This window comes from Coloeus monedula (assembly GCF_965178545.1).
Source record: "Coloeus monedula genome assembly, chromosome: 7".
In the NCBI taxonomy this organism is placed as follows: Eukaryota; Metazoa; Chordata; class Aves; order Passeriformes; family Corvidae; genus Coloeus; species Coloeus monedula.
Genome location: NC_138787.1, coordinates 18,696,109 through 18,808,369, shown reverse-complemented (window position 1 = coordinate 18,808,369; position 112,261 = coordinate 18,696,109). Strand labels below are relative to the sequence as shown.

Sequence of the window (112,261 nt, the reverse complement as noted above, 5' to 3'; positions counted from 1 at the left end):
AACACCCCAGCAGCGCTACCTGGAAAAAACATCCCTTCTCCTGGCCACAGAGCCGGGGGAGCTTGAGTGCTGCCACGGCAAGGGGCTGAGAGCTGGGCGCAGCGACAGAACACTGCCGAGGGCCAGCCGCAGCAAGGGAGCCCGAAGGGAGGGCAGGAGTGATAGATGGCCCGAGGAGCCATCCTAAACACGGGGCCGAGCGAGGAAACGCAGCACAAAGTGTCAGGGCAGCGGCAGGAGATACAGCACGTTTAGGAGTCAGCTTGGAGCAAGGGAGTGGTGAACACGTGCGGCTGCTGGAGCGCACGGCAGATGTGACTGAGCAGCACATGGGCCACTCCTTTTGGGCTGGGGGGAGGCAAGGCTATGGTTGGAGACATGGAGCTCTCTATCTGTGGCAGTTCATTGCCATAAATAAAGTGACAATGTGCACTAATTAGTACAGGAGTTATAACAGCAAGCCACTTCTAGTACTACAGATGATTGAAAAAAACCTCAAACCAAATCATACTTCAGATTCTCTCAAAACTTCCCCCATTCTGCCCCCCCCAGCCCAGAGCACCACTCCCCACATGCTTACCAGTGTGCATCCCCAGCTTCACCCTTTCCTTCGTGGGATCCCTCAGTCCCCAGTTCAGGAGAGCTGCAGAAGAGCCACCTTCTCACCTCTCCTCTCCTAGCCAGACAGGCAAGGCAGGGTGGGATGCAGGGAGGCACCTTATTGCTGACAGGAGTGAGCACAGCTGGTTGTGATCACTAGGGGATTATTCCTCCTTGTTCTCCTCCTGCTCCAGGTGGTGTTTGCAGGGCAGACCAAAGTGCTTGCACCAGAGCTGCACGTTTGAAGTGCAAAGCAAATGTTCTGGGATGTGTCTGCATTTGAAAGTCGGTGGTGTATCCACCTACTCTGGGCAGCTACAGTTGTGTGACTGTCCACTGCCATTCCAGTTCACATACAGGCCACTGTAACAATAGATATATTTTATGAAGTAGTAGACGGCTTGACAACACTTTTCTTGGTTTATTTAAGAATTCTGAAGCCTTCTTGAAAGGCATCTTGGACAAGGAAGAAAGGAATTTTCAAAGTAGACAGAAATTTGGGGGAACCTTAGCAAAGTGTCAGGACCCAAAATATTTAGATCAGAATGGTCTTGTCAAAACTGGTAAAATGAACTCACTTCTTTAAGTCAGAGGTTGTTCAGCGTTAAAGTGCCAATGTAAGAAACAAAACAAACAGTATTTTTGAAATAAGTTCCATACGTAAAAATAAAGAGCTTAATGTTAGAGTTCTAAAAGCAAAATTTAATAAATTAATATATGCATGCCAGATAAAAATACAAAATTACAATTGAAATAGCAATAATAATAAAGGAACACTGTTCAGTATTGCAGATTTCACTGCAACCACCATAAACATCATGGAGAATTACTTAAAGTAACATTTAAAGTACAATTTTATTTCTGTTAAAAACAAATTACTATATGATGAAAAAATGGAAAGAAACCCAAGAAGAAATCAGCCCCAAAAGTGGAATAATATGAAATGTCAATAAATGGCCAGAGGCTCCATTTCACATAAGTCTGCCTTCTTTTTAGTATCAGAAACCAATTACATAGAACAAAAAAGCAAATTCACAACAAGTTTACACGGAGAAACATGCTGAATTACAATCACAAACTATCCAGAACAAAGATGCTGCACCAGTTCAGTTGTTTTCTTCATGGAATGAGTCTCACCAGAACAGGGAGAACAGGGAGCAAATCATGCAATAGCTTTAGGCTTTTTGTTTTTTATTTTAACATGATAAACACCCAGGATTACTAGTACTGGAAAGTATGTGTTAACCTTTTTCAACATCAGCTGAATGGCACTACAGAAACGACAAAGAGTTCCTTCATTTTTATCCTGAATACATCAAAAGCTCTAGCAAATATGGAATTCAGTGACAAGAGCCATTAAATTACTTTAAAATATTCCTTCATCCATAGAACACTGTTGCTTCCTTTTTTATTACAAAACCCCCAAAATATTCAAAATAAAATGTCTTCATTTTTTATAAGCATCTCCACCACAAGTCTCTGATAGCGGATGTCGTTCAGTGCAGCCATCGCGTCCAGCTCCGGCGCTCTCATAAGAGTTGGTCCAAAAACTATGCCCAGGTTCTCTGCACTCATCAGGTTTTCCTTTTCATGGAGTGTTACTCTGTAAAGAAACCCCAGTGATTCTCACATTTCTTCTGTGCCAAACCGTGCCCGTGTACGCTTGAAAATTAGGGAAAATGGACAGAAACGTGTTCCTTTCCCGAGGAGAGGCCACTGTTTCCAGCAGGTGACACATGGGAGTGTCAGGTGAAACACTTGGGAGCGAGTGAAAGCAAATGCTGTGTGGGTTTGTGGTGAGTCAGTGTCTCTGTCCTCCTCAGAGCACACAGACTGTGCTCGCTTGCACTGCATGAACAAGTCCTTTGATATACAAAAACTATAAACTCAAGATTTTTCTTCCACTTCTCCCTTTCTGCCTTAATTTTTATTTGAAAACAAGTCAGACTGATGTTACCAAGCTGCTGCGTCTCCAGTCTGTAAATATTCCAAATAAAGGAGCCGTGTCTGATTACCTGAATTCAGCAGTAAGACAACGGCCTGTTGAACAGCACAGCTCCTTCTAGTAAAAGTATTAAACAGAAGTTTAAAAATAGTGAATTTTGTCACCCTTCTACCTTATCATTCACCTATACCAGAAATACAATGTGCAAAAGCAACTTGCTAGGTAGAGCACCAACAGCTAATCTTGAACAGGGTGAGGGAAAATTCACTTCACACTTCACAAGCTGTAAGGTGGAATTTTTTTGTTCCAATGTCTCTCATCCCTTTGTCCATTTTAAAACACCCACTAGAAATGTCACTGAAATAAAGGGACAAATCAGGCAGAAACTGTAGCTGAACTCTGCCTGAGGCACTCAGCAGTCAATGCAGTCCTCCTTGTAGAAGAACTACAAAATGAAAAAAGGCAGAAGAGAGCTTAAAATAAAGTACTTTTTCTAAGGAAAGGGAATGATTCTTATATACTGACAGTAAACTTATGTTACTTGAGAAACTAAAATGGCCACCCTATCATGCCACCCTGGTTTTGCTTTGCAAGGAATAATCCAGTGTCTGAGTATTTGCTGTTGTGCACACTACCACTCCTGCCACAGTCCCTCTTGAGGTTTGGTGGGCCTTGACCAGACTTCTCTGGAGGTGCTAACATGGACTTTTGCTAAAAATGAGTGTGGCTGAGAGTTCTTTGCAGCTATTCCACCCACCTCTTCAGATGTGCCATGAGATACCGTAATGTTTCACAGTGTGCAGGTGGCAGCAGCTTCAGCGCCTCGTGGAGAATTTCCAGCTGTTCATCCGGATCCGTGGTTTCTGAAACACAGATGTTCAACTGTCACCACATGGACAGCCAGAACTCACACACAGAAAGGCAACAACTGGTGGCCTGCACAGGAGGTGGGGTCTCACAGCTCTGCTGGATTGCTCATGGAGGATCTGTCTGTCCAAAGAGCTGCTCAGAGCAGCATAAGGATGTGACTGGTTTTGGACGAAGAAGACTCCCCAAAGCAAACTGCACTCCACTGAAAGATTCCCTGCAGCCTACTGAAACAATTCCTCTGGCAATCCTTGCTGACTGGACTAGTTTTACAAAAATAACCTACAGGTGCAACTCTGGGAGAGCAGAAGGTACTGGGAACTTTGCCATCAGTGCCTTTGGCTGTCTCCATATGACTTGGAAAAAGCCTTCTCCAGAGGAGTTGAAAGGCCAGCATGCAGTCCTTGTTTTCTACCCACAGCTACCTCACACCTTTCCAGGTGTGGCTGGTGTGAACACATCACAGAGATGCTTCAGGCAGCCAGGATGTTTGGGAGAGATGTTCCAGCTGGCCTTACTGTCATGCTTGTAGACCCTCTTTATGCAAGGCCAGCCCCAAAGGTGGCCTTAGGATGATGAGTGGTTATCAGTTTATGAAAACACTCAAAATGGACAATTCCAGAAACAAACAACATCTTATTTCTAAACATTTCCATAAATCACCTTCTTTCTGGCAACATAAACCCAGCACACTTTAAATATCACTGTGAAGTACCCAGGACTCATGCAAGACACACAAGTGATGCAATCCATAATGTGAGATGAAAAGAAAACATTCCTGGTGACAAAGGCAAAGGAAAATGTGACCATGCTCATGTAGCATCACACGGTCAGGGCATAATGTGCACTGCATGTTTAGTCCTGAAATCCTTACTAAAATGGGCATGCAGGGTAAGAGCTGATGGGACAGCTGTAAAATGAATAGGACAGTCCTGCACAAAAAGAAGAAGAAAAGGCTAAGAATGCAAAGCAGATGAAAAATACGTTATACTTACTTGCAGACTCTATAAACTTTGGGTAGGCATCATACGTGATGAGTGGAATTGGCAAATCCCTGAAGTACAGTTTAAGTGCACCAGTGATAATATTGATATCTTCATACATATTCACAGAAATATCAGCTTTTTCCCCATCTGTGGAGAAGGCACTGACATTAAAGCCTTGGAAATGTAAACAGATGTAAAGCAGCATTCAAAAGAAAAATAATAACTTGCTTAAGCAAACATTATTGAAAAGGAAACAGCTACAGGTTTTGGCTTTTGTAAGTAAAACAGAGTTACTGGACTGTGACATTCAAGGTTTCAGCGTGAAAACCTCAAGCATTTTATACATATCCTTTCTTTCAAATAATTACTGAAAAACACAGTTTGGGGGTTTTTAAAAACCTGCCTGCCTGACCTAGCAGTATCTGTCTTGTATTAATGTGTGGACGTTCAGTTATTTCTGAACACACTGGATTGCAAAACAACACATTCATCAGCACTGAATGAGAAATCAGGGAGTCTGGGAAAAAAAGGAAAAGGCAGAAAAACCAGCTTTGTCCACAGCCCCTCTATTTTATAGGAAAAACATGTGTTCACCATTTAACTACAACAGAGTACCTACTCCGAACTGCAGTGGACACAGATCCAGAACTTGGCTTCTCCACACATCCCCACCCTGCTAACACTGCAGATGTTGTCTGAACAGGTCCAGTCCTCCGGACAAACAGGAAAGAGAGTTTCCAGCACAGATTCTGACCCTGATTTCTACTGGGATAGAGGGACTGCAGCTGGAAAGCCTTTAATTTTCCCACTGTCTTTTCTCAGAGAGAAGAGTTTGTTCTCAGTGACCTTCTTTTAGTCTGTAATAATTCAAACTTTGTTTGCACTATTGCATTCATCTTATTATTTTGGAGCTTTCATCCAGAAAGATGGATTTAAGTTGCACAGCCTTCTCAAGGCACTTCACCACTTACCCTCTCTCCCTCCCCCACCCCTCCGAGCGTAGTTTGACTTGCAAACTAGGGCAGTAGTTCAGAAAGCTTTGTCCTTTCCTACACACATGGTTACTGGAGCACAGATACTGATGGAAGGAGGAAAGTAGATTTTTGTAATAAAGGCCAAAGTGAAGCTGATATGCTTTTGTGATGGGGAGTCTCCCCTCCTGCCAGCACAGCCGTCGGACTCCTTCAGACCACTGGTGCAGTGGAGCATGAGACAGAAGCTCTGCAGAAAAACTGTGTATATTTAATACATCAGCACCAAGTTCCAGCATGCAGGAAAGACTGTACCTCTGTCAAATGCCATTTTGACATCTTCGATAAGATCGCTAAATCCTGAGACTCTGTACAGTCCCTCAGAATTAAGACCTGCAATGAACATTTTAACAAGATTAAAATTAGTCCTTATTTTTACAGTTGCCTTCCACCTGGTTCTTCTCTTGGCAAGTTTTTAATTTAAGGCAGAAAAAGCAGACATGCTTTAAAAGCCTTATCAGGTTTTTCTTCCAGAATGAAACCTTATCCTGGGTTTTTAACCCTGACCATTGCAGCAGATGCCTTGTACTATCAGCACTGAACTGTATTTATGCAATGAGCTGAAAAAACATATTAAACCAATTACAACTCATTTAAAAATAACTCAGATTAACATACTGGATGATCAGTCAGTATTTCAGAATGAAAACAAATACCCTAATTCTAGAAAAGGATACTCAGTGTGGGCTAGGGGAACTAGCAAAAGTGAACACATTAGTATTAACCCAATTTGTTTTGCCACATTCACTTAATTTTTAAAATAAATATATTATTGGAAAGATAGGCACTAATATGTAACTACAAACCAGTAACTGCCCATTAAGCAATTTCTAGCAGAATCTATAAAAATTATAAATGGCATGAACCATGAAATAATGCAAAGTATAATACTAGCTGTGCAGGGTAATTGGCAGTCATAAAATGTCTTGTGCAAATCTGTTCTGAGCAACCATACATTCAGCAGAAACACAGATGACCCAGATCAATCTAAATGGATTATCAGTAAAGCAACAAAAAGTCCATTAATGATGCCTTACCTCTAGATTCAATTTCCCTAATGCACATATCTACTACCATTGGTCTCTTGGTGAAGTGTGCTTTTACGAGCGTGGTAAGGTCACAGCTGTACACTTTTTTGACATGCTTCAGGTCTGGCTTGCAGTCATTTGGGACCATCTTGGAACATTGCTTGTGCACATTTAAACCACAATCTGAGGGAAAAAATGAAAACACAATTAGGCTGGTGTTTGCTGAAAATGTATCCTGAGGTCAGTGCTGTGGAGTACAAATGGCTCCAGCAGGATCTGACCTCAGCTCACAGCTGCTCCTTCTCTTGAGGGCCCTTAACCATCAAATACCTGAGGTAGGGACAGCCCTGAAGTCAGAAGGATTTCCTACCCAAGACATTTCTGCTGTTTCTAGAAGGTCTAACATGGAGTGACAAGCTTTCCATATGTTTTTTGAATCAGGAGCTAAGAGTCAATTATGTTCCCAGAGTTCCAATTATGTTCACACTACTAAATACACTGCTGTCACAATGTAGACTTTCCTCCCAAGTTACTGGGGATTTCCTAACACCACCATCTTCAGTGTAGTCCTGGATATGGCACTTTAGATATTTCCCTAGGGGAGATAAAGGTAGGGACTGGGTTACAAGCAGCCTACGAGCCCTCTGCAGTGAGCTGGCAAGGCAGTGCCAAACTGAGCCACCATGGGGACCTCTAAGCTCTGGGCAGGTGTGGCAGCCCTGCCCTGCCTGGAGGGGAGCTCAGAAACAGACATGGTCACCAAGCTGGCTGGTGATTTCTTGCTACCAAGCAGCTGGCAAAAGACTTTGCTAAGTCAAAGTGACAGGCATTTTGATGCTATTTCACAGAGTGTTTCTGTAATAGTGTTGTAGGGCATCAAAAGGATTCTTTTTACTCTAAAATTACTTAGGAAAAGATTATTTTTTTTTAAACAAAACCAAACAATTCCACAGCTTTATTGTAAAAACAGAGAACAAGATTTAGTTTAAGAGAAACTTAATTGAAATCAGTTCTGCCTTAAAACCACTAAGAACATAACATTCAGGGTTTGGGAAGGAAAAATCTGTGAAACCACCATTTATACAGAGATGGGAAGAGCAATACAGCACCCTTCAAGCTAAGCTGACACTGTGATCAGCACCATAAGGCAGGAGAGCTCTGGCACTGAGCCCATGACTCTGCTTTCGGTGCCACCTCTCCTGTTCTGCCATGCAGACTCCCAGGTGCTTGTCAGGAAACAGCTGGACCCAGCAAGGACAGCACCACATCACAGTGAGGGCAGCTGCCACACTCTGATGTGCACTTGGTACACCCAGGGACTCCTGTTCTGCAAGCATTTCTGCACCTTCCTGCACTGCCATCCAGAGTGCCCTAGACTGTCACAGGATTAAGGGATGTGGGAGCTTGAAAGATCAATGCCTTGATGAAAATCTGTACTTTCTTCTCTCACTGCAGGACTGGGAATCTATCTACTGAGAATCCCTTTGTATTTTGTTCCTGCTGATTTTGCCAATACTTGTACTTTCATTAAAGCTCCAAGTTATTTGACTTAGATCATTCCAAAAAAGTAAACACCAGAATTCACGGCTAAGTTTCATTTCCACTAAGTCAGCTGCAGCCTGCTGCTAAAAGCACTTTGTTTACTTAAAAGGGCTATAAAGCAACCAGAATTGTCACTTAGGATCCTCTGGTAGCAATTAAAGTTTGGCATGTCACCTTCAATCAATCAAAACTTGCACAGATCCTGATCCAGATGAAATGGCTGATTGGAATTCTCTAGAGGTATTTCTGTGCAGGAGTGACCTCCCTTCCTCACAAGAGGTGGGGAATGCACGGGCAGGGAGCTGCAGATGCTGAGTTTCCCTCCTGGATGTGATCCCACTGTGGGCAAAGCCACACAACCCAAAATGGTGCAAAGACACGCTGCCCCCGAGGGTCCTGGGGGCTGCTTTGCCCCCAGCCCTCCTGGGCTCTCCCCAGCAGCTGCCTGGTCACAGCTGGCTGTGCAGGACCCCGGGCAGGCACAGACCCCACTGCTGCCCCTCCCCTGTGGGGAAGTGGGGTTTGGTCACCCAGGTTCTTCAGTGTTTGCAAAGGCATCTTGTTCCTGACAGAGAGGGAGCAGTGACAGCCTTGCTTTCACCCGAGCACTTATTTCAATCCCACTTTTAGTCAAGCGCTCCAAGACCCCAAAGTGACCCCAAAGTGACCCCAAAGTGACCACATGCCCAGCATCTCCCTACTTGTAGTTTTTGGGCACAGAACAAAGAAACTCTGAGCTCGCCAGCCAGCACAGGCAAGGGGAGCTCCTCCTATGCTCTGAATATCTGTGTCCTGTGCCATACTTTGCCTGAACTTTGAAAAAGCAGGTCTCTCTGCTTTAAATAGGGAACCCACATTCACTGAAACATGTGACCTGAGCCCTTTAGAGAGTCACTGCTTCAGCTGTAACATGGCAGGGAGAAGCTGTTCTTGCCTCCTCCGGGCCTTGTAGAAACCAATCAATAAATGTTTGCGGAAATGCAGAGGTAAAATTACTCTTCTTTGGTGTAAGGTTTGAATAGTGTGTTGTTAGTAAGACCATCACTTTTAAAAACAAGAAGACAAAATGCTGAATGGGTGCTATTAAAGCAGACTGCTATCAAAATAAAGACAAAATTGTGGAGTAAAAATAATAGTCAAATAACTAGAGGCAACATCTTAACACACACACACAAGGGAAGCAAATTGAGACCACAGAGGAAATCTTAAGTCTTGACTTCCTTTATTTAGGAATAAACCTTAACATTGCAATAATAGCATTTACAAAAGCTAGTAAGATTATTGTACATACAATTCCTAAAACTGCCTCAAGAAGCACCTCTTCCAACAAGCAAGAAATATCTATCAAAAATGATGTCTACAAGACTGGAATGGCAGCACCTTACTCAGGAGAACTCATGAAGGATTCTGTGAGTGCAAATTAGCTGCTTCACACAGACAGCAACATAGCTCAGAGTTATGTTTCTGGAAACCCAAGGGTCATTAAGAATAAAATACACAAAAAATAGGAAAAAAACCCATACTCCCAAGTATCTTACACTTGACTTAAACCAATTATTGCCTTGACTGAGGTCATCTTAATTATATTTATACACAAAAAAGTTTCAATTCATTAAAATCTCAACTTACAGAGATGTTTTCATTGTGAAAACCTTGCTTCTGACAGTAATTGTGTTATTGCTAATCCCATAGAGTTGGATGGGCTTTGAATCTGACCTCATTAATCCCAGAATAATAATTACAAATGCAGAAGTCAAATTTTCTCCTCTCTCTTTTGTTCTTCCTTTGCATTTGATTAGATTTTACGTACCAACCCACTGCTTAAGGGCTTATCAACACTCCTGAGAAACACTTAAAACCTTGAAATACTTCAGGTATTTCATGTTTAGAAAATGTCTGAGCCTTACGTTCAGTACTACTGGGCTGTGTGGTGTCCTTCTAATAACTAAGGCTTCTTCCCTCTTGTGTAAGCACAGAAAATCACCTCACTTTAGCAATTTCATATCAGTAAGTATATCAAGGTGATTTCAGTGAATTTGCATCAGAAAATGGTACTTTTTTCCAATCAAGAATCTGAAACTCATCATTGCTGTGCTTCCTGAACCAAGCAGGCTTCTAAGCCCAGCTGACCCTCTAACCCTTCATAAAAGGCAGACCATCCATGTCTCAGTCACTCATCTCTGGTTCAGTTGGTAACGAAGGATGATGTCTCACTAACTCCAGCAAGGTAAGAAGCACCATGGCAGGAGGTCAGTCCTCCTCTCCACAGAGCACTGGGAATGTGCCGTTTTGTACTTAACTATACTCCACTTACCTGTTAGTACTAAAGGACAGGAATTATACTGCTAACTGAATACTATAAAATAAATTTTTAAAAAAGCCCTTTGTTCTCATTGCAGATGCTTTGAAAGCTTCAAAAGCCATTATTTTAGAATCAAGTAGGAAAGAAGAGGAAAGCCAAGTCCTGAATCTCTCTGCATGCTGCCGCAGGGTGAAGTCTCAAGACTGCTTGCCTTGTTTGCAAATGAGCTTCATAATTTGGCTGAATTCATTAAGACCAAGAGGTTTACTTTCATTTCAAACTGAGGGTCTATTTACTTTTCATTATGTCAAAATAAATCCAGAATAGCAGCTTTACTCTGGATCTAAAATAACCAGGAGCTTTATCTATTTCTTACAGAAATTCATCAGCACTTACCTGCTGGCTGGTGAGGAGCTTCAGAGAAATCCCCCTAAAGCTTTGTATCTGCTGAAAAATCCTATAATAATATAGGACAGATGTAAAAAATCCAGTCATGAGCTCTTGCAGGTCAATAGTAAAACTTCTGCTGACTGCAGTTAATCAGTTTCACCTTATAGAGATGATTTCTCTGAAGCAGAATTGTAAGTCACTCTTACTATTCCTTTTACAGTGCTATCAAACCGTGGCCACCTTTAAAATATACCACATGGACCAAAAACAATGCAGCCATAAATTCAAGAGTTTATAGGAAGTTTGGAAATTTAAGGAGGGTGGGCAGAAAGTAATTTTAGATGACAGGTTTGAAAGTCTGTGATAAGCTGCCCTGGCTTTAACAGCATATTGATCTAGGAGTTCAGATGGGCTGTGACATTACTTCTATGAGAAGTATTCAATTTAAAACCCGTCTGACAATAATTTCCTATGATGCCTAGAAGAAGGTTTGGCAATGTTATAGAAACAGCTAATACTGATGTTAGTCCACTGGGCTAAAAGAACAAATAACATGTTCATATTAAATGCATGAGCAGAGCCAAAAGATATATGTATGTTACTACTGCCCCATGAGCACACATAAATATTTGCAGAGACTAAAATATACTTAGCTGCCACTTTTTGTTATACTGTTGATTTGACTTCAGTCAGTTTTAGATTTCCTTTGGTTTATGATTTACTGGCTAACATGGCTGCTGATCATGCTCCATCGGAACGATACCATGCGCTACATACATCACTCTAATTATATGTCCAAATTACGCCCCCCAAAATTGATGCATTCTATCACTCTGAAGAGCAGCTTTAAGAGCTAAAGGGTACATTTACATTATCTGAAGTCTTGAAGGACTCTTGGGAGGTTTGTGGTAAGTGTAGGACGATGGGAAGCGTGGAGCTGGAGTGCTGGCACCGAGCGTTGCCTTGGGCTGGTCCATTGCAGCACCGGCCAGAAAGGGCAACACCCTCACACCTGAGCTGACACAGGAAGACAACGGCCTCTACACAAGCACCAAGTACTGGCATAGTTCCTTCTGCAAGGGTGAATAGATTAGAAAGGAATTTGCTCTCATACATCACTCATGAGCTCGTAGCTTTTCTTTAAAAATTTAAATGCTCTTTCTGTAGCAGAGGGAACAATGTTTTCTGTTTCGTGGGACGCAGCGTGTTCCAACAGGCAAGTGAAGGGAGCAGCCCCAGGGGCCCCACGTGCTGCACTCTGTGTTTCCGAGCTCAATCCAGCGGGGTGCTGTGAATGTCTGCCCTCTTCCTCCTCCTCAGCTTGCAACTTGGGTGGCTACACTGGAGCCACCAGAGCGTCTCAAATATGTGCTATGTGTTCATGTGCAATGCACATCTGGAAGCAACCTTGGTCCCACCAGAGTCTTAAGCCACTTCACTAAGCAGCCCCATGGCAAAAATTGCTTCCAAATATGTGACTACGCTCCCTGAAACCTGCTTTCATCTGCACCACTGTATCATGCACTACAGGATACATTATTTTAAGAAAGGAATTTCTAGAGGGTAGCTAGTTACTTGGCAACAAAATTACCTAATGCTACAGAAAAATTAGGGCTGATGAAAAAAACAGCCCATCAAACCAGCCAATATTCCCTCATCTCAAATCAAAAGAATACTTACGTTTGTGCCTCCAAAACGCTTAGTGAGAATGGTTCAATTTTATGGAAGTTTTGAAAGATTAGACCAAGTCTGTTCAAGAACTTCCCTGGCTTTCTGCCATGATACCTGCCTACCTCCTCCACAGCTCCCTGGCTGGGCCATTGGCTTGCTCAAGGCTTCCAGGTCTGTGTGGGCTTGGAGATAAAGCTGCTTTTAGGACTTAAGAGTTTCAAGAATATATAGCTCCAGAATAGCTTCCCCATGGGAACAGCTCTGAAGCAAGGCTCTGCTGACTGATTAGCATTTCAAAATTCTGGAGCTCATTCCTCACGGGAACACCACCAGATCCCGAGCTGGTGGAACAGCTTGTCAGGCAGCACACATCTCCAACAGCACAGCACCTGCTGCACTGGGCAGGGGCTGTTGTCCAGTCCCCTTCCCACAGCCCTGACCTCTGCAGCTTGGCTTTGCTCTTTGGATCTCTACCGGGCTGACCGTCTGTGCCCTACATTGCGCAACCACCAGAATCTGGGTGCTCATCTCAGAAGGAGCTTGGATGTGTTTTTAAGGCACAGGCGTGGGCAGAAGGGAAGCTTTCCATGACTGAGACATGCAAAATACCTTGAGAGTGGGCAATGTGATGAGAACACCTTGCCTTTCCCTTTGCTGACTTTAGTCACAAGAGCATCAGCTGTTTTTCCAGGCATGGAAAGCGTGAGCACTCTGCCTGCACAATTAATGCCTGAGGATGGACAGGCTCCTTTGTGCTTGCCTTCATCCTTACACACCATTGGAGCAACACAGGGCTGTCCAACACAAAGGATTTCATAGCAAGGCAAAACAAATAGCAAAGGAAATGGGGCAGCTGTACATCTTTCAATTGCTGGAGAAGGAAACAGATGACATGGGGAAATCAAATACTTAAGCAGCAATTCACAAAACAATCCTGCTTTGAGACTGTACTTCAGCTTTTTCGAAAATGAACTCCCAGGGCTTACTGTGGTCAGGGCTGGCAGCGATACTGCTTGGGCTCTGCCAGTGGCAGCTGGCTCTCTGCACACTGATAGTTCAACTGCAACTTAATTTCTATCAGTTCTTCAGAGAAGTTACCTGCTCCAAGGAATGCAGAAGATAGGAAGCACTACATGGGTAGCAGGCTGAGATAGTCTGGAGCAAAACTGTGACAGGAGCAGAAATGCTGCTTCACGTACAGCCTCAGAGGGTCATGCTGCCTGGTGTTCCTAGGAGCAGCCCAGAATACCATCAAAAGCATCCAGTGAAATAGATATATAAAAAATTATCTTCAAGATAAGCTAATTAATGCTTTGTAACCAGCCTGTTCCAAAAAAAATCTTCTGATTCAACTGCTTATTCATTAAGACACACAAGCAAAAGGGTACAGAGGAAGGACTTGGAGAGTTCCGATGGGCTGGATGCATGTGGCAGCTTGACAAGTCTACTAATCTGCCTGTCCACCAGTCCACTTGGACAGCACACAAACAGCATCATTAATGCTCTAGTCTCTGAAAACACACTATTCTCTTAATGCTACTGCTAGTTACGTGTTTGTATCATTCATAAAAAGAACTCCCTGGTGCATATCTGCAAATTTTCTTTTAATATTGTTACAGTTTCTCTTCTGAACACATTCTGGGCAGTGGGATGAGCCCTGTGAGCATGCGAGAGCTTTATATAGGAGGAATGTAACTAAGAATAAATTTTTCTAAGTTCATGCATTGAATTTTGATCTGGGTAAACTCTTACGTCTCCATTAACAACTTCTGAGCTTCAGTGTTTACACAAAGTGGTGGCATTATAATTTCAAATACTTCTTCAGTCATTTCTACTTATGGCAGAAGCCTGCAGGAAAGCATGCTAGAGATGGGGCATGCCATCAGAAAAGGCAGATTCCTTGCATACAGATGTGTCTTCATCTCAAAAAAAATTTTAAGGGCCTGTGGCTTGGATGCAAAAGTTGGAAGTATGACCCTCCGAGGCAGTAGGGCAGATATTAATTACAAGGATTCACTCTAAGGAAGCTAATCTGTCTTTAAAGAAGCTGATGAAATAATGATCAAATTTGAAGGAATGACATTTAAGGAAAAAGAAACTATTTTTGCTTTGCTAGATACCTTAAGCAGAAGTCAGGCTACACACTACGCCCACCAATTAATTTCCTACAGGATCCAAATCCCAGACACCACCCCAAGTTCTAATTTTGGAAAACAATGAAGTTCGTCTCATGTTTGGTCATTTGTAACAATCCCCAAACCTCTGCAGTCCAGCTAACACCCAACATCTCATTTCAACCAACAACCATCCATCAGGTGTCCAATGTGGTGCCTATGTTTACCTCTCATCTTTAAGGAAGGAAAAGACACGGTCCTCCTTGTCTACCATAAAACCCAAACAAGGGTAAGTTAGGGAGAATCCACCTTCCAGGGATTAATAATACAGGACTGCACCTGACAAGATCCTGAATACACTCAAGTCTGTCTTCTGGCAGAGAGGGACACATTCAGCCATGCTGGACTGAAACAAAGCACAAATCAAGTTGAAGTTGCTAAGGCATCCTTGCTGGTTGCTATGGCATGTGTACTGTTATGAATGTTTAGTTCTGGTTTATTACTTTTTAAAGGATTGGCTTAGTTTGTGTAACATAAACCATCAGCCATTAGAAATAAGCTGTTTTTTCTACTGGCTCTTCCTCCTTTCTGAAATGGGTGACATTTATCTTTGCTGTCTGGTCTTGGACTGTCGCCCTCTCCTCTTCTTGCATGTTTTTGTGCTTCTGCAGAGAATAAGATTTAAAATGGTCGAGAGTAGCCCATGCAGTAATCCATTTCTATTTGTTAAACTTATCACTTCTGTACAGCAAATAGAGTCCTCTTGAGATGTGTAACTGTCTGCTATAAAAAGCAAATGCTTTAAAAAGTGGAAAATGACGTATGATCCATGCAGTTTTGCTCATAGGTATTTTCAATAAAATAATTGTACAGACCACCAAACAGATTACCTGGATTTTCCTGGAGTGGCATTGAACCCCACTTGAATGCAAGTGGGCTGCATCCTGCTAAAAGCTGTAATTTTTTTTGAGTACAAACCCACTCTGAAAAGCACTGGCCTCATGTGGCTCCTGGTTTATTGTGCCTCATTGTCTCTATATTAAAATGACTCAGTTCAGAAGCAAAATTATTACCTTTTTTTTTTAAAAAAAAGCACTATAAGACCACATAAACTCAGCCAAACTTACAGCACTCAAGCCTGAGCTCCCCTACACTAGCACATTAACAGTGGCTATGCAGGCCCTGGTTCTGTGTCTGTGCACCTCCAATGCTTCTCTGAAATGCCCAGATCTGTGCAGCTTCTGGCTTTGCTGGCTTGCACAGCTGTGGGAACAGGCTGACACTGCTGCAGGTGAGGCACAGACAAGGCAGAGTGGGGAACTGCTGAACCTGTCCTGCCGTCTCCACCTCCGTGGGGCTCTGCCCAGGATCCTTCTCCTCTGCCCAGCTGCTGATCTCTATGAAAATTATGAGAATAAAACCCTCCAGGAAGCCCTGGGAAGCTATTGCTGAGGATGGCCAGTGGCTCAAAGCCAGCCCTGCAGTGAGGGGAGGACGAGCCAGGCGGGTGGGCTGCATCCCATGCCCCTGGGAAAGCCCGACCCTCCCGCTCCTCATCCGCAGGGGAGCCAGGCGGGACAGGGCACTCTGCAGCCACGCGAGCTGCCGGCCTGGGGAAGCACCCTGGGCAGCCCCGACCCCACACAGCTCCTCCTCACACCTCAGCTGATGGTGCTGCACATCAGCAGCTCAGCCAGCCTCACCCCAGCCCAAATCCTTGCCGACACTTCAGCAAGCACAGTCGTACAACATGGGATTTTAAAACACAAATAAGATCATAGAAATTACTGGAAGCTACCAACACTGACGTGAAACCTCACACAAGACAGAAAGTCCTAATTATAGTTCCTGAACCTATGAAGTCATCTAATACACATATGTTCCTTACACTGCAAGGAGGAGAAAGGATACATACAGTACTTACCACCATCCTCATAAGGAGGAAAGAAAACAGATTTTTGAAGCTTTTGGAAACCCACAATTTAGAAAAATCTGCATAAATCCATAAAATCAGCTCTACTTCAGTTAAAAAAAAAAAAAAGGCAGTACAAAACAATAAGCACTTTGGGTTTATTTGTAAAAACAATAATATTAATTCCACAGTGCCATGCAGCATTGCAAGCCTTCATACCATTTACTTTTATTGTTTTTCTGGATCAAAATTACCTAACATTGACCTGAAAAATACTTGATATCTCTCCTAAATGCCCAAACTGAGGAATCTAAAGAAAGGAATAAAGATGGCACACTTACTAATTCAAGTGTCATCAAAAACTTACTAATCAGAAAACAAAGATCAAGCTTTCTCTTCCTCTCCTAGCACTGTACACCCTGTGTAAAGTCAACAGCAGTAAAAAGTACTAACAATCTTAATTCATGAGTGGAGGACACGGCTGCAATCCTATATTCTTAGAAGAGGCAAAATACTGAGAAAGGAAATGCCACTTCTACACAATCATGTCTTAAAACAGAGCTGCACTCTCTAATGCATCCTGGACAGTGCAGACTCTAATGGTAACAACAAAATACTGCATATTCAAATAATTATGGGTGAAGAATTTAAAAAAATTTCAATCCTATGTGGCTAGAAATGACTTTACATTATTTTGCAGTTCTGTGATAAAAAGCCTTCTTATTGGCTTGAGACAAGACTTCAGAAAGCTTTAGACAGAGCAGATTTTCTTAAATTAGCTTGAAAATTCAGTTTCCAGGGCAACGTAAGCAGGTCTCCATACATCAACATCTCTTTGCACCATTTTTATAAATGCGGTTTGCTAGAATGTCATAAACCCCTTTTTAAATACAGCAAACTATTTTTGATCACTTTGATCCTTTTCTTTGCCTTTGAAAGAAGGCCGACTGTCCTTTCCTTTCAGAAGAACCTTATCAATAAAACTGTCAAACTGTTTTCCTTTGGAGAGGCTTTATCCCAGAAACGCCTGCAGTGACACCAACGTGTGTAATACATTTCTACCAGCACCTGAATGTTTATGTAACATTTCAGTAGGCACCCCTTATTCATCAGCCCTTTTCCTACTTTCCTTTCAGTTTGCAAGTATGAGACATGACTTAAGGTCTATGGCACTCTGAAGAGTCTGCTGGTTTATATATAAAATTAACCTGAATGTCTGTTTCACAGAAACAACACGAAATTTGGTGATGCCCACCTTGCACATCAAGATCCTCAATGACTTTCTCACACCTACCAATACATGGAATGGTATAAAAGAAATGAAACTAACTATGCATCTACTTTCTCCTCCCTTCCAAGAGGGTGGGAAAAAACAATCTCTTAATGATGATTATTGTCTCTTTGTGAGCACTCGAGGGGGGCTCTGCAGTTACTGTTTCAGTGAGTTACTGAAACAGGTACCTGAAACCATCAGCAGCAGAGTGGCTGTGCTTCCTCCTTCCACTGAACAAGGAGCAGACTGGCCCTGCGGCAGAGCAGGCTGCACATGAGTTACAACATGAGGACTGACTTAGGAAAAGAACACTGAATGACTGTTACCTGCACATTTTACTCCCTGAGCAATGAGGCCCCACATGAAGTTGGCACAGTATTCACACCAGTGAGGGCCCCTGAACGTGTGCACCTGGAAGACAGTAGCAGAAAGGAAAATTACAGAAAGTTACCCAACCATTTCACAGGCATCAGTATCACAGACATCAGTATCAATGCATTTAAACAGTGCAGAATTCCTCTTCTTTGAAGGTACCACGTGCAGTTTCTGGAAGCTTCCCTATACCATGGCAGGAAAGGAAGAAAGGAACTAAGTCAGATTTAATAACCAAGACTCTTGCAGACCTGTGGAAAACTGGAGTCCTCCATCCTGAGCCATCCAGAGCAGAAGAACTGGGTCTGTGGGGGTCTGCTCCAAGACCAGGTCAGGCAGAGAAGCAGGCACAGCCCTTCTCCCAATTCTTGGCATCCCTCTGTCTGGGCAGGATTCTGGCCACAAGGCAAGGCTTTTGCAGCAACTGTGCAAGAGTTGGCTTTTCAATTTCAAATGCCTTGTGCTATGGCCTCGCCTTCATAAGGCACTGTGTGAAATGGGTGGGGGACTGCAAGATTTCACCTCGCATGGAATGAGTCCTGCCAGGCAAAAATACTAGTGCCACACAGAAATACTGTAAATTTGCCTAGAGACTTTCCAGTTTAGAATAACTCCAAAAGGAAATTAATTTTCTTCAGACTAATGCTACATATTGAAAATCCAAAATCCAAAATAAAAAAAGAATCCACTGAACCAGGAAAAAATTCAAAGCTAAAGAAGAGAAAAACCCCAATGCCGCTTTCATTCCTGGCTCACATGCTTGTTACAAATCCTGCAGCCACCATTAACTGCTTCTGATTTTATTCTGATAAAGCTCCTGCTGTAGGAAACCACAGGATTCTTTACAGAAAAAATCACTACTTCCTTAGCCAGCGTAAAAGGCTTTGAGCTGCTATTTAGAATAGACAGGCTGAAAATAAAATCAGTAGCTGATGATCACAAAGAAATGAAATTTGCAGTGAAATATAGTAAAAATGCTTTAGGCTGAAGTCACTCTGTCCCTCAGAGGTGCTGAGCAGGTGTGGGAGCAGGCAGTAACCTCACGCGTGTGCATTGCCCGGTCAGGTCAGTGTTGAGCAGAAGAGAGGAGGAGCCGGTGGAAATGTGTGCTCCTGACACCTGCACAGAGCTCTGGCTATGAACACTGAAAGGCAAAGTGGCCTGACTGAGGTGGCAAGTGTCCCCCATGCCACTGATGTAAGAGGCAGCTGGATTCAGCTGACACTGACCCCCACAAGTGGCAACCCAGAGCAGCACCCTGAAATTCAGACCACAGTTGTTCTGGCTAAATGAAGGTCTGCAACCTCCTGGGCTTGTGGTACCATCAGAGCAGCAGTGAGATAGATTGCTGAGACACTGGAAAGTTACTCTTGAACTCACCAAGTAATTCACATGCACATCTATGCTAAGGGAGACCCCTGACTGCCTGTGAGCACAGGCTGCCTGCCCCAGCCCTGCCTGCCCCCAGCATCCCCACCCACCCCACACGCCTTTGGAAGGTGAGATGTGCTCCATGAGGCCTCTTCTCCCTGCAGCTCTGGCTGACTTCCACAAAGCAAACGATGACAAGGCTGTCAGCACCTGTACTCTCCATTTTCTTTTTTCCTCTCACCACAAAGAGATTTTTCACACCATTTGTTCCGTTACCCACCTGCACTACCCACATCCTTTTGGCTTTCTTCCTCAGCCTGGTGGTTTTTATCCAAGTTTTTGGCAGTGCTCCCTTCCCAGAATAAGAACATTCTAATATCCTCAAGCAAAGCACTATGCTTTAATGCCTGCAGGACTAAGAGAACTTCTTCAGGGAAAAAGGAAGGCATCATTTCAGTCATCTTTTTTTTTTGGGGGGGGGGGGGTCAAATTCCCCCCAAAACATACTTCTTTAAAATACTTCTCAAAAAATTCTCTTGAGGAAAATTGAGACAAAAAATGAGATTTCAAAAGTCTGGACAATAAAGAATTTCTTTTCAAAATACTTTTCAGTTTTGTAAGCTGTTTTGTTTTTAGTATCTCTGATTGAAAAGGAGGGGGAACTTTGTTTTGTTCCTTAAAATGCTGACACATTATTAGTTCTTTCTAAATAAAAAGAATTATACTATCCTACCTTGTGTCTCTGTAGATGTTGATTTCAATTCATCAAACATCAAATCACCAAATGTGGTATTTGCTGAAGCATTTCTAATGCTGTCCTTAGGTGCTGGAGACCCAACTTAGCTTCTCCAGAGCTGTCCCCAATGCTGATACACACTAAACCTCAGATGTCCAATCTCTAACTGGCTGCTTTAGCAGTGAACATCTTTCCTTCTTGGGATCTTGCTTCCCACCATGGTCTGAATATTTTCATCTCCTCCTGAGTTTCCCTAGAAACTGTTCTGCAGGGTCTATCACATCCCAAATCTGCCGCTCCAACCTTTTGCCTCCATTTTTAATATTATGAACTTTTTTTAGGAGCTCAGTTTCTCTTACGTGTGGTAACTATGATTAACCTGGATTCTATCACAGCCAGTTCCCCTGACATCACCCTGGCTCTCAGCTTGCCCCTCAGAATACATGACTCACCATCAACCTAAAAATGACAAGGACAACGTGGACTCTCTTCCTCCCTGCCAACACTGCATGTACTAGTCACCTTTCACAAGCCCAGGATTGAGTTTGTCCTTCAGAACCACTGTCTCAGCAGCACTGGCACTGTTGTCTCATCCCATGCAGCCAGGCTTCCTCCAAATACTGAAATGCCTTTCCATATCATCAGTTAGATTTACCCAGAGCCCGCTATGCTTTATGCTGCCTCATCCAAATTACTATTCCTTATCCATTATTCTGATTGCAAACTCAAAACAGATTAAAAGGTGAGCGTAGGTTTTTCTGTGTCCCATGATGCTCTGCCTTGCTTCATCCTTTAGATGAGATGCAACGGGGAGGGTCTCTGGCAGTATTAATCAGGAGACCCAAAGGTCATCATGTCCTTCCAGTCCTGCTGTATTTAACCCCACAAGATCAGCTCTGAAGCCTCTGTTTCTGAGGGGTTTCTGGGCAGTGCTGTCTTTTCCCAGAGCTCAGCACTGCCAGAGCATCAATCTTCCCGCTGCCGTGGAGTGGAACTGGACACCTAACCCTGCACTGGTCTGAGTACACACCCTCTCTGGGAATTAAATCAGACACAGTAAGAGATGCCAAAAAATACTGAAAAATTGGTCTTCTGAGGTAGGTCAGAACAGCCTCTAATCCTAGTTCATCCTGGAGGGTGGGGTCTGGCAGCTAAAAAGAAACACCTTAGCATCCCTTTGATACTTCAAGGGCCAACACCTGCAAACAATACTGCATTTATTACATGACACTGTTTAATACAGCATTCTGATTTTTATATTTAATTCCCCATTCTAAAAATCTGCCAAGCAACTTCTTGTTTTCAAAACTGAAAGATGCTTTCCAGAAAAATTTCTAAAAACACACCCAGCAGAGTCCCAGAGATCCGGACTTAAATTACAAGGGGTTTCTTTCCCCTTGTAAAAAGAGCATCTGCCATATGCAGATTTTACTGTTTTATAAAATGTGAGAGAGCAGGATTGCCAACTGTGGTTTTATATCTCCCAATCCTTCCATTCTCACTCCCACCCAAAAATCTTCTCTCTCTTTCCAAATGGGAGTAATTTTTAAAAATAATCTGGAAAATTAGTAAGTGGGAGAAGAAATTAAACTGGTTTTAATTGTAATTTGTAAAATTCCAGGAGAAAAAAGTAATTTTAAGAGAAAAGTCTAGGTAATTTTCAAGGACAATAGCTTCAGAAACTATATAAAATACTATTACTAAGCTGTCCTGTAAGTCTGAGGTAAGAGGAGAGCCTCATGTTAGGTTTACACCCTAGGCATTTCTATATTGAACTCTCCTGCACTATCAACAAGGTATAATAAACATTTAACTACTGTGATCTACGCAGGAGAACAGTTTTTTGCTCAGGCTTGAAAGGCATTTTCTTATACACAAGGAAGAAAAACTTAATTCTTGTGATTAACAACTCTGAGTGTTAGAAAATTTCACTTATTTTTGTTTTGCATTTAATTAAAATTTTTTTAGAAAAGACAAATTTTTTAGGAGAACCAAGTAAAAAATGACCCAGTGGCTCTGGCAGCCGATTATACCACACGCTGTGAACTCCTCAAGCAGATCTCTCCCCATTATTTCTCAGGCTCTATAAAGGTCACTGTTGAAGTTAGTTACCCGTGCATCTTGTAACTCCACTTATTTTTTATGCTTTTGGTTTTTCTGAGGCAGTTATTCAGCTACCCTTGATTGCTACCTGAAGACCAGGAATGAGCCAGCAGATAATTTGTATTCTTAACTGGGAGGCTTAGATTTTATCACTTGTCAAGGCAGGGAGGAAGAGAATGAGAAAATATCAATGAAGTGCTGTGCAAATATGATATGAGGGAAGATGGTGGATCAGCAGCGCTTTAGTGAAGCCACTGACAGGAAGAAGACAGGACTGGATTTGAAAAACTATAGTTATAGAAAACCAACACCAAGCACATAAAACAGAAGTGCTTTGGGACAGTATCCAAAAAAGGCTTCCTTTATTGAGAGGCTGCTTCAACAGTCTCAGTGAATGCTTGTTCCATCAGACCCCACTCCCTACAGAGCACCTCTTCCACAGCCCTCCACACCAAACTGCTGGTCAGAGTAATGGGGTTTGGAAAATCCAGGCATTACCATCTGTTGTGGGATGGGATACATGACCTTGAAAAAGGAAAAAAATACTGTTCATCTATACTCTTGGGCTACCAGAGCCCAACACTTCAGGCAGAAGTCTTGTTGGTACTCAGAGAGGAGACCAAGTCCGCCAGGGACTGAACACGTGGAACACCCCCAGCGTTGGCACCACATGGTGCTCCAAAGGTTCAGGTCTGCTGGCTATACTGTTCTTCAAACAAATTCCCAAGGATGATGAGACACTGCTGGATGGAGACTGTCAGCTCAGTGGTCCTAGCTGATTTGCAATTCCATCGGCGGAATTCTGCCTGTTGGGACTTTACCAAGCTTTTAATTGAATACGGGAGACACTGTAAATCTCAATCAAACGATGAACTCAGCCCGTATTATTAACATCTGTTTTCCCTGTCACAGTTGATTTTATCAGGCACTGAGCACACCCATGCTAGCATCCAATAGGCATGTCCTTTTCATCCACCCCTGGTCCAGACAGACTGCCTGGATGTGAAGAGTAGACAAGAGATACGAGTGAGAAACTCAACCATCAGTTTGGACAATGCTTCAATTTATCCCTGTATATATTATGATGATGATTAGATAATGCCTCTAAAACAAGGGTCTCAAAGCACTCTGAATATTCCAGCACACAATAATTCTCCTGTGAGGAAAATATTGCTGCTGACAAGTAATCTGAGAAGCAAAGAGACTGCCACGACAACCCACACGGCAGAGCAGTATCTGCAAGATAATTGCTTTCATGTGAAGGTGTAACAGAAATGAACATAACTGAGGCCAGTGGAACAGACCTTCTCCAGAAATAGAGCTGGCTCTGCCTAGCCCAGCTGGGGTGTTAACCATGGGGAGCCAGCCTGGGACCTCCCCAATGACTGTGCAGCAGCTCTGGAGAGGAGAGATGCTGTCAGAGCGCTGCCTCGCCCAGAGCATGGAGTATAAATAGCATCGCTATCGCCCGTGGGGGCACGGAGAATGTGGAGCAGGACAACCTCCCTCCATGTCCTCACCCACTTGGAGCCAGAAGCGCTGTCAGATCTTGTTTACTCTCTGGTTTGCACTGACTGTGTCACCAGAGATGGGAACAACTGGAAATTGAGGTTAGTCTGTGCTCTACAAGAGTCAAGGTGGAAAATGAAAATTGCAGGTTGTTGGCTTTTTTGCTTGTAAATTGAGTGAAAATGGCCACCTTTCTTTCAGGATGGAACAGCAGATTTTCTTTAAACTGACATCTGGAAACGGGAACATTTTGCATTTTATTCCAGGTCCAACTTACTTGATACATGGCTCCATACAAAAAATTCTGAAACTAGAGGTGAAAATTGAATAAAATCCATAGAAGTAAAATTGTATATACATACGTACTTTATGCGCTATATGTAATGATGTAAATAGAATACAAACCCCTGAGAGATTCCTAAATAAATGCTTTTGTCAAGATACTAAGGCTAATTTGGAGGAAAAGCTGTTGATGATGAATGAGAGAGCATAACATGCACTACAAATTTCTAGAGGCAAAGTCCCAGTCCTCCCCAGAAGAGCGCTTCCTAGCCTTATCACAGAAACGAGCTGGTCTGGCTTTGGGCTGTGCACAAGGCAAACTCACAGGATCCACACATGGGGACTAACAAAACTGTTGGTGTGGTGGGAAGAAATTACAGACTAAATAGACTAAGGATTTTGAAAAAAGGCTTTCTCTCTCTTTCTTATTTTTTTAACAGTGGCAAAGCCTGAATTCAGGGACTAGCACTAGGAAACCAGAAAGGTTTAAGTAATATTGTGCTATTTGCAATCCGCTTTGGAAAAGCCCTGGCTTTCCTCAAAAAAGTGAAAAAAAATGCAAGTAACATTAAATAAATACTTAGGAGACAAAAATCCATCAGTAGCTAAAAGCTTTTCTGGATTGAACTGTCTTACAATGTAAGTTTCAGAAGGAAGAACATAGAGCTGATGAAGTCTCCTCAGAAGTTTTGTGGAAGTTTTTTTCCAGGCATGCTCTCCAGGTATTTTCCCTGCCTTTCAACAAATTTTTTCCCCTCAAGTCCTAGGAGTCTAATAGAAACATCAAATTTCCTGAGGTTTTCTTATCTGTGGGAACACAAACTGACTCTCCCCAGGGACTATACTAGAGGCACCCAGCTCTCTCTCTGAATATTCGTATTACTGCAGTAGCTCAATTAAAGATATTTTGAAAATAAGTCCAGTGCCAGTTCTGCTCCCAATAAAAAATCCAGCATCCTCTTTTCAGTGGAACTAGATCAATTTACCCCAAATTGACATCTGCCCCAGTTTTTAGAACATCAGAAATAGAAATGAGTTCCTGTCAGAAGTCAGAAAAATGGCTCTGCTTAATATAGTAAGAGTTTGTTATAGTTTCTGGTCTTTTTGCAGCACTTCTGCATTTTCCATCTCCCAGTTTCCCAGTGTTTAGGCATGGCTCTACTGAGCAGTGCTTGTTAGAATAACATGTGGCATGGAAGTAATTTGCTATGATTTTTTACACTAGCAAAGCACCCATCACAGATGCAATTACTCCAGTAAAATTTGGGCCTGTGCCAGGGCCAGGTGGGTTTATTTGTGTCTAAGATGTGGTAAAAGTTTCACTGCCAGAGTAACTCTTGTTAAAATCAGCAGTGTCTCCATTAAGGTGATGCTAGAGTCTGTCTATACTAGCAAAGTCTTTCCAGCAGGGACTGGTCCTCACCTGAGCCTTCACTCCTTGTGCATATTTAAGGTTATGTTCTACCTCCAGTTACTTCTGGACAAAGCATGCTGTCTCCTCTGGAGCTCCCCATGTGACCTTTCAAGCGGGTCATCCTCAAAGAGAAAGCCAGGATACTGCTTCAGTCGAGGAGGGAGATGAGGAATCTCAACAAACAAGGCTCATCACCATCTTGGCTGACTTAGTTTAAGCAACTGCGGAAAAACATCTCTCTGGAAGAAGTGTTGGCTTGAAAGGGAATTATGCTGTGAATGTTGACTCATTTAGCAAGCTGCTATTTATTAAACTGTTATTTATTAAAATTAATTGACTGTGCCGGCAGCACTAGTAAGATAGTGACTAGGAAACAGCGTGACAGTACCATGCACTGCACAGAGAGAAAGCAAAAAAAAAGTCTTCTGGAGATAGATCTATTTTGTGAAGCTCAAGAGAGAAACAAGACAATATCCTAGGGAAAATAATGCCTGGAAGCACAGGTTTCAGTCCAGCCCAGACAGGCACGGACACCTTCTTGCTTCAGTGAAGCACCATGGCACTAATCTAGGCAGAAGAATGGGTTTGTGCCTTGGACTACTGGCAGTAAGAGAACACCTGCAGGGTGTTCTGTTGGCTCAGGTCATCAGGAGCCAGAGATGTCCGAAGGAATACCTGTAACCAACCAAGGGAGCTAAAACTGCCCCAGGGCCCATGAGTCAGAAAAGCTGGAGGGGAGTGAAGACCTTTAAGGTGTTTTGTCCAGGCTTATTTTAAATTTGTCAAGTGATGAGAAGGTGATTGCTCTGACTAACAAGTGTCACTACCCAGGAGATTTCTTGCTGTTAATCTCAGATTTTCACCATCCTCTTCCTTCTAAGATATCACCCCATAAATCCCAGCTCCTCTTCCAAAACTGCCCTCCTTACCATGAACATTTTTCAAGCATAGTTTTATCTCTTTCCCCAGCCCCATGCAAACAGCAGGCAAAGGAGTGAGGTCAGTGCCCAAGTCCAAAAGCACAGCACCAGGTGGTGAGGAGATGCAGAAGATATTCCATGTCAGATAGGGTGGACTCACGGCAGAAAGTACCTCATTAGATGTATCTTTTTATCAGCAAAAACTATGGGATGTAGACAGAAGTGGAGAGATGAGGAGATGAAGAATGGGAAAATGCAGAAGACCGAGCAAGGGGAATCCTATGTGTTCACCACCCCAATAAACTGCCTCACCAGAGAGGGAAGATGGAGAAAACCTTAAACCCAACTTGGATTACCCTGCTGTCTAAGTCTTTTGGCCTAGAGCCCACTACACCTCCTAACCCAGAGCTTCTCCTGGTCCTCCTCTCATTTTCAATCCACATGGCACCTTGCCACAGGCCCCTTTTCACCTCAGATTTGTGGTTCCTCTATTTCCTCAAACTCTTCCTTCATCTGCCTGCCCAGGAGGTGCCCAGCTGCTTCCTACCCTTAAACTTATTGAATAGATTAAATATCAGCTGGGTAAGAAATTTTATTTTAATTTAAAATTATCACAGTTAATTGCCTTTTGGGGACAATATAAACAACTATGAGAATTGTAAGGGACAGTAAAAAGCATTCTTATTAGTAGGGTCCAGGGATAGAATAAATTTATGGGAATGACTAGGTATGAACTTATTCTGTCCACTTCTATGAAGTTACTGAACTTTGTAGCTCTTCTGTTACAGAACTTTCCCCTATGATTAAGTTCTTTTCCTAAGAAAATAACACCACTGGCTTCAGCTATGCTCCTTGTCAGCAATTCAAAGAGCACAGGTCTCCCAGAGCTTCCAAATAGAAGATGCTCTTGCTCATCTACACTGAGTGGAAGAATGAGCTTGATATCCATCACACACACACACACACCCCTTCCACATAGATATGTTTGTGGGAGACTGTGGGATTTATTCCCCATAATGGGTAAGCGAACGGAAAGAAAAAAAGCCTTTCTGTGAGAAAAGGTGGGGCTGAAACTTTGAGGATGGTGAAGTGACTGTCCTGATTTGGTCTAATGATTCATTTTACAAGAGATCTCATTCAGTGTGCTGGATTTCAAAAAAAGCACAGTAAACAGAGGGAAAGCAAAAGTAATCCAAATATGCAAAAAGATAGACCCAATCAAGTCACACTCTCCTTCAAATTCCATTATTCAATTACAGCTAAATAAAATGCTGTATCAAACAGTGTAAGTCTCTTTTGTCTGATATATTTGAATTACTAGAAAATGGATCTTTTGTATTAGATTTATAGAGAAGAACACAGAAATATTTATTTTTTTTATAAATTAGAAAAGGCAAAAATATACTTAAAATACTTTTCATACCTAGCTTTCATCCTGAAGAACATGCATTTAAAACTCAGTCAGAACGAATATTTATAAATAATCACCCCTTTCTTTACTTATGGAGATTAATTTAAGAGAATTCAGGCACTCTGTATTTGCATTTGATATGTGCTCATGAGAGACCAGACTTCCCCAACCAGGAGAACATTACAGAGTTGGAGATCATTACCGACCAGCTCTGCTTGCAGAGCTCCCTGTCACCCTGGCTACACAGCCTGTTCCCTTCAGGCAGGAGACAACTCACATTCCAGGAGATTTAAGTAAGATTAAATCCCCTCAAAACCCCTGCCATGTCAGCACTCCTAGTAAAACTGTCTTTACATTCTTCTTTCAAACAACCCTTGGAGCAAAACATAGGTTAACGGATTTATTCAGGAGACCTCTTGATGATTTAAAAGCAGCTTTCATGTTCACTCGTCCCCATGGCACTGCACTCCTGTAATGACGATGCACTACGCTGCTCCTCTGCCACCGCATTCCTCTACCTGAGCTTTGCTGCAGGCAACAGTCTGAGGGTTCAAACGGCACCTGTGTCCCCACCTACCCATCCCACAGAGACAGGAGGTGCAGGGGGGAGGGAGAACTGAGGTCCCCTAGCCTGGAGTCAAGTCTCTGGGATGTTTGCTAACCCCAGCCTGCCTCTGGAGTGGCTGCTGCTGACATCTTCCCTTCTCCAAGAAAACATTGCTGCTTGTTGTGAATTTGCAATTCTCCATTTCTCCCCTCTCTGCTAGGATGCTGCAGCATTTCCAGTATAAAAGGATTTTTGAGACCCCTTCATTTCTGTGAGCAGTGATGTGACTGATCCAAGAAGCAGCTGGGAGAGGGTTAGGGGTCCCTATCTGGTGCCTTGTGCCTGCAGCACAAAAAGCAGATTAGCCACAGAGGTACAAAGCAGCGGACACCCTCCTGTTTGCTGTGGAGCCTCTGGGGACAGCAGTCACTGCTGATTAGCTGAACTGGATAAATTTATTTAATTTCTAAGTTGTTTTTTCTTGTTTTGTCTCAAAAGTCTAGGTTGAAGGCTCTGGACCTGACATTCCCTTCCTCTCCGCATGGGTGACAGATTTGCTACTTGGCAGGCAACCTAGGAGACTCGTGCAGACATTTTAAATTATGACATCTATACACGTGAGGAAAAAAATTTGCCAGATGCAAAGAAATTATAAAGGAGAGAAGCACATGAGCTAATGATGGCCACCATTTTAAAGCCATAACACAGAAATTACTAAGAGCTTATGTTTTTGCTTTTTATTGGTGGCCACATTTAGAGTTTATGAATGCCAGCAGCATTCCTTCAGTGGGAAGGTTGGTAGAAGCATGCCCTGTAAGGGGTTTGTCCCCTGCTAGTTTTTTATAGCAAAAATTATCTGGACCGGGGTCGCCTTTCACAGTGACTTGAGAATAGAGTTACTTCTCAAGGTATATTTTTCTGGCAACAGTATGTATAAAGGAACTACAGTACAACTATTATAAAGAAAACAATCCATGTGGAAAGTCTGGGCCATGGCTATGACCTTGGAGCAGACACACAGTCTGTTTTTGGAAAAGACTGGAAAATTCACAGCTCCTAAGCTTTCCATAAACAGTTTATGGAAGAAAAAGATATAAACAAACCCAAATGAATGAAAATCAGGTTATCGGATTATTTTCAAAACAGATGTGTTTCAGGCTGTTAAAGAAAAGCAACTAGGGAACACAGATGTGCAAAATTAAATACTTATTATCCTACATACACTGTAGTACATGGAAAATCATGATCTGCTGGCATCTGCAGGAATTATCTTCAAACTCTAAGGAACAAATGAAAATTGCAAGACGTTGCAGATATTTAGGACACCTCAGGAGCCTGTGAAAAAATGCTCTGCATTGAACTGACAACCAGCACAATTATGTTATGCCAAGCATTCATATGAAACACTTCTTACAAACCATTTTCTACATGGTTTTCAAATTCATGCTTTATGGAAGAACTCAGATGAAACAAAACATCCTGGTCACATAATGTTTCCGCTTTTGGTGATTATCTGCACTCAAAAGCCAGAAAGTGGTTTAAATAAAATCAGATGGAGGACAGGTAAATTAATGTATGGGCATGCATATGGACATTCCCACATTCCGACATGTGTGTGTGATAGAAATCAAACCTGAAAATAGGAGACATTTAGCAGATGTTTATATTATCAGATGCCCATATTATATTAACAATCTCCCCTTCTCTTAAAAGAAATAAAAATTCAGACTGCCTATCATCAAATGTTTTGACCGCCAAAAAGGTTACATGACTGAGTCCTTAGTGGACACTTACTACAAAACACGAATATGTTGTATTGACATGTATCTCTCTTACCAAAGAATACTGGTTATTTAAAGCAATTAATAATTAGAACCTACACAGAAGACACAGTAAATTTTATTAAAACACAAGGTAGCTGCCGATGCCAGCATGTCCAACAGCCCCATGGTATAAGCCATGCCGGTTTCAACACACTCAATTCATTGACACAGGAGAAAAGCCAGGAACTAAGGGAAATGCGGACCATCTGCTCAATCCAGATGCAGCAGAACACACTTCGTACCTCCAAAGCTATTTGCCAGCGACAAACTGAGATAAGATCAATTTAATATTCTAACTATAGATCTAAGACATTTTTTGGCATTAATAGTAAAACTGGACTACATTCATTTGAGTTGAAAGAAAACTTTACCTGTTTTTCTCACTTTTAGCATCTCAGTACAAACCGATTCTAAATAAGAGATAGCCTAGATATGGCAAATATTACCAAAACAAATGTGTGCACACAAGCAGCCAACAACAAAATCCCAGTTCTGCCGTATGTTCTAACGTGCCTAATTGATGCAACCGGCAATCAGGTTTCCTCGCAGCTTTTAAGTTCCTAGAAAGTCACAATCTGCATACATACCATTTCCTTGCAATACCTGACGCATTTCAAAACACGAGATAAAGTCCCTGCATCTAAAAAAGAAAACAGGTAGGAAAACGCCTTACCTTGAAATTATGAACCTTCTCGTATTTTGGAACATGTTCATTTTCCTTCAGAGTTGCTCTTCGGACGAGCGACGTCAACTGCGAATAAGCAAAGAGTTTAAGAGGTTGCCAGATTGTCACAGACGCCTTGCGAGCGCCCAGTTTCATGCCCAAGGCTGCGAGCAGCAGATCGCGCTGCCGGCCCTCGTGCCCGGCGCGGTGCCCCGCGTTGCCGCCGCCTCGGTGCGCTGCCCAGGGCTCCCTGGCCGGCATGCTGCCGTGGAGGCGGCGGCCCGCCCGCGCCCGGCTGTGTCACACTCAGGCTGGCGGGGCGGCGCGGACCATGCCGCAGCCTAGGCTGCTGGGGCGGGCGGCGCGGCCATGGAGGGCACGGGCTCGGCGGGGCGCGGGGCTCGGCGCTGCCGGCAGGCGGCCGGCGGGCCGGGGGCGGGCGGCAGCCAGCGGCGGGGACGCGCAGCCCGCGGCCGCTCCCTCCATCGGCGGCGGCCGGCTCGGGGGGCGCGGGGACGCGCACGCCTCGCACCCTGCTCCCGCCCGCTGCCCGGCGCGGGGGCGTCGCGGCCTCGCGCGGAGCGGAGCGGCCCCGCCCCGGGGCGGCCGCAGCCAATGGGGCCCCGGCGGGGCGGGCGGCGCGGCCCCTCCCGGCCCGGCCCCGCCCGGAGCGCCGCTCCCGGCGCCGCTCCCGGCACGGCACCCGCCGCACGAGCCACGCACCGCTAGAAAATGGCCCCGCTGCGCTCCTGGGGGTTGCCGCGGGAGGTAGGGCAGCGACCAGCAGCCCCAGGGCACACGGCGGGAAGCGGCTCACCCCGACCTCCCCGTCTGACATGGCCTGTCCACCAGGAGGTACGGCCAGGAGCGGGTGATGTGACCGCTGATAGGCACCACTCTTCCCTTAAAAGTACGGTTTTCAGTGCTTTTCGTGTGAAAACAAGCTCACCAGTCTCACATCTTGTACAGCTGTGAACACAAATGTCACCGCAAGTTCATTTCACCACTCCATCCAGCAAAGACCTGAACCCCGAACTGCTGGTGACGCCTCTCTTTAGGAATTTACAGATCCTAGCAGAAGGTGAATGACCACAGTCTCCCATTGAACCAAAACCTGCAGTTGGACGGATGCAATTGACGATGAAATGTGCACAGGGCAGTCGGGTCCTGGCCAGCCCTCACACAAACCAAAGGAAACTATTTCGCACAACCATAAAAGCCTTGAACTTACTGCCACAGGAGTCAAAATCAAGGGGCTCACAGAGGAGCAGGGCAGACTATGTCACATCCACCCGGAGCTGCCCACCAGGGCAGCCCAGCTCAGGCGGCTCCCTCAGCTGAGCACTGACAGCCGGGAGGATTCACCTCGGTGGCCACTCGACTCTGCCCCTTTCCTTCTGGTGCTCTCCAAGCATGTGTGAACAGTCTTTGTCAGAGACAGCAAAAACGGACCCTTGATCTGACTACAGCAAAGCTCTACACCGTGGGGCTGATCACCCTGCTGAGATGTAGGGTGCCAGAGGACCTTCCCTTGTGCACAGCCTGCCTGTGCAGACAGCCAGCGCGCAGCCCTCCCTCCCCCGGCACAGGCTGCCGCACTGCAACCGCTCTCCCTGCTGCAGCAGAGGTATTTTTATCTCTCCTGAGTCAGAAACCAAAGACAAGCACAGTTTGTCACAAGCTTCTGGATGGAATTGGTATGTGCTTTGCAGCTGGATCACAGTGTTCCAATTTAGCTCAGTCCTGCCAATACAGCTGAGAACAGTGCTCACTGAGAGCCCCTCTTCTGTTCTCCAGTGTGGCCACCCGTACCTTCTCAACAGGTTTTAAAAATTTGCTGGGTTTTAGCATAGGGTCATGGTGCAGAGATTAAGGGTCAAGGCTGGTGCTTCACCAAAAACTAATCTGCAATAAAACTAATAATTGAAACACTGGCTACAGATTACACAGAATGATGTTGTCAGGCATTATTGGCTCATACAGGGGTCTGACTCAGTTCCCAGTTTCAATGCAGGCAGGGGGGTGCTTGATCAAGAAATACTTTTCCAGTGACTACCTCAATCTGCCTATCTTGCTTTTAACCACTCCCTTCTGCTGCAGGTGAATGCTCCTTAAGCATTTTTCTGTCCATCCTCGCAAGTGTGTTAACACTCCATGGCAATAGGAGATCAAGAAAACTGGATGATGAGTAAGAGATGACAAAAACTGACTACTTCATCTACATGAAGTGTGAAAATAGTATGGACTTGGAAGGAAGAAGCAGGCAGGCTTGAGCTCATTCTTTCCTTCTAGCTAAAGTCACTTCACAATTTAATTCCCAAGAACTATATCACATGAAAGTCCTCATGGAACAAGGTGGACCTACACCTGCCCCAGAGGAGTCATCCTCTCCAAACAACTTTGAATGACAACAGGCTAGGAAGTAAGTAATGAATTCTAAAAAACATTTCATGACACTTTTCTCTGGAACTCAAAATCCCTCTTATTTTTTAAAGGAAAAAAATGCATCACCAAAACTTCATATTGGAAATAAAATCTTTGAAAATAGAATTTGTTGGAAATAAATAATGCAGTGATTTTCAACAATACGTTTACTATCAGAATCAACTCTTATTATTTTGTGTAATTCCACTTAAGAAGCAAGATAAAGCAGGCTGAATTTCCCTTTCAATTGCTAGTAGAGCACATATCTGGTTTTTGGCATACTTACTCCTTAATTGTCAGCTTCCTTTTTCCTAATTCTGAAGAACTGAGTTATTTTCAATGGCACTTTAGAGTCATGATAGTAGAAACAGATCTCTGGATCCTGGAAAATTAAATCTAAGAATACCAATAAAAAGGTAAGCAAAACTACCCAACAGGGAAAGGTCGTATCTCATGGTTGTAATTATGAAAACGTGTTATAATCTGGAAAGTAGTTATACAATTATGAATTTTAATTTTAACACTGCTTTGTGCTACAGTACTCAAACAGAGACCGCTTATTGGTTTCACATAAATCAGCTTCCTGTTGTTCAATGCAAAGCATTTTCTGCTGTTTACAAATAAAGGAGTACTGGGCTCACCACCTCCCCTTACAGCCACTCACCTCGGCTATATGCTCTACACTACTGTACACCAGAAACAGAGATTGAAAGACAGTTAAAGTCATAAAGCTAGCAACTGAAAAATTAAAACTTATACAACTGCTTTCAGATGACACAATTTTATAATGTGTATGCTCATTCTTCTGCCATTGCCTAACTTTGGGAGTTTGGCTTTGCAAAGTAATGCTCACAGACCAAGTCCCTTCTTTTGAAAACCAAACTGAAGAATGAAAGTTCTGTTGTACACACCTTCCTGACAACAGTTTGGGTTATCAGGCAGGTCCAGATCTTTAACTTTTTAGTATGTGAGTTAATAAAGTAAGAGAGAGTAAGCCACTGTCCTCAGGTAGCCCTAGTCACTGCAGAGATGAGTCATCATCCCTGAAAGCAGAGAAGTGAAGTCACAGCCTTGGGGCTTAACTCAAATCCTGCAGGAAGCTCTCCACTCCCAAGACACTCTCTTGCTCCAGGCTCTCTGTGCTGTCTACTGCCTGTAGCCTGCAGGTCCTGCCCCTCTTCTTACACCCTTGGCTGGCTTTTGATTCAATGCCTGCTCTCCACCAGTGGCTCCTGCACTCCCACCCACCAGCAAAGTCTCCTCTCCAGAGTCCTTTCATTTTCCAACAAATTATCTTTATAACTCACTCTGCCTGAAGATGCTGCCTGAAGATACTGTCTGCTATATACTGGATGAAAAAGAGGTAGAAATCTGAAGAGGAAAGTAATTTCCTTTCCACTTTCCTAAGTCTTAATTTTATTTTTTTCTTTCAGTAATTGTTTGTGACAAACATTTGCAATCACAATTGCACATGCAGGGAGCAAATATGCTGTGCAGACTCCATGGGGAAGAAAACTGCAAGGCTGTCATTCTTAAATTTAATTTCAGGACGTGATTTCACAGGACTGAGGTGAACTGAAAATGGAATGACTGGAGCAACAGCCAAGCAACTTCCCAGCAGAGCATGCAACCAGGGCAGCTGCAGTCCTGTACATTTCAGTGATTTAAGCACTTAAAAACCAAACCCACAACAGCCTTTAAACCATGACATCTGTTTAGAGGTTCTACATTGTACATATGGACTGAAGGGGAAAAAAAAAAAGGGAAAAAAGACTGTAACATGCTATTTCAAATATTCCCATTAGTTATAAAACCTCAACCATAAGAGTGGTTCAGTCGAGCTCCTACTGGGACTCCACTTTCCTCACTTGTCCCTGGAGCAGTCCTTCAGGGTGCAGGAAAAACAGCTGTTCTCTGGAGCACTATTTGCTCTCAGTGCTAGCTGGATAATGTATGCATGTTTTCTGGTACTAATCTCCCAATCAGTAGGTCTTATTATGAAGCCTTCACAGAATTGATTTAAAAGTCATCCACGACTTGCAGTAAATTCCAATTAGTCACTCTCTGAAAGACACATTATGTAAGTTTAATCCAGTCACACAGTTCAGTCAACATCGTACAAATTATCTTTCTAAAAAGGGAAATCAATGCATTCCCATTTGTTGAGTAATAAAGTAAAATTACTTCAGGAAAAAAAACCCCCAAACAAAACCCAAACCAAAACAGAAAAATTCAAGTCAGGTTAAGATCACAAGTCCTAGAATAAGCAGATTAGAGTTGGTCAGTTGATCCTGAAGCCCATGTGCATTTCCAATACAATGGAATGTTTAGTTTTCTGAGCACCTGGCTCCACTCTCAAACACATTATCATGTTTTCTTCAGAATGCATGTGTAGCACACTGAAGGCTTTTCATTCTCAAATGGTATTTTCATGTTGTTATGACTAAATATGCCTTTATTGCTTCAGAATTTATATATAATATGATCCCTTCCCTGTATTTTAAGAATAACCAGCAGTTATATTGCATGCATTTTTTTAAAACATCAGTGATGATGCCCTATTGTACATATATCAAGAAACAAGACATTTGGTTTACTATGCAGTGAACCACTGTACATTTTGAGGTATTCTATTTCACTGTATAGCTAACTTAGCCAAATGCATATGTTTAGAAAATCCTTGCTTGTATGAACACTTTATGAGCGTATTTTATGGCCCCAGTACATGATTTTCAAAAGCTAATCAGTCAGATTGTGAAACTGAGACAAATTTCCTCAATGCTGCTCTTAGTGGAAGTTTGTTCCATGCTAAATATAACTTTCCCAGTCATATCTTTCATAGGATTGTTCTGAAGGGGAAAGAGGAGCCCAAAATTTTACTTTTTAAGTAAAAGTGGTGATAAGCTGCTTTCAGTGAATTTTCTTCACTTGTAGAATGCTAATGCCAGGCATAGCCTCTGCCCACATGGTGTGACCAGAGGGTAGGAATGCTATTAAAAGAAAAGTTCATCCTGAAAGTTGACATCTCAGAAGCTGGGTGGGAAGGACCATCCCACAGTCTCAGCCACCAGGGAATTCTCTTGCTGCCATTCCAACACAGCTGCATTTACCTGGCACGTGGACACCTTCAGGCTCCCACAGGGCTCAAGCAGAGCCCTCCAGCCACACAGAGCCCCGCTTTCAGTCCACAGTTACCCACAGGGGAGTTGGGTTTAAGTCATGGTTAAATGATGAAATAGTACTGCTAAGAAAAGTTCTGGGTTTTATAACAAAATTTTCCTAATGGACTGAGTTCTAGTTAAATCAGACCTTCCCCACTCCCTCCTGGGAAATACTTATAGCAAAATCTAAAGAAATGGCTATTTATATTTTTGATAAAAGCATATATGATTTCTATTGCTGGTAACAAACATTTTTATATCTAGAATTTTAAAAGAAGATTTAAAAAAAAGTTTAATTGAAAATTTAATTAAACAAATTCAGCCAAAATGTTAGCTTGACTTAAAGTAAGGCTGTTAAATTAAAATAAATAAATAAATAATCTAATCCAAAGATTAAATTATGGAAAAATTGTTGCCCGATATTGCTGCTAGAAATTACTGCATCAAAAGTGAGTTCCTTCAGTACTGTATTGTGCAATACAATTAGAGTGTATTGGCATTATTTGGGAAAATTGTATGTTCCCACTGGTGGGCTTACCATGTGGAGCATACTCATGAAAAAGCAGAGAGACCTTAAGGGAAGCCAACAGAGAAGTTTTTCTGTAGCTTTACTCCTGTAACCTACTGGTCACTGCAGCTGATCGGGATCTGGATTTATTTTGTTCCTAGTGGCTGACGGGTTGTAGATTTGCTCCTGGTGGTTACTGATATGGCCCTTTGGAAATGACAATTCCAAACTGTGTGCCAGCAAAAACCACCCATGTGCCTATTCCTCTCTTTCAGTAACTGGCAAGATAAAAATAATGAACATTTACTTTTTTGGGTAGTGGCACAAAAGCAAGGCACTTTTCAGTGGGAAATACAACCCATTCTTTTCCTTGGGGTGTGGGAGATGTATTTTGGTATAGAACTATGGATCTAGACATGGCAAAAATAAAATAAAAATTTCTCAGTACCTTCAGGAAGAAGTTCTGCTTTTGGTCTAGTTCTGGAGGACTTTGTTAATACCAAGTGACTTAGCTTTCAGGGAGGTCAGCAACTGGCCCGCCCTGTACAGGTAATTCCAGGGATTTCCTCCACACTCCATTGGCACAAATCCCACTGCAGGGGTGTATGTGGGCACATGGGAACGTGCACAGGTAGGGGTGTGACATTGCAATCAATAATGGTGATAACTGGTTTTATAAGCTATAGCTGCAACTTCCTTTATGCAGCATAGTGATACGCCTCCTCACAGAGTCGCACTGTGGATGAGAAAGTGTAGTCCTGCCCTTATCCCGGGACAAGCAGGAGCCACAGGGCTCTTTCCTGCACACACCAGTGCAAGATGGCCCCTTGGCCCCAGCTGTCTCTGTTAAAATAACCCACTGCTCCAGCCCTTTCCTTACAGAGACTACCAGCCTGCTTGCAAGAGGCAGGCAGGATGTGACTGCTTGACAAAAGGAGAGCTGCCACCAAGCTGTGTGATACTGAGGCAGAAGCTGCCAATCAAACACCATGATAAAAGCTAAGAAATGAGCTCCTAACTCTGACTGTGGTGAAGAAAGCAGTTCCCATGACTATGAGCTCAAGCTGAGGCATCGGCCTCAGTGTCTCTTTGCTTTGTAGCAGCTCCTTATCACAGTCCCACTCTTCTGCCTGAAAACAAATTGCTTTAAAAGGGGGCCAACCCCAACCAAACTTGGAAAAGTAGAGGAGACCAAGAACTGGTAGAGGACAAGAAGGTACCACCTCCCTGCCTCAGGGGGCTAGCAGCATCACTGTTCCCCAGGCAAACCACTCAAGATGATTTGTGAAAAAGAAGAGAAGCATCATTAAACACTGGAATTTGTCTCCAGTAAATCCTCCAGACAAAGACTGTCCTTTACAATTTTGCTTTCTGTCCTTCCCATCCACCCCTCCATCCTTCATAGTTTTGGTTCATCCTATCTTCCCCCCCTCCTGCCAGGAGCCTGGGTGGAGGTGGTATGCTGAATAGTGAGTTAAAGCATACGCCTTGGTCAGGTACTGCTCTCCCTGGGCAAGGCAGGAGCAGAGAGACTTGGAGGACTACTCACACAGTTTAAGTTAATTATTACACCATGACGCATCGCTAAATCGGAGCTAGAGAGATCTGTCTTGCAGCTACAAGGCCTTCAGGAAGGTGAGCTGATGAAACAAGGAGCTCTGTCTAAGGGAGCAACCCTCACCCTGGTCAGCCACACAGAGCCTGTTCCTCAGCAGCTTCTCCATCTTGCTCTTGTTGAGTCAGCATTTCCTAGTTCAGCTGCCAGTGTTGTATTTTCTTCCCATCCCTTTGTCTGGGATATGTTTCCCTGCTGGTCTGCAGGGACCGAGGCACGACTGGCATTCACTGCAGTGAAGGGTCACTCCAGCAAAAGCCTCTTGACTCATGACATGTCAAGGCAGACTATATTCCAAAAAGACCTTAAAAGTAATTTATAAGTGCCATTTGCTCTTTAGGAATGATAGCAGTTAAAATGTAATGCAAATCAGCAGTGGCATGAATGCTCCTCTTTTGGCAAATGCTCTTTATTACTGATACGCTAAATTAAAGTATCATAAGAGAAAACAGGCTATTAAGACTAATCTTTGAAACCACAAGGGACTGGTGGTTTTATTCCTCATCTGACCCATACTGTTATAAGGATATCTTCAAATAAAAGGAAAAATAAAAGAGAAGTTTAGCCATACCCTTTGATGAGGAAATATAAAAGTTACATTTCCTTTATAATATCCATTTAACAATCTTATTGATAAAAGCAGTTTTTACAATCAACCTCTGTTATCTTTTGTAACTGAAAATGTATATACACTTAGGGATAATGAAAAGCGTGTAATCCACAATGTCTTTCTCTTTCTATATTTACTAGGTGTTTTTAAATTTTTTCCTTGTGGAATAGGAGTTTTACTGGTATGACATGGAGTTTTTACTGGTATAACATGGGCAAATGGTATGGAAATTTCTTTTTATGTCTCATCAATATTTTCTTATCTGATGTATAATACTCATTTCACGTTATTCTTGACTGACAGTCTAATGTATTTAATATTAGCCTTTTTTTGTTCTACACGGTAATTCAATTTAGATTAATTCAATGTATGTTATAATTGAAAACTGCAGCTCATTAATTTCTAAACACTCTTTGTATTTCAGACTACACCTGCTCCTTTGGCACAGGCTCTATTTTGAATCCATCCACTTCTTCCTGAATAAGCTGTGTTGCTATGATACATGTGCTGTCACAGTTTCTTTCTTAATCATACTTTCACTCCATAATCATACTTATTTAGCATAAATAAGAGTAAGAATGCAAAGTCTCCTAATCCTTCCTGAATTACCATTTGATTTGAACTGAGTCAAGGTGAAAACAATGTTTAACCTGAAGGAATACTAGAGTTGTCAAATGGATATATGCAATGTGCTTGCAAAATTTATAATGGTGAAAACCTGCTTATGGACCACCTCACTGCAGAAAATTAAACAATGGGGTAACCCCCAGTGTTCACCAACACTCCTCATGGACCCTGATTACCAGTTTTGAAGGTCCATGTGTGTCCATGGGCATAGCTGCACCAGTGGGTCAGGGTCTGTTCATTTTATACAGTGCAATTAGGCACACTTGGAGAATCAGATGGGCTGATCATCCTTCAAATGAGTATCCTGTGGACTCCCTTGCATAAATCTCTATTTAAATCAAGACTACTTTGAAACCTGCAATGAATGAAAAAACAGAGTGGAATAGGCAGTGGAATTAGTCTGCTCCCAAAGGCATACTATCAGTTATTAATGAATTATCAGTTTATTTCCACCCATAAAGTCCTCTAATCCCTGACCACATTCTCAGAAAAGGCTCATTTCACTTCTGTTGACCAGTGTTCCAATTTTCTTTTCTCTTCTTTTACACATATGGTTCATCTTTCCCATTCATTCCCTCTAAATTTCCTAATTAACATTTTAAAGTGCTTCTGTCAGGAAAATTTTTCATAAAAGGGCAGTAAACATCCCATTTCCCTACAGAAAGCTATGACTGTTAAAAATTCTTGAGACAGGCACTCAAGAAATCATCATCTCAAATGGTCAAACACAGCATCTTTGAAACAAATTTAAATAACCACTTGATTTGAAAATGGAATGATTTTGAATGATTCAAAATGGGGCTGGCAATGCAACTCCCCATCATAAATCTTGGCTATACAGAATATTTACCTTTCAAGGGAGAAGCACTGGCACATGGACAGATCATACAACCTCTGTTACACAGGAGAGACTCTAGGGGTTTTTATTTTTTTGCCCCCAGCAAGTCAGTGGTTTCTTACAACATAACATTTAGCAGATGACTATTTTCAGTTGAAATACTCTAGTTCCAGGTCACAATCTACACCTGGGATTTCAGATGTGTATGGTCTTTGACCAATGGCTTTTATTTTGAGTACATGTCACATCAAAGCTAAAAGAATGTTTAGGGTATATTTGCATTACTTAAACTCAGTGGAAATGAACAAAATGTTAAACCACCACAACTTCTTCCTTCTTCCTTAGCATGCTTTTTATCTTATCTTACAGGGCAATTTTTCATTTGTACTGCCACCATCAACTAGCACTTTAAAAATGACACTGTTTGTAAAATTTCTAGCACTGAAGTTGTGTGAATTTTCAACAATAAAAACAGCCCAAGAGAATTCATCCCTAAGGTCCATAAAAATCATCCAGTAAGCTCTCAGCAAGATCAGCTTACTGAGCAGTGAGTCTGCCTTGAGAACTTCATTGTGGCAGAGGTGATTGGAAGCTCCCAGGCACCAGCTGTGACCAGCACTAGCAAGGATTTGGATGGAAGCTGGAGGGAATGAGAAGCTGTCACTTAAGAGACTGAGCACTTGAAATTCTGTGAAACATAAGAACACAGGATATTTTCTGCAATTTTTGTACATTTGCATTAAACATATTGCTACTCTAATCATCATCCAATTCACAGAAGCGCCTGAATGCAAATGTAATTCACTATCATATTAACTTTGGGAAATGGCTTCAAGACTTTTCCATCAACGTAAAATCATCAGAAATCTTCTACCAGTAAACTATTTGACACATGATATAAAGCATAGAGCTTTTAAAATGTTTCACCATTACATGCAAAATGGAAATTGGGAACAGAGCCTTTTCATATTTCCACAGAATTCCTCCAATCCCCTCTCAGGAAGGGTAAAAGATGCTTGCCTTTAAGCAAGATTACTAAATGAGATTAGATAATTTATCTAATTCACAAGTTGGAAAACATGAAAAAATTTATTAAATCACATACACAGATGACTAAGGCTTAATAAAGGACATTATACTCTCTGATACTAGCTCTAAGGTTCCTTAGGCAACTTATTTCTAACTGCTTAAGCTCTAAGAAAATGCAATAATAATCCTCACTACACAGCAATATAATCAAAGTGCATTATGATATGAACTTCACTATTAGAAACATGTCATCCTGTACTTATCTTGGAAGTTGTATGGAAGTTGATACTGAGGAATATCAATACTAACACGATGATGATTAGAGCAACAACTAAGAACTGAGAACCAGATTTTCCAGCATGGTGATTCTTACCTTACTGAAACAGTAAGACTGTAGGAACACTAAATGCCAGAAGCAACACTGTTTCTAACTGCTGATGCTATGCAGAAGAAAGGTTAAATATGGAAAAGTTTAATGTTCTAAAAGTTAATGATCAAAGGAAAACTTTGCAAAACTGTCAAGAGTTGCTGTCTTTGCTGATGACAAGTGTGACAGGTTTGAAATAATAGGAGCAAGTAGTTTGTTGAGCTTAGTAATAAAACTGCTCTCCTTACTTTGTTCAAAGTCAGAAAACATTCAGCTAGAGACTAAAATTAAGCATGAGAAGTTTTAGCTGAAAATATCTTTTTTCTTGTGAAAGATTAAAAAGAAAGAAGGACCAGAACAGATCAGCTTCTGTGGCATTAACCGCAGGAAAAACGTTATTTTTTTCTTTCACAGTCTAATACTTGTTTTACAAACACCTAACTACTTCTTTTTCTGCTATCACCTCTAAAACAAGCATTTCACTCTCCATGGGTCTTAAGCATTTGGTAACCACTTACGAATGGGCAATTATTAGTGGAGCAGATGTGCCTGCCTATCAGGGCATTCTCTAACTGGATGGGGGTGACACATCAGACCACCACAGCTCCACATCCTTTCCATCTCCGTACAGAAGCCAAAAGACATGTATTTGCAGTTAGAAGCATGTAAACAGTGATCAATGTAAAATGCCTTCCCTGCTCCCATCTAGACATACACAGAGCAAACAGTAAGGAGAGAAAGGAGTTTATCTGAACAAAGAGAGAAGTAAGTGGAGAAAATCCCTGGTAGTCAGACTCCTAACACAGGTTTGAACTGGCTACACAGAGCTGCAGAAGGCATAAAATGTAAGATATTTCAGATATTAGTTCACAGCCAAAAGTGCTACCAACTGCACTACCCCAGCTTCTCCTTGGGCCTCTCCCATTCTACGAGTGACCAGACCTGACCCTGCCCAGTTTATGAGATTGGACACAATAGTAGCCCAAGGTGATTATCACCAGCTATACAGTGTCACATTATAAAGTTTAAGTGAGGTAAGAAACTTGTAAATAACAAAATTATCCCTTTATAGGGCTCTTAATTCAACAGTCCAGTCTGTTTCCTGTAGAAGTGATTAGTAATAGAAAATAATTAGGAGCTGCCAGATGGGAGGAGGAGTTAAAAAAAAAAGACCCCAAACTCACACAGCTAAGAAATGAGAACAACAAACGAGGGAGCTGCCAGCTAGCAACCCACTGCAGTCCCTCACCATCCAGAAAGCCCTTTGCACAAGCAATAAATCAGAATGACACACCTGCTTTAGAGGCTGCTCTGAGAGAGACCCACCCTTTCCCTTCTGTGGCCACTACATGGAGTGAGAAGGCATAAAAAGTCAAGAGTAGCCACAGGGGTTTTTTTAAAAAAAGGGGGAGAGAAGATTGTAATTTACTTATATGTGTCTCTATGGCTTCCCCAGTGTACATCTAGGTGGCCTGTTTGGAAGCCTCAAGTGTAAGACCCTAGGGAAGGTCAGCAGCAGACTCCTATGGCGTGCTGGGACTGAAGTCACGACAGCTCTCCACTGCTCATCCGGGGTCGAGCTGGACCTCTGTATTTCTATGTCCCAACTACTAAAGTGCACTAGGATGGGAAAACTCGTTCTCACCCTGGAGAAAGCCCAAAGAAAGCTATCCTCTTTGGCTCTTCAAGAGGAAAGGGAGAGTCCTCCCTCACTCCCTGTGTGTCTTCTTGCACTAGCCTATTCCAGTTACAAAGAAAGGAAATTTCTGCCAGTACCTGTGAGAGAGACTAGGGCTATACAGTACTTTTTGAAGGGCATTAAAAATGTAGGCAGATCCAAACCACCAAGCATTAGAAATCCTGAAAAGAACCGAGTTGAGGGCTTCACACTGACTGACCTCATAAAACCAAGAAACACAGGAAAAGAGTAACAGTTTATTCACTACTAATGGTTTCATTTTATCGGAAACAACACAAGCACTATTCTTTAGAATTAATTGCACAGCAACTGTACTGCTTTACAGCCTTTTTAACAGTTCTGCACACTATTCATCTTACAAAGGCTCAACCAGGCACAGGGCATATGCTGAGGGTAATTACTCATCGCACTTCTGCTGAGGGTCTGATGTGTGAGTCTAAAAGACTAGCCCCACTCGATTTCACATGGCAGCTGCCTGTCTCAGTATAATTTGACACCAAACTTTCTGAAGACTATCTTTGTGTATACATCTCACATGTCAGATCATAAAAGAGCCACGCTTAGCTAAAAAAGCAGAAAGTAACTTGAAAGGTCATCTCAGCAAGCAGTGAGGTGACTTGTATGCATGGCAAAAGGCTGAAGCAGGATGCTGATCCTCAACTGTGTTTACCTTCAGAATACAGGGAACACCTCTACAGGAGAAGCATAGCAATGGGAGGTGCAGTCTCTGCTTGAAATGCAGGCTGACCTAAGGCACTCCTCACTGTCTGCAGGCTGTGGAGCCTTATTTGTTCTGACCCTTGGTAATACTACATCAGCAACATGCAATCGGGCTACCAACACGAGCACACAGCTCTTACTTCACATTAATCCCCCACATTATCGTGTGACCATTACATTAATGTGCTCTGGAGGTGCAGACACACACACAGAGGCAGGCAGGCAAGTCCTGCAGGGCTCAGTGGAATCAGCCAGGAGGCCATTTGTAACCTGCAGGAATTAACAGAGCACAGCTGAGCATGAACCAGAGCTGGCATCAACAGAAGAAGAAAGAATTTGGCCTGGGGGAAACAGGAGAACTATGGGACAGTGTTCAGCACTGGAGGTCCAGTCAGAGACTCTTAAAAAACAAGTTTTGCTTCCTAATTTGTCTTTTATAAGCATGAGATACTGATAAGCATAAACTAGATATTCTGTGTGTGTGACCTGGGGTTTAAATTAGCAAAGTGCATGCTTCATTCGGAAGCTCTGAATCTTAAAACAAAATCAGTTTATACAAGCTTTTTTAGTGAATCAATTTTACTGCCATAATGAACACAAATAAGGGCTTGGGTTACTCTTGGTGATTATAAGTAGGAAAAGGACTCTGCAGTTTGGAGAAAAGGATTTTCTTTGTGCTGATGTCTGTACACTGGGTAACATATGCACTTAACTCTCTTGGGTATTAATAAACAGAGGGTTAAGTTAAAAACATATATATTTTTAAAAAGGCATTGTAACAATTTGCAATCTTAGCTTGAACTGTACGTGCCATATACAATATCATACATGACATTGGTTCCCCACCAGCATAAATGCTAATGCACAGAAAGAAAAGATGAGGAAGACTGAGGCTGGGGCAATCTCTTCTGAGCACAAGGTTGCTGATATGCTGGAGCAGCTACCTAAAAAGTAGGCTTGTCTTTCATCCTGCTAAGAACTTTCTCGGTATTGACAAAATTGTCTGTGCTTTGAAGTCTCTGCTGAAAGATGGGCTAAACCCAGAAGAAATAAATAGAAGTTTCTGCCTTCCACAGAGTTATGTTTTATTTATAAATTACATTAAAGTTACAGAGTGATTGTCATGGACACCCGCGCAGGGACTGGAAAGGAACATTTGTGAGAAAAGAGTTGACAATCTCCTCAAGTTAACCCATGGGATTCTTCAGTGCTCAGTCTCCTGCATCTTTAAATGTACTTTAAGGTAAACATTCATTAGTTGCACTTTTAAAAACATGACCGCATCATCATTACCCTTGTTACAGCTATGGCTTGTTTAGGTACACCCCTCTTTTCTTATAAGTTAATTCAAGTAAATGGAACTATTTCAAACAACTTCCAGCATGAAGATTGCTTCACCTCTCAAAGCACACTTTCCTTCCAGTTATTAAGACCGTATCTTCTCTTTAGCCCCTATCAGTTCCAGAACTGGCATTACTGGGCACCCAACAGTGCCGTCCAAAGCTGTCTTCCTCCATCACAGACCTCGATAAGGGTGCCTGTGCTTCTCTGACAGCTACTGCAACTTCCTCGGCTACAGCTTCTCGTGTACTGTCACTGAAGATAAAATAAGCCGTGGTGAAGGAAAGGTTTAAGCAGATCTTACTAGCAGATTTGACTGAGAGCAAAAGTAGAAAAGTAGTGGTGTCATTAATGAAAATACCAGTGTCAGTTTAAGGTTGGAAAGTAAGACCGGTCCCTCTGCAAACACCAATAAGTATCACCCTTGATTTTGTGTGTGGAGTCTATTATGGATTCATTACAAATGTACACAGATCACACTTAACTTTGTGATCTGGATTATCTTCAAAGGCAGGTGTAAAAGCATGTTTCCTACTAAAATGGTACAGATTTACATTTCCAGATCTCCTTGCACAGAGCTGCAGAAAATCAGCCTTCTTTACTATGGAGGAAAAAATGGTATCACCGGCTAAGGTAATTGAAAACAGAAAAAAAGATTGCTTTTGTTGAGTGACTCCTGCCACAAACCTTCTCTCAGTTCTTTCCATCTACAGGAATTGAATGGAATGTAGTACAGTCTAGAAGGGGTCTTCAATTGATTTGCAGCCACTAAAGTTTCTTGAGGAAATAGCACATACCACCAAAGTAAACATGAATAAATGTGGTTCAGTTGGTATCCTAACATTAACCCCAGCATCTAATTTTGAAAGACAGGGTAACTCGTAACTAATTATTTCATTTTCTCATAACAAATACTAAATCTTGAATCAATCACTCATACAACTTCTTACATATATTATACATATAAAGAAATCAAAAACATGTCAGAATAAAAAAAAATGTTTTGCAGGGCTTTAAAGAAGGACTTTGATATGTTTCTAGGTATTTACTAATTTCTGAGACCTAGCACTTTTATAAGGTGTTTAACTGAATCAAGTCATCTGCTCTAAGGCCATAATTGCCTTTCAGAGTAGAGAATGCTCAGACCCATCAGTGTTCAAGGCACAGGAGGAAAACTAAATCTTATGATACTGGGTATTATTTCCACTTTCACACTAGGTCAAACAGATTGAATCCACATGGGAAGCTCTCTTTTAAATCATTCTTAGCCCTCTCTTAACACACAGACTGTGATGGCCCCACAATTGAGTGCCGAACAATTTGCAGACGGTTTTGGGAAGCAGCATCACTTTTTCAGCGCAGCAGCTAAAACGTCTATTTGGGACATTCAAGCAGGACAAGCACTCTCCTGTTTTCAGTCTCTCCTCCTCCCGTTATCTCTGACTATTTAGTAATTCCTTCATAAGTTACAAAAAAGCATTAAGCCATTAGTCAAGAATTTTGACTTTTAATATATACTTGTACGTGGTATGCAGTCATATTCTTTCTCATAATCATTGAAGCACACACTGTGCAGGGGATTATATTCTCATGCTTTTCCCATTAAAAACTGCATCTTAAATCACGCCACAATACGGTCTCTTGCACGACTCAGGAGTATTGCAATTTGTGTCTTACAATCCTTGTCTAATGATTGCATAATTTTTGACTTTTCATCTCTTATAGTCTTTAAATCTTTCCCCTTTACTAGGGCTCATTTTTAATATATTGCATATGAAAAGTGTCACCCAACATATACTCAATTCTTCCACCATACGTTAATTGCAGAAAAGAGCAAGGAACAAATAAAGCATTAGAAGTGCCTGATGGGAGGCATCTAACACAAAATGCAGCATTTCCTGCTACTGCCCCACGCCAAACTGGAGACTGGGTGAGTGCCCTTTAATATTTCATTCTTAAGCTTAGGGTGTATTCTCTAGCTGCCATGGCAGTTTCCATGGCAGAAAGTGAAACTCCATTCCCACCAGCTCTTCCACAGGCTCTGTGTCTTTGTGTCTCTTCTTTCCTTGTTCTGAAGGGCTTATATTCCATACACCACCCACACATGATTGGGCAACAGTCATAGGCACAAAATTTAGATTTGTATCTGAACAGCCTCAGAGTCTACAAATCTGGGTGTGTATTTTGGCTCAGGATCACGTTAAAGACCTGGACTTCTTTCTGCCTTTACAGAGGAGGAAGCACACTGTGCAGGGAGAAGCTGTGTGACTACATTATAAAACTGATAAAGATGCATTAATTGCCAAATGCTGTACACACTGAGGAAATTTTCATCCTCACCATGGGGCTAATGGGCACACAGATCTTGCTGCTTGGATCATAAGACAAGGTTTTTTCATGTTGAACTCTGAACAATTTTCTTTGGTTCATTGCAATTCAATGATACTTTCTTTATATTGGACAACAGGAATCAATCTGCCACCCCTGCCCCCAAAAAGAAAGAAAAACTACTTGACCTATTTATAAATGGCTGCTTGTTCCAAATGCTGAGGTTGCTAGTGAGATCAGATGTTGGTCATGGGGCTGAATACCTTACTCTCCTTGGAGATTTGCTGTGTGAAGTGACATGCAGGAAAATCTGTGCCATCTTCCCACCAAAATTCTGAGAGGTGCAAAGACAGCCAAGATGTCACCTCTACACCACTCTATGGTGAGAAAGATCACACTGTATTGTCCCCATGCAGCCACAGATAGCAATCCCAACTGGATAATGACTCAAAAAGTAAATTGAAATCCCCACATTTAATTATCCTGCAATGTCTGTGTGCCTCAGTATGTTCATATCAATGCAGTTACAAGACAAAAGAAAGAAGAGTATTAAAACCTGGGCTTCAGGGCTGAAAACACCACTGCTGTTGAACCGTTTTGTGGCTGAAGTCCCTCTAGTTGCTCGTAAGCTCCAGATGAAGAGGGTGGGATGCTGAGATTACATGACTAACCTGTCTAAGGGTTTTCCACATAAAATTTCAATCTTTGAGAAATATTCAATAGTCCTTGAGCTATTTAATGAAAAATGTGTCAAAACAGTATGTATACCTTGTTGAAGGTGAGTGACATAACACAATGTAATACACGGAAAAAACAGCATTCTTCAATACTAATCACTGAAATCCCTCTACTATGAACAATTTTTCATCAATCTAAAAAATGTAACAGAACAGAGTTCTGCTGTCAATTGAAAGTTTCTAAATGCAGGAAAAGTTAATTCTACCAAAGAAACTCAAAGTGGTGACTTTCAGAAGACTTAGAGATTTTTACCCAGGCTTTGCATTATAATAAACTGTCTATGATACTATGCAAAAACCCACCTTTTGAACAGCACGCTGGAAGTAGCGGCTGTCAGGAACTGTAAGTGATAACTCACCCCTCTACTACTGGTACCTAACAGGCAAGAAATTGGATATTAAACATGGTCAGCCAGCTTCAATATCCCAGCAGTATTTCTTTTGTCAAAATGATCTGATAACAGTGAAGATTCATACTTTAAGCTAAGTTGGGTGCTTCATCTCTCAGCAAATTCAGTGCAGAATGACAGATTCTGCTGAAGGAGGATTTGCAGGACCTCCTATGAGCCTCTCTCTCTGTGGACTCTGTATGGAGCTTAGTTTCACTACAATAGTCATGTATGTTGGAAATTGTCAGTCAGACCTTTCCTCCACATCCACAAAAACGAAAATCACGTATTTCTGATTGGAGAGACAAAAGATCCCAACTAAGGTGAGCAGTTCTTCTACGCGCTATAAGTATATATTATATGGATATAATTCTGAAGTTTGTGAAATAGGGAAACAGACTATTATACATGCATTAACATCTACATGTATGTAAAAATAACTTTTAAAAAGACTTTCATTTGTCAGATTTTCAATAAACAAAGTATTTCATTTAACACAACAGAATTTACATTATGCTTTCCTTTTATGTTTAGTCTCTGAAACACAAATGAAATTTCAGGCAGCTGCTTTGTCTGCCCAGTACATTCCCAGCCTCCTTTAATATTTTTATGTTCACTGGTTCTAAGATTTCTTTCTTCTTTGTTTTTCTTTTATAATCCAGGATGCAATTACTTCTCAGCTGATACTACAACTCTCTGAAGAGAGCAATCCTTCTTTGTAAGTCTGGCTGAGGCCAAAAATAGCTCTGTCAGCTTCTGACAGGCTGAACTTAGCCAAGTGAAATGTTTTAACATTTTATCAACTTAATGAACAGTCTTATTTATAATGTGGACAACTTTACTGTCATTATATGCAGACTGCTGAATAGATTATGGAATGAATTTGTTTGGGGAAAGTTGAATATATTAAGAAATAAAATACAATAGTCTTATATACTGTAAACAATTTTAACATTAAATATTCTTTGCCCATTTGAAATAAAGGAGTGACTTAATGGTAACATCTATACTGTAGAAACACCTGAAGAATCACAATGACAAATAACTAACCTCCAAATCATGAAAATTTGCAATGTGCAAAATTTACCATTACAAAACTCTATAACCAGTTTAAATATTGTTAATGTAACACTGGAAATAAATAAGTAGACTAAATAGCTGCAGAGACCTTTAATATTTTATAGTAGAGGGGAAAGGTTAAAAGTACAAAAAAAAAAGTCTAACAGAAAAAAAAGTGTGGGTTAACAATTGCTTACCCTCTTTTCTGCTACCTCATCCTCTCCTGTAGACTCTTTGCCATCATGTTCATCTCTCAGGGTTGGCATATGCTTTTTGTGTGCTGGCTCTCTGTTTAAAGTTGTATATCCTATGTGTTCATAAATTGGATTAATTGTCATCTTGGAAATGTATTCAGCTGCCTTCGTTTCAATATAAAGAGTAATCAATCCATCTGTCACCAGGTCATGGATGGACTCAAAACGTTTCTCCCCAACAAAGTGTTTTCCATCGTAGTAGAGTCTGAAGTTTCTGGTTTGACTTCCAAATCTGCCTCAATGAAATGGGAAAGTTTTTTTTTTTAAAGAACGGTAAGCAGAATAAATAAGAGTAAGCAAGCCTTTGCAAACAATCAGAAACACTTTATCACTTAAAGCTGTTCCTATGCTCTGTGTCTGGTCCAGCTGAACTGGGGAACCACTACTTAGCACAGATAGGAAGAAGAGATCAACAACAACTGCAGATAGATAGCCAAAACAGTTACTGTCCGAGAAGAAGCTGTTTGCTCTTATATTCTTTTAGCCTTTCCATTATCTATGGAAAAACTGAAAAATTAATTCACACTCTTTATGGCTTTTTTTAGTACTTCACTACTATATCACTATAGTCAATTTGCTTGGCTCTGATATGAAGAGTTCTCATAATAGAGTCCTCTATTACAGCCGATCAATACGGAGTTTTGATGCCGTCTCGGACCTCTGCTCCCCTGCTTGCTTGCAGGAAGAGGCCATTCAAGGTTCAGCTGAGCTCCAGTGCCAACAATTACACTGAAGCAGAACTGCTGCCAGAACCGGAGCAGCACAGGACAAAATGGCACAAGGGCAAGCATTCTTTATTCCTGGCCAAAGGCCCAGGACTAACTCTTCAAGCTTTGTACAAAAGTCCTTCTGTGTTATGCTTGTTAAGTCCCAAGCTTCAAGCAAATCTTTGTAACATACAGGATATATAACACGACAGCGATCCAACACCAGCCATTTTGCATCAGGACAGAACAGCATTTTGATACAGGCTCTCAGCAACCATAAGAATGCTGAATTTACCTGAACAGTAGCATATTTTAAAAAACCGTACTTAGAATCTGCAACCATTTTGTGCCTCAAAGCAGTCTAAACATGTGAAAATACAACAGTGTTTGCACTTGGCAACATTTCCTGCAGAGAAGATGGAGGCAAGAAGCTGCTTTCACAGCTCACTGCAGTGTTGTTCCTTGGTCAGACAGCAGCAAGGGTACTGGGCCCCCTTATGAGGTCAGATCTGCCAAATAAGTATTAAGAACTAAATTTGAAAGGATGGATTGGTTTCACTTTACAAGCAAATGCTTTATTGGAGATGTTAAGGAGCACAGTAAATAATGATACTTTGCTGAAGTGGCTTCTCTTCTCAGCAGGGCCTCGCCAAACAGGGGGAAGCATAATTATAGACCTTGTTTCAGGTGAAATATTGCATTCTTCTTACAAATACGGGCAAAAATACGTGGTTCTGGAGTCTGTATTATTTTCTCTGTTCTACATCAAAATGCAAAGCCTTCCCATCACCCTATCAATAGTCTCACAGTGACAGCAACTTCAGAAGCTCCTATTTCTACATAACACTCAAATGTGAGGGGCCCTCAAGAATCTGCATTCTGCTCAGTAAGGAAAGAGGACACAGTGTGTAGGAACTATATGGGCATTTTCCTGCAAATTAACTGGTACTTCCATGCATATTTTTATGCCACACAGACTAAAGGTTCATTGAATCAAACATGAGAAATTACAAAATGACAGAAAGAAATACATTTTTACCCAACACTAATTTCATCACAAGATGCAGATCTGAGTGAATACAAGTCATTCAGAAGGTAGAAAGATGATGTCCTAAGTCATAGCAGAAGGGGTGGATGTATTCAGACTTACTCTTCAGGGCACCTTTATATTCAACACAGTGTATGGCAAACAAGCTTTGACCATGAGACATCCTCCTTGTATACCCTTGACTGGCAGAGAAGTCAACATGAGCCAAGAGTGCTCAGCACTCTGCAGTGCCAAAGTGAGCAACCTTCACTGTCATCTCTTCAAGTCAGTGGGAATAATGCACATTGAGCACATACAAGCACCTTGATGGTTCTCACTTCATCGGGAGAACCAAATAAGTTTGAAGGTGAAGAATAATGGGCCTTAAATGACAATATACATTAGAATTACTTATATTAAGAGAGGCAGGTAAACTGCTACTCTAATCAGTGATATCTGCTTTGACTACTTAAAGCAGTTTTAAGCAAGCTGGAGAACACTTACTGCTCTTAGCTTTCTAGAAGAAAAAGTATTACACTAATTTTATCAAGAGAGGATAAGGCACAGAAAAGCATGGTAAGGCCTATTACTAAGTACACGTAATGTCTTGATTTTAGCAACATCCCTCAAAGTCGAAAACCAGGTCTGAAGAACAAGATGACCAAATGCAGAAAGCAAACAGAACTTCTTAAAAGATCAGCTGTCTTTCCATCAGGGTCAGAAAGTGCACCCTCCTATTGCAGGTATGTTTTACTGAGCAGCCTCTATGCTGTACTCATCTGTTGAGACTGATGCACGTGAAGTGTGTCTTTGAGAAATACTACAAGGAACAGAGTTTCCAAGAGATGAATGGTTTGCCTTCATCTAAATTCCCATTTGTTCCAAATCAAATTTTTTTCTCTATTCCTTTCTAATTGGATATTTTGTGGAGAAATGTACTGGTTTTCAAATAGAATCCTACCAGTAACAAGGAGATAAACCCCCAAAATCCCCACAGATCAATGAAACACTAATCTTTTACAAAGACTGTACCATCAACAATGTGTCTCAGAATCCTGTTTTATTTCTTTCAAACTCATTTAAATTTTTTCCTGACCACACGATGACACTATTTTTATCAAATTACAATATAAAAAGAAACACAGATTTTCAATTAAAAATTATTGATAAAGATACTAAAGATTAAACAAAGATTTAATCATCAGTCCCTTCAGTCTTACTTAAAACTGTGGTTTAAATTTTTCCATTAGCAAGACTATTTCCTTATGTTTACTTTCTGTAACATTCCTGCAGCCTGGTTAATTATACATCACCGTGGCAACTAAGTAGAGCCAAGATTTGCTATTTCAACTTCCTGATGCTCTCCTCCTAAAGGCAAGTACTAGTACCAGCTGCTTTTTGTTTAATAAGTAGAAAGTGGGACACAGATAAACTATGTTCTCTTTTGGTTTAAACAGGGGAACATCAGATGTTTTTCCAAGAAAAATAATTAGACCTCTGACATGTCAAACAGTCTCATTGTGTCCACTGTGCATTTGTTTGCAAGCAGCAGGACTACAGATAAAAGACTTTTTTTATTCCAAGTTGTCTGAAAAGCAATCACTTTGTCCAGTTCCTTTGGTTGCCAGTGGGGCAGAGTAGATAATGTGGGAAAATGTATTAAACAGTAGAGCATATGTGTGCTAATAAAGGATAATAAAGGACTGAAGGGTTGAATTCGGTATCATACCATGAGAGAGACAGGCTTCAGAATCAGCCACCTACCTGTATGCAGCAGTCAGTGATAAAACAAAGGAAGAAGTGATGGATTGAGAGCCCAGACACACTCTCTTACCATCTGAGAAGGTGGATTTTATAGTCCATATACAGAATCGTACAGTAGCTTTTCACCACTTTTACAGGCTATTTTATGATGAGAAGAGTTTCTAGACAAAGGCATTGTTTAGAATGTGTAGCTGCAACCAAATGACAAATTTAATGCCCCTCAGGACTACTCGTGTCCTCATTAGCTTCAAGCAACTTCATTCACTGAACAGGGAAAACTTAAGTCTGAGCCGAAGGGTCACTTGGACTTAATCTTCCCTTGGAGAAAGAGTCTTAATGTGCTTTGCAGCCAGAAGGCAGAAGTCTTGCTTAAAATTAGGTGCCAGAATTTCAGTTCTATCTTCTGAAAACTCTCAACCAACAGTTATGACTAGAGTCTTGACACTCCATAAAAAGCCACAGCAATATAAGCAATCTTGCACTCACGAATGTCTCTTAATCAAGCTGTGTTCTTGGGAGTGAAAACAAATTATTCCACAGATCTCTTTTGGCCCATTTCCTTGTCAAAGAAGCATAAGCCTTGCATGCAGCCAAAACCTCTTCTACACAGTTATCCCTGAAGGTCTCCAGCTCCTGAGAGCAGCTTTTTTTTTTTTTTTTTTTTTTAACTTTCATTGGCAACAACATTTCTGACGATGGCCAGGGAACTCTGGAACTTGCCAACTTCCCAGAATACCTGCCTGACAAATAACATCGTTTTCAAAACCTGAGCAGTATTTTACAGGAACACAGTGTGTATAAATGAAATCAAATGCATTAGGGGTTAATGCAAATGGAGACAAAAAATCCTCGCTGATATGGCTGGGAAGGGTGGCAGAGTACAGTCAGTACAGTCACTATGGATAGTTTTCCAGAGCCATTTGGAGGGGCAGTACTGGCTAGCTGACTGTTGCTTGATGAATATTAATTTAGCATAAACTTATCCCTAAAACCTGGTAAGACCCATGCACTGGCTGAATGCATGATACTTCAGCATGGAAAAAAGTATGGCATCCTTGAAAAAAGAAAACAAATTCTAGAGCTGGTACTGCAACATGTCTATCCCCTGCCAATGCAGACACAACCTTTGACTCCCTCTTTCTGACCTGGATCCTATAAAAAAGTTCAGAGCTTGTATATTATCCCTGATAACAGCTTCCCAGCAGACTCTCTCTACTGAGGCTGAAGACTATTTACCTGCATCACTGCCCAAACTTCCTTGTCCAAGAGGGAAAACAATACTGCGTAAATAGTGTGCTGCCAACAGCAGGCAGTGAGGACCCGAGCAATGGCACTTCCCTGTGGATCATAAGCACTGTCAGGGACAAACCAACTGCTCTAGGGCATCAGCAGTAGGCAACAGTTGCTGAAAACAATGAAGAAGTGTTATCGGCCCTTGGTACCTGTAATGGAGAATTTCACAAATAAATCTAACAAAATAAGAAAATAATTCTTCTGCCTCAATGTATTATTTTACTATTAACAGCTGATTTTCACTATCTTCAAATTTTGAAAAAGTATCAGCTGATCAAGGACTATGTATGTTATTAATATGCACTAAGATCACTTAATACTTAAGGTAAATGTTACTGTTCTTGATCAGTGGTAAGACTTTGAAAATAATCTGTTTGGTTTGAACAGATGCATTACCTCTTCTTAGTACTGTGCTTGCATGGCTTATTCCATTTTAAACTTGATAAAAATTGCTGGGATTGATTTGATGATTGAATCAGAATCAATACCAATGTTTTGGGCATTGTTTTCCTTCCTTTTCTACCTGACAAAAGTTCCATGCTTCCTGGAAATAGACTCACTCTGGTTAGTGGTTAAGACACCTTTGAATTCTACATGCACATGGGAACGTATTAAAAGCCTGGTATCTTCTCTTTACATGAAGGCAATATTTGGAGACCTATACCAGCTTGCCTGGATAAAGATCATCTGGACATGTTACTAGCAGGAATGTTACTAACTTTCATAGTTTCCTACTAAGTAAATAATTATGTTTACCAAAATTTTTAAAGAAATGTTCTTCAAGAGTTAATTTTACCATGTGACTTCATGCTACAAAAAGCTTTCATATTACTTTTAAATGGAACTGTGTTTCGATTCATCTGAATTAAGGTATCAACCCTACCAGTGTCTACTCAGCAAACTTCAAAATGTGTATGTAAATTTTACTCTACATATAACATTTTCATTTTAGGTCATATATGATATTGTTTTTCTGGTATATTTTTGAAGTAGAACAACATCAGAAATGTAGCAGGAATTCCACTGCAGTTGTGTATTATGGAGAGAAAACTGCCACAGCATAATGTTCAATCATGTTAGTTTTTGTTTCACTTAGAGGAGCTTTTCCTACAAGGGCTAAAGTTCATAGAGACAAAGAATGGTCTGGGTTGAAAGGCCACCTTTAAAGGTTGTCTAGTCCAATCCCCCTGCAATAAGCAGGGACATCTCAACCTAGACCAGGATGCTCAGAGCCTCATCCAGTGAATTTTTCCAGGGATGGAACATCTACTACTTCTCTGGGCAGCCTGTTCCAGTGTTTCACCACCCTCACCACAAAAAATTTTCTTTTTTATCTACTCTAAATCGACCCTCTTTTAGTTTAAAAGTTACTCATGGCTGCCCTATTTCTCTTTTGCTTCTAGGGATTTTCTCACACTGAAAGTAACTTGCTCTTAATTTATCCTACAAAAACAATATAGATATTTTAATTCAGTGTATCAAGGAAACCTGAGTGGAAGACATCAAGTGAAAAACCAAAGAAATGTTCTCATTGTAAAATAGCTTTGCAAATCCAGAAAGGGTTCTTGGAGAGCAGAGTGGAACAACATTGTTTGAGTTGTTGTTCCTGTTTGTTTGGGGTTTTATTAAATGTATATGGCAGGTTGTTGTTCAAGGTCTCAAGAAAACCAAAATTTACTTAGACTAAAAAAAACTACAGTAGGATTTCTGTTCCAGAGAGATTTTGTCAAATCTGATTTGCCTTAAGCCACTGCTAATGCAAATCTTACAATGCAGGTTTACTTAACTTACTTAAAGGTATTACAGGATTTGCTATTCACTTAACTTGTTTTCTCAACATATTCTACCTTTAATCTTCCAGTACTCACTCATCACTTTTTTGCAAACAGTGAGAGATTCATCAATATACTCATCCTGCTCTCTAAATGGTTTTTCCTCAAAGCTACATTCCTTAACAATAAACAAGCATAATAACACAAAATGAAATGGTTCCTGCATACATAACATGCATTATTAGAATTCTTGGGGGTACTAACAGTTCATCAATGAAGATTAATAGCTTTTTTACTATTATATTCTGTTTTTCTAGAATAAAATTTCTTCTTTCATGCAAGTGCAGCAATAAATGGGGCAGATGTCAATTTATTACTGAGACTGTTAGAGTTCATCTACTCATCTCAAGATACAAAATAAAAAAAAATTAGCTTGATTCTCTTTCTAGCACCTATCAAATCAGGAGGAACCATACTCAACTCAGCTGAGCTTCACCAAGTATAAAGGAGGGAGAAGGAAAAGGAAAACTGGGCCAGATAACACTTACTTCTGTCAGTTGTTTTGGTGTTTGAATAATTAATAAATATTTTGATGAAAACAATAATGACATTAAACAACAATGTAAGGCTACTGTGTGTTATCTTGGAAACATGTCTATAAAGCATCCACAGTATCTACAGCTGATGAAGTACAGGAATAAAGGTGTTTCTCCAAATAAAAAAATTCCTAAATAAGTATTTCAAAAATTACAAAAGAAGAGGCCAATCAAAAGGACTAACTTGAAGATAGATTTCTAACTAGCATTTTCTAAAAGCAGTAGAGAAAAAGAGGGATTCCAATAGAACTTGCAGAAGACAGAAAAGATATGTATGCTTTTGACAGGAGAGGAAAGCACTATGTACTTGCATACACAATTTAATTATCAACTGATTGCATTACAATTTGATTTTTTCAATTATTATTTCAACTCCGACACTGCTTAGAAACTTTCAACCAGGCAGACATTATGCACCATAAAAACAGCAAAGTCCAACACATTCCTGCTCAGGAGCTGTGACAAGGGGTAGTCTGAGAGATGGGATGCAACTTTCAGTCTGTTTGGGCCATTTTTAAGATATCCTAGACTTTTGCACTGAACAAGCATGTGAGACAATAGAGAAGAGAAAACATCTTCTCTAACTGAGAAATGAGGCCTTCAGAACTTAATGGCATAAAGCCAAATCATATATGAAACCAAGAAGTGAGCCCAGACCTTCTGAGCTCCACCATGGTGCCTCACCACAAGTGCAGTGCCTCTGCTGTTCACCAGATCACAGCAGACCTTTGTGGCACAGCAGGAACTACAGCCAGGGTGAAGGACATGGCATAAAATGAGCATGAGCTGTGTACACTGAGCACAGGCATCTCTTGGACAAGTTCTCCCAAAAAAGTTCACAACACGTTGAAGCAGAGTATTCCTCTGAGAAGTGCTGAACTTAACACGAGCAGGAGAAAGACTGCAGCAAGCTGAATTGCCAAAGATAAATTAGACACTAGCCAAAAGAAAACAGAGCTGACAACAACAACAGATGGGAAGAGGAGGGAAGGAGAACAGGAACACAGCAAGAAGACGTGAACCATAAGGAAAAAAGCATTCTAGTCTGTGGGAGGACCTAGGTAGCCAGTTAATTACTCATTAAGGTTAGTAGCTACTTATTATTATACTAAATACTTAAGTGAAGCCATCTCAGTAGTGCCCAGGTGCACTCACATAAGGCAGGTGACAAGCTGGATACTTAAGCTGTTCACTGGTAGCTGAACCTTTCATGTTATTGACAAACTAAGAGAGTAAATTATTTAGTGTGAAATTTTATGCAGGGAAAGAAACTTTTTACATGGGAGATCATTTAAATAGAGGGCCAATTGTTTTACTTGAGAGCAGAAAAGCAAGCTCCAGATTTTATCGCCACCTTTTCCTCTGGTTTTCTTCATTTAGCAACCAAGGAATATTGTATGAATATTTTAGAAAGGTTTTTAGAAACTGAATTCAGCCTTTGCTACTGCCAATCACTGCATTTGCAAATCAGGTAAAAAAAATACACAGAAAGATATGCAAAGTTTAGTCTTTAAAATGGTATTTATAATTTTTTCCTACCAACTAGCACGATGTCAGGATACTGTTACCATGGTAAAGTGAAGAGATGCAGTTAGCTACCGCTTTGCTGGGCTCCTTCTGACTACTTATAGATCAGCTATAGATGTAGGATAAACTATGATCAGATTTTGATGCATTCGTAATTCAAAAAACATAATTCAGCTATTATCATGTAGAAAGTAGTTTCAAACAATTCTTCTTTCACCAATTGCTCTCCCTTGTCCCAGTATGTACAATGAGGCTTTTCAGCAGAATGCAGATCAACAGTTTTAATCTCTGAATTCAAGAAGCCTTTTGCAGATGTTGAATTCTACACATGTAAGTGATCCCACAGCAACCAACACATGTTCTGGAACGGCACCACACGTGTGTCCCAAAAGAGCCCACTGAAAATAAACAGCATCCAGCTACCAAAGCAGTCGTCCTCTGAAATTTAAAAGGTTCATTTGCAGCATTATGCTCTAATAGCCTAACAATTAGGTCTTCTTTTAAAATGCCAGTGGCTAGTTTCTTAACAAAATTTCATAATTTAGGGATAGAGAATATATGTATGAATTTGCACAATACATGTAATTTGTTGACTAAAATAAAGATTACTAATTTTTGACATTTATTTGACCTGAAGAATTCTTTCCTGGTGCTACATAATCTTCAATGTGTCCAAAACCCAAAACATAAAGAAAACATGACTCATAATCATGGCTCACATTATTACCTTTTTTTTCTAAAAAATCACGCTGCAGAACCTATTTCAATTCATTCTCAGTATCACAACAATAGAATTTGCAGGAAGGGAAACCATGGTAACCAATTAAATGTGCTACAGCAGCTATCTACTCAAAAGAACATGCAGTACCATCACACTTCAACGCCTACCACTAGTACAATCTCTACCCATTTCCTCTTTATCCTCATCCTAATTATTAAACAAGCTCTCCACCACAAAAGGCTACATTGCAAACCATGTCTTACTGTTACTGTCATTTGCTATAGGTCTTAACATTAAGCAGTGTACTACTTACTCTTTTGCCAATCTAAAAGCAGATCTAATAGCTCCAGAAGTGAGTTAGGAACGTTCATTGTTTTAATCTGTTTGGACCATTGAATCCACATTACAATGTATTTTAAATATTTTTATTCTAACAGAGACTTGCTGATATGTATGGATACACCTATATATCTATGATAGTTTTCTCCCTTTAGCAATTTTTTTTAAACCTCAAGATTGCAAAACATTTTCAGTGGCATTCTCTGATTAATTAATTAGTAAAGATTGGTGAATGCATCCATAATTAAGTACAGGCATTATATATAGTAGGGTGCTGATTTGCTGCTCTCAGTTGTGTTTATGCTTCATTATCCTTTATATGGTATCTGAGCTGACACAATTTTACAGGCCTTCTTAGGCTCTAAACATCAATTTTCTTTGAAGGACTGCTCTGAATATTTAGTTAAACTTACACACTTAAAACAACATTTAAATTATCATTTTCTTTTTCTTTAAGAACATACTTCTACCTCTGTTACAAATTCTGAGAAATTTATTTTCTGAAAAAGCCTTACCATCTTTTGTTTCAAATTTAGATTTAAAAGGTAGTCTGCCTTTAAAAAAGTCCTGATGCAAATTAATTGCACAATAATGGATGAAAGTAGGCAAAAATAGCTCATCATAAGACGAGCAAAATGCAGCTTGTTATGTAAGTGGAAAGCAGATTTTACAGTAAGTCAACAGCAACTTTAAAAACGGAAAAGTTTTTTTGGATAAGACTCACTTTCCCCATCTTACTAAGAAAAAATATTAAAAATCTTCACTTTGAACTCAACTATTTCACAGTATTGCACAAAGAACAGTTGACCACCTTGCTTAAGCTTGCAAAAAATATTATTTTTCCTGTCCTATATTTGGTCATTTAAGTGGTGCTAGGCTATGTCTGTCGCTATTGCAGCTCAGGAACAAGATCTTTAAATCTACTAAAGCTAGTTCCATAAAAGTACCACAGCCTAATGCTTCATAGTGGTCAAAAACTCATTTAGAAAGGTTTGGGGAACAAAGAACTAAAACGTGGCACAGTTCATCTTGAACAGGATGTGCAGTCCTGGCTGGTATGAATACTGAGATTTTGGACATCAGCTACAATAGCTGGTGGACTCAAATGTAACACTGAAAGTGTTCCATGATGATTTGAGGAAATGTCTGGCTTGGGTCCTCAGGACAAATCACAAAAAGCTTGTTCTTCTCCATTGCAGAAAAGATGACTGGAAACATTTCATTACAGAGACATCATACCTTGCCACAGGAAGGGATATGATCCTGTTTCACTAAACTGCTCTTCACGACTGGATGCACTGGGTTTTTCAGGATTCCCAGGCACGCTGACACAAACACAGGAAGAAGACATCTGCCAGAGCTGGACGTGCTGGGCCGTCTGTCTCACTGAATTGCCTGCCTCCCCAGCAGAACCATCGGCAGCTACAAGCCAGGAAACAAACCTGTCTCAGTCTCAACATCAGCTGCTCTACCCAGAGCTACCACAAGACTTTTATGTCTCGATGAACTGGGATTTCATGATGCAATCGCACTTCATAGGCAGTTTCCAATTTGCCCTAATCAGAATGGACCGGCCGTCAAAGACTGACACATCAGGCAACAAACAGTGAGAGAGAGATTGAGTAGAACACAGAAATACAGAGGGAACCAAGTATTTATGCCAAGAGTTGATGGTACCTTCAAGAATCTAAATTTTACTCATTTTTTTCCATTTTTTTTACCAAAATGTGCCTGAAAACCAATCAGAAAACAAGGATATTTCATTTTATGTTTGGTCACTATTGTTATTACAGAATTAGGGCACCTGTAGAGAATTGCTGCGTTAACTTAATAAAATTCTTTGAAATCTGTTCTGTGTCTGTTTTTCTATGTAACAGCTGACCAAGTTTCCTTTCCTCCCACAGTTTCCAAGGGGTAAAACAAAGGTAAAGAAGGAAAAGCAAAAATCATACCGAAGTGATCCTAAAGTTAGCATGACTGCTTAAGGGAGAGAGGGGCACTTAAACCTAGTATGAAAATATCAAATTGGTTCATACAGCTAGAAGAGAAAGGGTGAAATTAGAGACCCTGAACTCAATTGAAGCCTTCTGTTGAACTTGGAAAAGTTTTGCTCATACATACCATCCTACTGACAAGCTCCATTTTTGGCCGTGGAAATTACATTCTTAAATTCCTGCTGGGATTATCTAAACTGCAGACAGGGCTATCTTTGCCATCTGGCAGTGTAGTGACCCAAACACAAGTGATGCTCTCGAAAACTGATAAAATTACATAAACTTATCATGGCAATCACAGCAAACTTCTCACAGTCAGGATGCACAGAGAGACTGCAGAAAGGACCTAGTCTTTAAAGAGAGGCTACAATTTCAGAAACACAGTCAGTGGGCATTTTGGCTAATGGTTGTATTCTGCATCTATAATTCCAGGAAAAGGAAAAATAGAAACTGAGCAAAACTCTCCCTCCAGTCAATGGAAATGCAGACTCCTGCTACACTTCCTAGTAGTGATTAAGAAGAAATCCTAGTGGTAAAATTCCAATGTGTGAAAGACACAGCACTGCAGTTCACAGAGTTCCACCTAAGGTATGAGAGTAAACACCCTCATCCATACACTTTGAAGGCCAACAGTGAGACAACAGAGCATTATCTGCTGTGGGCAGGAAAGCAGCCACCTAGACCCACTGCCTTTGATACATGAATTATTCAGCACTTCATAATGAAATGGCTGCAAGATGCTGCAGTTTCAGATTCTGATGTATTTTCCCAAATGCTGAATTTCATCAAAATAAATCAACGATAACAACTTTGCTATCATTTGAAACCTTTTCCCAAGCTGATTACGAACAACTATCCATTATTCTTTCTATTTGGGATAAAATTGCTTTTATTGCTTTCAAAGGGGTTACAGCATCATCTTAGTCTATAGGCCCTGTGCCTTCTGCTCCATTAGAAGCAAGGGCCAGGAGCTCTGCCTTCAAGCCAGGTGTTACAACTGATTTCTTTTTAGCTTTAAAAGAATATTGCAAGAGCAGATGATGAAACTGAGTATTATTTTAACAAGAAATGCCGAATTTATACTGTTAATGCAAATCAGTGTAAATGTCAACACTGTTTCTCTTTGAAATCTTATTACTACAGAAACAAATATCTCATTAAAATATACTCTTTTTTCCCCTGAAAAACTAATTCATCATTTTTATTCCAAGACATTATTATTTTAATGATAATCTTATTTTACCCATATAAAACTTTCAGTAACTGCATCTTCTCCTTCAATGTTTTTCTGTCCCACTTAGATTTAAAACATTGCTAATGATCACTATCTCTCATCTGGGTACTTAGGTGTACAGCACTGGCCAAAATAACCTCCAATACTTTAAAAGCAATTAAGCTATTTAAAACTTACAACTATTTTTTATTTGACTTTTTTATTTATAGCTGATCCACTTGTCAGAACTTTGCAAAATGAAGAAGTAGATCTGCAAACGTTGGTAGCTAACAAGTATTCAGGTGAAAAAGGCCTCCTGATTTGTTGCCATCCCATGGAGAGACAAGAGAGAACTAAGTGTTCTTCAGCAACAGCTACCTAGCCAGTACCCACACGGCAGACTAGTCAGGGGAACTCATGAGATGTCTTTTATTTCTTGATCACCTGCTCTCCCAACATCTGCATGGGGTCACATCTGTAACACAGTGGCAGAAGGGCAAAATGAAGCACCACCAGCAAAACCACAATTGCTGTTACCCTGCTGGGGCAAACAATAAGGAGTGTTAGCACCTCAAGAAGGGACAAAGAAGGTTAAAGATACCAAATTTGTAACTAGGGTGAAAAAGTACAATGATTAAAAAAAAAAATGAAAACAATCACAAGAGATTTTATGACCTGAGGTCAGCAACACAGTAAAATCTTCTGAATATTTTATAAATTTTAAAGTGAAGTATTAATTACTGACCTTAATGCCAAAGTGTAGGTTCCAGGTTGCCTTTGGCTTTCACGAATGAGATAGCTTCCCTCTGCAACACTTAATAATTGGTCAGCTTCCTCCCTTGAGATCATCCCATGGAACCTAAGGAACAAAAATTTTTTTGAAACACATGCCTCTTCTCTTTTAAATCACCTTTTGGTCTTCTTTAAAAAGCACCAACAAGAGTAATTAAAAAAGAAGCAAACATAAAAATGACTGATTTGCAGGAATCTACAGTTTAAATTAATCTCCCTTTCTGCTTGTATTTGAAGTCACTTTAAATGGTTTAGAAAGGCTTCTAGGAAAGAATATCTATGAAACAAGTATATTGTTTTTAAATCTGCATCTGTCAATTTAATATGTAGAAATAAATCTGTTTTCTCCTGCCAGCTTCACATGTTTTGTGCTAGTGGCATGCAATCAAACATTTTGAAGCATTCAAGGATATTTTATGCAATCCCTGAGATTTTAGCAAGTTGCCATAATCTCAGTAATTGCTGATGTAATAACCCAGCAACACTACACATCTTCTACCAAAATAAACATAAATAAGATATACTTTGTTTCTCCACTTTAGATCTAACCATCTTTACATTAGCAACCTGAAAGAGAAGACACATGTAGACTGAACATACCAATATATGTTTGGGATCCAAATATCTTTTTTCCCTAAACAGAACACCTTTTTTGCAAAGCCAGCTGGAGAGGGAGGTAAAAAACCCCAATCATTTCAAAGTACAGAAACATATGTATGTTTTTCTCACTTAAAGTAGCACTCAGTGATATCCATATCCATCAGAAATTGCAGCTGTAATTTTAGGCAGGCAAAAGTGATGGCACTGTAATAATGATCTGATGGTAAGACACACTGCTGTAAAACACACAGAAGAAACAAAGGGCACAGAGTAAACACTTGCCACCTTTTCTGTAACTATTATCAACCAATATGTCAGGATAAACCACTTTCAGAGATGTTTGCTACTTACTCTCTTCCATAATATTTGGGTCTGTTCTCTACCTAGAAGAAACAACAGAAATTGTAATGTTTCATAACAAGCGAAGCTATACAGTAAGTGGACTGTTTGCAATATAGTATCAAAAATAGAAAGGGATATAATCTGAAAGTGCAGGCAAAAATCATCTACTGCAGAACTTCTCCTGTGATTAGAACATAAGGAAACCAAAGGGAGACCTTCACAAAATGTCGCACTTGTGAATGGTTTAAAACGGAGTGAGAAAGGATGAGCCACTTGGTCCATGTCATCCTCAGGACTGCATATACAAACTGATGGCATTCAATATTGCTCCTACAAGGTGCCAAAAAGGGGAAATGAGTTTGAATTTCATGCATGTAAGTGCACCACGCTGTTGAGTGCACTAGTACAGTGAAACCTCTACAAAACTCTTAAATGTATAGGTTACCTTCCATCACAGAGCTGTTGGTGCCACTGCTGAAATAAAGGCACTACTATACAGCCCCTCAGAGAGAGGGCAAATCATCAGGTGCCTAAGTCTTGTACTTCTCGACTTCATTAAACTGTGTGCTCTGCAATATCACCTAAAAGACTTCAAAAGCAGGTGTGCATGTGTTATGTAGTGTAACTCCACCTTGTCTGTGCTCTAGAGACCTTACAGTGTAAATGCAAACAACATGCGGGGTGCCAGAGTACAATTTGCCTGATAATTATTTTAGATTAAGGAATGCGTCTGCATTTGTCCAGGAAGTCTAGAGCCAAGTGAGGAACAGCAGACCTCACAGAAATCAGCTAATAATCTAAACCACCAGATTATCCTTTCTTGCTAAATTTAAAAGAGGAAACCCTTTGGGGAGTAAAAGTCTACAGTTATACAACCTGAACTACAAAAGTATAAAACAATCCAGGTATGCTGAAACACAGAATGCCACTTTAGTTTCTTTTTTCCATGTTTTCAACAAAAAGCCTATTAATATTAGCACATCTTTCCAGTTATTTCAGTGGAGTATAAAGATTTCAGATGTCCAAAACAACAAAAAACAACATGCATCCTGATGTACAGTCTAATAACAATTCTTCCGCATTCCCAGCAAATAGAAAGCTATTGTAATAGTTCATCACTTTGGAAAAAACATTCCATCACTGGAAAGATTTATCATGTTCTAAAAGATTTCCTTTTCCTTTATAACAGAAAACAAGAGTTGACTGGTGTGATAGCTGTTTTCAAGGGGCCTGAAGAGACTGGATCATTTCAAGAAAGAAAAAAGGTCTTAGATACTTTTTGTTAAATGTAGGCTATTTCTTCAATAAGAAGATATCAACATAAACAGAGAAAAAAATGAAAGCATTTTACTGCTGTTGTTACAGAAACTTGAAACAATTCTTAACTAAAACCCTTATGCCAAAATACTAGTTTTAGGGCAGTTGTTAAAAGAAGAATCCTTGAATAAGATTTTGTTCTCTGTCTAGTGAGATTTTATATTTATCTCAGTGAATTTATAAGACAGAACTGGAAAATTTCTATGAGCAAAACATTCCTTTTCGGAAACGGATTAGTAACTTGACAGGGCATCTTCAGAGTACTTGCAAATCCTAAGACAATTTATGATATGCTCTGTGTGCAAACATTCGAAAATGTGAATGGGAAGATGACTGGAACAAAGCATCTGAAAAAACCTCCACAGGACTTTCAGGCATTTTTAACTGGGCTTGCAGTTCATTTGGTGGATGATCAGTTAAAGAGGAAAATAACCACTTCTGTTAACACTCTGTCTCTACTGATCAGTTTTACCAACTTGCAAAAACTTCAGTATAAATGTCAATATGCAACACTTTTTGCTTGCATAAGACTCAGTGCAGCTGGAACCTCAATTCACTGAATTTTACTGCCTGTTAGTGTTTTTTTCATAAGTTTTTACATTTATGATAATATTAGGGGGTTTTCACATCTATAATAACATATGTTAAGACTTTAAGAAAATTCCATCAGAACTCAGCAGGGGCCTTCTAATTCACTCAGAATAACTGGGCTACATACCCAGTGCAGTTTGTGTGTACTCAGAAAACCACACAGACTGCCCATAAGCCAAATTTACCATGTAAGACAGTAAACACTGTTCTCAAGCTTTCTATAAAGCTTCTGACAGGTGTTGTTACACCAACTGTACCCCTTGCAACTTAGACACAGTGTTTGTTCTTACTTTAGGCATCCTTAACTGCACCAGAACCAGAAGCAACATGCAGCTTTCTTGGTCTTTTGTGTTTGCTTGGACTTCAAAAAGTTTCTGCCAGACTGTATGCTACAAAATTAATTCTACAAATTACAATCGCAGGCACCCGTGTATCTTCCCTTTGCACATGAGCACTGAAAGCCAAAACAGTTTAGCTCAGAAGCTTCATTAGTCTACTTTCACAGTCCGTCATCCTTAAGTTAAGGAGACAAAACCAAAACATCTGGACTGGAACTAAACCCACCTAAGAAAGGAAATACATTTTAAAATAAGATGATAGCAAGAAATCGGTCCTATTAGCTAAAGCTGATAGCTGAAAATACAGTGTGTAATTATCCTCTGCAGAGTTTCTTTCTGATTTGGCAATATTTTTGGACCAAAGCATTGCTGAGTGTAAGGGCAGCCTTAGCTGCTTCTTTTTCTCTGTATCCAGGAAAGATCAGCTGAATGCTGCCTTTTGACTTCTCGGGATTTTTATTTATGGGAAAAATTTCCTATTGCTGTTTGCTTGGCAAGGGTTTAAAAATTGCTTCTACCTAGGAAAAACAAAGGGGGAAAAAAAGCATGAGATATTTGCTTTCAATGTGTTTATTTGTATATCACTAATGTAGAGGCCATGGGAAAAAATTAAGGTCTCCCTATGATACCTGCAAGAAACACAAAGGTCAACAAGATATCTACCATTGCTTAATTTCCCCTTTTTTTTTGAAACGGAGGTGTGAAGGCAATGAAACCAAATTTATGAACAGGCAAATCAGGCAGACTTGGCAAGTACCTTACAGTAGACATGCATTTGGAAAGGAGCTTACCTACCATGAAATTTGGAAAGTCATCCTGATTGACTATCATGCTGATAAAGCCACCTTACAAACAGCTCTAAGAAGGCTGTGCATTATATATGCCCATCTATTCCGTGTTTCTTTACCACTTTCACAATACTACACAGAGATGCTGGTTAACAGGCTTGTTAACTATTAGCACTGAATTAGGATGAAGCCTCCTAAAAGGACAGAAAAGGCCAGTGATTTTAATTATCTCCACAATATGTATCCTTTCGTATAGTTATTTAAAATTTTTCGTGGAATGCTTTCATTCATTAATGCATTTCATTCATATAGCAGTCAAGGCTGTCCTAAATATGCCTGTACACGCACACATGTATGTAAGATTAGAAGCACAACAAATATGAATTTCATGGAGGAAATACAGTATTAATGGGACAAACAACATTATAATTTGCAGGCAAGCCTCATGCAGAAGTCAAATAACCTTAGAATGTTATGGAATCATCAACTTTAACCTCATGGAGTATTAACAGACTTGAATCTGCTACACCTTCACAATAAAAAATCCCAAATGAATGCAATGCTCTTTTTACTTCAGCGTCTCTCCACTGATCTGTGTGTTGCTCTGATATGAAACTGGTGTAGCAGAGCAGAAACTTGAATTCTTTGTATTTGAGAAGCATTTCATGTTAAGTAGGTCATTCTGTTGAATACACCTCTCAGTATCAGCACTTGTACAATGTGTGCCTTTGCACGTGAAATAAAGGGCTGGGGGTTTTTTATGATGTGATTTCCAATTATTCTTTAACAAGAGCTTTTCCCCCTAATCATCACTCTTGCTTTTGTCAACAGGTGGATTACAAAAAGGTAAGAAGAGCAATTTATGTGCTAATACCTCACCAAACTACATATTGTTCATTCTTACTGACCTCTTTGATGTTCTCAGGACCAAAATTCTCTTCCTAGTATTTATGAATTTGTTTATACGGCTGAATAATTCAACCACTTAGGAAAAGATTCTGCTCCCCATTGACTCATGCATGGCTGCTAATAGAAACCCAGCTGAGAAAGAACAGATCACAAAGCTCAACACAAGCAGGAGAGGCTGAGACCAGAGAGAAAGGTTAAACAAGTTACTGCTTGCTGAATATATTTTCACTTCAAATCAGCTCAGCTGCATAAATTGCTCAACACTTATAATGAAAAACTGTTATCTGCATTATAAAGAATTAATGCAGAAGTACGAAAATGCACACTGATAATGTATTCTTTCAATTTTACCTTTATTACTTAAAAATAAGCTTCCAATAACTATTTTTTTATAAAAAAATAAACTAATTCTTCAATGATAAAATGTGTATTTAATAAGCTCTGTTCTGCAGCTAAATACCTGACTAATTCTTTCATAGTTTTGTGTTACTTACTTCAATTCTCACTAGCTTCTATATCTGCAGCTCTTATTTCTCAGTTTCTACAACAATGTTCATGGTACAGACACCAGTTTACTCAGCAGAGTTCAAGAAGCTATTTTAAAATAACACAGAATGTATCATTTTTCTGTTCACTCTGACACAGGGATAGTTTTACACTTACTTAAAGTTTGTCATATGTCATAACCTTGTTTTGGAATAAATTCATAGAAATATGACATTAGAGACACCACTGTGTTGCATTTCTTTCCCCAGTCATGACAGGACTTAGCAGAGTGTTTTGACTGTTTGTGGTACTTATGCAAATCCCCCTTGACTGTAACAGGCTAGAGGACACCACTCACTCATAGCAAATTTTCCTTCATAAACCAGTCCAACTTTTCAATTACTATCTCTATTACAGCTAATAAAACTTTCCAATTAACAGAATTTAAATTCAGTGAAAATGAGGATGGCAAAGTTGTAGTAGTCACTGTGATTCATATTTGAAGAAGCTTTACGCAGATGTTTTTATACTTGGCTGGCAAGTTTCTTGTTCTGTTCTAAAAAGAGGACAATTTGTATCTGATCAATAGCTGAACAATTTCCATCACTCCAAAGGCAGGAAAAATTTTTAATTTTCAGATACTGAATACACATTTATGTCTCTGCTTATTTGACTGGATTAGCTAATAGTATTCTAAGAAATACTATGAAGAAGAACTTAGTATGAAATCTGCTAGTGAGGTCTTAACCACTAGGGCAAAAGATCCCCAAGCCCTTCTCTGCAGTCAAACTAGCCTGAGATATAATGCCAACATTTCTTACTGAATATCCCAGACTACTTGATCAGTTTACAATATCTCCCTGACTACAGAGTACATATACTTTGTGCAGCCAAATAATTACAAAATAATTACAATTGTCATGTTAAGCGTTGTATGATTTCCTTAACTGTGCTGGTACTTTCTATTATGGGTTTGTTTGGGTTTTTTCCATTTCTTTGTTGGTTTTGGTTTTTTTCCTTTTAAAGAAATCAAAATATATACAAAAAATGAAGGTTCTAATTCTGTGGGAATTAAAACATTCACAGATGAGGTTCTCATAGCATCTAACTGAAGAAACAGAAAAATTTTCACCCCTCACCACAAGTCAGGCTACTTTATGAGCATTACACTTTCAGTCTGTCACTACAGGAGTAAACAAGAGCAGGACTCAGAGATAAGGCTCAGAAAAGAAAAGGCTACAGTGATTGTACGTGCATAATGTCAGCACCTCAAGAAACAGGGTCAGAATGCTACCAAAAATCCCTTCAATGTTTTACAGTATGCCTGTGTACCTATAACCACACACATACTACCACTTCTTCCACCAGTGAAATACTTCTGAGGAGAGGAAGGAAAAAGCAACTTTGCAACAGCACTTTACAACAATAAGGACAATCCATTGGAGGCAAGGAATAAAATACTTTATCCTATCCAGGTGAGCACTCTGAATCATAAACCTGTATTGTAATACTAAGCTTTTACAAGACTTCAGATACTTTGTATATTAATGTAATGAAAATATGTACCATAGGGAACACCCAAAATAGAACAGAACCTTCTTAATAATGTTGCAATGGGAATAAAAAACTGGAAAAACTTCAATTTTTTCACAGCTTGGATCTTATCTTCTGTAGCTGTCTTTCCTTCAAATGTCCATCTGACCTTATTTGATGTACCTAAGGTACCTGCACAACAATTTCAACCAGAAAACCTCTTCTTGGATGCTCATTAACAGTAGAAATCCTTGTCAAAACAAAAAATTTTGCTATCATTCTTGCAAAATTCATGTATTGTTCTTTCCTGTAGCTATATCTTGCTTAAGTGCAGTAAGTTACAGCTATACCTTTTTTCGAAACAACAAATTAACAGAGGAAAATGAGTGCATCCATTAAACACAGTACTTCATTTCTGTTAAATTTCTACATTTTATTTTGAAAATTGCCAGACTATTTCATAGAATTATACTTGGACTTTTGAAAAAATGACAGAAAATTGCCTGCTTAATTCTATCAAGAATTCCTCCTTGTGATCTAAACTATAAGCTATTAATGTTCCCTCCAGACAGTGCTACATCCCTCTGTACTTAACACTACATTGAAGCAAATAACATATCTCAAAGATTCATTTTCTTTCTCTTGGCACATGACAAAAATACTCAAGTTTTATTGCAGCAATGTAATAACTTCCAGTTATTCAGTAAGAGCTGTGTTTTGTAATACTGCCTAACATTTCAGCATTTTTGAAATTGAAATTAATGTTTCCCAGGTTCTTCACTGAAGCTGCAAGATGGATGTAGTTATGACTAAATCTTGCTGGCACTAATGTTTGGTGTCAGTTAAACCCTCCAACACCACAACCCTGGAGAGGTGCTGCTCTGCTGAATGGCAGCTCAGGGCACAGTAGCAATGTGAGGTCTACCTCGACAGCTTATCCCATGAGCAGGTGCTTCCGTATCACTGTCTATTGAGGGGATCCCATTGTTACCACTTCAGTCCGTAAAATCTGTGGCTCTGCATAGCTCAGCTCCTGCTATTAATGAGTCTGAAGTACTGTGACTCAAATAACAGCACCAGGGGAGGTTTTAGTCTTCCCTCTGCTGATTTATTTTACACACCTAGCAGTGATGTCTGTACGAACAGGTGCATAGTTCCCCTGTACAGCTCTGCTCTTGCTTCTGTGAATTTCTGATGCAAAAAGGAGGAGAAAAGGTGTGTTTCCATGTATCTAGGAATCGAAAAGTAGTAAATGATTCTCAGTAAATGATGATACACATCAAAATCCTTTAAATTTCATTTTTAGAATAAATGGATTTCCGAGTATCAGTACCCCCAAGGCTACTCACTCTAATCACAGCACAAAGTGTCCCAAGGAGCCACTCTTTGGGCTGGACACAATTAAGTACAGACATGGAATTGCTGGACTATATAAAACTGAACTCTGTGATACCTACCTCACGAGTGCAGGTTATTCTTCTAGGATGGGGAGCTTCCTGTTGTAACTGATATACTGGGAGGAAGCAGAAGTTAAATTCTAATTAATACAGAATCACTGTGTAAGGTAAGCATTTAACATTAAACACTGCTGTTTATATAAAGGAGACATTCTGCAAAGTCTAATGCAAGGATACCAAGGATATAAAAATTGACTCACAAGTGGTCAGAAAAAAAGAATGTTGCAAGCCAAAACAGGATATTGATTTTCTTTACAATCAATTGATCAAGTAATATGGAATAACTAGGTGAGACCTGACAAGTTTCCAACAAACAGATTAGAAAAAGAATCATAATAAACACAAATTAAAGTTCATTATATGCCAAATCAGGCAGCTGTCAGACTTTCTTCAGCAAACAGATGGAGCCCGGTCCTACTATGCTGGGCACACATCCAGTCACCTTCAATATGTCAAGACTTTACAAGAATCACTCAGAACTGTGTGGTATCAAACCCTCTGCCTTTGCCACTGCTCAGTGAGGACCTTTCTGAAGAAAGAGAAAGATAGCCTTTGCATTTGCAGATCTAAAGATCTGCAAAACATAACGAGTTGAGTAGCAGCATAAACTAGCTAAGGCCCAAATTATGACATACGCTTACTTACATTTACATCTTCCCTCCTCCTTTTTCTCTATTTTTAAAATAAGCTCTATCAAGGCAGAACAGATTTTTGGAACCAGATGTAAATTTAATGCTACCAGTATGTGTGGACTTTTTAGTATAATACCAAAGGAATGACTTTCAACTTCCATCCCAACTGAATCTAGTTTGGCAAGCCACCTTCAAAATGAGGCTGTCAACACTAAGTTAGTATTTCAATAGTACATTATAACTGGCAAAATGGACATTTGGAATTGTAATCTTTCAAAATTAAATTATGCTTCAATCATTAGTACTAAAACCAAGGTCTAATAACATTTGCTATCACCTTCTTCAGATAATAAGACCACACATTAATTCAACTGATATGATTTGACTTCATTACAATTCTCATTTGATCCCAAGTCTTTTCCGCTGGCAAATGCTGTATTTATGTATCAAGCTACATGGGAATGGAGGAAATGGCAAGATGCCCAATGATCACAGAATCATAAGATAAACTGGAAAAAATACTCCCTTTGTTCCAAATAAAAAATCCTAATGGTTTTTCCTGTTGTTATTAAAATCAGTCATTTCCATACTGTACTGGTAATATGAAAATTATTTTTGCAAGTGATGAACAACACCACATTGGTATATAAAACTGCAAGTATCATTTTAAGCATAGCATGAGCATTTACACTGCCAGCACAGAGATTCCCTAGCTTCCATTGTAAAAGTTGTATTTGATGGCACTGGACCTCGTCCATATGGAACTCTGAGAACTGCAGCACCAAGTTCAAATGAAAAAAAAAATAAAATCAAAGAGCAAGTAAAGACTTTTCTGAATTTCAAAAAAGAGCAGTGGAGACCCACAATCAGCATGCTCCACAGAAACTGGCTGAAAACTGTTTCCCACCTTACTTCAAGCCAGGATGAAAAGATTTTCTGAAAGGAAATTCTTTTTCACCAATGGCAATACCTTTCTTCTGTTCTAGTAAGAAGCACAGCAAGCTGACTAGCTAAGTTACAAAACAGGACTTCTATCCCTCCTCCTCTAATTGATGTATGCAATTCAGACTGTTCAACACCAGTTTCCTTGCTGTAATTATTGCCAGGGAAGTCAAACAAGACATTCCTCTTCATCTGCCATGAGACAGAAATCTAATCAAACCTTGGGATTCAAAGCTTACTTCTGAACCACAGGAAAGTTCACCATGGCAGGCAGACCATGATGTTGTAGGAGAGTGGGTACACACAAATCATACTTGCAAACCATGTTGGAAAGTGGGTGCACATGCATTTGCACGTGCCCAGGCTTTCAGCTGCTGTCAAGCTGCCAATAAAGATCCGGTATTAGAGAGGTTGAACCTCCCTGTTATAGATTATGGCATGCAATAAACTGAACAAGGAAGCAGTGTTCCCTGAGTTCACAGAAGGTACAGAGCTGAAAAAATAATTGAATCTGCCCTCTTACACTTGCCTGTCTTTCTAACCATGGTTCTCACCAAGCCTTTAATTCCACATCTCTAATTGAAAAGTCTCCCACAGCAGGATGGAAACCTTTTGAAATAACTACATTTTCTCAAGTACTAAATCTCCTCAACCTTTAGAGAGCAAACATTTTCTTGATGTGAAATGTTGCTTGAGTAAAAATCCCTTTATCCAGCCTGAAGACACCAAGCTGAATATATACAGAGTAATGCAAATGTAAGTCTGACATCCCTAAACTGTTAAGTGTGTTATACACACAAACATTCTGTTTTCAAAATCTGCTTTTCACAGAAGACTCTTCTGTCTTGCTGTGGTTCCTCAAGTCTCAAAATGCCTCACATTTTGGCTTTTCTGTCTATAAAGAACTAGAACTTAAAGGTGAGGCACTGTGGGAAGTTACAATGCTCTTTTACATTTTTCTCATGCTGTCTTTCATGTCACTAAACCTCCATTAGCACAGCCAAACAACAGGTCATTCCTTTACACGGAATTCCTTTGCATTTAAAAATGGCTGTTTGCTTTTTTGTGGGTGTGGTTTATTTGGTTTGGTTTGGGTTTGTTTTTTGAAATGAAAACAGCAAGTTGTGAAGTTCCCAAGAGAGTGGCACTCTGATCCCAGGGCAAGGCACCTGGACTGCTGCCCTGCACACCTGACTAAGGCAGCCTGCAAGGCCAGCTCCCTCTGGGCTAGGGCACACACACCAAGACCTGCAGAGCACAGGCAGGTTAGTAGCAAACCAGGCCCTTCTAGTCAGGGCTTCAAAAAACCGGCTTGTGATTTGTCACACCACGCCAAACAAATGCTCTCATTTTAATACATCAGCAAATTCCTGAGGAAAGCAGTTTATTTTGAATTTTTTTAACCAGCTCAAGCTTAGCTGTAGTGATGCAAGGTACTAGATCACAGGAGCCCTAGGAGTTTGCAAGGATACAAAATTTAAGGCATGAATGGAGCTTATGTAAGCTCTGGTCTAGACAAACAAACTACTATAAGTGAGACCAACCAGGAGTGGGACAACTTATGTTAATAAGGGGCAGAGAATCTACTCCTCCAAATAATCTATGCTGACTTGTCCTGCGGGGTAGTTTGGCTGCACCTATCTCTAGACAGAAATGAACCCCTTTGAGGCTTCTTAAACTCACTTTCTGATGAAAAGAGAAATGAGCCTTTTAAAGAATCAAACTGAAACTTTTCCAGCTCTGATTTGGAAAAAAAACCCCAAAACGCTGAGATACTTACAGTAAGATTTCCAAACAGGTGGTCTGTATTCATCAGTATCTGAAAGAAAACAAAAAATCTTGATGTTTTGTTGGAAACTCTTCAACACAGAAATAACCGCAGAAGCACTTGCAGAATTATTAAGATAATATGGCACCTAGGTTCTAAACTTCCTTTTTACTATTAGAGTATAGAACAACTTGTTAAGATTTCCCCCTTTTTACTTAAACTAAAAATGTGAAAAGGTATTTTCTTTATCCAGCTAGAACTGAAACTATAGAAACACATTTGAAAAATAGCAAACATGCAGATCAGAAGCCAACATACTGTGAGGAGTAAGGAGAATATAATATTATTTTGCTATGTATATATCTATAAATTCCATTTTAAACCACACCAGAAAGATTTTTTCAATCTCAATTTAAATTCCAATAAATGAGTTTCCACGCAACTTATTCCTGCCATTAGGTTTTTCCTCTTCTGGATGGCAATTAACACTGCTAAAATAAAATCAGAGTATGCAAGGACTGCAAAATATTTTGGAAAAAAGGAGGTTGTTTTTTTTTTTTTAAACAGACTACAAGCTCTTTTTGGAAGTAATGAGTAAATATTAAAAGTACCAACATATTTCTAATCCCAAATTTTAATTCTCAAATCAATTTTTTAAGAAATAAAATCCCAACATCTTCTAAGTTCTGTCGCTCTTATGACTTGCTTTACAACTGATCTGACATTTTGAGCTCAGGGCTATGTTGCAAACTTTGACTCTGATCCACTGTTTTACTGCTCTGACTAGCTTCAGTTCTGATGCCACAAATCACCAAGGCTTTCTGCAAGATGCTGTGCTTATCTGCCTTGGAGCTGATGAGAGTTTTTCCATCCTCATCACACCACAGGGTCACAAGCTGAGCCACCCACATAGCCAGCATTGCTGTCTGAAGCCACTTCCGACTGCAGCGTTCCTGCCTGAGCTCTGTTTGCAATTGTCTGCTCACTGGAACTACCTGCTGCATCCAACAAAACACGAATTTCTAGCTTTTATTGTAAGGTTACATAAAGATCAAGCAATCTGGAAAACCGTTGCTTGAATTTTGGCCTGAGTGGCATCTCCACTTGAGAGTCCTTAAGGCCGCCAAAACTGAGCCTGAAGCTGGGAAAGGATTTTGCTTTGCTTCCCCTTAGAGTACACAATCTGTCTTCAGATACTTGCTGTAGTCCCTCTCTCACACATAGAATCATGTCAAAAATCTCTAAAATACAGCTTAGTGGAATGAGATATTTTCCAGTTTAATTGGCACAGACTTTGCCAGACCCTCCCAAAACACTCTCTGCCCTAACTGCACTGCAATTTTGTTCAATTTTTTACCCTGTATTTTAGCTGTACACATGAAGAGGGTGCAGTCCTTGCAGATCACCTCGGTGGCAGTGGGTTTTATAAATACAATTCATTATGATTTTATTATTAAGGCAGCACTCAGTTAAACTGCCATCCCCCTGAATATGATGGGGTTTGATCTTTGGAAGGTCCTGCAGATGCTCTACCACATCCTGCAGATCAGCAAGAACCCCTTGAATCTGCAGAGAGACCTTAAGCAGCTTGTGCTTCACTGTGGCAGTAAAAGCAAATCAGCAGCAACAGATGCAGCCAGGGTTATTCATTCCTGCTTTGATACCTTTAATTAAGGCAGTGCAAGTCGATTCATTCCAGAAGCATTGTAACATGATCCCTTAGCAATGCAATGTCACATGGAAAAGGGGCCAAAATTGTAAGTAAAAAGCATTACTTTAGTCCCAGAAGACAACTCTTCTACTACCTGAATTTGCTTTTGATATACTCTGGGTTCTGGCAATATATGCACTAGTTGAATTTACAAATAAATAATTTAAGTAAAGGACAAAACACACTGTATTTTTAAAATATGAGCTGACTGTTACGAAAATACAAACATCTTGGCAGTCTAATCTTGCTCACACTCAAGCCATGCAATTGTTACAACTAAGGGCAGTATGGTTATAAAGCTAAAAAGCGACAATATTTGTGCCAAACAAAATACCTCAAACCTTGTTAAAGTCAGGCAAGAACAGCAGTTACTTTCATACAACAAATATCTAACATTCAGAAATGGGAAGGAATGATTTATGTTATGCAGCTGTGCACAAAGATTTTGTTAGAAAAAAATCTGTCGGTGAGCTTTATTGCCTTTACAGTGTGAGAATACCCTCCAGCCATCCTACACGAGGTAATGAAAAAACGAAAGGTCATTTCTATTGTGATTTAAAAAAAAAGTTATCTAATATAAACCAGTGTAGTAGCAAGTACAAGCACAGTGAAACAGTGAAGCAGAGGGTCTGTAGTGTGTGTTTCTGAGCAAGAACGTTTCTATTACTAAAACTAACCTGCTACACTGGATGAAATAGAAAAAGCATAAACACCAACTCATCTGATACACAAAAAGTATTTGGAAATGCAGTATTAGGAAAAGGGTTTGATTTTCAGATAGTACAGGCTTCCACGTATGGCATCTCCAATTAGGCATCTGAAAAGCACTTACAGGCCTGATTAAAAAACCCACAGAAAATGTGGAATCCAAAATACATTTTCTCACTAATGCTGCAGCACTTCCTAATTAATGCAGTAAACTCTACACTGTCAGTTCTCAGATTTTTTCACAGTAACTCAGCTCTGCTAAATGTTTCCACGATAAAATCATTTTCTACAAGCTGTGCATCAGGTTCTATCTTAATGGTATTTTCTGGCCTAAGTGAGATGCAATTCAGCTTAAAGCTGCTCTTCTCCAAAGGCCTAGAGCACTACAGAAAACACAAATACATAAGCTGATGCTATCAGCTTTGTCCAGATGTGATCCTACCAGCATTGGTCAGATTTTTGTCAGTACAAAGGCACTCCCATCAGCAAGGACATTTTCGATCAGGGACACTGTCCATGTACATAAATTGCAATTTCAAACTGAGACCAGTTTCAAGCTGACAGATACTTTCACTCAGAATTAGCTGGGTTACATACACAGTGCAGATCGTATGTACTTAAAAACCACACAGATTTCCCACAAGCCAAATTTACCATGTTAAGACAGTAAACACTTTTCTTCAGCTTTCTAGAAAGCTTCTGACAAGTACTGTTATACCAACTTTACTCAGAGCAACTCAGACACAGTGTTTGTTCTTACTTTGGCAGTTTATACAAGCAATATTTAATGCTGTCAGTTCACATAGGTCGAATCGTGAGGATGATGTGATCCAAGTAGCTCATCCTTTCTCACTTTGTTTCAAGCCATTCAGAAGTGCAATGTTTCCTGAAGATCTACCTTTCCTTTCCTTATATTCTAAGCACAGGAGAAATTCGGGATACTCAGCACTTTCTTACCATCATCTTCTTTACTCACAAACACACTCCTCTCTTTTCCAGGACTTTGCCTTCCCCCAGCCTTAGCAATCTCCATCTGCATGCAAGACCTCTCCCCTCATCCTTAAGCTGTGCTTTGGTTTGCTTCCCAATGTTGTCCTGTTAGGACTCACCTATCCATCCCACTCTATCTGCTCAGCACCTCATTCTCAAGCCATCTTGTCTCATCTCATCTCTACTCAAAGGTTCCTTGCAATTTGCTTAAATGCAGAGAAAACAGACAGAAAGCCCAGAACAGGCAGCTTCTGGCAACAGCCAGAAATGTCACAGTGGGCAGGAGCATTGCTCTCTGGGTCCAGCAGGCCCTGCTTTGAGCACACCAATTCATGAAGGGGAGGGGAAAAAAAAAAAAGGAACCTATGCCTCCTGAGCATGAATCACCTGCAATTAAGAATTGAAAAGCACAGACTGACCATCAGAAATACTCATTTCCACAGAAATGGGCTTCTGCCAATAGACAATCATACAGCCATTTAGAAGTTCATATACAGACACAAACACTAGGAGAACATCTCAGATTTTCCATAAACACAAATGTGACTAATTGTGACATTACAATGTAGCATTTCCCTACATTATTTTGCTTCTTTCTTACCCACTCCTACTTTATACAATATATAAATCTGGACAACTGCAGTACTTTCAGAGTGTACACTTTAACTGCAGATATGAAAACTGTTACTATTGCCTCAAATTGTTTAGAGTGCTTGTCTTTGTGTATTCCTTTTAAAGAAAGAATAAAAATGTTTACCTCTGCTTGAAATGGCTGTTTCTCTCCCTGTGGAGATTAGCCAGCTCTAGGGTAGAAGAGCAGCACCAGCTTAACTCTGCATGGTAACCTCATAAAGCAACATGGGACTTACAGAGAGATTACCTGTAGAGAATTCAGTTTTAGTTTTCTTTTACTGGCCATCAGTACCTGCAGCTTGGTCATCTCTAACATCAGAGGTTAATGCTGTCTGGGAAGAAATAATCATCTATCTGCTGACACAGCAGCTCTTACGCCAACCTTTGATTTTATTTGCTAATATCTCTATTGAACAGAGGTGAGGCCTCAGGTGGTGAACTTTGTGGAAGAGGCCAGTTCTCAGCCATGTGGACCAAATACCAACATGATCAGGAGAAAAAAAGTCTGATTTCATGCTCTGAACTGATCTAGGGCCAAAGACTGGTGTAAGTCACAAACATGAAAAGATGCAAGAAAGTATAAACATTCTCCTTTAAGCTGCAGCCTAGGCACTTACCAAAAACCATGTGTCGTAAGATGCTAATCTTGCTTTGTTTGGCAGCAGCATGTGTCAAAAATTCACTCCTGGAGAGATTCACAACCAGCCCAGCAGATACGGCCAGTTGCTGACCCATACAACAGACTCCTTTTTGTGCCTGAAAAGCAACTTCTAGAAAATTCCTCTTCAGCCCCCAGATCTTCCTTATTAGCACCTTTTCTATGCTCAAAGGATGCACATTAAAAAATCACTTGACTTAGAGAAACAAAGCTGTAATTTATTTGCTGGTGAGATTCTCAAGCCACAAAAAACAGTGCAGTTGAACAGAAAATGTAATTTCTTCTCTGTCTTTCAGAGTACAAGTGCCAACAGCATTTCAGAAACTAAACTCAAGCCATCACAAAATGTTTTCAGCAGCAGCCAAGCAGGCCCTAGCAGTTAGGGCTTTTACACACTCCAACCAAAATAAAACTCAAACAGCACTGAGTTAATTGAAGGATGAATACAGCCACTGCCCTAGGCAGCAGCACTAAAACAGATGGGCTACAACTCCATGGTTTCAGGGTAAATATGAGAAGCTGATCCTTGGCTGCAGCAGCACTGGAAGTGTTTTGCAGAAGTCCCTGTGCAGCTGGCAGCAGGAGGGGAAGATGATGCCAGGTAGCTTCTGGAAAGGGGCAACAGGGTGGAGGGTGCAGAAAACACCAAACCATCCCTGTCTATACCATGCGTGCTGAAGAAGTAAGGGGCACACACCAAACATCCTTTGTCACTCCTAGACAAGACCTTAGGATGCCCCTTTCTTTCCACAAAGCCTCTTTCCACCCCTCTGCTACCAGGAGCAGTAAGTTAAATGACAATCTGTAATGGGGTGGTGGGCAGGAGCAGGACCTTGATGCAAAGAGCAAGTGTCACATGCGTGGCTACTGCCCATTACATGAGGTCCTGTGGAAACCAACTCACCCGCCCTGGCTTCAGGGGCCACACACAGCTGCCAAAGGCTGCAGAAAACTGCACTTCAGTCGGTGTCAATAAACAACTCGGAAAGCTGTGGTCAGGCTTTCTTACCTGGCAAGGAATGTTTTCTTAGAAACAAATACTTTTTCAGCATTTAAGTCCTCCACATGAATACAAAAAGAGAAATGATCCTCTGGCTCAATCCTGTCTTGCCTTCACCTTCCCAAAGCAAAGGGGCAACAAACTATTTCTGACCAAAATATCTTGCACAGACTTACAGAACATTTTTAAAGAAATGTCATGCAACTTTTTGGAATATTCCTTTTCTCTTAAACAAAACCTCTTACACTGTTATTTTACAAAAAAAAAGCCGGGGTTTAAAAGTCACTGAATAAATAATGTTAACCCAAACATAACGTTGCTCTGTTAGTGCCTTAAAACAAAGACATTAATGACAAGAGCCTGATGGCACATATGGCCTGGGGCCGTGCAGAAAACACTTAGGGTTTAACAACCAGGGCATCACAGAGTTTCCTTTGTTTATGGGAAGATCCCCGCAGGGCTGAGAACACCCCAGGCAATAAGCACCACATTTCTGCCAATTCCTGAATGTACAATATACTGTATGACACTCAGCAGTGATGACTAATACCTCTAGACTGTTATTGAGTCTTTGATGCTACTTTAATGTTATCTTTGGCATATGATTTCCTTTGAATTAAGAAAAAGAAAAATGCTCTGAAAACTTTTAGACATATCAAGGCTCTTCCTAAGACACCATTGCTGTAAGGAGCTTCAGTGCAAGTCTCCAAATAAACCACCACAGATTTTCTCCACCTTCTCCACGTAGGGAAAAGACAGCAGACAGGCATCCAGTTTAACATGCTGGCAGATGTTAGAGCTCAACATGCACCCCAGTGGTGCGCAGACAGCAAATCCTCCCAGCAGAACACCCCCTGCTCTGAACCCAACTCAACACGGCTGACACAACCCGCCGTGATGGGGAGCTGGAGTGAGGTAGCTGCTAAATGCCAACTAAATCCCAGTCTGACCACAGAGATGCATTACCTCTAGGTCTAAAAAGGAGCTATCGCCAGCTTACATGGTTCCTCTCCGCCAGGAGATGGCAATTTGCAGGCAGAGGTCACAGGCAGCCAGCTCAAGCACACCCAGCTGCTCCCAGGCCAGCCCTGGGAAAGCTGGCACACAAGAAAGGCACTCCACCGCTAAAGCCATCCACCCACAGGGATGTGCCCAAGCTTGTGGGTAGAGGCGACAGCCACCAGCGACAACTCTTCCTACACAAAGTCTTTTACTCCTTTGCCTTGCCCTTTGGCACAGGTAGCTACTACACTCCTCAGTGCCCATAAATTCCAATGCATGTGGTCTTTTAAATGCTTTGGACTTTTAAAATTAAATGATGTTTCAGTTGTCTAAGTAAGATAACAGTTCAATGTATTTTCTTCTCTTTTTCAAAGGCATTCCCATCTGGGAGAAGAGCAAGAGCAAAATACAGTCTAAGGGAAAGATGCAAATCCCTGAGAACAGGCACCAATAATGAAAGCATCCCTTCAGTTGCAAGATGGCACCACATCACGCACACTGTGCTCCAGGAATTTTTAATAGGACATTTTATTTTTTATTTGCTCTTTTATCCTCTCATGCTTTTGCTTTTACCACTCCAACAAAATACAATTAGGTTTCTAATTATTACTGGAGAAAAAATGATTAAGAGAAAGTCAGTGTGAACAATGCCCCAGAAAGCTACACAGGCTAATGGCATTTCTCTGATGTGACCAAGGGGGAGACAAGAAAGCACACTCAGCAAAAGTGAAGGGGGTTAAAGAAGGGCATGCTCTGATAATTACATCAGTCTTGAGGGGGAAAAAAAACCGGATCACATTGCCATCCTGTTTCTACAAACGTCTGATCTGGCAACAATAAATTCTGTGGGAATGCTTCTAATGGGGTTGAATGAGAGACCCACTGAAAACAGCCAGAGTTCAATGCCTTTTATGAGCAGGTCTATTATTATTGCCTCTTTATGAATGATGGGAAATTTTAAGAAGTAATATCTTGCTCATCACAAGCACTGCTGCAGTGAAATGAACTCATCCTCTAAGTGATTAGACCAGGCTGCAAATCATTCCTTTCTAGATTTTCATTTAACCAAATCAAGGGAAGCAAGTATTCATTTTTTCTCCTCTTTGCCAGATAGATGGCATATGACTGCATGAGTAATGAGAAATAATTTTTTAAAAAATCCTTTACAGCAAAAAAATGAAAATTAATCTCAAATTTTAAGGTGAAATTTTCACAGATGCAATGACAACAAGCAAAACACAGCTGTTTTTCTCTAGACAGTAGTTTAATGGAGGAGTGGTGAAATACCCCCTGAAAGCACAGGTAGCTTACTGTTTAAGATAAATTTCCAAACATCTAGTATTATTTCTTAGTGTTGCTGAAAGTATAAAAATTTGGGTCTCAGAGAGATAAAAAGATGACAAGAGCCACCTTGTGGGCATTTAATAAAGACAGAATTTAATGTTGCTTTCTGTTTCCAGGGGGCTATCTCAGTCTCCAGACAACAAGCTGCTGCTGATTTTCAGTATTACTGGGAACACCACCTTTGCTCTCTAAGAAAAGACAGACACGATGGGAATTGCTTCCTGACATGGCTCTGCAGGTCAGCTGCAGGTATAACAACTGAGTCAGGCCAAAGGCTGTCTTGTAACCCTCTGATTTACATCACCACCAGGAGTTATGATGGCTCACATATATCCTGAAATGTCTAATTTACAGAGCAAACAACTTCCAACTGATGATGTTGTCAAAATCAAATATGCCCCTCTAATTATCTATTTAAAAGAAAAACAGCCTGTCTTTTTTTTTTTTTTTTTTAAATTTATTGTGACAAAACTGTCTCTGACTGCAGGCCTGAAGTGCTGGATCAATGACTTTGGCAGTTTCCCATCCTCCCTATGGGTTATTTAAAAGGTCTATTGCAAACTAATTTTGCAAGGTCAAAATTTTCAGAAATAGGCCTTTTCTGGATGAATTACCTCTATTAGATTTAATAGAAAATTTTTCCAAGTATCTTTTAGATCAGTACAGCAAACTCTTGTTTACTGTAAATTCAGAGTAATGTCAAGTAACACAAGCTTGAATACTGTAATCAAATTTTGCTTTTAAATCCAGACTGGTTTTTTGTAGACACTGTTTTGGTCATGGCCAGTGAAGTTCACAAGGAAGGCTGGAGAAATAGCTATTGAGGCTATTGCTCTTATTCCAACCCTGACAAGGGACAACACAGGAGAAAACATCTACCCTTCGACATTTCCTTTCCTATTGTCTCTTCGGCAAATCCTTCTTTGTCTCCTATTTTAAAAGTCTGCCTGCACAGAGACAAAGCTCATTTCCCACTGCTTGCTTCACTTCTTCCAAACATTAATAATACTAACAAGGGAACATCAGTTTTACCATTACTTCAAGCCAGTGACAATTGTTATAGTCACAGCCTCACAGCATTCACAAAATTAGTTTTTGTCTTCATTTCTCTAACACATCTAACAGGGAATATTGATTGGAGCTGGATTAGACAAATATTCTGAACAGTTACTCTACTATCGAAAAAGAACAACATATGGTGTAAAAGTATCTTCTAGCTGTAAATTAATCTTCTCCCCTGAATACAATGTCTGTCAAAGTTGAGCAGAAGAGACCCTAAAAAAAGAACAAGCACTTTTGAAATACAACCCCTCCATCCACTGCATAATGCCCTAATTTGCTGGATGGGGAGACATGCTTTATCACTGTTTGCTTGGTTGCTTTGAATTGTTTTTCCACACACAACACCAAGATAAGGAATATAAGTTCACTTTCCTGCTCTAAAATATACCTTTAAGTAGTGTTGCTTTACCAAAAGCTAAACCTCAATAAAAGAGCACAAGACTGACTCTGCCACCCTATCTATTGGTAAAAACCTGCTGAGAACTTGTCTGCCCTTGCATTTTAGACCAAGATAGCTGCTGTGCATTCATCAGCCTCCTGGGGTAAGAAAAAACTAAGCCAAACCACCCATTAGCAGCCCAGGCCAAAATCAGAGCCTTCCACAGAAAATTAAGAGCAGATCTGATTTCTGACTGCTGTTCTAACTGGCATCAAGACAGACTCACATGTTCCAAAGCATGTCTCTCTGTGGCAGATGGTCAAATAGATGTAGCCCCTCCATCCTCAAACTTGACCCATTTAAACTCTTAGACCATCAAGTTATAACAAACCTATTATGATTCCTATTACAAACAGATTTTTCATTTTCTAGAACAGTTGTCAATAACGCACACAACTAGCTCAGGCAAAAATCTGGTTTGTATTTACGTCCTTATTTCCAGAACAGATGCAACGACCAAGTGAAGTACCCCTGCCCAGGATCATTATTGTTTTTCATAGTGTCATGAAGGAAAGTCCTAAAAAAAATTATTGGCAGGGTCTGAGACAGGAAATGGAAACAATGTGGTGTGATGCCTTTTCTTTTAATTTGAATTTAAGTTTTTATTCCAAAAGGCATTCTCCAATTGCTGTAAGCTTCTCCCCAGTCTGAAAGATGTACCACTCTTTTCCTACTCTCATATAGAGCATCCAAGAGACCTCCAATGAAACGAATTAGGATGTTCCAGGGAGAAAAGCCAAAAACTTCACATTACTTTTTGGCAATTCCATGACTCACTATTGTAACTGCAGTCAAAGAACTATGGTGAAAGGTATTCACCCAACAGCACCTCCCCGTTTATCACATTACAACCATCTTTTTCATAATGTTTTCCTCCTTGGCAGGCTCATCTGCTGTACTAGGCAGGAACCAGACAAAGAAGAGAGAGCAGGACCAGTCCATGGAGAACCTGTGCTCTGGCTGCATTCCTGCACCACCCAGAACACTGTGGGGCTGGAGCAGCAGCCAAACGGTCTCAGAGGTGCTTTAGCAGCTCTGCAAGCACTGAGAGGTTTTCTGTGTGGGGTTCCCATTTGTCCTCAGTTCCTTCTGTGCTTGGGAGGAGAAAATCAGGTCAGCGGAGCTGCGAACAGGCTGCTGAGATCATGGAAGCAGAGCTGAACAAAGGTTTGCTACTGCCCTGAAAGAATGGAAGAAATAGCTGGAAAGCTTGAAGTGATCAATGCTCAGAGATAACCTCCAAGTCCTTTTTCAGGTAACTCCATATGTTTCTTTCCCCCTACAGGAGATTAATTCAGATGGTTTTCTTGTCTCTGTTTTGAAATTGTTTTCTTTCTCCTTTTTTCCCACTAATTAGAAGAAAGACGAATTGGTCCATAAATAATGGAAACTTGAGTTATTAGCTCTCATGTTATCATGGCAGTACATTAAACAGGTTTCCAACAATTATTAGCTACATTTCTAGGATATCAAAGCATCCTTACTGGAACTAAGATCCCATGGAATGTCCACAAGTGAAAAGCAGACTTAGTCTTACATAATAAGACATCTAAACAGAAAATAGTGGCTGGCGAGAGAAGCAGAGGCCCTCCTATAGATCAAAGAAAGATCAGTATCTCTATTCCCAAGTCTTGCTAACCCAGTATTCCCCCAGCCAGCATTGTCTCTCTGGATAACAGCTTTTTTGGCGCCTTCAGCTCCACTTTGACTTTATAAAATGTACCCTATCGTGGCAATTGACAGCACAGGAAAACACATACAGACAGATGCAAGGATAGTGATAGGATGTGACAGACCAAAAATCCATTTTATAATTTAAAAATGGTCCTGGCCTGACTACATGGCTTGGTGAGAACGACTGTGAGGCAGAACGTTGCAAGCAATTGTCAGAGACTCTGATACACAGGATTTCTGTACAGAAAGAAGGGCAAATGCTAAGACAGCTCTGAGACACAGCAAGCCCTGCCTGTGTCTTCCTCAGCTGCTCTTGCACAGCAGTGGGAGAAGGAAGATGCCAGTTTTTTACATTTAAAAGTCATGACTACCAGCAGCACCCCACCAAAAAAGCAATAAAAAAAGATCTTTCTGCTTCTCACAGACCTTTCTAAGTGAGAAGAAAGCTCAACAAGCAGAGTTAGCCAGAGTGAGCTCTTCCCCTGGCAGAGCAGTCTGCAACTCACCCATCTCAGAGGCTGCTTGGGAGGCATCTCCCAACTTCCTGTGCCAGGAGTTCTGCGTGCTCTGTCCCACCCTGGGGTTCATCTCGCTTTGGGACAGCTGTGACACAGGGGCTACGGTTCAGTTCCTGCTAATTCTGAGCCTGCAAAAGTGCAAGTTGAGACAAAATCCTCGTCTTTGGTCTAATGCAGCTGGAGGTGGATTGGGGTGGGGTGTCTTCTTATATGGTACAGCTTCAACAAAAGCTAAGGAATAAGAAATGCTCCATCGAGTTACTGCTGTGCTTGCTGCTCTGCCACCGAGGAGGGGCGCACAAGGATGATCGGAGGGGACTGTGACCACAGCTTGCTTTGACATGGCATCGGAGAGATACATAGGTCAGCCAGGTGCTCCTTGAGCACCACAACACAGCACCAGCACAGCTATGGGCATATGAGCTCACCACTGGAAACAAATGCTGTGACAAGCTTCCTCTCCTCCTGCTTCTATTAAACCAGTGAAGATTTTTGTCAACATTTGTTAAGTCCCATTTATAAATATACTAAAAAAAAAAAACAAAACAAAAAAACAAACCAAACAAAAAACCAAAAAAACCCAAAAGGAACCAGAAGAATTAATTGCTGTGTCAAAATCATGCTTTCTTTATTGGAAGGATGTACCCATGTATGCATGTTCTGCCTGTAAGGCAGAGGTGAGGAAGAAGTACATCCTGTATAGGTGTTTTTTTGTAGGCTGCTTTTTTTAAATGAAAAATGATCCAAGATTGCACTGAAACATTGCATCCAGATTCACATGGAAACCATAAAGCACAGCTGAAAAACACTGGAAGACTGGCCCTACCAAATAATGATCAGTGACTTCTATAGTCTGTAGTCTACTCTGGACTGTATACAGATCAGATACTAATTCAGCATTGAGGAGACTGACTTGTACCCTGCCAATGTGAGCACAAGGAATGGTCAGGTACTGTACTAATGCACTGGGGTTGTTTTTCAGAACTGTTCTACTTTTTCCACAGTCCCCTATTTACATCACACAATAAATAATTTAGTCTCTCCTTATTCATTGCTGCAGCAGTACTCTAAAATTTCCTACATTAAATACTTCACCGTGAGGGTGCTGAGGCACTGGAACAGGTTGCCCAGAGAAGCTGTGACTGCCCCACCTCTGAAAGTGTTCAAGGCCAGGTAGGACAGAGCTCTGATCTAGTGGCAGGTGACCCTGCCCATAGCAAGGGGTGTAGGAACTAGATGACCTTTAAGGTCCCTTCCAACTGAAACCCCTCTGTGATTCTATGATGCTCTATTGTACTTGCTATGTAATTTAAATGGTTGCAATTGTGGTTCTCTAGCTGTGGTAGCACACCACAATGCAGTGGGCAACAAAACGATTCTAGTGTTTAGGAAGCAGAGTTTTACCTTTACTTTTAGAGTGAAATTTCACACAAGCAAGCTGCCTTGGGAGATTCAGTTTCTGATCAAGATCAGAATACGTGTATTTTTATTTCAGCTTCTTCAATGGCAAGACTGCTCTTGCAACAAAGGAAGCAAGAAGGAGATGGAGATGAGGACTGTAGCAGAGAGGAAATCACCACTTCCCATCAGCACCAGGAGTATCCAGACCCAACCATGTGATGTTTTCAGCAGAGCCAGATCCTGCCACCTGCTCCAAAGCTTGACGTGACAGTGGGCTTCCTTGCAGAACTGACAGAGGCCAAAAGGAAGTTACCTGCTCACTGTGAGCAGGAAGGTCTAGCCTGCAGCTTCTTCAGAGGCCCACAACCAGAGGATGCAGTTTTCCTAATGCATTCTCCCAAGGGACTAAGATTCAGTCACATGAAAAACAGACCACTTTATCACATCCTGTCAGCATTAACAATATTTTAACCAAAAGCAAACCAGCCTTCCATGATGCTTATCACAGAACTGCTAATAAAGTCACAAAAATAAATTCAGGTATTAATATATCAAAATAGATCATGGAAATTAGACTCACACAGGAATAAATAGAATTTTATGAGCACGATTTCCAGCAACTGTGAAATCATTTCATAGATACCGTTTTCATTTTATATACCTTTTTCATTCAGAGTGCTGTAAAAGTCAAATGTCAGCCAATTTTTACACATTCACAGAGGCTGCTGCACACACAGCAATACTATTGGCTTCCCAGCTAGGTGTGACCAACATTCCTCCCTCCCCAGATTAGAATCCGGACACTGACCAATCACTCACTCTACACACAGCCAAACCCTCAGAACAGCATGGAGAACTGCAGGAACTCTTCCCAGCTTCTTCTTGGGCATGGCCAGTGAGGGTGCTTGAGGCCCAGATGTCATACAATTACAAAGTCCTAGCTATATTGTTAAATGCTTTAGAAGACCGAACATTTCAGAGACTTTAAATGGCATTTTTCCTTGTTTCAACACAGACTCAAAAAAGCAAAATCTAGAGGATTTTTAATTTTCCGCTATCATTTGTGAAGAGTTACAAGACAGATACAATCCATGCCACTGAAAGAATAACCAAGCCAGTTTATGATTTTATCAGGGAGAAGGAAGCATCTCACATTCTGCTAATAACCACAAAAGTGCCCTTGGGCCAGGTCTCAGGTCTGTTTTGCTTCATTTGTGTGCAGAACTGTACAATCTCTGTCCACAGGGTGGAGCAGCTCAGTAGCCTGAGCTGTGGATGCTACACCCCACGTTCAGAAAACAAGAATTGTCCAACAATGCACATTCAGCTTAGACTGCACAGAGCAGTTACCTGTGTCTGCATCCCTGGGGAAACCTGATTAATCTGCCTTTATTCAACAAAAATAGCGTGAGTCTTCCTCAAGGCTTGTACTGGGTTTATGCTTTGAGCTTACTGATTAAAGCAGTATTTAAATTATGACTGTAGTACTGCCACTGAGAGTAAACACAATCTTTTCTTAACACTGAGATGTGCTTTCTATCAATGGAAAACTTTTCGTACACCTAAAAAACCAGTTAAGATCTCTTGGAGAGACTTAGTGAGGGAATAAAGTCCCAAAACCTGACAAAGCAAAAAGCATCAGCAGAGCCCAAAACAAATAGAAGAAACCCCACATTTACACCTGAAACACCAGTCCTTGGCTGATGTGAAGCATGCATTAGGAAAGCTGGGGAACTCTTCCTAGATCCTCACATCCAGAGTGTCTTTCACTTCAACATAATCAGAAGAGATTCTGTGTTACACAGACTGTCTCCATTCTTAGTGGATCTGGGGGCATCATGGAGGAAAGGGATGCGATTGTTCAAGGATGTCCCTGAGCTGATGATAGCACAAGAGAATCTCCTTTCTAAAATTTTTAAATTTTAAAATCTCACCGTAATTCATTACTTGAGCACACAGTTGGGCACATCCTTCCCAGATGCAGCAACAACCCTCAAACTTCTGATTTCTTTAGATTCTTATACAATACCCACAATTGAAAGGAAATACAATTTTATACTAGTCACTGTGTGAAGCACACTTCTAAGCACTAAGCTGAGAGGCCATGACTCAAGCTTTTTCATCCTTGTCTATATTGTTAGTGTCACTTCTCTGATATTTTGATCAATTTGTACCAACTTACTAGTTAATAGATCCTATACAGGTTTTTATTTTGATTGCATTGCTGTCAAAACCTTTTCAAGCCTGCTCTCCTTATTTTTTTCATTTGGTTCTATAAATCATGAAAGATTAGCCCAGCACCTAGGAGAAGATATTTTTAGAACTCTCAGCACTTGAATACTTTTCCTTCCAGAGGCATGAATGGGAGTTGGAAGGTCTAGTTTCTCTCTAAAATGGTTTCAATTTTTAACAAATCACCTTCATTTTTAAATCCTGTTAAAAAAACCCCAAACCTAAACATTGTACTAATATTCCTAAATTGTTTCATCTAATTAGACTACTTGTAGTTCCCATTGTGACTAGATGTTAAATTGCTTAAATGTCCTCTAAAATTAGCTTGGTATCAGTCAGTACTGAATGAAGCCCAAGTATTTTAAGCAAGGGCTAACCACTTCAAGAGAATCTATTGCCACCAGGTTAAAAAGATCACTTTGAATTCACTGTTTTTCTGGTGAAAAAGACCCAGCACAGGCAGTGCCACACAGGATATGTATTCACTTTGTTGCTTACCTTATGCTCTGAAAAGTTTTCAAAGTTCTTTACACTTTTTTTTTTGGCCTAGAAGCATCTAGTACCTGCCTACAGGTACTGTTCCTATAGCATCCTGCATTTATGTTCCCTGTAGTGACAAAAGCCCTATTATAAATGTCCCAATTCCATGAACAACCATTACCTACATCAGTTAAGGATCATATTCAGAGAACACTTTTCTGGTATGACTGGACTCTTTAGTTAAGGGGCTCTGTCAGTAAACTTTACCAACACAGGTAACCACAAGTTTTAAGCATAGTTCAGAGCCACATATATAAATATAGAGAAGAACTTGAATTGTAGGCAGTCTGTTTATTTCCTGTTCTTAGAAGGCTCTGCACACAAGACAAGAAACAAGCAGATTAATTTTTGTGTATTCCTTATCCTACAGAGAATCTGCAGCATTACCTGTTGTGAGCCATTTTTAGAGGAACACTTACTTTTTATGTACCTGTGCTAACCAAGCACTCTAAAATTTAATGCCCTTTCCCAAGCAAACAAAAAATTTATTTAGAGGAAAATTTCTCTCTTTAAGACAGACACATTAGAAAATATGTGCTTGAACCAATATAAGCATATCTTACCTTTTGAAGCAGCCATGAGTCAGTAAGTACAGTTTGCATGGAGAACAGTAATCACAGATGCATAGAACTTGAAATAGTAATTTGTTAATTAGTATTTCAAGTATGGAACAACTTACTTTAAAAGGTTCACTTCATACCTGTAGTAGTAAATAGAGTCATAGAAAATTAATTCTGTTCAGTATGACATCAGAGCTCACAGCCATGGAAGCAATTATGTGAAGTGAGCAAATTAATATTTATGTGCTCTTTTAGAAATATATGGACACCTGAAATGGAGGTACCATTGGCTTCTTTGTCCCTGCCCTTTCTGCCTGTAGCAGTGTATTGCTCATTTCTTTCATTCTGGTATTTTCCCTATAGATTTCTCTAAAAACTGCCCTTGTTCATCATCTCCTTGTAAAACCGTATCTGTCATGCTGACTACAGCTCTGTCTGTAATCCCATTCATCTGTAGCCACTCATCAGAGTGCAAGCACTTCGAAGATTAAAAGAGAATTGCTTCACTTCTCATTTCTTAACCACCAATACTCAGGGATGAGTTTTCATCCATTGGCAGGCTGTGAGCAAGAAGGCAAGAGCATGAATAACTAATGACAAATATGTCCATGAAGATCTCTCCTGGCTGTTTTGAAATGTCTTCCTTTGTTCACACAAGAGAGTTGATGAGCAAATAAATGAACAGGAAGGGAATTCATAAAAGACAAGGACAACTCACAAGCACTAAACATAACAAAACAATTTTTCTTTCAAAGTACAGTGCTGACTTTCTTTAAGCACTTTTCAGGATATTCAAAGACATAAGCAAACAGTGGGATAACTTAATACTTCCCCTCCTTTTCCCTCTACATTGTTTGTTATATTTCCAATAGTTGAGTCATCCAAGTGGAATGACAGCACACACCTCAGCCATGTCCCTGTGCAGTCTCATATCTTAGGGTATTAACAGATGGCTTTAGGAAGTCTAGCCATAGAAACGTGACTGATTGCTCTTCCTGTCACTAGGAAGCTGCTACCCTGCAGGGATTCAGCACAGCAGGACTGGTGGGTATCCCTGAGCCACCTCTCTGCTAAACCAGAAAGTGGCTTCAACCCAGCTCCCCAAAGGCTGGGCATGCAGCCACTGGACTTTGTGCTGAGATGGCAGAGAAGGACACTGGCTTCAACACCATTCCAGCTGCTGCAACAGGAAGGAAGAAATAGAGAGAAAAAGGAGGCTACACCTGTAACCACCACAACATGACTGTGCTGTAGGAGGAAAAACAGCACTAGAACTGGACATCTGCTCAAGTTCCAGACATTTACACACACTGTATGTGAAAATGTGCACTTTGTGTGGACTAAGATGTTTTTAAAATCCCCACCAACTCTTAATAAGCAATTCACATGGATATCAAACCTATTGCATCTGTTATTTGCAACAAAAAAAAGGATCAGACAGCAATTTTTTTTTCCACTTCTCAGAGAAACTGACTGTCTTCCAGTCTTTTGCTGATGCAGTCCATGTGCAGAATCTGCTTTCCACTGTTAGATCAAACTTGCATTGCAAGTGCTTGGCCACTGGAACACAGACTGAATGTACTGGTGAAACCCTACTGCCCCTACTGTGGTACCCTACTGGTACCACAAAAGGCACGGCACATATGGGTGACCACCTGTGGTCACAACAGGCTGCTTCTGCCTCTGTAACTTTATCACATAATCACTGAATATCCTGAGTTGCAAGGGACCCAAAAGGATCATGGAGTCCAAGTTCTGGTCCTGCACAGGCCAAAATCACTCCATATGTCTGTGAGTGTTAACTCTGTGTAACTATGAACCCTGCTGGTTTGCCTGAAGTAGCCCACATGATTGAGGTAACAGAGGTATGTTTCCAGCTAACAAATTCCAGGCTCTCCCCTTGCTGACCGCTTCCAACAGGGGCTGCTCTTCCTCTTCCCATCTGTGGCGCAGCTGAACTCCTCTTTCCCATAACCCACACCACAAACAGACTCATCAGCTGTACCACTGCACCAGGGGAACATGGGCAGCCCCCTATCTGTCTTCCATACAGCCAGCTGTCAGCACAGGATATCTTGGAAGGTCATGAGTGAGAGACAATGACAAGATGAATAAAAGAATTTCAAAATAACTAAAACTGAGAAAGTGAAGAGTCTTAATGTTTTCCTCCCTTGTACTTTATTGTTGCATCATAATCTTGCCAATAAGCTGTAACTGCAAAGGTTAGGTAAGTCAGAAGGAACATAAAGCCCAAGGGTAACAGCCTTGTTTTGTAGCAGAAAAATGCTGTTAATACTAAAAACTCTTTTCACAACTAACTTTCCCAAGAGTCTCAAGGTGCCACCTCAAAGGTGCAAACTGGAGACAGTACTCCTGTGGCAACGTGGGGCTGCTCTGAGGACAATGGCAAAGGGCAACCTCCAACAGGACCTGACTTTCAACTGCCTGGTAAGTGTGTGCCCCTGTTAATCCAGGATCTGCAACAATGTCACCCTGATCTCTAGGCCTGTCCTCTTCTAGTAGCGTCTTTGGACTATGCACCAAGAGAGTCATAAAACACTCCCAAGAGTGTGGAGAAACCACATTATGACATTTCCCAACTCTCTCCTCTCCCTGGCTGTGCTCACACAAGTACACGCTAATTGAAAGGGGCCCAGGAAACTTGGTGAATTTTCTCCCCCCCCCCCCCCCCCCCCCAAGTTGACATGGCAATTTATCTCAAATTTTACATGCTTTTGGAGCACAACTTATTAGAAAGCAACCTGAGAATGCTGAAACTTGGTTCAGTGTGATATATCACTATGGGCTAGGGAAAATAAAAATGCAATATTGCGCCTAGAATTTATGAGAGTGAGCAGAACCAAAGAAACCACTCCCCTGAGACCTGTCTGCTCAGGACAATTTTACCAGGATAAGATAGATGTGAATTTAAAATTGTACAATTACAGCTGCTTAATGCCTTAAAACAGATACATTAATTCAGACATTTATTTTGCCTTTCCTCAGATTCGCTGACATTGCTTTGGTAGGGGGTTGTGTTGAAACAAAAAAAGCCCACTCTTTTGTATATTTTTAATGATTTACTATGGGTCAGCTCCGGCACAGTAACTGAAAATGCAACTATCCACTGGCAGCCAAAATTCAAAATAAAGGCTGAACACTGTTCCTGAAGCTCAAAGCAAGCATGTTGTAGTCTGTCTTTGTTATGTGCTGAGACAAAGTGTGGCAAGCTACCTCAGCTCAGAGGACTCACAGCAACACAGTAAGCTGTGCTAGCTCAACCATAAATTAATCACAACCACATCTGCAAACATATTGCACTCCCATACATTTATGCATTTACGCAACTCACACCCTCACATTCATAGTTTAAGATGTGTTCTAAAGCTTTTACATTTGTGAAAGGCACCACATTCATTTGTTGATGCACATGAGCCATATTTGTTGCATTGTTTTAGCGTTACTTTTTGTTTTCTTAAAAGGGTGCAACCCTGAGGTTTTACCATCAGCAAGATAATGTTTAAAAACTAGACAGACACAGCAGAGCGCCCCACTCTATCTTCTCTTGACTCATTAACATGTATCAATGTCATTTACTGTAACAACAGATGTGATAATACAAAAAACATCAAGTTACTTTGTAACACAAATTTGTATTAATAGAATATGACATGCAGTCGATCAAACACATGCAAATTAGAAAAGAATCACATAAGTTAAAAAAACCCTGTACCTGATATAGGAATGCCACTTCCTTTAAAAGTTAAAATGAAAATATCCTTAATTTTTGCAAAGATTGTAATGCCACTCAGCATAGAGAATGCGTGTATTTCAGCCTAAAAGTTTTTTTCTGTTAGGGACAACTACAATATTTACCTCCAGTGCCAGTGCAACAAACTACATGTTTTCTAACAATCTAATTTAAAATGATACAATGTAACATGTACAGAGGTTGTTTTAAAACCACCGATCTGCCATTTGATTTCTGTGTTCACTTTCACTTCTCAGTTAAAGAGCTTGATCCTCACCCCTGCACCTGACAACCTGCAGGGCCCCCCGACCTGCACCTCCTGAAGTCCCGAGAATTCAGTGACAAGATCAGGCCTATAATGACAGAGACAGTTTACTGTGACCTATGAACCTTTTGCATCCTGAAAAACTCGAGCAGGAAATATAAATATGGGAGACAGCACTGTAGCTAAGTCCAATATAGCATAGATTTTACTTGCAGAGAGCTATCTTGCAACATGTGCTAATCTCGTTTTTAGATGGGGCTCAATATGCCACAATAATACAGCAGGTGTCAATTTTTAAGAAACCCCAAAAAAACTGGTTTTATTCTTTTAAGAAATTGTACCAGTGCAGGAATCAGGAGATGAATGAAAGCAAGCCGTTTGTTTACATATGAAATAAAATCCACAGTCTAAACACTATGAACAGACTTTGCATCCTCAGTTAAACCTATTCACTAGAAATCACTTGTGGTGCACGAGCTTCTTTCAAGAAGGGGTATCCCGATTATCCTGTTAACTCTGTACTGACCTTAGTTATACTAATTTCTGCTTTCCTTTGCATTGCTGCATTAACCTAATGTTGCCAGACACAATTTGAGGTCTTTTTTTTTTATTGTTTGCCCGCTGTAAATTGCACATGTTAAGCATAAGCAAGCCTTATTTAAAAACGTTACTTAAGAGAACCCACATGTTCAACAGTTTGAACTGGAGTTTTCTCAAGCCGGTTCCCACCACGCCGTCCCAGGCTGTGAAGCACGGCCAGAGCAGCACTCCCAAAACCTCCTTTCCCGGACCTGCCCGCGGCAGGAAGGCACCGGCTCACCGCGGGGAGCTGCGCCCGGTGTGCCCCGACGCTCCCGGGGGTCCCCCCGAGCCGGCCCGTGGCTCCGCCGCGCAGCCCCTCGGCTGCCGGGGCTTCCCGAGGCGCCCTAACTTTCCCCGCCCGCGGCAGCCGAGCCCCGGCCGGGCCGGCGTGGGGCTGCCCCGGCGGGGCGTTATTCCCGCAGCCCGGCCCGGCCCTGCGGGGCGGCGCCCACGCCCAGGCACTGCCGCGCCGCAGACAATGGGGGCGGCAGCCCCGCGCCCGCCGGGCCGAGGCGGCGGCGCTTTACTCACCGAACAAGGTCAGAGCCATCGCGGCGGCGGCGGCGGCGGGGCGGGCCCGGGGGGCGGCGGGGGCTGGCCGGGCGGCGCGGCGCTGGCATTGGCGCGGCGGCAGCTCTCGCATCAGCGGCGGGGCGCGCCTGCAACACAAGTTGGGCGCGGGGCTGTCAGCGCGCCCCGCGGCACCGGCGGCCGCTGCTACTTGCTGCCGCGGGGCGGGGCGGGCCGAAGCCCGCAGGGGAGGGGAGGGCAGGGCCGGGCCGGGGGAAGGTGGCGGGGGAAGGTGGCCGGGGACGCGCGGCACCGGGGGCAGCCCGCGCCCGCCCCCCGCCCGCCACTCACGCTGCGTCCCGCCGCCTCGGGGAGCCATCTTGCGCCGCGCACAGCCCGCCTCCGCCCGCCGCGGCCGCCGGGACGGTTCCCATGGCAACGCGGCCGCCCCGCCGCCGGGCACAAAGGGAAGCGCGTCCGCTCCCGCGGGACGGCCGGCGGGGAGCCCCGGGCCCATCCCCGCGAGCGGCTCCGGCTCGGCCCTCGGGCACCGCTGGGGCCGTCCCGGGCACCGCTGCTCCTCTGAGGAGATGCCCTGTGGAAAGCCACGCTCCCCCGGCCGGTGTCTCCTCAGCCGTGACAGGACAGGGCTGCGCCTGCCTGGTCCGGCGGAGGAGCCAACGGTCCTGTGAAAAACATGACTCTTTTCAAAGCGAGGGGGAAAATTCCATTTAAATGCCAGCAAGCATGAAGAGAGCAAACCCACAGATTTCCCCTCAAAATATTTCGTGTGAGAAATTTCACTCAGCCCAGCTGTCATCGTTTTTCGCTGTCCAGGACTGTAAATTTCAGCGCTAAAAGCAATTGATTGAAAATACAACACCGTTCCTGGTGTAACTCTCTTGTGCAGCTTGCATTTTTAACCCGAAAGCAGACACTTACCACAGAGGCTGGCGCGTACTCGGCAGCCCCCCGGCAGAGGCGGGGTGGCCAGCCCGTGTCTCCTGGCGGTAGAGCAGCTCCCCACCCGCAGGGATCGCTTCCCCTCTCAGGTGCGAGTTGTGCGCGCCGAGAATTCAAATCCAGCCCCAGCACAATCCCCGCAAATTTAATCCGCTACAGCTGTACGAATCCACCGCCTTCAGCAGAGGCTTCGGAGATCTCAGCCAGGGCAAGCAGGCTTTGCAGGTGTCGTGGTGGACGCCATGGAGCCTGTTCTACCTTCTCCTGGGGCACTGGGGTGGCGGGCGTGCAGTGGGAAGCCTGCCTTCAAGGCAAGGCTTTTGACAGAGAAGAGCCTGAAGGAAGAAAAGCATGTACATAGGCTACAATTAATGGTTCCGGTTCTGTGAACGCAGCTCAGGGTCAGCAATGACTGAAACACCTTTCCTTCTACGAGGCAACTAAAGCATAAAGGTCTGTCTTAAAAAATAGGTGGTGTAGGCAGTTAGCTGCACTCAGGTTTTTGAGTTAGCTGCACTCAAAATTCTACCTAATCTTTGTTGTAGAGAACCAAAGGAAAAGATTGTGAGAGTTTTTAGTATTTCTAAATATTCTCTAAGAAAAAACCATGGCATTTGTTATTTGTCAAATATTTCAAAACATAGGTTTTTTTGTTGATATACTTTGCTTAGTGTGCAAAGTTAAAAAAATAAATGGAGAGTGGTTGTTTCCATCTTTTTATTCCTCCCAAAATTAATTCTAGCATGATGGACCAAATTTCACAAAACTTTTTCATTTTGCGTGTATAAAGTGCAAAATTTTACTGAGCAGATGGATTACCAAGAAACAATATTTTAATCGCAGGGCTAGAAGAAGGTTAAAATATATGAAAATGGGTTTGGAATAAAGCAACACAAAATATCTTTGCAATTCTGCCTACATGATTTGACCTTTTTGTGTACGGGAGTGTTTTCCTTGGCTTTTTGGAAATAAGTTGGATCCTCAGATTTTTTTTTCCCCTTGCATTTCCTGGAATTAAATCTCAAGCTTTCACTCCAGCTTCCTTCAATTAAATGGTCAACTTTTACTCTTCCACTACTCCCAAAGCTTTTTTGCTAACTATTCAACTGGATGTTTACATTAAAAATGCTTTCCTGTTCAGAGTGTAAATCTATTTTTCTTAATAGGCAGTATCAATACTACAGTTAAGATCAGCCTGAGTGATTTGATTAGTCATTTCAATTGTCTAATAATGCCTTTGCTAGTAGTGCAGTTATTGCTAAAACCTAGGGAAGCATGTTGGTCATTTCGCAGTTAGTTACTGGAGCTGTATTTTACTGTGCCTGGAAGAGTAGCCCATCAGAGTTTTCAAAACAGAGCTCAATCGTTATTTCTGATTAGATTCTTTGCTTGGCTTAGGAGGATGTTTTGGCCCCAGCTCCAGCAGCTTTCAGGAACAGCAGCAGCTTTTGGAAGGACTTCACCGTCAGGCTCCTATCCAGAGCCCTCACAGGTGTTGGCAAGTGATGGGCCAGCATGGAGTGTGCCCGTACACAGTATGTGCCATGTAACCCAGGGCAGCTCTGGCTTTTACAGGGGCTGATAGCCTCATCACAGAGGGAGGAAATCAAGGGTGCAAAGCAGAAAAAAAGTTAGCCCGAAATTCACCAGGCGGAGGCCCCTGCCACCATATCCTGCTTTTGAATGGACCTGAAATCCTCATGGAGATTTCTGTTTAACAACAATATTATCTTAAAATTACGTAATGCCTTATCAAGCCAGCACATCTCATGCTCAAGTGATAACAATGATTTAACTACAACTCTGGGAATTTCATTAGCAAAGAGCTGGAGCTCCCCAAGCACCAGCCCTGTCGCTGTGCATGGAGACCAAGGGAGGAAATGCAGATGCTCGGGAGCAGCCGGCACACAGCTCCCACCTGGCCCTCTTCGGCCAGAGGGGCTGCTCCTTCCGAGACACCCCAGCTCACAGGTTTGCTCTTTCGCAGGGGAGAGCACAAAAGAGAATCCCGGTGTGCACGACCTTGGTTTAAATGGCAGCAAGGATGAGCTTGGTGTTTTGTTCCCCTGGTTCTCTAGCCCTTGAAAAGCCCTCCCTTGCAAAACTGGCTTGTTAGCATTGCTTTGTGTAGCAAAGGTGCTATTATATTTGCCACCTGGTAGGAATATTTGAGGGTGATTTACAAAGTGCACCTCAAGGATAAAGGCTCCAGAAGAGAAATACGTGTGTGACATGCTATTTTCTGGCCTTCTCATTGTCCTTCAGAGGTTTCTTGCCTCATCTCTCAAACCTCAAAGTTCTTTAGAAACTGCAGTCAGTTACTACAGCTTCATTATTCATGTCAAATTTCATCACTAGGATTTGGGGTTGGTTTCTAGTGTTTAGGGGGTTTTTTTTATTTTGGCCCCTCTGCTTTTGCTGTCTTGCTCTGGGTGCTGAGCACCGTGGGACCAGTGGTCCATTTTCCAGTGGCTTTTCTGTGATCCATCACCTTGTCTGAGAGTCTGGTACAAAATTGATTCTAATTACTTGACATTTATTCTTCAAACCTTAACTAATTCACCAATCATATAGTGATAAATGAGATTTTAAAATTAATCACTGACATTTTTAAAGATTTATACACAACTGTAAAAACAGGTTCCCAGCTAGTAAATATAATGTTGTGTGAAGGAAAAGAAAACCCAACCCACCATAAATTAAAGCTGTCCTGTATTAATGGGAAGCAGTAAAAGTAAAGATATGGTGAGATGTCACCTGATGAATAGGGGTAGCATCTTATCACAGTTAGTGCCTCCCTGCTACAGATCCTCTTGACAGCAGGAAAAAAGCATTGGTAGAAGCCTTGTCATGTGCAGAATTTAATTTAGTTTATAATATGTAATTGCTGGGAGTTCGTGGGGCAGGCAGGGAAATGGCCAAGGGCTGCCTTACTGAGCAGATTTGGAGGTCACAGTTTTTGCAATGGAACATTTACTCCTTAGAAAACAGCAAGGCAGATTTCTACCACTTGTTCAGTAACGTAAAGTCAATTATTTTAGCTAATTTAAAAGTAATCAATAAAAAGTCTGAAGGCTGACTACCAAGCTTGCTAGTTATAATTAATATTTATATACATGACAGTTATTTCAACATAACATCCAGCCTATCACCAAACCCAGAACTACCATTGCACATTGCCAGCATTTTGGATAATCTTTCTCCCTTTGATGAGAGAAGTGCCATTTGAGCCTGCCTTTTGGATGCTGCTGTTGTTCATTATTAATGGCAAAGTCATTTAAAAACCCCAATATTACCAAACACTGTACAGGCATAGAGGGAGAGAGAATCCTGCATCAACTGCAGCAGCTATGAACAGCCTTCGCAAATCAGACATAATCAGTGTTTTACTAGGATTTATGCTAGTCTGTAGATTTTGGAGATAATTTTTTTCTTTTATCTACAGGGTACAGACTAGCAAAGTAACAGTTACTAGAAGGAGCTTGCACCTTGAATTTTATGATCATTGCTAAAGAAAGTGAGATATGCATAACATCTACCACAGTTTTAAATCACAAAATCACAGCTACCACATTAGAAACTCACATTTGGCATCCTATCCTGATCTAGCACTATGTCCCATAACAACTTAGAGCAGTTTGGTACACAGTGGATGGTGTACATCAGTGAAATGAAAAATGGGCTTAACACACCTGCTTTTTGGTTCTCTGGGTCATGAAAAAATGTTTGACAGAAATAGGTGACAATGACAGCCTTTAGAGGTGGATTTTTTTCTGGTTACAGTAGAAGTGAATGCCACAAGATCTAAGGGGAAGAGCACACAAGAACAGTCTTATTTTTAAAACTAAACTAATGGTGTTTGCTTGAAGTCTAAAGAATGTGCTGTGTTTAGACTGATGTTACAAGACATCGTGCCGTTTTTGAATGGAACTGCATCAGAGGAAAAAAGCTCCCTCTTGCCTATGTTTCCTGAACAAAGTCCTCCGTGAAAGAACTCTTAAGGAACTTTGCATCATGACTCTGCTTAATTGGATTTCCAAGATGTGCATAAATGTGGTGAGAATTACATCATGAACAAGTACTATGGATAGGATATAGTTGATGCTACCTATATTATCTTGGCAAAATCATATGATCTTAAACTTTGATGCTGACGTGCATGGCATTTCTCTTACAACAGGTTCCAGGTGATGTTTAGAGCTAATAATATCAAAACTATTTATCATTGCAAAAGGGCCTTTTTTTTTTTTTTTTTTTTTTGATTTGCAGTTGCTCTGAATGCATTTTAACACTAGACTTTTTATGAGCTTTCTTATTGCTCATGTGCACACTTACTGGCATATCCCCTAAGCATAGACTCCTAATGTGAAATCAGCTAGTAACAAAATTATTAAAATACTAGGAAATTTCAAAATTGCTTGCACTTTTGCTCAGATATAAGAGCTACATACTCTTAAGTTACATTTTCTAAGAGTCCCGTGTAAGAAACACAATATGGTTTTGATTTCTTGTTTTATTAAGTGAAATGAACAGGCTAATTAAAGAAATTCCAGGAAGTTTCTGCTTTCTGTCTGCTAGGGACAAGCCTCAAGTGTCAAAGGAGATAATACTGATGGCTATAAAACACCCAAGTGTGTTTATACTGGCTGTAAAATGCAGCTTATACCTTCTATTTAATTTTCATAATATTTTGTTTTATACCATGCTCAGAAATTCATATTAAGCATTAGTTGAAGTGGTGCTTTATGTATTTGGAAAAAAGCTTGGTAATTGCAAATAAAAGAACAGAAGGCAAGCCACTGGCAAAGCAGTCTTAGGAATAAACTGTTACGACTATAATTTCCTCCATAAACACTAAAAACCAAGAACAAGCTAGCCATCAAAAAAAAAAAAAAATCTGCAAGATACTTCTAGTCCCATCTTTGAAAATGTCTTTAACCCTGAGTGATGATCTCCTACTTGAAGCCATAAGCTGTGCCACAGAACTGGCAGTGGCTCTGCATGCAAGTAGTTGAGGCTTCTAGAACTACTGGCTCCACTTCTAGATCCCCTGGATGGATGTGAGGAATTTTAAAAGAAATTGAACCTTCTCATAACAATTCAGCAATTCTGAAGTGCTGTATAGAACCGACATACTCTTGGTGCAGTTATTGGATATTCTGGTATCAGTCCCTCCAAGTAATTTCTACATTCTTAGAGAAGCCAGTGTATGTGTTACTGAAGCCAGTCAAAAATAAAGTTTTTTATGAGGGTATTAGCCATCTTGTGCAACCTGCTTCTCAGACAGAGTTGCACCTTCTAGAATATTTAGGGTTCTGGGAGCTAATGTCCATGATTTAGATCACATGAAACATCTAAGGGTATTTTAAGGCTCAGTAATGCACTTTACATGAACAAGGATGTGTGGGCCCTGGTAAGGCAAACTGTGTCAGATTTGAAGTTGAATTTTATGTAATAGTTTAGAAAAACAAGTAAGAAATTAAGTCTAGAAACATTCTGATAATTTCCTGCTCTATTCTACTTGCAATCAAGTTATCAAGGGCCTTTGTAGAATGAAATTTAATGACTTGAAGATGCTTCTAAGTCCAAGCCTCAAAGTGTTGAGATAGCAGAAGCACAGGATAACTAATTTGAAGTTTGAAAAATCTCTGATATTTCCACCAGGAAGACTTTTGAAGGAGAATATAGAACCTTCCAAACTGAGCAGACAAGCACATGCACTACTGGTACCTCTCTGCTTTACTGCACAGCTAACTCTGTGAGCAGGCAGGTAATGGCAGCAGGGCACAAAATGCGAGGGAGAATAATGTTGGAAATATCTTTCAAGAACATCATTAGCTCTTCAGGATCGCAGAGAGATGACATTAACCAAAGCAACTTCAAAGAGCTGAAGGAGATTAAAGTTTTTCCTCTTAATGATTCTAAAGTGTCATCGAAGGGATCAGTAGCTCTTCCTGTTAAACAAGCTGTTCAAAACAAGTATTCCTGAAGAGGAGAAAAACCTGTCCTGGAAGTAATAGTGGGATTTAATTAGGATTTGAGATTTTTCACTATTCGTTAATTTATCTGCCAGTATCACAATGGTTTTAGTGAACTGTAAGTTTACAACAGTAAGATTCCTTATGAAAGGAGAAAATTACCTGATTCCTTCTGAGCCAAAATACATTATTTACTATGTGGCCCACACAGAGAGAAATTTCTCTTTTCTGTACCTGATGTCACTGTTTTTTTTCCTGGGGGAGGAGGAAAGAAGGAAGGGAGGACAAAAGCATTATTTCCCGTTTCTTTAATAATAAAATAATTACATCTCATGGTGGTGCACATTTTGCTTATTGTTAACCAAGACATGTGGAAAACCCCTAAGCAAATCAGAACTAAATTAGACTATTACTAAGACTTGGCAGCTTTTCAGCTGTGCAAGCGGAAGTTTTATTTTAAACAAAATCAGAGATAACTGATGTTGAAACCTGACTTGCACATCACCACACCAAGCTCAGATCTGGAATTCAACCTCATGTATTCAATTGTAAAGTCATGCAATCCTCAATCAAGCAGATATGTAGGAAACTAATTCCTGGTTTATTCCAACACTCAGTTTCTAGTGGTTTTCTACACAGAGATGTGATACCAATGCTTTCAATGCCAACACAATGACTTCAGAATTCAGAGTTTATCTGCACCAACGAGTCACTGATAAGGGAGTACTTTCCAAAGAAGTTTGGTTTTGTTGTTTTTTTTTCTTAAAGTCCAGTAAGTCAAGAAAATACATTTTGAAAAGACAAAACCAAGCAAAGCTCTTTGGCAAACCCTGTGCAATACTGCAGGAGCAGAGGGACCCAGACCCTCACCATTTCTGTGGGCATTGCAGCAAGGTTTCAACGGCCACTTTGCTGCTTGTTGTCAGAAAACAGCTTCTTTGGTCCCCCCTGGGAAAACTGCTCTCCTTTCTGCTCCCACATGGATGCATTTTCATGACAAATGTGTCGCAAACTGTTTTAGGAGAACAGGGGCCAAAAAAAATCCAATTAGTTTATTGTCTGAGTGTTTAAATCAAAAGCAATAATCCAGACTATAATGTTATATAGCATTAAAATAATTTCCTCCTTATAGCATATAGCCATTAGCCATATAAAGACAAAAAATCCCCATAAAAACACTGGAAGTAACATTATCTGCATTCTGCCCAGTTCTTTGAAGGAATGAAAAACATTGTGTAGGCACTATATTCTATTTCACTTGTTTTTGAATGGAGCTAAACAGCTTCAAAAATAGATGCAAAGTTCAGGTGGATCATTACTGATCAGTTGTTATCCCTATTCTTACTCTTTTGTTTCAAGGTTTCATCGCAGGGCCACTTGCTCTTAAAATTTCTTTACTGTGTGCACAACAGAATGCCTTTCTTCTGACTGTGGAGAATCATACCCTCCTTAAAGCATCCTGCTGCTCTGTAAACTTGAGAGTGAAGGGCAGATGCAGCTGCAACAGCTGCAATGCAAGACTGCAGTTGTTACTCAGAGAAAGCCACTATTCTAGCTTTAAGAAATTGTCCCAGATCCAGGGATTTCCTCATCTATTTTTAGCAAGCACAAGCAAGACAGATTTCTTGGTGCTTTTCAGTCTGCATTTGCTAATGCTCCCCAAACTCTTCTTGTTCTGCCTACCTAAACGTGCTTCCACGACAATTTACTCCCACCTAAAGCAGCGCTGCTCTAGTCCTGTTTCTGCTCCCTCCTGTTTCTCTGCAGCTGCACTGGCTGTTGGCCAATGCCAGTGTCTAGGAAAATAACCCGCAGCACTCCAGAGAGACAGACGAGTGCATGAGTGCTGCATCACAGCAACGGCAGTGACTGCAGAGCAGCCCAAACTCTCAGATGACCCTCTTAAAGACCTGTGCTGGTAGTGCCCTTGTTAATCAGACTCTTTAGTCTGCTGCAATTTACTTTAAATAGCATATAAAACAAGAGTAAAGGTTAAGGATTTCTTTAGCTAGCCACAAACTCCTTCCCAGCCCAGCAAACCGATGCCATGCCATCTTCATAGACTTCTACAGTGACGTCAGTGGGACAGATTAGATTTCTGCACCAGCCTGCAGAACACATCCCAGAGACCCGCGGTCTGATTACAGCCCTGGCAACTGCTGCTGCCAGCATCTTGCAATGGAATAGGGCAACATGGACCAGCAGATGGAGGAATTCAAACAGTGCATGGAAAAAGCAGACCCATAAACAACACCACAACCTCTATCACAATGAAGCACAAACCCATGGAAAGATGAAATGCTGCAGAGCTCTCCTCAGTCGGCTCCATGTGTAAAGCCAGATTATCTCCATCAGTGCACTCATATCACATGCAGGCTCCTATGCCCTGTTTACATTAATGAATATATTTAAATAGAACCATAAGGTTTTATTTTTATTATTTATTCTTGCTGTACAAATAAACTCTATTATTCAACTCTAAAAGCCAGTTTATGGCAGTTACTTTTTCAGGAGTCTGTTCTAGAAGCCAAATTTTAGTGTTAATATTTTTTAGTTTATATTCTACTCTGAGGAGTCAAGTAGGCAAACTACGCCATGGAGAAGCTTATAGCATTCCCTGGTAGTTCGCTGGAAGAGCAGAAGAGATGGCTTCCCCTTAGCTCCTTGGAGAATGACGACCTAGAGGGAAAAGCCTCCAACCAGGAGAGACAGATGAGCAGTCAGTGAAGCAGAGGTGGCTTTCAGCTCTTTTCATACCGCAATGGCCAGATTGTATTTTAGTATCAAGTAACAGTAAGGTGTGGCCTACCAACTAGGTATGAAATTTTATCCAGTGCTTGGCAGGGGAAACCTGCCTGACCTGCGTGAAGCCAGCTGCAGAGGCAGAAAGAGAGCTCCCAAGCAGCTGGGAAGCGTGTCGCCCCTGCCACTGCTGGCCCAGCTTGAGGGGACTGTACCTTCCCCCCAGCTCTTTATCTTCTTCTCTCAAGACCTTAATGTGCTGTAAAATGTAGAATACCAGGAAAAAAATATGAAAACTTGATGTCAATATAAAAAACGTATTTGCTCAAAATATCCAGCAGTTACCACTAGATGGCATTTTGTTCCTGAGAAATTAGAAAACTCACAGGTTTGGGATTATTTGTTACACACAGCAGGAAACAGTACAAAATGGATTTACTTACCTCATTCAGTTAATAATTTATTATCCATCGTCTTGTTATAAGCAAACCACGACTAACAGAAGGCATTTCATTTGCAGATTGATAAAGCCCGTTTATTTAACTATAGCTTGTGACTCTTCAACCCTCCGTTCAGTAGGTAGGGGTTTGAACTGCTGTCAGCACTCACCAAAATCTCTTCCACACTTTAAATGAAAGACAAATGTAGGCCAGGTCACAGACTTTGAGCATGCCATGACAATCTGCCAGAAATGCCTTGCTCCAGTAACTATACACAGTATTTCCTGTGTTATTTTTGGATAAACCCTTAACACAGATTGCAGTATAAAAAAGAGTTTCCATTCAGGGAGAGAGCTGTTACAATCTGCTTGTTATGAAAGAATACTTTAATAATATTCAATTATTAATATTATATTTTTCTGTGGTTCATTTAGTTTCAGCTTGTACAAGCTGTGATGATTTCCATTCTTAATCTTTGCAGGGTACAACGTATCATACCCAGAGGTGCAATGAAGCTCTACTGGGCACAACCTGGGGTGACATGTAGGTGGCATTGTTTAACACGACATTGTTTAGCACCTGTAAGCCTCTCAATGTCAGATTAAACCAAGCAGGAGTATTTCTCTTACTCTGCAGCAAAACAGGAGACTGTACATGATGATGTACAGCAAGTCTGTGCACTACTCAAATTTTCTTTGACTAAATTATGCTTACTGACAGAAACATTGATGATCATTAGGAGTGGCTAAATCAGATCCTGCTCTCATACCTGCTGGGAAAAGACTTATTATAGAAGGAACCTTACTTCACTAGGATAAAATTAATCCTCACCTCTTCATAAAATAGGCACAAGCTTCTTTGAAGTTGTTAATGTAGAAAAGCTTCTTTAAGTCAAATATTTTAAGAAATAGTGTGCTGCAACACTTTAAATGGCTTTTATAGTTTTAGTAAGTATATACCTGCCCTTTTTTTTAGTTTAAATTCAACTTAATACTATTCTCCAGCAACATAAACTGGACTAGAATAAATCACTAGACATTTCAAACTGGAAGTTTTCAACCTGTGAAAGTTTGTAACAATGTAACTCTGACAAAGTGGTGACATTTTCTTCAACAGACAAGACCTGTGGGATTTATGCACCCTCAGGAACATGCCTAAGTGCCTGACACATTATAAAGCACAGTTCCATGAAGGTGGGGTGTGTGCCCTTATCCAATATGTGAAAACAACAACAAAACCTAAACTAGACGTGAAATTACAAGAGCAGTTAAAGATCATGGGTTTCTTTCTTGAAAGAAAAGGACTTTGCTAGACCTTTGTACCAAGGAAAAGCACAGAATTTATATAACAAACTGGTACTTACAATGTAAGGGAAGCATCCGAGTCAGTACAATGTGTTTCCATCCCAAGAAGCCAATGCTGCGCCATACGTGACAAATAGAACCCTGCTGTCAACTCAAAACCAGCATTCCAGTTGTATGGTAACTGGGAACAGAACTCAAGGCTCTATGGCCAGCAACCTTCCTACACAGCATTCAAGAGAGTGCTGCATTATTTAGAGAAGGAGAAAGAGTAAAGTCCCATTAGAATCAGGACTCGGGTAAAAGATACAGGACAAAGAAATATTTTACATATTCACACATACATTGAAGTCATAAATTGTAAACTTAATAGCTTAAGAGTCATTAAATAGCAAAATGAGCAAGTGCTCAAAATGTTGTCATCCAGTGAAATGCACAGCATCTCCTCGGTATTTACAAGGATTATGTATTTTTTTCAGCAAAAATCATTAGCCCTCTACAGCAATTCTGCTGAAAAAAAAGGACAGAAAGCAAGAAAACTGAAATATTAGCCTTTTGCTTGTTTTCAAATCATAGCCAGGCTGACTATAAAGTCTCTTGGCATTTTACAGGCAGCCAGAATGACTGTACTATACATTATATCACCTTTAAGAGTATCTTTCTCAATACAGCATTATGAATAACAGGATGTTTATACTACTTACCTCAAGTGAGATCAAAACATTCCCAACAATGCTGTAAACATTTGGAAGAAACATCTTCACAGAATGCATCTCTGTGGCAGAGGAAAGGGCTGCTATAACTGAGCAGTGAAATGCAGCACCTTCTTGGTGCAGACATTTTCCCCTTTGGTTTCATCTTCTCCATTTATTCAGGGCAGTTTATTTTGTTTGCTGCTAAGGCAGAGGGCTCATTCTCTCCTTGCTCATCTCCTTTTGATTAGAATCCCAGATGTAGGACAGATATATTTTCCCATTTTTTTTTAAATGTAAGCAAATTAGTAGGCTTTTTGAAATCACTCAGTTAATAAAATGCAGCAGCCCAGTCGTTTCTCAAAAGCAGTATTTTTACCTCCCATAATGGTCTAGAACAAGTGATTCAGCTAAAAGGAGGGAAATACTATTCACCAACCGTGCCAGTACTAGCTTGCAGCAAAACAAGAGCAGAAACATTTTAGGCAGTAGGAAAAAAATAGACCTTAACTTCAGTCTTTCAGGTAGCTAAACAGCCATCAGACGGGCTTTCAGCACATTCCATCCACCTGGGCACAGATGGTGTTAAACAGAGCTGTAATAGCTCATGTTTGTACTTTGATATATTGAGATAGCCACAGGCAAGAGTGAGGTGAGGAAAACCTGGCTACCTGCAATCCCCTATTCCTCTGAAAGTATTTCCCTGGCAGGGCCCTCATTCCTGAAGCTCATCTCAGCCCGGCCCTGACAGTCCTCCCTAAGCCAGAGTACTCTCCTTTAGGCTCATTAATTGCAAAGTGCAGTAGCACCAGGCCCTGCTACCCAAGGTTACAAACACTGCCCCATCCTTACCCCACTCAGTTTCTGCTACTGGTATTAAAACCAAAGGAAAGTTCCTAGAAGCATGACTCCTTTTCTCTGCTTCAAGCTGTTCTGCACTTTCTATGCTTGTTATCATTTCGAGTCAGTCTATGCAGCTTAAGCTACTGTCTCTTTACCTATGGACTAAAAATAGTAATTGTCCTTGCATAATGATTTTACAACACTCTTCTGATTAACGATTCACTCCGGATTAAATTAAGTTACAGGTAGTTTATCTAAAAACTTAAGTACCTCCTCTCCTGTCCCTCATCTTCCCCCAAAAATGAATAGGACAAAGTGCTTCTAGCACATCATTATACAAATAGTAATAGAAGAGGGATAAAGACTTTGAGCAAGGTTTAAAATACAGTAATTACAGAAACTGGATCAAGTTGTGTGTCTTACTGTTCTACTGACAGCCATGATTAGATGATAACTAACCCCACACCTGGGAAGTTAAAAACTTTTTTGGAGAGGGTTGCACTTTGCAGAGTTAGGAAGCCATCAGCATACAACCTGCACTCATTAGTTGTGCACAGCATCTGTAATGAAATCTTTTGTAACATTCAGAAGTCCTTCCATACCTAAATATGTATTTTATCATGTATCTTGGTTTAGGAAGATGTAAATATAAAGATAACATAAACTTCTTATATCTATTTTAGCTGAAGACAAGGTACAGAGTGTGCAGAAATTCCTCTTCTGACTTCTAATTCTAGAAATGGAAATTTGCTATAGAGGGTTAACACAACCAAGGAGGGAGCAACATGAAAAAGAAAGAATTCCACACTGAATATGTAAGCACTTTCTGGGGCTCATCACACAAAGAAAAATATTTTGAAGAGGAAGAAAGTAAAGAAAAAGAAAGGTCATGAGGTCATGATCCTACATTCCATAAAGGGGAGGAAAGAAAGAGAGAGAGAAAGAGAGAGAGAGAGAAAGAAAAAAGTCACATTAAAGCCTAAAATGAAGAGTTACCACTGAAGAATATGAAACTTTGAAAATTTCATGAGAATCATCCAAACCTACCCTACACAGCATTACAGAACACAGGTTAAATAAATCATACCTGTGTTACTTTTGATACAATGGTTAAAACCAAATGTAAAGACTACTGCAAGCCAATCTTACACTCAGTGTTCTGCAGTATAAATGAGCACAGTTCCAATTATGTCTCTATTGAGGGAAGCAACAGGCAGCATACAAATGCAAACAGCCTTCATTAGACACATTGTCATGAGTATATTAATCATGTCAAGAAGCATTGCTCAAGCTTCCTTCAGTGCAATTTAACATACCTTACTTTATTAGGATGCACTTAATTTCACTATGCTTTCTCCTCATTATCATTTATGATGACCAATTAAAATGTTTGTGTCTGTCTCTAAGCAAATTACTCCTGTAATTCAGGTAGCTGAAATCACTGCTCATCCCACACTTCTATCATCTCCTTCTCTCAGTGTAATACCTTTCTTTGCCCAGCCTCTCTTACCATTGTAAACAGAAAAAAAGCTTACTTAGATTGAATAGTTAATATATAAACATATGTCTTTTTACAGCACAGACATTAAGAAGTGGGTTGATTCTCCACCTCTCACACCCTTTGCCTTGAGTACCCCTGTTATACAGCCTTGGTTTTGCTCCCTTGGGGTCACAAGTGTAGCTCATATAGTCAGAAAAAAACCATAATGAAGCAAGGGAAGCCTCAGGCATTGTTCTCAGATTGGGATGAAAGTT

At 40.9% G+C, this 112,261-nt stretch overlaps 1 protein-coding gene across 2 annotated transcripts; it reads right to left on the bottom strand.

Moving 5' to 3' along the window:
• Positions 1 to 1,127: 1,127 nt before the first annotated feature.
• CHN1 (chimerin 1) lies at positions 1,128 to 97,956 on the bottom strand. Of its 2 annotated transcripts, XM_082284614.1 has the most exons (14): positions 97,899 to 97,956; positions 97,569 to 97,696; positions 75,980 to 76,018; positions 72,626 to 72,681; positions 65,216 to 65,247; positions 64,218 to 64,331; positions 50,463 to 50,751; positions 30,823 to 30,900; positions 17,988 to 18,072; positions 6,467 to 6,640; positions 5,685 to 5,762; positions 4,408 to 4,545; positions 3,303 to 3,408; positions 1,128 to 2,203 (listed from the first exon to the last, which is right to left on the bottom strand). In XM_082284614.1, exons 2-14 carry the CDS (start codon positions 97,678 to 97,680, stop codon positions 2,032 to 2,034), a joined length of 1,473 nt encoding a protein of 490 aa, XP_082140740.1. In that variant the 5' UTR covers positions 97,681 to 97,696; positions 97,899 to 97,956; the 3' UTR covers positions 1,128 to 2,031. The 2 variants fall into 2 exon arrangements, with proteins under 2 accessions (XP_082140740.1, XP_082140741.1); XM_082284615.1 differs by lacking the exons at positions 64,218 to 64,331; positions 65,216 to 65,247; positions 72,626 to 72,681; ... (1 more) ...; positions 97,569 to 97,696; positions 97,899 to 97,956 and adding an exon at positions 61,505 to 61,555.
• Between the last annotated feature and the right edge of the window lie 14,305 nt (positions 97,957 to 112,261).

Excerpts from the sequence above, each read along its gene's own strand:
- CHN1 (XM_082284614.1), bottom strand. The coding sequence starts at position 97,680 with ATGCGAGAGCTGCCGCCGCGCCAATGCCAGCGCCGCGCCGCCCGGCCA. Across the intron at positions 18,073-30,822 it reads AGAAGGTTCATAATTTCAAG|GTGCACACGTTCAGGGGCCC; the intron begins GTAAGGCGTTTT and ends ACTGTCTTCCAG. Across the intron at positions 6,641-17,987 it reads TCAGGGAGTAAAATGTGCAG|ATTGTGGTTTAAATGTGCAC; the intron begins GTAACAGTCATT and ends TTTTTCCCTCAG.